Raw genomic sequence first — 144,179 nt, 5'->3', positions numbered from 1 at the left:
AATCCCGCTTATGACGCTGACTTTTTTATCTCAACCAAAACCTTAATAAATTGAAAAGAATTTATAACAAATTTTAACTTAACAAAACAAAATTGATCGTTTCTGCATATCCTCGATGTTTTTATCATTTTGTTTGTGTACAGAACAAATCTAGATGATTGGAAACTCGTTTTAATTCAGTGGTTGGTATGTGCGTTATTGTTATAGTATGGAATAATACGAAAGAGGACATAAAAATAAACTGCATGCTATTTTGTCAAAATTGATCAGAAGACGAACTGTACATGCCGAAACGCGTCTTGTCAAACCAGCGATCATAGGCAGACCAAAATAATAGGAAACCACCAACCTATAGGTTCATCACGCCGCAGACCTCAAGAGGAAATCTCACGGGAAAAAACTGTATCGTATTTTTTTATCAGTAAGCAATCAAAATCTACTAAACAGTAATCACGCGAATTTTGGCATTTCGCCGTCAATACAATTGGTCTCTTCACTCACACATACATCAATAATATTTTTTTAAATTAATTTTCATAATAGAGGAACTAGCACATTTATCATTGTTAAATGTTATTACCTCATATGAAATGATTTGCCACATATGTCCTCACAAATTAATGATAAAATAAGAAGAATGGGAACATTCTGTGTACATGGAGGCCTTTTAAAGAGGAACTAGAAGCAAATGAAATTTGATATTTTTCTGATTTTGCTGCATGATTGTAATAAATTCTCCAAACGAGTTACCTTTTGTCAAATATATTTGTAAGTAGATTTTCATATGGAATCATACTTAAACAACCAAATCATAATGTTTAAACATTCTAGGACATTTCATTCAATCACAAGGATTTTTTTTTTTTTTACGAGGGTTCGCAACAGCAGAGGTTACCCTCGAGGGTTGCCGGTGAGTATGTCGGGTTCGAGGGTTCGAATGCAGGGCCGCTGGATTCAAACCCAGGACCTTTACCTTACAGTGATGGACGCCGTGTCAACGCCTAAACCGTTGCAGCCATCGACGCCCCCCTTCACTATTGTTCTTGTAAGAATTATCTTCACTTGTTTTCTTTTCAGACGCCAGGAAGGTTTACGTTGCGTTTTTATACCAATCATTGATAAGAATAAGAACATCGTTCTTTATCTTCGGAAAACTGTCATTTCGTCTCTGAAGTCTGTCAAAGGGTGAGAAAACGTGAGTCTGGATCTCAAACCCTTTTGAGCCAAGATATTTTTAAGTTTATCTTGGTAAGATTGTGATTGACGGATCGCATATGTTTCTCAGTATCTTGGTCCGCCAGCCAATAATCTCAACGCTTATTATATGAAGAAATATTTATTGATAGGTTGCTAGTTAAAAGAATAAAAAAATTAACTTTAAACGAATCAACAATAGGTCTCAGCCACCCCACCACAAATGAATCATTAGGTTTCCATTGTTTGCCATATATTGGTGAATTATCGGAAAAAGTTAGTAAAATTTTTAAACAAGAACAAATAGCTTTTAGAAGTACGGGTTCACTTAAAAACATCCTCTCAAAACCTAAAGACAAAGTTGACAACTTGGCAAAAAGCGGGGTTTACCAACTCAATTGTAATAATTGTGATATTAAATATATAGGACAAAGCAGTAGAGAAATAAAAACAAGAGTAAAAGAACACTTGCCTAAATCGAGCAAATTTTCGGAATTTAAGGACCATCTAAAAGAAACAAAACATAATTTCAATTCAAATCTAAATACAAGAGTGTTACATAGTTTCAACAAAGGGAAAGAATTAGATTGGTTTGAGAAATTTGAAATTAAAAAATGTAAAATTGAACATGGTGATAAATGCATTAATAATATAACAAATTTTGATCTACCTCCCATTTTAAATATGTACATAAATAATATCAAACATCCAAATAATTAAACTAATTATTTTAATTGTTATTATTTTTATAGTAATTTAATAATATTAAGTATTTACTAGTATAATATTTATTTGTGTTATAATTTTCCGCGTTTCGCACGTTCAAATTGAGCGCCATTAAAAAAATCAGCTGCTAATTGGAAGGTTCACTTTGGCAATTCATGTCGAGAGACGTGGTTGAAGAAGTCCTTCAACCAGATGATGAGCTAAAAGGCTCGAAATCCGGATCGTTGCAAAAAACTTACTGTGAGTAGGAACTATCTTTTCAAAAAGGATTGAACACCACACTCACTCCATCATTTACCATTTCTATCTCAACGTTTGGTGAAATAGTCCAAACTCAACTCGACGTGGTTAGGTCTGTTGTTAGGCAGTGGTACAACTGCTGAAGTTAGAGTGAAAATAAAACTTTTATTTTTGCTACGGTCATAGATAAAGGATTTAAATCTAAATATTGGGCTAAAACATTGAGTATACGTCGGACCTCACTTCAACAATCAGAAAAAAATAAAAACAATATCATCAGCAAAAGCAAGCAAATGATTTGTATGATATTGTTCATTCTGACTCCGACAATGTTGCGGCCTGAGGAAAAAGGTGTTAAATAAAGATAAAGAAAAGCATCGGTTATAGGGATTCGCCTTGAAAGACTCCATTGGTGGTACGTATCTCATTATTCACACAGTTTTCATTTAATTTAAACCTACAACTAGTAGTGTTACTTCTATATTATTTGCTAGATTTCCTGGCCTCATCCCTAATCTACCTTTTGGAAAGAAAAATATTTATATTATTTTGATTGCAAAAACAAATAAACTATTATAATTTCGTTTCCAGTAAATTGCAATTCTTGCTAGCAAAATTGAATAAGCTTGTGCTTATTTTGTTCTGAATAAAAATAATTTTTTTTAAGTTTTGTAAATTGTATCAACAGAGCTTCAAACCACTCTCTAACAATCCAATAACTTACTTATTTAAAAACGTTTTCCGTATTTCTTGACGAGAAAGAAAAACAATTTCATAATCCAAATCCTATTATACATTAATCACATGGGTTTTGGCCAAAGCATTCGTCACTTTCTGGTTTCTTTGATGATTCACACATCGATAATCATTAACCTTGGGCAATAGAGGGACTTTTATTTATAATATTTACTCCTCCTGATGGCAGGATGAAATTCAAGTTGGAAAGTCATTCATTATCAGGAGAAAAAACCACATGTCTGTATCTTCAATATGCAAGAAAACCTTAATATAAAATGATTTATTCTGCTTGACAGACTTAATATTTTAAAAGATTCGAATATTTTATCTAATATCTGCGCCTACGTCCTTTTTAATTAGAGCTTATCATATAAAGCCATTGCATTATATCAAATCTGTGGATGTAAATGTTTTTTTCAGGGCAGTCTTTTTTTATTTTGAAAATTACAATATCTGATTCTGCTTCAATACTAATTTAACAATATAATCCAGAAACATCCTTTGCAACATCCTGTTTCAGCTGACTAACAAGGTAATGGAAAAATCAAGAAAAAATCAAATACAATTATACGGTATACAGAAGGATACGTACAAGTGGAGGAGCTATAAATGCTTGTAAAATAAGAAAATCTTAAAAGAAGTTACTCTGATAAAACAATTCTCATATGATCAGATAGCCAAGGAGCTATTAAAGCATTATCAAGTAAAAAAAAGTCGGTGAAAGGTTGTAAGTTATGAGAGTGAAAAAGCAAACTGACTCACAGGATCTGCAAGAACTTATAAGGTCCAGAACTTGTACTGCGTAAGCATAGGAAAAACACAGACTCTCCATTCAGAATGAAACCACCCAAAACGAACAGATCGATAGACTAACTTTAGAGGTGGTTCATCCTACACCAAAAACTGACAATCACATTGCTACAGTTAAGAGAGGGTAAAACTCGCGATTGATAGAACTATATACCGGTCCACGGCCTACACGAATATTAATGATGACCCAAGTTTTTACCATATCTTCGAATGTAGACGTAACCTTGGATGTTAAGGAGACCCAGGGAAAAATTGCAGTAGTGACCTAATTAGGATAAGCAGTGTAGGATAAGCGAGAAGACTTCTTCACTTCTTGGAGAATACAAACTCAGTCAACAGACCAACAAGGCTCGAAAAAAATCAATCACAATTATACGATATACAAGATGAGATGATGTATCGACCTGCGGTCGAACAACTTGTAAAAAAGTATCTTCGATGAAGACACAACAGAATGGCAATTCTTTAAGTTATTGCCGAGCTTTCGACGATTATATCGTCATCATCAGGGCCTATTTATTTTAGGAAAATATCGCAGTTAGAACATGTTATATCATTAAAAAAAAAAAATTACAAAAACAATTGTTTTTCTTACGTTCACTCGATGAGTGTTGAAATATATCTTGAGAACAAGAAACTACATTTATAATAAAATTATCTAAAATTAGGTGAAGCCCAGTACCTAAACATTAACCTAAACACATGTAATTAATTAAAATCAATAAAAACAACATAATATAAAAATTCACTAGTTTCGTGGTCCGCTTGACCAATTAATATATTACAATTAATTAAGGTTTTTAGTTGAGATAAAAAAGCCAATGGCACGAGCGGGATTCGAACCCACGATCTTCGGCTAGATACGCCGCTGCTCTACCACTTGAGCTATCGTGACCTCGATCCACTCGGAAAAAAAACACTAAAAACCTTAATTAATTGTAATATATTAATTGGTCAAGCGGACCACGAAATTAGTTTAATTTAATGATTGAAAATGAAGTATACTTCACTAAAGCTCCCCGTGGCCATTTCATTTGTCGTCGAGAATCCAATCCGATTACACGACATTTGAAAAATGGCAAAAAGGAGGGAAAATTCAAAAGGTGGGGTTGAGATGGGAAGTTGGTGTCCGAGTGGATCGAGGTCACGATAGCTCAAGTGGTAGAGCAGCGGCGTAGTCGAGGGTCGTGGGTTCGAATCCCGCTTGTGCCATTGACTTTTTTATCTCAACTAAAACCTTAATTAATTGTAATATGATATACAGTTTGCTTCCGAATCAGTGAACGAACCAGGTCAGATATGTTCTGCCCAAGCCCAAAACATGAACAGCCATACTCATTAGGGAACCACACCTCGTTCATTCAAGCTGACATACATGTTAAAAGAAGTTCCACAGGTAAAACAAATTCTCATAAGTTCGGATAACCAGGGAAATAGTCGGTGAATGCGTCAAAAGTCTGGGAAAACAACTTTATACTATCTTGGGTGCCAGGGCACAAAAGAATGTTAGGTAATGAACAAAAAGACAAACTGGACAGTAGAGGGTCTGTAGAAATCATGAAGGCGGGGTGAGTATGTAGATTCATTTTTGTAAAAGATGGTTCTACGCATAGATTTTTCGTTTACAACTATGCGGATTTCAAGCATTAAACGTTCATAACCAGGGTCGAGGAGTTACAAAGATGTCTCTCATGTCATTCATGTCGAAGGACGTGGGTGTAATTCCTTCAACCTTACGATGAGCGTTTAGTGCCTGAAATCCGGATAGTTGTAAACAACAAATCTATGCGTAGAACCATCTTTTACAAAAAACCGAAGAGGATGTACGCCGAGATACCCCAGCTCTATAATTGCTATAAAAAGATGAAACATACACTCCTTCATCCCAAAATGGGTCCAGCCAGAAGAAAGAGAAAAGCGTACGAACTCTGTCACATTACTACAGTTAAAGAGGGTACAACTCAGCGAATTGCTTTATTCTGCTGTTTTTATACTGGCATTAGAAAACACCCATGGGTATAGTCAGAGGTGTCATTTGCAGTTTATACAATTGGTAGGAATACACTGCCATATTATCTTCGTGCGAAAACCTCTTGATGGAGAGAAAACCTGGGTGCCAAGAATACCCTGGAAAAAGAATTGCGGCATAGCCAACTAGGAAAAGTGCAAGCCAGAAGGTTTCGCTGCTTCAGGGATACCCTCGCTTCGTACTATCCTTATCGGGCTTAACACGACAATTAAATAAACTCTGATGGTCCGTCTATTCTTCCTCTGACCTAAAAGCCTAAATACTGAACTTTTCGCATCGAAATCTTGACAAAAACAATGAGTCATTGATATAAAATCATGAGACAATTAGAGGATCTTGTACATATATGGGGAAAATACTTAAATAAAATTCACGCAATAATAATTTATTATAAACCGTTGACCATTGACTAATCGATTAATTTCATCGCTAAGAGAAATCGCCGTCCTTCACATTTAATCTTTTCTGAGATAGTGGAAAGAGATGAGTAAATTTCATTATTTGCTGTAGATTAAATGCTAACCGACTGGTGAAACGGCATATCTTTAGACCGTTTTCTACTTGGTTTGGGCTAATCGGATGAGAACTTTCCATGACAATGAAACACAAGATTGCCCAAATGATTAAAAATGTTTTTTTAAATAGTTCGCGGGCTGATCATGAACTAGATTTTTTTTCTATACTGTCAAACCCCGGAGGACACCGACATTTCATCAGAGCGTGAAGTGAAGCTTAGTCGTATTTCCGATCCTCTCCGTATCAATTAACAAAAAAAAAGATAATAAAATAACATACTATCTAAAACGAAAGTATTAAGAAATATAATACAAATTGAACAATTAATTCATAATTTCTTTTAATAATTACACACAAGATATAAGAAAGCCAGGAAAACCTTAACAGATTTAATTAAAAAAACCCACTTTAATAATTATAAATAATTGCATCACAATTATTTTTATTAACGTAATGTGTGTTTTTTCTAGATTTATTCCACCAACATTAAATAGTAAAGATTATGTAATTAGTAGTAATTTCGCTTATATTTTCAAATCGACCTGGTTTTTTTTTTCTCTATTAAAACGTAAATAGTTCATGTAAGATTATAACATTAAATTTAATCTTGATGAACATGAATTGATTTACAAAGGGCTGAGATGTAAATAACACCAAATAAGTTAATAAGTGCATACTTGTGTGTAGTGATTAGTGACCGTTAGTCGATGATTATTCAGAAATCGTGAGATGCGGACTGGTGTGACGTAGGTTTCAGAAAAACATTTTCTTTATCGTGCCAACGTTTCGATCATTATTTAGATCATCTTCAGAGCCTGGGATTTACAAACAATGCAAAAAAATGCATTGTAATATTTTTTGCATTGAATAAATTCGCTACATGTTTTTGTTAAATTTAAGCAATGTTTGTAAATCCCAGGCCCTGAAGATGGTCTAAATAATGATCGAAACGTTGGCACGATAAATAAAATGTTTTTCTGAAACCTACATCACACCAGACCGCATCTCACGATTTCTGAATAATTAAATGCATACACTTAAGCCAATACAACAACCATTAACATAGTTAATTATCACCGAAAATATATTTTTTTAAATTTATTTGGTACCTATACTTAATAGTATACTAAAACACTAGCACTGACGCCAGCACTGCACCGGTAGAACACATGCCATTGCTGGCACTCAGTGTGTGTGATTAGGGGTCAAGGAGGTCCCGACGTCATGTCGGTTGAGGCAACGTGGTGGATTGTCAGGATGGGAATGAGTGGAGAGTGCTCGAGCAGTATGGTTAGGATGGTTCAAAAGGTTGGTGTGGAAGGTTTGGAATCTGGACCGGGTTAGTTCGTTGACAAATGGAATGCTGAGGTCTTTGTGGATAGTGAGGTTAGTGACATAATAAGGTGCTTTGACAATTTCGATTGGAAGGACTGGATGCGCTGGGTGTTGGAAGGTTTGGCAGTTCAACTCTGTAGTCCATATTGGCCTTAGTAAAGTCTTGTACAGTATTAGCTTAATATCTAATATCAGTATCTTAATTGTCAAACTCGATTTCGGTCTTGAAGTCTTCGTAGTAATCCAAGCCCTAGTATTAAGTTGCTATTTTTAAGTCTTCTGTGGGGATTCCACGTCAGTCTGCTGTCGAGATATAGTCCCAGGTATTTGGCTTGAGTGGAAATTGGTATCTCTTTGTTGTTGATGTACAATGGACAGACTGCTTTTTCAGCGTAAAAGTACACTGAGTGCATTTTTCTTCGTTCAGTCTTGTCCTCCATTTTTTACACATGTCTTCGATAAGCTCAAGGTGTTCCTGGATATTGTAGCTAGCTTGGACAATAACGGAAAATAAACGTAAAAAAGATTAGCTGCACATACTTACATAACAAACCATTGCAATTATGAAAACTTGACATATAAAATTGACAAATTTAACGCACCACTCAATTTATTTACTGTAAAATTAAATTATCTTCTTACATTAGTTAAAGGTAATTAAACAGGATAAAATAAACAGTAAATAATGCTTTGTTTACTTCCTTTGTTGACTTTTGAACTGATTAATCCCATTTGACTAAAAGTACCATTATACCCTTACATTCTGCTACGCATAAAGATCGCTTTCAGTTAATCTTTTTCCTTCGTTGATTTCATTTGATATTTTTATTCATAATCCTTTTCCAATGGCTCCAGTCAGGCGTTTGAGTGAGCAAGAGACAGTGTCAGGGCCATAACATTATTAGCGAAAGGATACAGCCAGCTCGAAGTCGCCAGGTGACGGAGGGAAGGTTCTTCGGCGCTTCGGAGTAAAAGGGCTTCACACTCCAAGGCCAGGACAGGGTCGAACTAGGTCTTCAGAGGCTCCGCTATTTAGGACGTTATGCTTTATGTTACCAGAATATGAAATCTGATAAGGCAAGTCCGAAATGTTTCTATCGTTAATGATAGAAAAGTGTGGCGAATTTGATGACTCTAGGCGCTAAAGCCCTCGAGTTCCTCATTGAAGCTGGCGTGAAACGGTATTAGACGGACAACTGTCGATCAATTAAACAGTTAAACAAATTAAAACGTTCCTCATATTACATAAAAATGCCTTTTAGAGCAAGACTTCTTCAGGCTTGATAATATGACAAAAATTCTGGGAATTGGAGTCAACGCATAATTATAAATTAGCATTAGAGAATTATTTATTTTAGAATGCAATTTTTAATTATTTAATTTATTTAACGTTTAATTACAATTACTAGCAATGGCCAACTAGTAAGACAAACAAACAAAAATACATTAAATAAAAAATAATAGCAATGATAAAATACAAACTATAAAAACAACAAAAATAATTAAAGCCTAAAAATACAATATAAAAAAATAACAAAGTTTAAGAAATGGATTGAAACAGTTACCACTTAACAATTTAATGTGGGCGTCTTGTTTTGATCTGTTGTTTCATAATTTTTTCAAGTCGTAAGGAGCGGTCAAGAATGAGGTAATTGAGAAAAACGCCTGTTTCATTTTCTTTGCCGACGTTTCGACCTTTATTCGGGTCATCTTCAGGGCCTAGGGATAAATTACATAACATATGGATAGGAAAAATACAATTTAAGATGTAAGTATAAATTGTATTTTTCCAATCAATTTAAAGGTATGATTAAGATAAGACCAACCTGGTCCATTGATTTAAAAAAGAGAAGTCAATAAGCAATTACACAAACTGAAAGGTAGAAAATTATACAGGATTTTTTTTATTCCGTTGAAAAGATGACAAGCTCAAGCCCACGCAATACGAACCAATGCCGTATTCATCTGCGGTCACAGCATGTATGGAGTCATAATTAGTATTCAAACCAGTCGATTGTAACACTTAGTATTTTGATAGTATTCCTAACAGTAACCTTTGTAGCCTGAAGGATTTCTAGGATAAATTATTCCGTTTTGTCTGACGAAAAATCAAACCGACCAAACCGCATTCCTGTTGGAAACAACAAGATCCGAGTCGATGTAGAATTTCTGTCCCAAGTCTGTTTTTCCCAAACGACCGTCTCTAAAATTCTCTTTCCGTGTACAATATTTATAGTTAAAGAGAGTGAATGTTTCCGTTGGGGTAGAAAGGGACAGGAATATAAATCATCCTGCATGCACCCAAAAGGACTGGGGACAGCGAGAATACTCGGACCCAACAAGCGGTACAAAAAAGTGTTCAAATGATTTTATTCGGATAACCCTTACTATCATTCTAAGCTATTACAATACAATTTATGAACCTGCATTAATTTTTTTTTTTTAATGGTAACTAATATTCTCTGGTCATCAACAGTACAAACATATTATTAAAACTATAAAAATAAGGATCACAATGAAGATAATTACTTGTACCTACATAACATAATTACTTCTTTTCTTTATCTGATATTTCGTGTGTAAAATTGAACTGAATTATATCTTATAATAAACTTTAATAATAAGCAATTAATTATAAATAATTAATGGTTTGAAACTAAGAGCGATGTGCAAATGACATGATGGGAATAATGTTTTTATTTTAAAAACAATAAAAATAGTACCGAGAATGAAGTTTTTACCGTCAGATTTTATGACAAGTGTAACGGTTTAAAGTGAAGGTGAAGAAGCGTTTCAATAGATATAAAGGTCTCGGTTTTCAAAAACACACAGACTAACCAGTGAATAAGGTAATTTGCTTAAAGGAACAAAACAGCAAAGACAGGCGGACCAGGTCGATCTGAATCGACAAAATTATATTTCCGATTAGGTATATGATCGCACAACAATTACAATATATCCCGTTCGACCGTAATCATAATACAAGCTAACATCAATCTATAGTGAATTTAATTAATTAAGGTTTTACGTTGAAATAAAAAAGTCAGTGTCACGAGCGGGATTCGAACCCACGACCTTCGGCTTGATACGCTACCCTACCACTTGAGCTATCGTACTTCGATCTCCCCGGGCACCAACTTCCCATCAAGTGTTAAAGTAGCGGCGTGTCAAGCCGAAGGTTGTGGGTTCGAATCCCGTTCGTGCCATTGACTTTTTTTTATCTCAGCTTAAAACCTTAATTTATTAAATGATATTAATTGGTCAAGCGGACCACGAAAAATAGTGAATCTATCGTGAATATGGCATAGCAGTGAGTGTGATAGACCAAAACAAAGTTGGGCAGACTAGGACGATCTGAATAGACCAAATAGTATTACCGACTAATATAATTGCACAATACCTACAACAATAGAACAAAAATCATAATACAACAACGAGCCCACGACTGATATGGCAAAATATTGTGACAGACAAAACAGCGAGGATGGGCGGAATAGGATTTCGGAAGTAATCAAACTACAGCTTCTTCACCTCACAGACATCAGCAAGAAATCTTATAATTTAAACTGAGAAAACTGAAAGACCAGTGGATAAGAAAAATTCGAGAAAAAAATTAATATTCTATTATATACAGTTCAACGATTATATTATACTTTGAAAAAAATTAATGCTCTCTAACTAACTAATTGACGAGGTTTAACTACCTAACAATTTGCCTACGCACATAACCATGCATGTTGTACGGAATGATTACAAAAATAAAAAATATTGTTAAGAATCGACATTTATTTAATTTTTAACGTGTTCAAAAACGCTGAAACTTTGGTTAAAATATTCTGCTGTTAACATGTCGTTTAAGAGATTTTACAATAAAATAAATAATTTTGGCTAAGAGTTGGTTTTATTTGACATTATATGTTTTCCAAAATAAAGGGAGGACTCTGGGTTTGAATGAAAATATTCTGTGATAACACGATAAAAAGACACATGTACAATCACACACAACGACACGATGAAAAATGAAACCCTTGCAAACATAATATTTATGGCATATCATCTTGTACTTCTGTCTGATTAAATACAACTGGAAAATCATTTATGAGATCGTGATAATTTATGTCTTGTCTGAAAAGATTGGAGAAGAAAAACTCTGATATTTTATGTAAAAAAAATGAAACTAATTTTTGTTAACCTAAAATTTTCTAGCATTGTATAAACTCATTTTTTTAATCTAAAATTTTCTAGAATGGTATAAATTCATTTTTTATCTAAAATTTTCTTGCATTGAATAAATTCATTTTTTTATCTAAAATTTTCTAGCATTATATAAATTCATTTTTTATCTAAAATTTTCTAGCATTGTATAAATTCATTTTTTTATCTAAAATTTTCTAACAATGTATAAATTCATTTTTTTAATCTAAAATTTTTTAGCATTGTATAAATTCATTTTTTTTATCTAAAATTTTCTTGCATTGAATAAATTCATTTTNCACACTATAAATTCATTTTTTTGTCTAAAATTTTCTAGAATTGTATAAATTCATTTTTTATGTAAAATTTTCTAGCATTGTATAAATTCTTGTTTTTTATCTAAAGTTTTCCAGCATTGTATAAATTCTTGTTTTTTTAAAATCCTACATGTATATGTAAAATTTAAACAATTGAAAAAAGGGCAAAAAGGTCAAGCAGATCACGAAATTAGTGAATTTTAAACAATGTTGTAAATCCCAGGCCCTGAAGATGATCTTAATAAAAATCGAAACGTTGTCACGATAAAGAAAATGTTTTTCTAAAACCTACATCACACCAGACCGCACCTCACTATCTCCAAACAACCATTGGATAACGGTCACTAAACACCACACACACGCTAATAGATGCATTCATTCTCAATATACAATAAGAAACATAATGTGAGATATCTATCAAACACTACAATATACACAGTAAAATGTCCTGTTTCCTATAAAAATCGGAACAGGGGACGCAGATACTGGCTCAAGCGTAATTCTCATATCGGATGAGCTTCTCATCTTCTCTATATGGCGCCTAGCAGTGGCATCCTTCAATTAATTGGAACGCACTGAGCTTCCTTTTTTAGATGCTGGACATACGCTGTCAATCTATCGGGTTGTCCGGAAAATAATGCAGGATTTTAAGTTTTCATTAAAAAAAATCTACAAAAAATATTCTGTTTACGTTTACAGGATTACTCATTTGTATGAATGTCAACACTTATTAATCCTCTTCCAAATGATATTGTTTGTTTACCTCTGTAGNGTATGGGAAATTATTTTGATTAAAGAACATTGCTTTAAAGTAACTAGTTTCTTTTTTTTTGTTTAATACCAAAATCCTGCATTATTTTCCGGACAACCCAATATTAGCTTGAATCTGTAGTGTACAACAATTATCAATTAGGTTAGTTGTATAATATGTGTAAAGGGGGACGGAGGAACCCCAACTGAGTAAACGGTATGTAAATAAGCAAGAATACATTGAAGGGTGAGTGAGGGTGTGAATGGGTTTGATTTTAGGAACTGATATTGCGATGGAGGCTGAACAGACCTAGCTGTTGATAATCCCAGGAGTCGGAGGGTGAACGGACATAACCGAGGATCTGCCGACACACGATGTGTGATTCTCGAAGCCTGCTGGTAATTTATCGTAAATTACAAAACCTGGAATTGCCGAGCTGGGAGAAGTGGCTCAACTCTGTACACATGCGTATGTGTTTACGTGCGTGTGCAGATTGGAGCTTATATAAATCAGTAATCTTCTAGGTCTTTCAGTAATTCTTCAATCATATATCTAGAAGTCAGGCTCATTGCAGAACTCGTGAAGTATTCAATCTCATATGAGAAAATTGCTAATCTATGCACCACCTTGGTCAAGATTGTTTTTCCCTCCGAGATTCTGTAAGGGCTATTACAGTTAACCAAAAAAGGCCTTCCTCCGTGTTTGAGTGGGTATAAATGTTCGAAAAAAATTTATTTCTTTATGTAAAATAAATACAAGTTGTAATTTATCATGTACGAATAAATACAGGTTTCGCAGTGAAGGTAAGGATTAATTATTGCGAAGGATTTTTAAAAGACAAATTAGAGAGTTATCTTATGTATTTACGTAATTATTATAAATTACCATCCAACTTAAAATCCTACATATTTTCGTAATAATCATCCGACAAAGTAACTAAAATTCGTTTTAGTGGAATATGGATCAGACCTACTGTTTAACAATTTGACATGATTATAAATGTAATTATTTTTGTAAAAAATAACAATAAAAAACATTGAAATTTAAGAAACTCGGTACTCAGTGAGGTCAAGAAAATTGAGCGCCCCTTCCTGCTGAAGAAGTTGTGTAAACGTCAAAATTAAAGGGCGAATCCATTGTTAAAAGGGAACGATAAAATAACGGTGCTTGCAATGAATGGGAGGACTTGCAAGTCGTATTTCCGGCGTCGGTTTCGAGAGAGGCGAGCTGGAATCGCTTCCGACTTCCGTTGCTCGAACTGGGCCGCAGGACGAAAGTGCAAAGTGCGCACCTGCGTCGCGTCCGTCACCGGGTGACGCGGGGGGACCCGGAGGAGTGTCACGGGCTGCGATGAAGACGCGGCGAAGAGGAGGAGGTTGAGGTTGAATCTGAGGTGGAGGTGGAAAAGATGGCGGCCGTGACTTTGCCTGTCCGAGTGTACCTGGCCCTCTCCCACCAACGGGTACACGGGCACCAGCGGAACCTTGAACAACGGTTCTGTGAGCTCAGTTAAACGCCGACCGCCAGTGAAAGAGGATTGTGTCAGTGCCTGTGAAAATTGAAAACAGTTTTGAAAAAAGTGCAGTTGCCGTTTTGGAGTTTGCCACGACCTAGCGTGCTGGGTTCCCGGACCCGAGACTGCCACCATGCCCAAGATCTTCCTCATTAAGAACAGGCTTCTTCAGCAACAGCTGAAGTTGCTCGAAGCGCAGAAGAACAGAGAGGAGTTGAGCCCTCCTTGCTCTCCGGAGCCGCTACCTCTCATCGTCAACAGATCAAACGGTGAGCATTTTTTCTTAAACATAAACGCAAATCATAAAATAAAAGAGAACGCTGACAAATTTGTAGAAAGCTTCCTCTTTTATTTCTTATTACAGGTTGCGATCGAACCGGCCAACCAGTCCTCAGAAACTAACCAAAACTACCTTTGTTTTTGTTTAATTACCAATGGTATATCCGACTAACATTTAACCATACCATCAAGTTTAAACAATTTTCCCATAATTTTTTATTCCAGGGAAAATATATAAAAAACATATTTAAAAAAAATAACTGTAAATAGGAAAAACGTAAGTTGAGGTCCTAGTTAAAGAAATTTCGAGAAAACAGCAAAACACCAAGGATGTATTTATTTATTTATTTATTTTTACAAAATCTATTTAAAATCGTCATATTTATAGAATCACTTAGTGTAGACTGTTTACAAAACAAAGTGCAGGTCGTAAAGTCAGGTGCCGGTTACGATTGAAGGGAATTCACCTGACCCTGCGATCCTGCACCCCTCTTGCACCCCCTGTTAAGTTCGTAATGAGCCGTGTCATATATTACCACCGAACAATCAACGATCATTTTTCAATCCGAGATGGAATGAATTAAAATTTTTGATTTTGCGGTTTGAAAAAAAAATTAAAAGCGCCAATTTTTCTTAATTTTAAACTCATATCTCGAACGTCGTTTCTGTTAAGTATTTATTGAACAATTGAATTTAAAAAATAATTCATCATTTCAGAATAAACTATTCGACGATTTTTTCCATAATTTTGAAAAATTTATTCCAAACCATCGAGACCATACTGACAGATTTCAACAAGTTGTGTATGATTTGAAGAAGTGCTTTTCGTTGGCATTCTCAGGGCTAAAATTTTGTCGTAAGGGTCAAAAGACGTTAAAAAAACACGAAGGTTTTAACAGTGACTAAACAGCCTCCTTTACCTTCGAGGGACTTTTATTCTCCTAGGTTTAGAAAGTACGATAGCCAGTTTTGGGGCCGTTCACTTCTGGGAAGCCCTAAAGTCCCTTTATCTCTCACTTAGCCTCAATTCTACCGGGTATAAGTAGAGGGATTTAATGACCGGCTAATGTCTGAAGAGTTACGATTTCAAGACCCCTCCAAGTAGCATTCTTCGTCCTTGTTATAATTTCCCATTTTGGAAAATTGTTAACAGATGCGCCAATCTACAAAAACTGGGCAGGTATTCGACGGGCAAATGCTTCGGACCGTTTTCGCAATAAATACCTCGAATTCGACTCTTTTTTTTCTTGTGCCATGCCGCACAATTTTGGGAAAAACTATTGGAAAAATATTGCCAGAAAAAATTATGCCAGTTTTTAAAGCGGTAATAATCCTAATGTTATACGTTATATCGACTTGTTTTTATATCTATGGAATCCTTAATCCCCAATGCGTCGAGTGATAAAAGAGGCCAGGCTAATCGGCATCATCAACAATGACAACCGATCATAGTTCATATGATCTCAGTAACTATTTAAATACCAATCGGCGTCATTTACTAAATTTTCCACATTCTAAAACGTCTCATTTTATGAAAATTTACCTTTTATCGCTGTAAAATTAAAGTTCTAAATTAATTAGTGTAATTTTATATCTGAATTAAATGAAACTTGGATATTTGAAATATTTCGAAAGCCTAATTTGAGGGGGTTAAACATCAACTAGCGACGATCGGCGGACCCATGTTCACACATCTCTAATTATCGATGACATTACTGTTTCATGATCAATCTTCAAGTTCAGTTTCAATTCTACTGTAAAAATGTGTGGTGATTAGTGATCGTTATTCGATGATTATTCGGAAATCGTGAGATGCGGTCTGGTGTGATGTAGGTTTCAGAAAATCATTTTCTTTATCGTGCCAACGTTTCGATCTTTATTGAGATCATCTTCAGGGCCTGGGATTTACGAACATTGTTTAAATTTAACAAAAGCATGTAGGATGTGGTAAAAAGTGAATTTATACAATACAAAAAAAAGTTTTTTTTTATATTCAAAGTATTTCTACTTACTGAATGGCACAATTGCGCGGAAAACAAACACTTTGAGTGAGTAGAAATACTTTGATTGAATTTTTTTTTCTTTTGCATTGTATAAATTCACTTTTTACCACATCCTACATGTTTTTGTTAAATTTAAACAATGTTTGTTAATCCCAGTCCCTGAAGATGTTCTCAATAAAGATCGAAACGTTGCACGACAAAGAAAATGTTTTTCTGAAACCTACATCACACCAGATCGCATCTCCGATTTCTGCATAATAATTTTCAATTCTACCTTATAATTTTTATATTTACTATTCTCCTGAGCCTTTTACCTTAAAAGAAAAAAATCCTCAGCATTCTGTGATTCTTTAATTGACTTCCTGGCGTACGAAAGCAATAAATAAGTCGAAAATTCAAAAGAAGCCGGCCTTTTAATTAGGCCGGTTTCAAAAAGGGCATTTTCGTTTTCTAAACTGCAATCCTCTTGAAATTTTCGGAAAGAGTAATTTGCAGACTTGGTCACAATAGTCGGCGCCGTTTCAAGCCGCATTTGGGTCAGGACCATAAAAGTGGATGAGGGGCAATAAATATCTAGTGGAATATTAATCCCCGACTGGCAAAAAGCAGGTAGAAGGAAGTGGCGAAAAATTGACTGACAGGAGAGCCCCGTACCAGAAAAGTTTTCCACGACTTTGCCGGCTTTGTTTGTACCTCGAGTAAATCCGGCTAAGGGGTAAAAATAACGGTTGGAAAAATTCAATTTAAGTAGATTCAAACGTTTCATAAATATATATCTAACCCTCGTCGGAGAATTTGTACTACTTGATCATCGGTAGATAGCATGATAACTTTTATGATTCTGCTCAAGAGGCAATTTTAAATTTGACCTTTTACATTAAGTTTTAAGGTTTTAAACATAAAAACACTAAATTTAAACAGTTTTTCTCTTTCGTTCAAAAGACGAGCATTATAGATTTGATTATTCAGAAATCGTGTGATGTAGGTTTCTGAAAACATTTTCTTTATCGTGCCAACGTTTCGATCTTTATTGACATCATCTTCAGGGCTCAAAGTGTTTGTTTTCTGTGTAATTGTACCATTCTTGCGTGTCTTATTGAGAGTGCCCTCACCACACATTATAAATTTGTTTATTTAAAAGACAAGTGTAATACCGAAAGACAAAGAGTGGAGATAATCAGTACTGATCGAATTCACACAGATCCTCATGATAAAACTCGCTTACGGCTTCAACTTCACTTTTTTATTTCCTCCTTTAAGGATTTATTAAATAGAAATATGGGTTTATTTACATCGTCCAATGTAAAGCTAAGATCGTTTAGATTTCGTTTAGCTTTCCAAAGAGATAATAAATTATTAAAATTTTCCAACAAGATAATGTTTTCATATCGTTAATTCAATGTAAACACCGACGAAAGTAGACCGATATTGTCCAAATCAATCACATCCATTATAGATCCATAGATCTTGGCCGATAATCTGGGTCCGCCTGTTGTCGCTGTTTCTAGCTTTTGTCTTTTCCGTTCCACTGATAACAGACCATGTGCGTTTTGAACTATTAAAAAGAAAGAACTGATATCCATCGTCCGCTCATTTTCCATTTTAAAAAATTCGCGCGACCAATTTTTTTAACAGCTTAGTAACTTAGCATAACACCACTTTTAAAGTAGGCAACCATGTTTTACATGCGTCAGGTCATTTTACATTACATCATAATTTTTTACTATTAATTAATGTTTTTATGTAAGGTTTGCTTTGAAATGAAAAAGTTAGTGTCAAGAGTGGGATTCGAACTTCGAACGATTTCGACTGAAAAATGGCAAAAAAGATGGAAAATTCGAAAGGTTGTAAGGTGTCCGAGTGGATCGAAGTCACGATAGTTCAAGTGGTTAGAGCAGGGGCGTATTGAGCCGAAGTTCGTGGGTTCGAATCCCACTCTTGACACTAACTTTTTCATTTCAACCAAAACCTTACATAAAAGATTAATTAATTGAAAGAAGTAATTTGGAATTTTTGGGACGTTTACGTATACTATAAAAAGATTAGGACCCAGTAGAGACCCATGGGGAACCCTATATTGTACAATGTGTATGTATTGCGTTGCCATGTAACCCTTTGGCTGTCGTGACTTCGATCCACTCGGACACCTACAACCTTTCGAATTTTCCCTCTTTTTTGCTATTTTTCAGTCGAAATCGTTTGATGTTCGAATCCCACTCGTGACACTAACTTTTTCATTTCAACCAAAACCTTACACAAAAATATTAATTAATTGAAAAAAGTAATTTGATCAATAAACCACTAAATCAATGGATTAAATAATGTGTAGAGATTAGTGACCGTTCGAATAACTATAGATTAAATAATTTTTTATATTATTTTGTTTGATTCATGAGGAACGGTAAAAAAACACAGTTTTACATACTCACAACTTACATTTCCATATATTGCATTTCTCTAAACGATATTGTATTTATATTCAGTTAAAAAAAAAAAAGACCTACGCTGTTACACGCATTTTGACCTGCCCTCTGTATTTTCTTTTAAAACTTTCTCGGTCAAGATATTTTTAATGTGTTTGAGAATTTCGTTAAAATTTTTGTTTTGTTTGAATCTTGTAACCGTTTAAAACATGTGATGTTCTAGTGAGAGGTTGAACTGTCTTATCCCCCCATTTCTCATTTGATAATCATGTTGTTGCATAACCAAGGTGAAGCATTTAAGTTCTTTTCAATATTGTAAACTGGCATAAACATAAAAACTTAATTATTGTCATAAGATTATTAGTTTTAAGAGGTGGCTTGAAAGGATCATTATTCCCAACACATGACATTAGGGAGTGAAACGTTTCTGCATTATTAGTATGTCTTTGGTATCAACTGATCCTCACGATAGTAAACCGTACGTCATAACTTTTTGAAAAATAAAATACATCGTTTTTCTTACATGCTAACTCTAGAGAGGTAGTGCTTTAAATTGTCACCTTGAGGAGAATTTTGTATGTGATTCATGAGTACTTCGTGACAGGCATTGGTCAAACCAGTCTTCAAGCAGTTTCAAGCTATTCGCATTTTTTTAAAAACGGCTTCATCTGTAATTAAATCATTTTCCTCAAAATTTTTAACTATTGGTGAGTCGACAAATTTTAATTGATGTTCAAGATTAATTTTCTCGTCTTTAAGGGAAGTTTTTAAATTACATACACACGCACGCGCACACACCTAACAAATATAGGCTCCATAGTACCAAGTACTACTTGGAACTTAAAAAGTTTTGTGTTTGGACACTAGATAATTATATAAAATAAAATAATTAGACAATGGTAAAAACGAAAATACCGATCTATCCATTTTATAGATACCTATTTGTTTTCTTGTATGTATATAGACTGTTTACTTTCAAATCAACCTGACAATACTTTTTCTATTCGCTCTATAAATTATTCTATCCATAAATATACACCTTTTTTAATATATCTGTATGATTCTATGATGTAAGCTTATGCAACTTTCGTGGCCTATTATCTATTTTACCATTTTTTTAAAATTTATTGTGTAAATGTATACAAAAGTTAAAACAATTAACAGTCCAATATACAAGCGCTAGTCCCAACGGATCTTAGGACAGCTTTTGATACAATATCCTCATTGAAAAAGTGTACTCAAATGGGATCAAAAGGAAGGCATTAGACTTCTATATTTCTTTTCTAAAAGGCCTCAGCAAAAGGCATGGCAACAAAATACACCCATGAACCATATTGTGCAATATGGGGTTCCCCATGGGTCTCTACTGGGTTCCCTGTCTTTTTATAGTATAAACGACCTAAAAAATGTGTGACTCTATTGGTAAGTTATGTCACAAAGTCCTTTTTAGATCCATTTTTCAAAGAGATGGGGAGTGGTTTGAAGTCAGGATAGCTCAAGTGGTTGGATCAGCGGCGTATTTAGCCGAAGGTCGTGGGTTCGAATCCCGCTCGTGACACTGACTTTTTCATTTCTACCAACACCTTACTTACAGATTAATTAATTGAAAGTCCTTGTTGGAGTTTAAGACAGCGTTGGATTGAATGGGACTTCACGAGCTGAATTTTCACTTCATTGGGTCTGTCATCTTTGGTTAAAATTGTATTTTGACTTTTGCTTTTAGCGTAAATTCAATAAAACTGGGGTCATGATTCTATGTATTTCAGCGGTTTTACAACATTTTAAAACTTCATAAAACAGTTGGTTGCATAGAAGAAATTCCTCTTAAATTTATGACCAGCCGAAGAAAAAAAAATTACAGGTTTATAATAGTTGAAAAACTAGCATGGGCAGAGGAGAAAAAATCTAAATTAAAAACCAGTTCCTATTTAAAAAAAAAAAAAAAAAAAAAACGATATTAATTGAAGTGGTTGTCCATGTCTTGTTGAACGTAGAGGGGGCGGGTGGAGGCAGGCAAGTCCACCATTTCCACCGCCCTTCGCGCCCCTGGAAGCTGGAAGTATCGAAATTGACAAACGGATCGGTCCAACGGGTCTGTTATCTAAGATCCGGACGGATAGTAGTCTGCCCGACCCGGCCGACAGTTTACGAACAGGTAGTAGCCATGGTATGTCCCAGGTGAGCGTGCAAGTTAAAAGACCAAGGTTGTACATTCCCCCGTACAAAACGGGGAAGACACTCGCCCTTCGGACGGCTACACCTGTTTCTTTGCCCTTCCTAGCCCATTTCAATTTGGATTATATGTTATAACATTGTTTTAAAATAAGTTCTCTTATAAAACGTTAATTTGGTGGTGAAGAACCAATATATCGCGGTTGTCCTGATCTTAAGGTCCTTCAGCCATCACTCCCCAAGTATTTTCTCTTTCACCTGTATTCTACACATAAACGTAGCAATTTCTTAAGAATAAAACATATATTCTACCTTGGAGAACCGTAAACATAAATCCCCTTTACATTTTACATCGTTCAACAAATACCCATGATTTAATAATATGGCTAGTATCCGTAACACGTTTCCTCGAATGGAGTTAATTTATTATATGCCCTTAAATCAAGTATGTTTGCTATGTAGATGGGAAACGTAACTCTATAAAGAATGAATTTTACCTACAAAGAAAAAGAAATGTTAACCTTCGACATACCCTGCTTTTTTATGTTCAGGTTGATTCAGGTTCATAATTTTCTGTTATGTCGCGTAAACGTATTTGTAAATAATTGTAGAAACGCGTCTGACCTAAGAATTCAGCCAGAACAGGCGGACCTGGAGGATAGCACAGCAGGCAAAAATAAACAAGTTTTTCATTCGGAGTTTTAACCGTATCCAATATCCTGGTTTGACAGACCAAACCATATTAGGATTGGCAGGATAGCCATTCACATTTGGCATTTTTTAACCTCGACGCAAGTTGTATCAGAAAATAGACTGAGCAAGATGAGAGACGATCGCGTCTGGCGGACCAGAGAGAATAAGCAGACCAGGTTGAACAAACAAAGTGATTCTGTGCGTTTCTCGTTCGTTTGCCCTTTTTAAGCGCTGAAAGGTTATTGGGAGTCCATTATGTCTGATGGACATAAGCTGCTTTGAAATAACACCAGAATGAACGAGACGATCTAACTGGGGTTTATTTGTTGAATCTGTGCGTTTTCTCGTCCGTATGTCCTTTTTAAACGATTTAGAGGTTATTAGGTAAGAGACCAAGGTGCCTGTTGGGCAGAACCTGCAAGAATAAGCAGGATAGATGAAATGAGAAGAGCAAGCTGGTGGTTTATTTGTTGAATCTGTGCGTTTTCTCGTTTCTTTGTCTTTTTATAGCCCTGTAAATGTTATTAGAAGACCTCCGATCTGACAGGGAAAAGCTGCGATAATAAGTATAACAGTATAACCTGGTGACGACCAACCTACAGTACTTCACCTCGCAGATATCAACAACTATCTCATTAAATACACATAAACGATTTGCATTCTTTAAATTTTAACGAGACACTTAATTAACCGGCTCGACTCCCGAAATAATTCCTGGCTGGATTGACCCGTCTTTCCGATTCATTTCACGTCTGGTCATATGTTATAAATGAGGTTCAAGGCCGATGAAAACAATGGCCCTCTTCCACTGGGATACTTTTGAATAAACACGTCCCGACCTGCTCAATTACCCACTTGTTTGCGTGAGTCTCGCTTTTAATCGAGTGTCAACGTGCACAGCGGAAAACCCGTCCGGTTCTCTCTCCTCAAAGTGCTCTGTGCTGCACATCATCCCCGGATGGGATTACCATTAAAAAAACACTTTGAATTTCAATTCGGGACCGCCGAAATCGTATAAATTTACATGGGGGAGAATGAACAAGCCACGACTTCTTCCTACATGGAATCGGATTAAAGCGTGATTTGATTGGACGTCCTGTGAACTTTTGACATGCCTCGTCATGACTTCTTCTTCGGTTTTCTCGATCACACATGTTTCTTTCTGTTTTAAGTGAACTACAATAGGCCAGGCGAAAGATGGTCAATAGTGATCAATCAATCAATAAAGTCCATATGCACGTTCGACCTTTAATGGATTCGTGCACGTATGTCATCGTACATCATGTTCCTTGTAAAGGCCTTAATAGTTAACCAGAAGTTTCAGTCATTAACTTATAACATTGTTAGTAGTATAAGCCTTAAATTAATTATTCTGATTAGTTAATAAGAAAGGAAAAATTTAACTTTAGTCAAAGGTGAAACAATGCCCTGTTTGGGAAGGTGTGGAGAGTGCGGAGGAGTCAGGAGGGAAAGAGCCGTTTAGTGCAACGTGTTTCCTGTCCTGGATGAATTTTAAATGTTCCGTAGATTTCCTAGAAGCAAAAAAAACCCTTCCTTCTTCTGGGTCACACCGAATGACACAGATTTAGCAGGACACAAGGCGCTTTCGGTCACCCCGCTCTTCTCTCTAGAAAAATAAATCACCACCAAACATTCCACAATTATTTAAATATTATCCGCCAATAATGGAATTATTATGCGCATAAACATAATTATACGGATACAATGCAAATAAAATTGGTCTTACGGAACGTGAGGTTGTAGGAGATGAAAATATTACCAGGCATGACGGTTATAGTAATTAACATGAATGCAGTTATTTTTTTCTTAATTAAATTACGCCAATATATTATTTCTTAATTAGATGTTTTCATCTGAAACGAAATAGTTTTATTTATACTCGAAGTTTTTCCAAAATAAAAATGACTGCGGATAAACCGTGTTTTAGAAAGGTCGTTAGTTATAAACGTAAAAACAAATTAGGTACAGTCTAATGGTGGTTTCTTTTGGATTCTAATCTTAAATCAATATTCAAAAATAAAGGAAAATGTAAATAATTGTCTTCTAATAATAATAAACTTTCCAATTTATTATTTTCTGCGTCGTCCAGTCCACATACCGAGAGGCTGATCGTCAACCGTTAAGGGCGTGCTGTTGGGACGCCCCCATTGTCAGCTAACAAATCTCGGACTCGTTCTTCTCATTCGTGCAGGGCGTCATTCCATCGCGTACCGTGTTGCATTTATCGTGGCTAGCCTTCGGGGGAAAATATCTCGGCACAATGAACACGTTCCTGTCCCAGGGGGCGTTTCGAAACAAGGAAGGTGTTAGGTAAGATAGAGGTGTTAGTCGATCTATTGGTCTATGAATTTTTAAAAATCAGAGTTATAAGTAGTCTGGCCGTTTAGGAAACTCGCCAAACTAGCGAGAATAGAAAAATCATGAAACGGTCAAACTGCATACATGTTTAAAGAATCATAAGAAAAGGGGCTTCGGTGGCCGCTACCTCGTTGACCCGGCGCTCTTCGCTGTACGGTAAAGGTAAACCCTTACAAATGGGCCTTTTTTTCATATTTCAATCGCTGAGGATGTGGCAATACCGAAACGAATATGATAGACAAAACCTGGTCAGAGAAACTGAAATCAAAGAAAAAAATCACTTCTTTGACACACGACAAAATCCAACCCCTGAAGAAGGCAGAATACTGGCCAATTTCAAGCGGACCAGGATCGTCGATCCGACTGCTGATTCTGTGCATTTTCTTTGGCTTTTCCTTTTAAAATCAACGAAAGTAATACGACCACTGAACCAGCCTGACAGCCCAAAAACATCGAGAATCTGCGGATAATCGGAATCGGCCAAATTATAAGTAATTCACCCCGCAGATCTCAAGAATTCCCACAATGATATTACATTTCAAAGGATCTTCTCACATTCATATCCTGTAATAAAAACGAGTTTTTGCACTTTCAACAGTTCTAACGATGCGGTGGTGGCAAATGTATTTTGGATTATTATAACAAAAGAAAAGAATGTTTTACTCTTGGGGTACAAACTTAACTAATCCAGTGAGAAGAGAAAAGGATGGGGCGTCGGTGGCGGCAAGGTTTAGTCGTTGACACGGCGCTCATCACTGTAAGGTAAAGGTCCCGGGTTCGAATGCAGCCGAACCCGACATACTTGCAAATGGGCTTAAAAAAAAAAAAAAAAAAAAGGTTTATATGACTTCTCCTGTTGTGAACCCTCATAAAATAAAAACAGTAACTATATTTGAAGAATCATAAGCGAACACCAGAGAACTGTTGTGGAATATGGATCACAGTCCAACCATTGAAAAAAAGCATAAAACCTATACGGGCCTGACAGATTGAGACAAGCGAGTACATGCGAACCAGTAACGTTGGATAAGATCCAACAGTTGTTTCTTTGCGTCTTCACTTCTCTTCTCCATTTATTTGAGCGAAAGTAATATGAGGATGAGGATAACCAATGAAGATGGCCCAAACAGGACGGATAGCCCATCAAAAAAACAGCGAGAATTTGCGGATCATCAGATTCGGCGAGGTCCTTGAACCCACAGATCTCAACAAGAATTCCCACAATGATATTACACCTCAAAGGATCTTCTCACATATTCATATCCTGTAACAAAAAAGAAAATTTGCACTTTAAACGGTTCTAACGATGAAGTGGCGGGAAATCTATTGTTGGTTAAATTTAATATTAAAAAAAGAATGTTTTACTCAGAAATAAAATATTAATGAGGTTTTCAACCTGAACCGCGCAATGTTGTGGATCTGCGAATCTCAGCTGGAAGTTTGTACGACTCTTGGAAGTGGTTTTTCTAACGGAAAGAAGGAACCGTGCTCTGTCCTGCTCACCTTGTTCCGAAAAAATCCAAGGGCGGAAATTTTGAACTTGAATTTTCCGGCCGCCGAGCTGTAATTGCATAACGCGAAGCGAGTTGTTCATGGTCTCCTCCCACCTTTTCGCTTTTGTGGTGGGAGTTGAGAAATAGGTTCTAGAAGAAGAAGAAGAAAAAAAAGAAAAAATGAGGTACGACCTTTAAAAGTTCCACCAGTTATGATGCTGGGCTGAGGAATTCTGACGCTGGATTTTTCCAGTTTTCATTTTTTTTTTCTTATTCGACGGCGAGCATCTATAAAATGATGGCCACCGGGAAAAAACATCCTTTCAAAAAAGGAAAATCCGATTTTAACGTAGTTTACGAATCTCCTTGCATTCATGGCATAGCCGTTGATGCCGCAGAGTGAATAAATACGAAAATAATGTAATGCCATAATAAAATAAAAAAATTAATACAAATATTTATCGATTATCTACATGTAAACAAACCACACCGGCCTGTTTGCCTTTTGATATTTTGTCATAAATAAATAAAACTTTTGGAATTTTTGATTATATTTTATTCAAAGAAAGAAAAATCGGTCGAAAGGGCAAAAAATTTTGAAATGTAAACCTTATAAACAAAACAATCTTTGTTATTTTAATAGAAGCTTTATTAGTTAACGTTATCACAACTAATTATCTCTTGTTAATTTATTTTTATCCAACAATTCTTGCAAACTAACCAACCGGCATTTTACAAAAATAATTAGTTTTGAGCTAGCTGATAATTATTAAATACTAACTAAGCAACAACCACCTTTTTTTTTCAAAAACACTTTTTTTGGTAAGCGTTACTCTGGCTGCAGATTGATTGATAAATTGGTCGTCTTTAGATATACGTGTTGTATATTTACAGCCATTTGTATGCAATTATTTACAGATGCATTATTTAATATAACTATATCTCATAATAATAACAACTCTTAACTTCAGTAGACAATCTCTAAGTAAATTAACAAGTTGATAACCTTGCGTGGAATAGTGCTGTCAAAACTCCAATCTTTCTGAAAGATTTGCGTTTTTATATTGAAAGATTGGACCGGCCTATTTCGATTATTGCCCTGTGCGAGCGGGGCTTCTTCAGGGCAGCGTACTTGGATCGATCCTTTGTCTCATCTACACCACAGATATCGCGACTTCACCCTCACCATCCTTGCAACATTTGCAGATGACACCATCCCGATCCCACAATTTCTTCGAAAGAGCTCAGGCACATGCCCTGCAAACATAAAAAAGCCTAATGGAGCAATCAGTACCATACAAAGCTTAATGAAAGCAAAAGCATCCGTGAATGATTCAACCTTGGCAGCAAAACCTTTCATTTATAAATGATCCCATCGCAAAAACCTTGAGTTTCATCTAGACTCAAGACTAACCTGAAACCTACACACATAACTAAAACGAAAGACATTAAACAAACGTTTATCAGACTACCCGCCACGCGAATAACGGTTCAACGAAAACAAACTGACAATATTAAAGTCAATCTTAACGTACGGTCTAGAACTGTGGGGCACCTCTACACCTTCCAAAGTATACAGTTCATCCAATCCAAAGTCCTCAGAATAGTCAATGCTCCTTACTACGTCCCCAACATCGCCCTTCACAATATCCTCAAAACACCTCTCGTGCTAAAAACAATCTCAAAAACATTTTCCACTTTCCGCCATCAGCCACAAACTCAGCCCAATAGCCCAAGCCTTATCCAGTAGAAAACCACCCTTATAATCCCATTAGAAGCTTGAATGGGAGATGGCCTCGCGACCTACTAAACGAAGATTAGTTCTCGCGTTTTGTAACTTAACCTTAACTTTCCTTACAAGACATGTCATTTGTAAATTCCACTCATTACATAATATAAATAAGGTTACAGATTGTAATAACTAAATTTCATTAAAAAATATATACTAAAAGATGGAAAAAATAACCCTAATAGACTATCTAAGAATATCTCTTAGAAATTTCGGAAGAAAATATAGTAGGAAGAAAGAAGAAACTCTATAGAAGGTTAGGCATGGCAGGGCACAGCAGGAAAAGATCGACCATGGTTATGTACATTCTAAAAAGAAGGTTCGGATGGGAGGAAAGATAGCTTATAGATGGATGGTGTTGAGCTGTGGATTGTGGGAGTTTTTGAGCTCTTCGGGGTGAAGAACCTGTAGTTTGGTCATTTTCTGACGCGATTTTGGCAAATTACACAAATTATAGTGGCTCGGTCGTTCGGCGGGGCTCAGTCCAACCACCGAATATGGCGATATTCCGAAACGTCTGATGGGCGGATCGGGATATGATCGTAAACGAATAAACTAGAAATTCACAACGAGTCCAGGCGTTTTATCGCCTGAGAGAGATGACAAATAAAACATGGAAGAAGGTTCATCCGTCTGCGTAGGCCAGGATGGTAGGAAACGACGAGCGCGCACCAAATCTACAAACTCTTAAAAGAAGTTACACTTACAAAAAAATCTTCATAATATAAATTAGTCAAGCAACAATGAAAGCATTAGCATGTAAAAATGTCACTTATTAAATAGTAAGTGAATGCCAATATCTCCAATGATGAGGAAAACACAACAACCCACAATCGGTGCTATGACCAAAAACAGAGGACAGACGAACTCAGAGGAGGATCTGCAAGACCATATATAAACCTAGAATCTATACTTGATATAACTGTGACAAACACAGAATTATAATTTCAGAATGAATCCACACAAAGCAAACAGATAAATGGGCGAACTTTATAGGTGCCGGACATATGAAACTCATGGTTCACGAAAGTACACCAAAACTGGCAACCACATTGCTACATTTAAGAACTGTATACCGGTCACTTGTGGCATCTGAGACATACCACACGACATTCACTAACGATGACCCTAATTGTTATGCGATGAAGAGGAACTGCCACCCATATTATCTTCGAATGCGAAGTAACCGAACAACAGGAAAAGAATTGTAGCAATGACCTACTAGTAAGATAAATCTGAAGTGCTTGGGGAATCAAAACCTCCATCATCAAATTTAAAATTCAAGATAAAAGGTTAATGAATCTCACACCTCCTTAACATTTAAGAACTTTTTTAAGAATGCCAGTCATACATCCGGACGTGCCTTTTTCCATTGCATCGTCGGACATGAAGGGTTGTGAAAATCTAAATGTAAATTGTCAAGAATGTTTAGATAAAGGATTGGCATGGGGTTGAACTTGGACTTGAAGACCCTTCGTCGAAAGTAGTATAAAAGTCTGTAAACTCCGGCGTCTCTATTCATCCACTTGGGCCTTCTTTCATCCGTGAAAGGGATCTCTGCCACTTTTAAATACTCTTTACCTGATATCCTGTTGAAATTCTCTTGTGAGAAACAGGTCCAACATGCTGTTCTCAGGCCTCAAAAACAATTTTGAGGGTGAATCTTTTCCTTGTTGAGACCTGGCTTTGGTTTGATGCCAATTTCAGATGGATATCGTGCCGGATGTTTTGCCGGTAACGGTTATATCTACATAATAAAGAATGATTAAAATCAGGTTACATTAATCATGGGGTTGTTCGTGCAGTTTTTCTCTTTCATAATAGGCTTTGTAATCAACAGTGTTTTCTAATAATGACTTCTAAGTGATGGTTCCTTCTTAGGAACTCGGGTAAGATATCGCGTCTCGTCGCCGGCATCCCCGGTAAGGGTTTTATTCGCCGAATCGTCGGATGATGATTACTGTTGGACGGACCGGAGTGGGAACAATGGTAACCGGGTGGGCGTGTTTAGCGAAGCGTGTCTTGACAATGGTTTCTCCGGCCTTGAACGCGCGGAATGGTTCATGCTGATGGGAACCGCGGGTTTATTGGCCCCGGAGTTGGAACATCTCGCGAATTCACCGTGGGGTCCTCTCCGTTTCGCGCCGCCGGTTTACCGAACGATCTTTGCGGTTCGTCTTCATCCGGCTTGAACACTTCTCTATCCAGTTGAAAAGTTTCCAACTGCTTGAATTGCTTATGGATCGTTCGGCATAGTAGGGGTCTAAACGGTAATAAACCTGTAGTGTAGTCGTTTCTGACTATTCCGACCCGCAGACTGGATATGGCAGACCTCTGATAGAACAAAACAGTTAGCAAACCGAAATACTGGAAAACTACCCCCCCCCCCAAATAAATAAATAAACGAACAAACTTAACATGAGACTGAATCATCTGCAAACCTCAAACAAAATGTAATATCATTGTTGCCTATTTGTTGTGAGAACTGACTGATGGTCTTCCAACATAGCCCCACGTGGTACGTCGTCAGCGTTATGGTGTGATGGCACAATATTAAAACAATTCTTTTCCTTACGACATTTCATTACAATGGTAATTTTTTTTTTTAATAAGACGTACATTTTTTCAACAAAAACTTATGATTATCACGACCCATCGTTCCTTTGAATGAACAACGCACATAATTTCCACTCTAAAGTCTAGCCAGAACAATTATAATACATTTTCCTATGTATTTAACATGTGTATACATTGTGACACATCTTGTTGAAATGTGCAGGGTGATAAATCTGTATCTTGGTCGTTTCCGGTATTTTTTGATCTGCCTGTTCTTGATCTTTTGGTCTCCAAGACTCGTTTTTGCAGCTGTGTGTTATTTTATCATAATATAACTAAAGAAATGAAAGTTTACGCTCAGGGTAAATACTGAAAATGATGAAATTACTAGGTTAAATTCGCTCAATTCACTTTAACTGAGAGATTTTTTTGTCATTGAACTATGCGAGGTTTTGAACCAGTGGTTCAGCTGACGTTGACTATTCTGGTCCGCCTGTCTTCGCGTTCTGCCCTGTCAGATGCGTTTGGCATTCCACCATAGTGAGTGTTTGGTATTTGCTATCTGTGTCTCTTCAAAATAAAACAGAAAACGAAATAGGAGGGTGGCTGACCAAAAAGTAAAAGGCTTAAGTTGCAGTGTCTTAACAAAATTAATAGGCTGGGGACTTTTGGATCTAGAAGTTGTTTGTCCGTTGTTAGGCGAACCAACACAATCAGAATATGACAAATTATTTAAAGTTGTTCCTAATTGAAAAATTAATACTTTTTAATAGTCGTTTTTAAATTATACCTGGGTGTGGGCCATGAGAAGCTGATCTAAAGAGGGAACACTTCTCGAATCGTTGAGAACCTGTCCTTGACTGTTCACGGCCTTGAAGAAAAGGAGTTTTGCTCTTTCTAACGAAAAGGACCCATTAATAAGGATCCATTTTCGTCCGTTTAAGCGGTTAATTGCTTAATTACCACATTCGTGGATATAACGATTTGGAATTTTTGCCCAGTTTTCAAATGTTCCGTTGTACAGGGATTATCAAAGCGCTCGTCCAGGTGGTTAAGTCCAGGATACATACGTATTGAAATTTACATATTTTACGAATAGGAATTGTATATAAAAAATATTTTAAAAAAATGAAAGGGGAAAGATTTGTTTTTTATCCTGCCTCCTTCGGCGGCACCTGCTGTAAACCAAAATTCGCCCGCCTTTGGGGCCCAAGCAGGTGCCGGTCGAGGTCCTGATGTGAACAATCTTTGGAAATCAATGCTCAAGGTTACTCCGGATCGTTGTAATTACAAAAGGGTGAAGACACATCTGGCCTTCTCACGGTAGGGGAAGATTTTTAAATAAAGGCAATACAATAAAACCACAATAGGATCAAATCTGGTATCCAACAATTGAAATAAAAAATTCAAAGTCAACATCCTTTCTTTTATCTAAGTTTACTTCCGCTAATTTCTGTTTGATAGGAGGTTTGAGATAATATATAGAAAGGATCTCGCTGGTTAAACAGTTTTATTTGCCTAACCCTCGGTTGCAAGAACCAGATAAAAAGAGTTTACCCAGATAATACGTAATCACTGTTAATTATTATCAAAGATATTAGATTGTTTTAAATTAAATAAAAAATAATAATAAATTATGTAAAAGTCATGTTAAGTAAAATTCGTCTCGTTTTTAAACAACCGTGAAATAATTCAAGCATCGAGTTGTGGAGAGAATGGCTAAAACTGCTCCCTCAGATCTGCATTGTTGCAAGCAATTGTGGTTAACCCTAGATTAAAGAGTGATGGAATGTTTTTATTCCTCCTTTTGCAATGTATTTTGTTGCCTGCAGCATCAACAACATCGATAATACATTCTTGACTTTCGTATCCGTCTCGTACTGCAATTAAAAACAAAACGCACCTGACCAAAACCGACGATTAGACGCACGTGCATCGGTAATCACCTGCTGTCGTATAAAAAAACCACGATCATCCGCCATCCTTGTACGGAATAAATCGCGAACGGGCAGCAAATTTTAAAAGTCAGTAAACCCAAAAACCTGGGGTGCGGTTTTCAATTCAATATTTGTTTTACCGGCTAGAAATAATTTACGGAAACGTGAACTGTGTGGAAAGGTCTGAGACATTTAAATGCTCGTATCACACGGCCCCTAACCCCGAAAATAATTATGCATCGAACAATTATCACTTCGAATAATATTATGCAAAAATTAGCTCTCGCTAAATATTAGAAACAGTTTCTGACTAACAATGGAAAACATAAAACAGACTTGGTAGTCAAGCGAAATGTTGCAGCTGTCAAAGATTTTGGGGACAAAACTGCCAATGCGATTAAATTAGTATAAAATTATATAAATTGTGAACAAAATTATATTGTTGTATAATTGAGATAATTGTTTTGAAAAGTGATTGTGATGACAGCTACCGAAGAACCTTACAATACAGCTCAAAAGTTTGATCTTTTCCGTTCATCCTGGGGCTTATCCTAGCTGTTTTGGTCTTCGGCGATTTGCCTTCATTGATGTGTTAATATAAAACAGCGAGAATAGACGGACCAAAATGATCGGAAACTACCACACTGATGGTTCATCTCACAGCAGATATCAAGATTTTTATGTTTATTGTTGTGACCTTTTTTTGCACACTGTCTTCTTGGTATTAAATACTCTTTATGTAAGGTATTGGTTGAGATAAAAAAAAATCAGGTTGGGTTGAGGTGGGAAGTTAGTGTCCGAGTGGATCGACGCTCAAGTGGCAGAGCAGCGGCGTATTAAGCCGAAGGTCGTGGGCTCGAATCCCGCTCGTGACACTGACTTTTTGTCTCATCCAATATCTTACATAAAGATTAATTAATTGAAAGATGTTATTTGGTCAATCGGACCACGAAATCTAATGCATGCTAAATAATTGGCGACTGTTGCAAGGTTCATATATTTTGCCCTGAATATCCATTCGTGGACAGATGTGCTTTAGCTAGAGTTGGTATGATTTAATTATCTTCAATCGGGGGTGTTTCTTTAATTTTTAGCCATTCCATTCATTCCTTGTGGTTGTTCATTTGTTTCAACTACCGTATAGTTGAAGGTTTTAAGGAAGGTAAGTTTTAGTGGGCATCTCGTCTAAATGCGCAACTACCTGTCGGCCAGAAAATAAGATTTACTGCCAAGGACCGGATTCAGCTGAATAGATTGTGCGTCTGTCTACCTGTCAAAAAAAAGGGGCTTGACTAAAAAAAAATCAGCCCGCTAGATAACCGGGTAGGGGAGCAATTTGAACAATTGCGGGAAACTTAATCACGGTAGAGTCTCGTGGAAGAGTTGCGGTTCTGAACCGGTCCTGCGCCGCGTTGCCCATCCCCGTTTTTTTCCAGTTGGCCGGCACTGGTTTGTCCCCGCCGCCTTTTTTGCCATAACCGCCCCACTACAACTGCGTCCGACCATCGGGAGACTGGGGAGAAGTCAAGGATGAGAGTGCACCTCGACCGATGTCAAGGACATGACTGCCCATGAGCCGGCCCATTACGACAACGGTGGCCCCTTCAACCCGTTCCCACTTCCTCTCTTTACCACCGTTAAACTTTCTTCGGTTTTAGTTTAACGGTGGGACAGATAGGAAGACGTCCAACCTACACTTCACTCTCTTACAGGCACACCCATTACACAAAAAAACCTCACATCCACATCCACCTTGCCCCTTGAAAAAAATCAATTCAATCAATAATCTCTTATTAAAACATCGTGATACAATCGATAAAGTTAATTAAACACTGTCATTTGCATTACTGGCAAATTATGTCTTTGGATTAACTAAACCGATACCATCGTGTTCGAAGATAATTAATAAATTATCTTAGGAACATTTGTCACCCCGACCTTACAAATACAACAAACATCTTAAGAAACGCTTCCCCAAGCATTAATTCCTGGAGCCAGTCCGGCTTTGGATTGACGACGCCTCCAGAACGGGTATGTAGATAGCGTTGCGTTAAATCTTCTCACTAAACAAGCAAGAACATTCGGACCAGTAACTTCTCTAATTCAATAAGTTTGACTAGCACAACTGTAAAAAATTAAAATAAATAAAACATTTCCTCACCCTCTCCTTGTAAAATTAAGATATGCGGGTAGGTTGGCAATCCTGCAAATTTATACATAATGTATGTTAATCATCGTAGCATATGACCAATTAACGAGCCCATGATTTGATTTAAATTTATCTTCAATTTGTAAAAACCCAATTTGATTTAAGGCAAACTCGACGCAATAAAGTTAATTGCAGTTTTGCATAAATTTAGCTTAGAAAACAAATTAAATATATTTTTGATATTATGTTTAATTTATTTTCTACTAAGCCACTACTAAAACTTTAAACATTTGTATAAAAAGTTATCTTAACCTTAATGTTTATTTTGGATAGTTTCATCAGATTATTTTTTCTTAAATGATATAATTATTTTTTTAACGACTTTATGTTGTTCATATTCAGCCAGTGTACATATATAATATTTTTAGAGGGAAGGGAATGGGACAAAAATTCCAGGGGCGACGGTGAGAATCGAACCCACAACCGTAATGTTGACGGTATCGGTGTGATGAATAAATATGATAAAGGATGAGGCTAAATTTTAAATTTTAATCAGATTGCCCAGGAATTTGATGCTGAAGTTTTAGGTCTGTAGGCTGTAGACATTTTTTGGCTCTGTTGGACATACAATACTAATTCAAAAATTATCTAAAATTGACATCGATGGAATTTCGTAATCTATGAAATCTGATAGGGTTCGGAAAACTAGATCTTACTTAGTGCACTATTATCAGTTAAATTTTGGGTACCACAAGGTTCAGTTTTAGGTCCTACCGTATTCCTTATTTGCACTAACGATTTATTCAAATTAAACATTTTCGGGAAAATCTTTATCTGATCTTTAACTGATAGCATTTCTATTATTTATTTATTAAACAATTTAAATGAAATTATTTACTCTATTAATAAAGAATTGTTGTATATAAAAAATTAGCTTGATTCTCTACTTTTAAATTTAGAAAAAACAAATGGTATGACCTGTTCCATTATTAAAAAAATATATTTTACATTCCTAGAGAAAGAATTTTGGTTGTTCCTGCAAACCTTTTCTGTTTGTAACTAATGTACAATAATACTTCAGTGTATCACTGTACCATGTTTAAACTTAAATTTTCAGATCGAAAAAAGTGAATCGGAAAAGTTTTTTGCAAATTTAGAACTTATAGAAGCATTTTACCTTTATCCTCTCTAAAATCTGTTTGTTTTGTTTTAATCTGAATTCATATTAAGTTATGGTATTATGGTGTGGGGGAGACACTAGTAAAAATTCACGACCTCATCACTAAATCATAGAAATCACCCAAACTGAAGAAGCAAAATGCCGAACGCGTGTAAGTTAACAAAAATCACAGACGATTGGCAGACGAAGATGAAAGGCAATTGTCAAACAATAGCTTTTTGTCAATAGGTAATTTTCTAATAAAAATAATTTTATACAAACCAAGAAATTACGCGCAAAGTCATTATACAAGGAATTTAAAGATTTAAATTTAAAACAAATATTTTTTTTAAGTTCATATCTTCATTAAATTATATATTCTCAAATAAATATAAATTATTTCACAAATCCTCAAATTTATATCATACAAGGTTAAAAAAACTAGTGCCTTGATTCACCAGAAATAAATACAACTAAATACTATATTTTTTCTTATATCAGAGTATTTAAGTATAATTATGAAAACAAAATTAATATCACTAATTTCAGAACTTTCAGAAGTCAGTTATATTAAATTGATACGTTCATACCTCTTTTCAAGAGATTAAATTAAATTTTTTTTTTAAAGTAATTAATATTATGTTATACCTAAAAAACAATAAATGCAGGAATGCCACAAGGTAGCATATTAGGTCCACTGCTTTACTTGTTATACACCAGTGATTTTCCGAAAATAGATGAAGTTAAAATTGCTACGTTTGTAGGTGACACAGCGGTGATATCGCTAGGACTGACTATCACCCATTCAACCAAAATCCTCCAAAATGCATGTAATAAGATAAACGAATAGGCAAAAAGATGGACAATCAAACTAAATCAGCATAAATCAGTTTCTAACTTTTACAAACAAAAAAGTGAATCATGTTCCGTCGCTCACAATCGATGGAACTACTATACCATACAGCGAAACAGCTAAATATCTTGGAATGACCTTAGATGCCAAGCTGAGATGGAAAGAACAGGTGAAGAAAAAAAGGACAGAAATAGGTTTAAGGTATAGACAACTATACTGGTTGAAAGGACCTTGCTATACAAAATAGAATATTATATAAACAAGTCATAAAGCCTATGTGGACATATGGTATACAACTATGGGGTTGTACCAAACACAGCAATATTAAAATCATACAAACACTCCAAAATAAAATCTTACGTAACATGGTCAATGCACCTTGGTACATAAGGAATAAGGACTTACATACGGATCTTAAGATCCGTGAAGTCACAGAGGAAATACAAAGATTTGCCGCCAAACACCACGCTCGCCTCAGCCAGCACGAGAATGTGGAAGCGACCAAACTCTTACATAACCGAAACATGGTCAGAAGATTAAAAAGAACAAAGACATATGAACTTGTGTAGTTAAAATTGAATAGTGAATAGTGAAATGTTATAAATTAATGCACTTGGTCTAATAAGACCAGTTTTAATAAATAAATTTAATTTTAAAAAATGTACTAGTTTATTCTAATAACAAGCCATATTTAATTTTACAAATGCTATCCAGCACAAATATTTATCCACATTTCTTTAGTGGTCATAATTAACCATATCAATTATTCCAATTAGTTATTCTTTTTATATAAAGTTTTGGTTGAGATGAATATATACGGGCTGTAATGGAAAAATAACAAATTAAATACTTTTATAATTATGTGCTAAATTTGTTTTGTATTATATAATTTTGAATCCAAAAAAAGACCATTTTGTTTTGTAATTTCCATTATAGCTCAATTTATTATTAGAACTATAAATTTATGGAATGCTCTTCCTTTGCCAATCCGCGAAGCCGCCTCTCTTGCCTCTTTTGAATCCCTCCAGTGCCAGCACTTCATCTCCATCGAGAGACAACATAGTCCAACAAATATTATTAGGAAATTTTGCTAAAAAATGCTTTTATTTGCCTCCACTTTTAAGTTTACTTTTCCGATTACGCACAAGGCAGGGGATTTCTCTTATTATCTCTCTCTCTCCTCTCTCTCTCTCTCTCTCTTTCTTTCTCTCTCTCTCTCTCTCTCTCTCTCTCTCTCTCTTTCTCTCTCTTTCTATCTATCTATCTCTATCCATCTATCTATCTCTATCTCGCTCTATTATGATTTCACATTTTTAATTTAGGGGTCAGTGGCCAAATACTGAAAAAGGGAGTTTATTTTGTATATTTCAAAATATGTAAATGAACGAGTTAAATTCTTTTCAATGTTTCAAAGGCAGAGGAAGTGTTAAAAGTGCAGCTATTAATTTTTAATCTCCTTGAATATCTCCCACAGCTTTCCTCATTGGCTGCGAACTCTGTTTTAAATCGACGTTTCGTGTCTCTCTCGGTTACAGTTTTCCTTCCGATAATTTTCTTTAATTGATCTTGTGGACAATTAGACAAAAAGAAAGAGAGATAAACGTTCGAAAAATAAAACCAGAATTCCGGCCTGTCGGATTTTGATTCTGCATGCGATTTCTGTCAAAGGCTAGAGCCGCCGATATGTCCTTTAGAAACGTGTTTTACCGAGCCACCTTGAAACGAGAAATCATCGAAGGACGAAATGTTGACAATTAGAAGCAAGAAGAAGCCCAATTTTCCAATTCAAAAAGATTGAAATTTTCTTAAGATCATTTCCTTTACTATAAAGAGAAATGGGAATACAGGAATTTTTAAAAGTAAATAAACTAGTTTTTAAACGCTAGGTTGGGCTTAAGTAAGATTTTGGTGCTTACTTAATTTTTTTTTAGTTTCCTGGCTCGAAATAAAAAGCCTCTGTTAGCCTTAAAATTTAAAAATCAGCACATTACTGATTTTTTTCGGGTTTATTTAGCTTGTGCCGGATCGGTTTGTACAAACGTTGAAAACCCCGTTTCCCATAAAAAGGAAACACATGCCGTCCCACCTTCGGCCGATTCCCACGGATTCGAGACGAACGGGTAGAGGGCCGAACGAGGAAGATGATCGGTTGGCAGGATGTTTCCAAGATGTGGGAAATCTCTGAAACGCAGATGTACAGATCGATACTTCCCACGCCTACCTTTGTCAAGCCGATACCTGCGTCCACCTCGTTTTAATCCTTCCAGCCGAAAGGTGTCCTATTAATTTTTATAAACGGTCTTATTTTCTGACTCGAATAATTCAAAAGGTCTTGTTTTTTTGTTTTTTTACTCCAAACTGCATTTCAAATAAGAAAATAGTTAAGGAAAATTCGTCAGTGGACAGGTTCGTTTCGGTGGGGCTGTAATAGGAAAACTTGTAAAAAGACACTTCTGGAAAAGGAAAAGAAAGCATTGCGCGGTCAATGGCTCCTTTTTCCCCGTCTTGTATTTAGCAGGTAGATATTTCTGTTGTAAAGACCACCGTAAAAGTTGGAGTCCTTGGTTCTGTCAATGTTGTTATTATTTGATTGAAACCGTCTAATTAGTTCCATGGTACTTGCGATTTTTACCGTTTAATTTGTAAGAGTTAAAGGGTTTTTTTATACTTGAAGACCTTCGCCGATCTAAAAAAAATTTGCAGGAGTCTTGAGATAGCAAAGTAGTACCTGTAGCGTTTCGGCATGCTCAGTGGTGGGTCTGCGTGTTTTATGCTCCGTTTTGGCAAAATTAAGTACAAATTGCGAAATAATGGCAACTAACTACAACCTCATTTCCTGTCTGTTCGATTTTTCGCACTTTTGTCTTCTTTTTACTTGAGGTAAATTAAAACAAGAAAGAAACTGAGAAGAATGGCGAGCAACACGTCTAGGTTTAGTGCAGTTTCATTCTTCTTAATTATTCTAATTAATTAAATTAACCAATTTTTGGTATTCACATGTATATTAATTTCTATGTGTGGTGATTAGTGACCGTTAATCGATAATTATTCAGAAATCGTGAGATGCGGTCTGGTGTGATGTAGGTTTCAGAAAAACATTTTCTTTATCGTGCCAACGTTTCGATCTTTATTGAGACCATCTTCAGGGCTCAAAGTGTTTGCCTTCTGAGTAATTGTGCCATTCTTGCGAGATCGTGGGCACTCTCAACACGACACGCAAGAATGACACAATTACACAGAAGAGAAACACTTTGAGCCCTGAAGATGATCTCAATAAAGATCGAAACGTTGGCACGATAAAGAAAATGTTTTTCTGAAACCTATATCACACCAGACCGCATCTCACGATTTCTGAATAATTAATTTCTATGCAAAGAAGGTTGAACTGAAAAATTAATTTCTTAACTAACAATAAGTTTAGGTAGATGATCTTGAACACAACCAGTCCAAACCTACGTGCTATTTATTTTAAAAAATTAAAATTTTAAATTTTCTAATTGTGGAATGATAAATAAAATCCTGTCCTCCCTGGTTTGGTCTGTTAAACTTATCTTTCCCTTTTTCTTGCCATCATCAGGAGGTTTTAAGTTTTTTTGTTTTTTAATGAGAGCATTGGTCGATACTATACCTCAAAACAAATACTACTAGATAAACATGTAATATATTTACAAATGATTATTTAATTACGGATGATTGTTAAATATGTTGCTTAATAGGCAGGTAAATGGTCATAAAGTGGTATTAATTTTCTCTTGGATTTTCCCCAGTCACTCGTTGAAATTGGGCTTTGCCAAAGCCTGCTGTACAGCACCTTTCTCTAGAAAGTATTTGTTAAATTATGATAAAAATAAAAATTTTCACTTCATTTATTACAAAGCCATTAGGAAATTGGGGACAGTGTGTTTAAGTTCAAAATAAATGTAAACGTCAATCTTCCGGCACTATTATTTATTGCAAAAGTGACACATGGCGATAATTGTCTTATGGGCATTGGGCATAATAGGCAGTAATTACTATGAAAGAATGAACATATTAATAAATAACCCAATATATTATCAAATTTTAAAAAAATCATTAAAAAATGTGAGATTTCTATCACAACATTAATATCATTAAAATGATATTTTTGGAGCATTTATTAGCAAAAGTTTATTAAAAAAGTAAAATTTAGGTTCTGAAAGTTGATTGGGTCTTGATGGTTTAGCATATTCGTATGGTAATCAGAGATGATCCAAATGTTAAACTATTCACGAAAGGCTAAACAAAAAACCAAAGTTTATATACATTTTAAACTTTAAATAATTGAAGTTAAAAGCTTTATATTTTAAAATACAAGTTTTGTTTAAATATTTTTCTTGCAACAATTTTGATTAAATATTTATTTTTAAATTATGTTTTACAGATGTCGGTGATTCTGCTAAAACTGATGATGGCAAAGGAGATGTTGTGGCATCGACATTGAAGCAGGATTCATCCGTCCCAATACTATCAACCACAGATATTAAGAAAGAGCCTCCAGAGCGACCAAAGACTCCACCTCGAAGATTTATCTCTTCGATTCTCGGCGGGGACATCCCGTACGGAAGCAGCAGAGGACACCACGTCCTTACGTCTGCTGAGAAAAAAGAGTATGTTGTATGTGACAAGCCGGAGGAACCGAAGACCGCCCCGAAATGCCAGCAGGTCTCAGTGATACAACGGACGCCCAGTGTCTCCGCCAAGCCGGAGAATCTTATGGTCATGCAGGAGCCCGAACAGGAAGCTCCGATTGACTACCACATCCCAAAGAAAGACACTGAGAGATTGGATGAACTCAAAAAGGCCAAACTGGCTTTGGCTCTCAAGCGTGGTCACATACTTATAGCCGGGCGGAGGATGCCGACGGCAGGTCAGATACTTATGGCGGCAGCCGGTCACAGCAGGGGCGGGGGAGGCGGCTCCCATTCTGGAGGACAACAGAGTGGGAGTTCTTCTGGTGGTTCTAGAAACAGTTCCTCTGGGAATTCGTATACTCTCAGCGGTGGAGGAGGCTTATCTTCAGGAGGTTCAGGGGGAGCAGTGGGTGGAACTGGAGGTGGTGGAGGTGGGCCGGGAAAATCTAATTACGGACCCAGTTCTCCCCCAACAGGCTCTTTGCCTCCTTTTTACGAAAGCCTCAAAGGTGGAGGAATTCACAATTTCCAACAGTACGGATCGCAATATCAAAACCTCATAACAGACGCCTTGCCGATGGATTGTGACACCGGACAAGACAACGCGAATCCAATTCAAAATCCGTATCCGCCTAACAGCGGTGATGGTCCGCCTACAAAGCAGTATTCCCTTCTTCAAAATGTCTGCGCTACATATGGCATATGTGTTAAAGAAGAGGATGATCTATCTTCATATGTCAAAGACCAAAACTTCCTCCAGTACGATGATGCTCTCATGGTGGATTCCGTCACAGGGGCTGTAGTCGACCCACTCCAATTCACCGCTACATTGACTTTCTCTAGCCCAGCAGATCACACCGCCTTACTCGAAAGCCTCTCAGATGCTGCAGACCTCTTCCTCAGAGAGGTAATTAATTATCTTTGTAATTAAATAAAGTAATAGTAATAAATATGTAACAAATATTCTTGCAAGAAGTTAAATTAATTTATAAATTAATCCATTTAATTTTTTTTGAATAGCCTGGTGAAACGATTCCCCCGCCGGTTGAACCACCAGTGAACCCATTTCCAGAGCACAAAGTGAACAACAACAACAACAACAACTTCCAAGAGAACAATTCATCAAATTGTCATTTCCGTCTGCCACCTGGTTATCATGAAGCATCCAAAGAAAGGCCAGAAGTTACTATCACCGAGCGCATGTCACATGTACCTCTCCAAGTTCAAGTACCTTTACCAAAGCAACCAAAGTGGGAAAACAATGTGAGTTTGGTTTAATTTATAAATTTTGTTGGTTACTTCTATTCCATACTACACATTTATTTCTTTAGGTCAATGGGCAGCAAGGATCCCTCCTGTCCCCTGGACTGTCTTCACTTGAATTGGATTCAAGCACTTCAATGTCTCTTCCTTCACCTACCAGCTGCTCCCTTGACGGGACCGGATCAATTTCACCTCCTCCATCTTCTAGTAATGGAACGGACATCACAAGTATACCTTCCCTCCAGGTCCGTGTTGGTGTTTTGCAACACAGGGTGTGTATCTATAATAATTCTAACCTCTTTCTACTTAAGAAACAAAACAACAATAATATAATAAATAAAATAGTCACAAGAAAGTAACATTTTTTCTTTTTATTTTTACCTTCCAGTCGTCACAACAGTATGAGTGGCAAAATGGTTTCAAAGGGATCCCTTTATCACCAGTGCCTAATACTCACAACAACTACTTTGGCGCTGATGACGAGGGGGTCAACAAGAAACCTGTTAAAGCACACATGCAAAATTGTGTGGCCAAGGTAAAAATAAATAAAAAATGTTACAGACGACTCTGTGATGATGCATAAAACTGACAGTTGTTTTTTTTCTTTTGTTTTTAGCTCGGTCTGCCAGGTGACACCGCCTTGGAATTTGTCAACGGCGGTCATGGAATCAAGAACCCACTTGCAAACAATGAAACACCGGCCATCCCGAGGCCCGCCGAGGCGGAAAAAGACGACAAGACTTGCGTGAGCACAAACGGAAGGTTCACATGTCACCTCTGTTCGAAGAGTTTCAGCCTTCAGCGCCTCCTCAACAGGCACATGAAATGCCACTCGGACGTCAAACGATACCTCTGCACATTCTGCGGAAAAGGATTCAACGACACATTTGACCTTAAACGACACACAAGAACTCATACAGGTAATTAAGACAGTTACTGTTTTAAGTAGTTATTTTTGTCATTTGGTCTCCTTTCTACAAAATAACGCAAATTTTATCAATAATTCAGTAATAATTTTTTTTCTACATTTCTTGTTTTGCCCATTTTAATACATAGTAACTATTAATTCAGCTATATTTATTAATTCAATTAATTAAGGTTTTAAGTTGAGATAAAAAGTAAGTGTCACGAGTGGGATTCAACCCACGACCTTCGGCTTGATACGCCGCTGCTCTACCACTTGAGCTATCGTCACTTTGACACTTGTCACCGAGAATCAAACAGATTACACGACATTTGAAAATTGCAAAAAGGAGGGGAAAAAAAGGTGCAGTTGAGATGGGAAGTTAGTGCCCGAGGGGATCGAAGTCACGATAGCTCAAGTGGTAGAGGGGCGACGTATCAAGCTGAAGGTCGTGGGTTCGAATCCCGCTCGTGACACTGACTTTTTTATCTCAACTTAAAACCTTAATTAATTGAATTGTATTAATTGGTCGAATGCACCATGAAAAATAGTTAATATATTGATTAAACTGAAGCCAAATACATTTTTTTTTTTTTTAAATTTCTTGGTCAACTGAAAGCTCAAAATGTACACATTTCCACATTTGTTTTATAAATTAAAAGTAGAACTAATAGTCATTTCTTTTATTTTTTTTTCCTTTAGGTGTGAGGCCATACAAGTGCAACCTTTGTGAAAAATCATTCACCCAAAGGTGTTCCCTTGAATCGCATTGCTTGAAAGTTCACGGCGTTCAGCATCAATACGCCTACAAAGAGAGAAGGACAAAGGTAGTTAAAACTTGTTTTTTTTTCCTTCTTTTTCCCTATGTATAAGTGCCAATTGTAATTTGTAATGTTTGTTAACAGATGTACGTTTGTGAGGACTGCGGCCACACAACAAACGAGCCTGAAGTACACTACTTGCATTTGAAAGACAATCACCCTTACAGCCCAGCTCTTCTTAAATTTTACGACAAGAGGCATTTCAAATTCACCAATTCTAATTTCGCCAATATGTTGCTTGTCCGTTCTTAATTTTTTACGCACACAAATTTAAAATTCAATTAAACTTCATTTATTCCATTATTAAGTATTGAATAATTTCTACAAATCAGAGAACACACATTAACTTTTCTGTCCTTTTTTGTCTCTTTTTTTAATTTTTTAATGAACTCTTATAATAACTAATTTCATTGTTAATTTTGCTTTTGTTTTATAATTGTATATTTTATTCACTTTTTATTTATATAATTTTGTTAAATGTAGTGAAGTCCAAAAGTTTTTCTACTATCGAGGAATGGGTTTTTTTGCCAGTGGCTCGAGTAGAAATTTATGGTTGTTTATGTGTAAAAAAAAATTGATAGGGACAAATTTTGGATTTCGTATTGTGCTTATTGGGCAGATAGATAATACAACACTTAATGGAATATTAAGGAAAGTTTTATTTTACATTACTACAAATTAAGAATAAAGTGTTGCGTTATTCTTCATATTTTTGTATTATTACTATAATTATTTTATTATACTATTATTAACTATTTAAACGTTAGGTACCTGTGATATGAAATTAATTTTTTAAAAATATTATTTAATCGAGTGCAAATTATGAAAGGGAAACTTTTTCATGTAACTGATTGGGAAAAATGAAAACGGTTCGTCTTCATTTCAGTTGTCAGTTTATTTCCTTAAAATCGACTGGTGGAAATTGAAAAGCTTACGGGTGTAGCGTTGGGTGTTTGTTCACGACCTTTATTTGTCACGTGTAAATACTGTTTTATTTTTTTACAACAATCGTTTGTATTCAATTTTATTCAGAAAAGATATTTACATATAATTTTATTAACAAGAGGTATATATAAAAAAAGAAAAAAAAGTGAGCTGTTCACTTTTGTCAAGATGTAGATAGACACAAGTTTTTAAGATACGAAAAATTTTGTTTTTATGTATAACAAAAAACAGATCTGTATTATTAGTTTTCAAGGGAAAAAATTTAAAAGTTTTTTCACTATTTATTCAATCTTTTATTTGACTTCTTTTTAAAATATTTTTAACTATGATTGTTTCGACGTAATCTCTTTAATAGTAAGTCATTAGTTTTCACAATTGAGAATTCACTATAGATACAAAAAGCCTTCGGCTGTTAACATTGTAAAGCATCACAAAGTTAAATGTGTAAGGAAAGAACTCATTTGTATTGTACGCGGTGTCGGTATACTGCGGTAATTTCTTCTGTGCCCCTTTGAACTAACTGTCGAGGAAATAGCGCAGAGTGGATTTTTTTTTTTTTTTTATTCTATAAATATATAAATCTGTGCAATATTTATTAAGAAAAGATGATGTTAGTAAAACGACAGAGCATTTGCGACGGTCTTCGATTTCGGTCATGAGAAGAGACATCCTTTCCTCATGCTTTCTTGTTTTTCGCGACATTCTTACTTGGCAGGGTAATAGGGGAGGTGTTTTTATAATAATTAAGCATGACTGAATTAACTTAAGATTCATTAATTAAGTTTACAAAAAAAAAAATATTTCACAGAATGGTACAATGTTTGTTTTTTCAATTAGGTGTACTTATTGCTATGAGTATTTCAACTTTTGAGAAGGTACACGTGCATTTTTATAACTATGGCATATAATTGCTACAACCCGATCATTTGAATCACCTTCCACTTATGATTTCATTTATATTCCCTTACTAATACGTTTTTGCTAATTCCTTGTCTCATTTTGTTTAAAATAGGACTTATTTACATAAAAACTACAAAAAGATTTATATTGATTGTATGAGATTTTTGTCTGGAAATCTTGAATCAGGCGCAAGTAGTGTGATCTTTTCTTTGAATAATTTTAATGGACAACTGTATTTAAATAGTTTTAAATTGATTATTTCTTGTTTGTAGCATTATAAACTGTCATTTTTCAAATACATTAAAAGTATTGATGCGTAGAAATTTTTTTTCCTTACCAAATTAAATGTGTCAAGTTTGTAATACAACATTATATCATAATATATAACAGACATAATCCTTCATATCAACAATATTTATTTTAGAATTAATTAAGGTTTTTAGTTGAGATAAAAAAGTCAATGGCACGAGCGGGATTCAAACCCACTGACTGATTGAAAAATGGCAAAAAGGAGGGAAAATTCAAAAGGTGCGGTTGATGTCCGAGTGGATCGAGGTCACGATAGCTCAAGTGGTAGAGCAGCGGCGTATCAAGCCGAAGATCGTAGGTTCGATTCCCGCTCGTGCCATTGACTTTTTTATCTCAACTAAAAACCTTAATTAATTGTAATATATTAATTGGTCAAGCGGACCATGAAACTAGTGAATTTAATAAGTTTAAAATGAAGTATACTTCACTAAAGCTCTCCGTGGCCATTTCATTTGTCGCCGAGAATCAAATTGATTACACGACATTTGAAAAATGGCAAAAAGGAGGGAAAATTCAAAAGGTGGGGTTGAGATGGGAAGTTAGTGTCCGAGTGGATCGAGGTCACGATAGCTCAAGTGGTAGAGCAGCGGCGTATCAAGCCATAGATATTGGGTTCGAATCCCGCTCGTGCCATTGCCTTTTTTTATCTCAACTAAAAACCTTAATTAATTGTAATATATTAATTGGTCAAGTGGACCACAAAATTAGTGAATTTAAATATTTATTTTACCAAAATTTTGTCACCAAGTCATTGAAATGCCTTTTTTTAAAAGGACAATGAGGATCTTTAGCGTCCATATCTGGCTCATGCCTTACTGGATTGTTTGATTCTCAAGATGAGAGATGATGCACCTCCGCTCACGACTGAATGTGAACAGCCGCAAGTGTTGGTGTAAAAGCTGTCCCAGCCCTGATCACTCCACACACTCTCAGACATTGCTTTTCTGTATACTTGGTCGTCCTAAAAAGGACAATCTCGCTTCCCCGCTTGCCCATTCCGCATTAAGCATCGAACCGTATGCCACATGCAAAGGACTACCTAAGCCAAAATACCTGGTCTCCCGCGCACTCCCTGGATAGAGAAGGCCACTCTACCTCCCAGAGTAGTGGGGCTTCCCTAGTGTAGAAACTACCAGATTCGCTCCGGCCACGGTTTTGTTTAAAGTGGCATTGCTAACCACCCCTAGGGGTGACCGCCTACAGTAAAAGCCTCCTATCGAGCTCAGCCTACACCTATGAGCAAAGCGTAGGTAGTCGAGTAGGAGCAACCGATTCACTACCCATTCCCATCCACCACTATTCACACATTCAAGGGACTTTTTAGCATAATCATAGCATCCTCAATGCTTATATGCTGCTGTCTGATCCACCGTATCCCATGAGGCCGAGTGTATAATGATGTCATGTGCAAGTTTCGTGCAAAGGTCACAGATAGAAGACAGCCTCTTCTCTAAGTACCTGCCAGGGGTCTCACCACGGCCAACTACGAGTCTATTCCCAGTGTAACAGGGGCTGAACCTTGGAACATTTCTGTTACCCCGTAGTACAGATGGTTATGCAGACAGGATCTGGTGCCCTAACCCTCGTGCGCCTCTGATAAGGCACCCGCCGACACGAGTAGAGCTTGTGCTTTAGAGAGGTTGCCACGCCCTCATGGCTACACCATTATTTTGCGCCCGGACACCCCCCTTGTAGGCAAGGGCTGGGAGGGGTCACAGGAAACAATGACAAAACCTGGAGTGAGAGAGGGACGTGGATGAGGACACAAAGTACACCTTTCTTGGGCCCGAGCTTTAACCACATTGTACCACCCGTCGTTGTTGTAGTTCCACCTTAAGTGGGCTACAACTCCCTGGGTGGATGACACTCTCAGACAGCCAAGGAGCCATAAAGGCACTAAATGCATATGCTTTCAACTCCAAACTTGTCTGGAAAAACTATCTGACTTTATCTAAACTGCCTAATTACTCTGGGGAAATAAAACCAAAGGTTCCTGAACATAAAGAAAATGAACAGACTGACCAAGTAGGCAAAAAAGGGGCAACCCTCTCACCCATGGAGCCAGAACCACAACTAAGTACTCTGAAGTGTGTGCTTCAGTTGGAATTGGATAAATGGATTAAGAAAGAAAAACTCAAACACTGGAAAAACACATCACGTATGAGAAAAGCTAAGAGATTTGTAATCTCAAAATGGAAAATGGAAGAATTCCTGCCGCTCAGCAGGCAGGATTTGAGAAGGCTTATAGGCCTTTTTTCAGCCACTGCCCTCTTAACTACACCTTAAGAATATGGACAAAGCTAAGATGGAAACATGCCGGCTCTGTCAGTGATGTTGTCACATATCCTTTGCGAATGTAAATAAGAATTGTATTCAACCCCCCCCCAAAAAAAAAAGTGAATACATAGTTTTTCGTCGATAGCATGGATTGTCGTCCTATAAGGTTGAAAAGTAGACTGTAGCGTTTGTTTAAGACTTGTCATTTCGGTAGGAAATGGTGATTACATGTTAAGCGTGAGTCTAGGTCGAGCTCAAGGTAATGAATACAGTTGGGTTTGGTGGTGATAGGAACATCATTCTAGTTGTGAGAAGAGATGCTCAGATTTTAAATGTGGACGCCCTTTCATTATCTTCATTTTCCATGGACTACACCAATCTGCTACACCTGCAGGTCTTCCAAAGCAACCACAGGATCAGGATTAGAGGATAGTAAAGTTTCGTCATCAGGAAAAGATGCAAGGAGGGTGGTAGGTGTAGTGGGAACATCTTCAATATAAAGGATATAAGAGGATAGGTCTGAGAACACTGCCTTGCAGAACTCCCTCAGTTCTGACATCTTTTATATATAAAAGAAGTGCTGTGTTAGGGTGTAGGATTAAGTAGAGGTTATTTGGAAGGACATACTTTAATTTGTAAAAGTAGCAGACATCAAGAAAGGGTCTTATATGCTATTCTTTGCACTCAATGGAGGAGGTTATATTGTCTTCAATTCACAACTATTGCTGGAATGTGGAATTGTGGCTAAAGGTAAAATGATGATCTGGGAGAAGGTTAGAGGATTTTATTTTTAGCAACAGTCTTTTAAGGAGAATTTTTTCCAAATACTTTGGACATTATGGAAAGTAAAATATTCGGACTATATTTTGAGGCTTTGTGAACTGGTTTACAATTTTACAAAAAGTTTTAAAAGTCAATATCAAAAATAATTGGCTTTCATCCAGACAAGAGAGTTTTATTCTCTTATATATTGACTCCGAGTGAAAATCATTAAAAATATCATTTTGAGTGAAAATCAGCAGAGGCAAAAAAATAATCAAATGCTCAACAGAGCTCATCGTCATGCGTATCACCCTGACCACAATATGTGGTCTCGAGACATGACACTTTTGAATTGACTGTTACGAATTTCTTTTTAATGCTCTTTACAGTTCACACAATCGTAATTTATTACATGTTGAATAGAAAGAAAAAAAAGTTAAGTAATAACTAAAATTTCAATAAATAATATTACAAAAAAAATATGTTCCTGTATTAATGTTTAAAAAGACAGATGAGATGACTTTAATGTTTAAATCTTTAAATAAAAATTATTAGCAAAAATAAAGTTGATATGACATGGCATCCCATGCCATTTTCAAAACTTTTTCATGTTTTATGTGTGGAAATTAGTTTAATTTTATGAAAAGATAAAATGATGTAAAAACTAGACGTCGTAGTAGATGGTAGATTGAAATTTTTGGACCCATCATCATGAAGAACTATAAATTCTAAAGAATTATCCATAAAACTAACTATCCCTAAAAGTAAATAAAAAGAAGGTCAAGAAGAATATTTTGATTTATTTTTATTTGCTACGATCAAATAAAATAAATAAAAATAAAAAAATATCAAAGAAAATAGTCTGCTAAATTTTATGTATTTGCATTGACAGCAATCACATCAGTTAGTCAATCGGTTAATAAAATATTCACCTTCTGATTAAAAAAAAGTACAGATTTAAAATAAATCATAGAACAAATTTTCTATAAAATAACTTTTGAAGTTACTTTTAGAAGATGGATAATAAATCTGAGCGTGAAGGTTATGAGAAAAAAAGATCACCCAGAGCTACGATCATCATTCTGGGTTATTAGATCAATTAATTAAAATATTCACCTTCTGATAAATGTAGATTTAACATAAGCTTTAAAGTGAAATTTTTATTAAAATAATTATTGAATTATATTTTAGTGCGTGATTATTTAATTTTGGTAAGGAAGTTATGAAATAAAGTCATCCGGAGGTTCCATCATCAGTCATTCCAGGGTTATTCAATCATTTAATAAAAAATTTGCCTTCCGATAAATAAAGTTGAGATTTAAAATAAATCAGAAGACAAATTTTTATTAAAATAGTTACAGAATTAGCTTTCATAACATGGCTATTTAATCTTGGCATTTAAGTTGTGAAAAAAGTAACACAGAGGTGGCCATCATTGGTAATTTCTTGGTTAATCGATCAGTTAATAAAATATATATCTTCTGATAAATAAAGTTTAGATTTACATAAAATTAGTTGAATTTTTATTCAAATATAATTATCGTATTATCTTTTAAAACATGATTGATAAGATAAATAATCAACGTTTTTATTTATTTTAACCATTTTTTAGGCGAAGCGTTGAGTCATTAGTCAGATTTAGAGGTTTTGATTTTTAAAAATCCTCAAAGTACTTCTCGTTTGGTTCTTCCTCAAAAATTTGAGCAATTAAGGCCCTGTTAAATGGCTTGTGGAGTAGCCCGTCCCATCCCATGCAGCAATATTTGCCGCGTCACCGGCAAAATATAAGTCTGTTGTGTTGTCGAGAGGAAAACAACAACCTGTTTACTTCAGTCCATTTATACTTGACTGGAAGAGAGCAAACGAAAAAATTGGGTTAAGTCCGACTTAAAGCTTTTAAGGACGCCGTTCGTCGACTTTTATGTTATTTTCTTCAACTAATACCTTTCACACGTACCACTTTTTTTCAATGCTTTTTAGAAGTACTATCGGTTAATTATGCTTTATTGTTTAACAATTAATTACTCTTTCTATGCAAGGTCTTGGTTGAGATAAAAAAGTGAGTGTCACGAGCGGGATTCGAACCCACGACCCTCGGCTAAATACGCCGCTGCTCTACCACTTGAGCTGTCGTGACTTTGATCCTCTCGGACACCAATTCTCCATCTCAACCCACAACCGTTCGAATTTTCCCTCTTTTTGCCATATTCAAATGTCGTGTAAACAGGATCGGATTCTCAGCGACTTATGAAGGCCACGGAGAGCTGTTTTAGTGAAGTGATAACTCTTTTATATTAAATATTAATCCATTTACGTTTTAGTGGTCAATTGACCAAGTTAATTCTTTCAATTAATTATTCTTTCTATGTAAGGTCTTGGTTGAGACGGAGAGTTGGTGTCCCAGAGGATAAGTCACGATAGATCAAGAGGTTAGAGCAGCGGCGTATTTAGCCGAAGGTCCTGGGTTCGAATCCCACTTGTGACACTGACTTTTTTATCTCAACCAAGACCCAAGAGAGAGGTAACTTGGTCAATTGACCACTAAAACGTAAATTTATTAAATTCACTATTTTTCGTGGTCCGCTTGACCAATTAATATAATTCAATTAATTAAGGTTTTTAGTTGAGATAAAACGTCAGTGTCACGAGCGGGATTCGAACCCACGACCTTCGGCTAAATACGCCGCTACTCTACCACTTGAGCTATCGTGGCTTCGATCCACTCGGGCACTAGCTTCCCGTCTCAACCCCACTTTTTTTTCTAATTTTTCTTGGCACAATTGGCAAAAAGGATGGAAAATTTAAAAGGTGGGGTTGGGATGGGAAATTAGTGCTCGAGTGGATCGAAGTCACGATAGCTCAAGTGGTAGAGTAGCGGCGTATCAAGCCGAAGGTCGTGGGTCCGAATCCCGGTTGTGACACTGACTTTTTATATCAACTTAAAACATAAATTTATTGTTTAACATTGATTTGTTCAACTATAAAAAAATAAAGGTAAACGGTTAATGGGCTCTGGGCATCCTAAACACTTTTTGATGGTTCAATCATCATCCATTAAATTCTGCAGTTAGTTATCTAATAAGTATATAATAATAATATAGTGTTGATCAGAAAATCACAATGTAATGTTTTACCGTCCAGTTCAAAAGTGACTGATTTTCCAATAATTTATCGATTTTCCGATCGTCCATGCCCAAGAAAAGAAGAGAAAATATTATTTACCGGCGTCTCCACGCTTACCCCGATAGGGATATCGGCGATGCCTTTTCATTGGCAACATTCAAAGCCGTACTCTGAATCAAAATCGAATTAAAGAGAAACTATTGCCTCCACCCTAGGATTTAGGAAGGAAGATGCTCTCGGTGAGATATTTCGTCGGTCTTTTACTTTCACTCTCTCACGTTCTATTGACCATTGTACTATTTACTGATTTATCTCGACTCCCGTCTGAGACCGGCTGCAGCCGTGTCAAACATTAAACTTTCGTTTATTTTACTCAATTTGTGATATAACCGGGAGGGGGAGGAGAAAAATTGAAAATAAACCTGGATAAAATGCTAATTGAAAACAAAGTGGACTTTCATCACTCATGCTTTACAGACGAAACTTAATATTTTTCTCGGTGAGATTTCTTCCCTGAGGTCTGTGGGGTTTCCGATCATCCTGAATAGATATTCTTGTTAAATGTGAAAAATATCAAAGTCCTCAAATGTTTATCGATTTTACCATTAACAGTCTCAGACGGCGGGTTCTATCCTAAGATGGTCGTGTTTCGATCAAGAAACAAAAAATCATTTGAACAAATTATATAAAAAGTATAAAAATAAGCTTCAACACAACTACTTTATTTTATTTTATTTATTAATTTTTTATTTTTTAATAACCACAAGTTTTATCATGAAATCCTCAACTAGTTCTGAGCGACCAAATCAGCGTGAATATACGGACCAGGTTCATCGGAAACGAACAAATGACACAACTCAAGGATGTCAAGAGAAAACCACTGAAATGTTTACAAACACACAACACAAATTAACCACAGACGATGACGAATTAATCTCTTTATGGCAAAGGCAGCGAATGCGGACCGGAAACGATTAAATTTTTGGTTCATCACCTCACGAACTTAAACGAAATCTCTCACGTTTGTTGTCTATCCGACTTATTTTGCCTTTTAGCATTCGTCGTATCTGGTTTGTAGAACTTGTTAGTTATTATTTCGGTACACAAAATGGCGAGATTAGGCGGACCAGATTGGCGTCGATCGAATTTCAAGAATCACAAGAGAAAACGACTTAGCTGTTGTTAAATACACAGCAAAAACCACGTTCTGACCAGACAAACACTGAAAAAGACAAAATACTGAATCGCTTCTGGCGACAAAACGAGCGAGAATAGACGGACCAGGATGACCAGAGACGACAAAACTTCAGATTTTCTAGCTCGCTGAATTCAAGATAATTCTCAGTAATGTCAGACGTAGCATCTTGAGTGTCTAGTCTGTATCACTAGAGGCCATATAAAGAAAGTTTTATTTATTCTGATCAAAGAAGCGAGGATAGGCAGAAGAAAATAACTATAAACGTCCAAACTTCAACTTTCGTTGCGAAAAAGTTGAGCAAGTCGCCAAGTAATTAATTAAAAAACTACTTTATTTAAATTTAAACTATTCATACTAAGTATGTTCTACAGTTTTTCTTTTTATATTGTTAAGTATAAGCCAGGCCAGTAGTTAACTATTACCTTCTTTTAGTGTTTTTTATTTATTTTTCGTACATTTTAAACTTTATTGAGCTAATGGACATTAAAGTTGTGATCGTACATTAAATATAAAATATAACCCATTTTAATTTCGTGGTTTAATTGACCAAATAACTTCTTTCAATTAATTAATCTTTAGGTATTGGTTGAAATGAAAAGTTCATCACGAGCGGGATTCGAACCCACGACCTTCGGCTCAATACGATGCTGCTCTACCACTTGAGCTATCGTGACTTCGATCCACTCGGACACCAACTTCCCATCCCAACCTACCTTTTCATTTCTCCCTTTCCTTTTCTTACTTTTTCATTTCTACCAATACCTTGCATAAAGATTAATTAATTGATAAAATATAACTTGAAACATGTAGTGAAGACAAACGCCCAGTAGCGTCCCTCACTTAATCAGATTACTAACAAGTTTGGTAACTATAGCTTGCAATAATTAATTAATAGCTACGAGTTTAGGATGGTACAAGGTCGGTGGTTCCATTTCAGTCGACTTTGTGATATGGGGGTTGGTTGACACTGGGCAATATTTGCATCAGTTGGTTGGGGTGCGCCTTGATAGATCGATGGTGTTGACTGTAGTATCCTTGATCACCGTGTTAACGTTAGGGACGTCCAAGGTAAATCCCATGGGACATTCGTTATGCACATTTTTAATTTGTGAATCAAGCATACTGCCAGATAGGTCTTATGATCATTATGTAAATGAGTCGTTTCTCGTGGAGAGGGTTGGTTTTACCGGCAAGTGCTTCAGTGCATATTCGATGCCGAGTCGGTCTGGCAATGTTTTTAATTTACGAATACTCTGAAGGAAGGTATGGTCCTGAAGAAGAAGACAAATTTAGTTCCTACTACCAAGCTTTCGACCTATTTTAAGTTCATTATCATCAGGACAAAACAGCCTTAAATATCCTTTTGTTAAAGATAGTTCGTACGCACAGTAAATTGTTTTGCAACGATCGGGATTTCGAGCCCTTAGCTCACCATCAGTTGAAGGAGTTCTAAAACCACGTCTCTCGACATGAATTGCAAAAGTCAAAAAATCCTTCAACCTGATGATGAGCTAAGGGCTCGAAATCCGGATCGTGCAAAACAACTTACTGCGAGTAGGAACTATCTTTTTAAAAAGGATGGACACCGCAGTCACTCCATCATTCATTGCTATAACCTTAAACATGTCTACATATTGCCATATTTAAGTGTTTACAGGCAATCTCAATTGCCTTGAAGAACTACTCAGTCCAACATTGCCAAATACATGTTTTCCTTATTTTGGTCCAGGTGGAGCCCCTGTTATTGCACCGATATTTTAGATGTTACGGGTTCTCTCTTCAACAAAGTACTTCATTTGACACGAAGCAGGAGTAAGTGAATTGTACTACTTATGACATCCTTCGTTGGTTTACTTTTACCCTTCAACTTTTACACCAATTGCCGATGCTGTTCGTGAATTCCTCTAGTACGGAATTAGCTTCGCTGGTGTCTTGTTATGACAATTATCAGCAAAGGTGGGCTGTTTTGAAAAGGGTATTTGTTCGGAATTCGTTCGAAAAGAGAAGGTTGAGGAAAGGTACCAGCTTGAGGTACTACTGACGTAATTCTGAAAGACTGTGAATAGGATTCTACATACCGCATTGAATATCTCCGATTTGTAAAGTAAGGTTGCACTATGCCTACAGGGAATGATAAAAGTGAGGATTCAGTTTTATTAACAGGCCTGGGTGCCACAGTTTCTCAAATGCCTATGAATAGCCCTAGACAGACTTTCTTTTCCTCGTATGGGTGTAATATTTCATCAACAACCCTGTAGAGTTGATATGGGCAGGAGTGTAGTGATCTAAACCCGAATTGGCTGAGTGGGATTACTTGTTCGAATTGGTAGGATTAGTCTTTCGAAAAACTTAGAAAGAAGACTAAGGAGATTTATTGGTTTGTACCGGTATATGTCATATCCCACCCTGGGAGTCATGGCCCACTCTATGTGGAACCACGGCGACAATGGGTGGTATAATGTGGTTGAGACTCGAGACCCCGAAACGGCTCACCTCGTGTTCTCTTCCACGGCCCTGTTTCTCAATCCGAATTCCTTCATTCTATCCCGTGACCCCTCCTAACCCTTGGTTACAAGGGGGGTATCCGGGCACAAAATAATGGTGCAGCCCAGAGGGCGTGGCAACCTCTCTAAAGCACAAGCTGTCTTATGTCGGCCTCAGGGTCGGCAGGGGCGGCAGGTGCCTTAGCAGAGTCACACGAGGGCCAGTGCACCAGATCCTGTCTACAAAGATGGGGGAGGGTTGTATGGCCATCTGTACCACGGGGTGACTCAACGTTTCAAAAACCAGCCCAGAGTCACATTGGGATGGACTCGTGGTGGCTTGTGGTGACGCCCCTGGCGGGAACTTAGACAGAGGCTGTCTTCTATCTGGGACCTTTCGTGAAGCGTGCGTATGGCCAATGTATTACCCCCCGTTCCTCACGGGAGACGTTGCGACCGGACGACAGCATGTAAGCGTTGAGGATGTCATGATCATGCTACAGTCCCTCGAATGCGTAAGTAAGCGATTGGAAAAGGGTAGTGATATCGGCGGTCTTTGACTCGAGTATGCTTTGCATTGTTGTGCGTATGACCGGCGTGGTACCCTTGGAGAAGCGAAGGATCGGACCACCTAGGCTAGACCTATGGCGTCCCTCGATTACGTGCAGCAGGTGTAGGCTGAGCTCGATAAGAGACCTTTTACCGTAGACAGTGCTCATCTAGGGGGTGGGTAGCAATCCCACTATAATCCGAAACCGTTGTCGGGGCGTTCCTGGAAGTTTCTACGCTGGAGGAGCCTCTACACTCAGAGAGATAGAGTTGCCTTCTCTATCTAGGGAGTACGCGAGGGGGGGGACGGGCTGATGTATTTCGGCCCGTTAGCCCCTCGCGTGCGGCGTACGACCCGACGCACAATGCGGGCCCGACCATTCGGAGTGGACAAGCGGAGAGCGTGGCTACTGACCCTTAGGGGCCGGGACACCACTACACCAATGCTGCGGCGGTAACATTTTTCCGTCGTATGCGGAGGTGCGTCAGCTCTCATCTTGAGAATCAAAACGTCCGATAAGGCCGTATAGGCTAGGTGCGGACGTTAAAGATCCTCTTGTCTTGTTGACGATGAGTAATCGGGAAAGCATGTATATGTCATATTTCGTTTTTCCTGGTTTGGCAATCATGAAAATGAAGATTTTTCATGCTTAAACGACTGCTCGACAGTCGATCAAACCTCTCACTAACAAACAAAAGAGAACTTTACATTGCCCTCCTGGCCCCCATTTGGACATACGGACTTGAACTTTACTGCTAAGCGTTCCAACCTCAATCGAATCCAATCCCTTCAATCCAAAATCCTCAGATCAATAGTCAACGCCCCTTTCTATGTATCCATCACACCATCCATACGACCTAAACGTCCCTCTTGGTACCCGCTACAAAACGTTCCATTCCAAACTACCCCATCATCCGAACCCTTTCGTCAAAAACCTGTCATCCACATCATTATCTAATAATCCCAACAGAAGACGGAAGCGTCAGTGTCCTAGGACGGAGTCCATCTCGCTCATCGTATTGATGTACTAACGGCTACCATCACTGGGTGGTAGCTGTTCAAACTTTTATGCTACTGTTATTATTGTTTATATGTAAATATTATATGTTTTACTGGTTGCATCGAAGAATGCAATTGTAAGAAAAAAAAATCGTATTTTCACTATTTACTTTTTCCGCTAGTCATCGTTTTTATTTATGAAACTACTAGATTTTTCACTTCGTTATCACGATAATTAACCTCTTTTTCAGTCGCTTAAATATAATTCGCCATGCGTTGGTTACATCCCAAAAAAGTTACAAATGATTTTATTTACGCGACTCGGGCTGGAAAAGATTCTTCCCAAGCTTGGATGTTTTGAAGACAGAAATGCAAGAACACGTGCCACATGTTCCACACAATCGTGGCCACGGCATTCTTTTGGTCGTGTGTGTCCGGCTATCCATTTTAAACGCGCATCCGTGTCACAAAGTTAAACTCTTTACCAACGCCAAACTCCATTAATGCAACGTTTCTATGACAAACAAAAAATGCAAAAATTATTTCAAAACATGAATCTTAGATAGGTTAGTTATTTTTTAAAAAGGTAAATGTTAAATCAGACCTAAGAGGCAAAAGTAATGATAAAGAGATGACAAATATAAGATATAAAACAGAAAATTATACATAAAGCTCATAAAAAAGCATTATAGTTCATATTTAATTCAGGAAATTTTTGAAAAAAGTAAATATTCATTTTGTAAATATTAATTATAAATATTTGTTCTAAATACTCAGAAGAGAGATTTTAGTATTTAATTAATCCATAAAATATGCATTAGCAGTCATAATTGACCATATTAATTAATTATACTTTTAATCTAAGGCCTTGGTTGACATGAAAAAGCATGTGACAGCGGGATTAGACCTTAGATTAAAAATATAGTTAATTAAAATTAGTTATTTAACAATTAATTAAAGTTTTTAGTTGAGATAAAAAAGTCAGTGTCACGAGCGGGATTCGAACCCACGACCTACGGCTAAATACGCCGCTGCTCTACCACTTGAGCTATCGTGACTTCGATCCACTCGGACACTAACTTCCCATCACAACCCCACCTTTCGAATTTACCCTCCTTTTTGCCATTTTTCAAATCAAATAGATTACACGAAATTTTTCAAATGTTAAAAAGGAGGGAAAATTCAAAAGGTAGGTTGGTTGAGCGATATAACGATAGCTGAAATGGTAGAGCAGCGGCGTATTTAGCCGAAGGTCGTGGTTTCGAATCCCGCTCTTGACACTGGCTTTTTTATTTCAACCAATACCTTACATAAAGATTAATTAATTGAAAGTAGTTATTTGCTCCATCGGACCACGAAATATAATGGGTTTGAATATATATTAAAGAATAAAAACTAGTAGTAGTTTATATTTATTTTAATTATGTAGTTTGGTCGTTTTATCGTGGTCCGCTTTTCCTCGCTGGTTTGTTCTGATACTGATGACGATCTTCCAATGGCTTATTGTTTGGCGATATCCTTTTCAGTGATTGGTCCGTGTTATTTTGTTAATTATGTCCCTTTTGAACGTTTTATCTCATTTTTTAGAAACGTTCACCAAGGTGGCAAGACGCCACACTAAAAAAGCGAGCCTAGGCGGACCAGATGGATGGAAAACGCCCCACGCCCCAACTACATGTAGTTAGGAGTTAAGTTACATAAAATAAATAATTATCGGACAAAACACTTTATACTTTTTTTTAATTTGCTTTTTCACTATTATTCCATTTATTTCTGAAACTACCGGAGTTTTCACCTCGATATGACGCAAGTTAACCTCTATTTCAGTCATATAAATATCTCCATTTTTTGGTTACCAACTGAAAAAAATTGACCAAATTGACAAAATTGGACCAATTGCAGCAACCCTTGCCTAACTCCACATTCCACCTGAAAAATACGGTGTGTAGAAACTCAGAAGCATGTTCAGAGAAATCACTTGGAATTCGGCCAAGACATATGTAAAACATAAACAATGCTGGTAAGCATACTAAATACAGAATGTTTCGCGAAGTACGGAATTATTGAGGAGTTAATGGAGGTTTATGACAAGCAAAAATATTTTTCAGGGAATAATTCCTGGAGGTAGCAAGCATTCAAACATCACAATCTTTAAGTGTTATACTTATGACCCTAACCATCCCTAACTATTTTTATGGGGGTAATAGTAAAAAATTGAACAATCGTACCTATACATTTTTTGTTCAACCGATGTTTAGAAATACATCATGACGAATGCCTGGGGAATTCTGATACACCCTGTATAATCTCCTTCCTGGAGTGGATTAGTAAAAGTACTATAAATATTATTTTTTCAAGTAGATAGTAAATAATGCTTTCCATTTGTTAAATTCTGACAGCGTATGTCAAATAAATTGCATTGAAGTTTATATATTTTGTTCAAAATTATAATAAATATAAAATTCAAGTATAACAGTTTGAATTGTCATTTTAAAGAAATTAAAAAAAAAAAGTTAAATAAACATAAAATTTAATGACTTTCTTTAGTAAGGAAACAAAACGATCGGTCCACACAAATCAAAATAACCAGATGAAAGTTTCTCTAACTCCTACTATTTCCGAAATTTCTATAAATAAATAAATTCAATTGTGAAAAAACAAGATAGTAAGGATTATGTGTTGATTAATTTAACCGACTGTTTTTGTTTTATACTGCGGTTTTTCATATCAAAGTATGCGTAAGGATTTGGAATCGCCTTCTTGACTGTAATATTGTTTTTTTGTTTGAGTGGCGGTTTGGTTTCCTGTCGATTTCGCAAACATTTTAATTAACGTGGGATTTCTTCTTGCGGTCTGCGGGATGATGAACCCTTTGTTTGGCAGTTTCCGATCATCCGGTCCGCGTATGCGCGCTGTTTTTGGTCCTGGCATCTCACCGACTTGGTTTTATCATGTATGAGATTAACCTGACAAAACGGTAATTTATGGAAGCTCTCTGATACACTGGATATTATTTAATCTTTGAAATATCTATACAAAAAAATAGTGCCATTTAGAATTGTTTCAGATTCAAACTTTACAAGTTGATTTCATAAAGGAGAAAGGATAGACTGAATCCAATTTTTTAAGTCTTGAACTCCTGAAGAAATCCTTAAAAATTAAATTGGCCTTTATAATGCTGTATCTTTTGCTGTAGATGTCATCTTTGGAGATTTTTAATAATTTCACACAATAGAAAAGTCCATTAGAGTTCGTGGCCAGATTGACCGAATAACGTTTTTCAATTAATTAATCTTTATATAAGGTATTGGTTGAGATAAAAAAGTCAGTGTCACGAGCGGGATTCGAACCCACGTGACTTCGATCCACTCAGACACCAACTTCCCACATGTGACACACTTGAAAAATGGCAAAAAGGAGGGAAAATTCGAAAGGTAGGGTTGAGATGGGAAGTTGGTGTCCGAGCGGATCGAAGTCACGTTAGCTCAAGTGGTAGAGCAGCGGCGTATGCAGCCGAAGGTCGTTGGTTCGAATCCCGCTCGTGACGCTGACTTTTTATCTCAACCAATACCTTACATAAAGATTAATTAATTGAAAAACTATAAAAAAGGTTGAAAGATAAACAATTATTTATTTTGGGCGATTTAGCATTTAACTACATGCAGTTTGTTCGTTTCCGATCAGTTTGCTCATTCATTGGTTGGTATGTGTATTGGTTTGTTAGTCTTGTCGCTTTTTTACGTTACCTCTCTTTTTACAAACGTTCTCCAGATGGCGAAATGCCCGACAAAACAGCGAGAATGGACGGACCATATATTATGTTCATCCACTCGCAGACCAAAGAACATCACCTACTGTAACTACGTGTCAGACGCCATTTCGAATGATTGATCTGTGTTTGTTAGTACTGACGTTTTTACTCCTCATTTTACAAACGTGCACAAAGTCCGCGAAAACAGCGAGGTTAAGCGGACCAGGATGATAGGAAACCAACTGGAAACTATTACAAGTTCGTCCACCCGGAGAAATCAAGAAAACCTATCACAATTTTACTTGCCTGTTCAGCCAATTGTAAACAATTTTCGCATTTTGCATTTAGATGAACAAATTTTAAACCTAATAACAGAATATGGTGTCTTTTATGACAGGTTCAAAACTCATGAGACGTTATTAACTAAATTACAAAATGAGCCATCAACCTCCATATCTACCAAACATTGCGCTTTGTTATTACGAGATTCTATCATTACAAATCGTTTTAAATTGAAACGTAAACCATAAAAATTTTGAAGATATCAAAATAGTGGTTCAAAATTTCTTGAATTCAAAATATGAACCAAATAATTTTGATTGGACGAATCGAAATGATGCGTGAAAAATGGCGTTGTGGAATTGTGGATTAAAGTAAATATTGTAAGTATTTTAAAAATAAATTATGCAAAATACTTAAATAAAGTAAGGTAATAAAATAATACTTAAATAAATTTTTACCATTGCTTTATAATTTTTATGAAAATTTTAAAATTTCAATTATATCAATAACGATATCGATTTTAGTTGACGTGTAATCACCTCATGACGTATGACTAACTCATCATGAATTCACTCTACACCCTGCGTACTTTTGTTTAGTTTGGTGATGTTTATTAAAATTAAGGTGGCAAATATTCAAAATCAACTCAAAGGTGATAATGGTCCTGCCTCGGTGAGATTGGGACCTGCAGAGGTGCAATTTTCGTTTTTGCCCTCTTATGTTTTACTTTCGAATTTTCTAATTGCATATTCAGGTCTACGTTTTGTGGTTTCGAACCGTCCACCGCGCATTGCTATTGCCTTCGAGTTCCTTCAAATGGCATTCTACATTCAGAACGAACCGGCTCTATCTCGCTTTTACCACCCTGGGATGGGCCAAAAAAACTTTTACTTGATTTATTTTTATTTATTTTTTTTACATGCGCTTGGACTACTAATGAAGGTATAATGAAAAAGATGAAAAATGTATTAATGAGCTTATACGTCAAGCACTGGGTGTCATGTTGGGATATTAAATTTAGATAAAATCATAGATTAAAAAAATAATAAATTCGTCCTCCCCATCATTCGTTAGTTTGGCACTTAAAAAATCTAGCCTAAGTGTACATTTCTAATAGGTATTAATATTATGTTTAAATTAATTAATCTTTATGTAAAGTATAGGTTGAGATAAAAAAGTCAGTGTCACGAGCGGGATTCGAACCCACGACCTTCGGCTAGATACGCCGCTACTCTACCACTTGAGCTATCGTGACTTCGATTCGCTCGGACACCAACTTCTCATCTCAACCCACCTTTCGACACTGACTTTTTATCTCAACCAATACCTTACATAAAGATTATTAATTGAAAGAAGTTATTTGGTCAATCGGACCACGAACTCTAATGGATTTAATAAGTAAAATGAAGTCTATCTTCAGTAAAGCTCTCCGTGGCCATTTCATTTGTCGCCAAGAATCGAATAAATTACACGACATTTGAACAATGGCAAAAAGGAAAGAAAATTCGAAAGAGAGAGGCGTATTTGGCCGAAGGTTGTGGGTTCGAATCCCGCTCGTGACCCTAACTTTTTGATTTCAATCAATACCTTACATAAAGATTAATTAATTGAAAGAAGTTATTAGGACAATCGGACCACGAACTCTAATGGAGTTATTTTTAAATCTCAGGGGGTCAAAGAAAGACTAGAATTACTAATAAAAATATATAATATTACCGACTTATTGTTATTCAAATTTATTGATGAGTAACCTTTTGGATTGCGGTAGCCGAGTGGTTAGCATGAGAGACTCTCACGCCGCGGTTGTGGGTTCGATTCCCACCGTCGCCTCTGGCCCTTTTTTCACAATAACCCCCCCAAATTTGAACACACACATATGAATTGTCACATGGCTAATATGCAAAGATCATAAGGCAAAAAAAAAACCTTTTGGATTTTTATTTATCTTAATGAATGATATTTTGTATGCTTTCAAAAATACACAAAAGGTTGACCTTGATATATATTTGTAAACACCACTGTAATGGCGGTCCCTGGCCTGCGGAAGCTGGGTCTAGAAGGGAAAAGGCCATGCTTACCAGGTTGCGCATAGGTCATAGGAAGACAAACACATTGTAAGGGGGTGTGACCGCGAGGTACCCGTTGTGTGGAGAAGTTGAAATAATGAAAGACCATCCGATACTCATGGCTCCGAGAGACGACATGAACAGGATGTTTGAATTTAATCAAAACTTCCGAACAAACCTAGGCACCAAAAAAGAACGAGAGGAAAACACCTCCTTTTAGAATGGCACCATCTTTTGGTACACAGATGGATCTAGAACACAAGAAGCTACAGGGGCAGGACCCCTCGGGTATTGGTCGCCTACCCTGCATAATATATATACAGGGGCAGCAGTATATTCGGTCCTGGAACCAAATACTCAGAACCCATGGGAAAACACACCAGTATCTTCCAAGCTGAGATTCCCGCAATCGAGAGATGTACCCAACTCAACTTGACTAAAGGGTATAAAAACAAGAGCATAGCTATTATGTCAAATAGCCAAGCAGCCATCAAAGCACTAAGCTCAAATATCATTAGTTCAAAGATGGTGTTGAACTGCAAAACCAAATTAAACATATTGTCATTCAGATATCGTGAGATGCGGTCGGGTGTGATGTAGGTTTCAGAAAAACATTTTCTTTATCGTGCCTTTCATTTTCTAATCTCTACACATTAAACATATTAGGTGCGCAGAACAAAGTCAGCCTCTGCTGGGTCCCAGGACACACGGGAGTAGAAGGCAACGAGAAAGCGGATATCCTTGCATGGAAAGGAGCTGGTTATTCCTGGAACCAAATACTCAGAACCCATGGAAAGATGTACCAGTATCTTCCAAGCAGAGATTCACGCAATTGAGAAATTTACCTAGCTCAACATGACTAAAGGGTATAATAAACAAGGACATAGCTATCATGTCAGATAGCCAAGCAGCCATCAAAGCACTAAGCTCAAATATCGTTGGTTCAAAGATGGAGTTGTACTGCAAAGCGAAATTAAACACATTACGCAGAACAAAGCCTCTGCTGCGTCCCAGAACACATGGGAGTAGAAGGCAACGAGAAGGCGGTCACCCTTGCATGGAAAGGAGCTGCTTCACAGCTGATAGGACCCGAACCCCTCTGTGAAATAGGAACCCATACTATCTATGAGTATCTCAGACAGAAGGACAAAAAGAAAACGAAGGAACAATGGAATTCACTCATTGGACACAGGCAATCCAAGAATCTCCTAACAAATTTCGGAAGAAAAAAGTACAGAATGTGTCAAAGGAACAAACTGGAATCCTAATAGGATTCTTAACTGGACACTGCAAGGAAAATGGACACTTAAAAAACATCGTTATAATTCAAGACGGCACATGCAGTTTCTGCAAAGAGGTAGAGGAGATACCAACACACCTACTAACAAACTGCGGTGCTACACTAGCCCGCAGGAGGAAGTGCTTTGGGATGTACAATGTGACCATAGAAGAGATTCAACCGAAACCGGGCCTATTAATCAAGTTCCTTGATGAAATAGGACTCACCGGTGTGCTTTAGGCAGAGAACGGGAGTTACAATTACTTAAAGGGCTAGTGTGTTACACCCCGACTATTACATCTACATCTACATCTACAGGGTACATTGTAATGGGCGTTCGCTGGCCTGCTGAGGCTGGGTCTAGAAGGGAAAAGGTCATGCTTACCAGGTTGCGCATAGGTCGTAACAAGGCACATTGTAATGGGGGTGTGACCGTGTAGGTGCCCGTTGTGTGGAGAGGTTATCCCGGTAAAGCATATAATAACAGACGTAAAGAACTAATGTAAGTCTGCAAAGAAAGATATACGATGACCCTAAGCGGCCCTAGGGATGATAAGGCGCGCTACACTCGCGGGTTTGTTGAACTACTCAAACGCGTTTCGGCATTACAACATCTTCAGTGAGGAACTCAATAGACAACACCTCATTTGACTTGTGACAATCACTTATCCCAACCTCTTGTGTTCCATTCAAAACTATCCGATCATCCAAATCCCTTTTACAAAAACCATCCACTATTTTACCTAATAATCCTCGCATACCTAAGTAGTAGCCCATCGATCTCACCATGCTGATGTACTAAGGGTGTACAATAATAGATTGGTTTTTTGGCTAAAAAAAGTTTGATTTGTTTTCTTTTTTTTACAAAATAGGTACTTAAAGTATCACTTTATCGTGAGAATTTCTCTTGGGGACTTGATTTGGGATATAACTTGATAATCACAATTTTTTTAATAAGAATAAACATATGCTCTAAGAATCATAGCTTTTTGAAGTTGATACGAACTTTTTATTATGCCTTTATTTTTGAAATGGGGAAATTTTCCGATGCTTGGTGAAATTAATCGTCGACTTTCTCGCCGAGCTTAATATTCTGTTCGAGTCGGCGTTCCGACACTTGGCATTCGTGCGACGCTGGACGACGAAGATCCGTATCGACTATTGTAATTGGGAATTTTCACGTTTAGACCCGTTTCACTGGAAATCAACGAGTTAATTAAATTAACATCTATTAAATATTGTAAACTTTATTGATTAATGAGCAATCATAACTTTACAGTTAGGCGTACACAGCATACAATATAGCGTGTTTATTCTTGCGATTACATGAACGTGTAAAGAATTATTTATTTAAAATTAACGTAAAATGCATAAACAATGTTTAGAAAATTAAACAATAGTTAAAATTAGTAAGGCCTGTAACCTTCTTGTTGATCGGCACTGGTAAGGTGGTCTTCATGTATCTTGGCATTGACAGCACTATTCAGATCAGAAATCCATTTAAGGTGTTGCTTATATACCATGGAGCGTAATGACCAGAGGTTTGGATGAAATTTGAACAGCAATTTACTATTTTCGGACAGGTACAAACAATCCACATGTTCAGCTCAAGAGATTTTAGAGGCAAGACGAAGGCAACAGACAACAGAGCTGTTCGGAATTGTAATTTCTGTGCTATGGTGTCTCGTATAATTGGCTTGAAGTGAACAAACGCTACGACCATTTAGAGATATACTCTACAATAAATGTATATCATCGAGATCGGTTAATGTTGGGGGCATTGTTAGGATAATGATGCTCTCTTTAGTATTGCAACGTCGACGGCTAATCTCAACCTAGGTTATCAATGATGAGAACTCAAGAGTATATTAAAAGAAAGGCCTCAGGAAGCATCCTTGTTGTACCCTAAGTTCAATAAGAATGGGGCTTGCACTGGAAGGTTCGTTGATGAGGTACAGTAAATATATATATGTATCTGTACAATTTTTTCAAAAAATATCATATTAAGCCCTAACAAAATTCAGACGTTCTTCTTGTTTCTTATACACCATCGGAAGCGGTGATGTCAGATCTCAGAAAAAGACATCTTTTTTCAGAATTCCCATCCATAAAATTAAAACTATAAAACAATTATTCGGAGATCGTGAGATGCGGTCTGGGGTTAGGTTTTAGAAAAACATTTGCTTTATCGTGCCAACGTTTCGATCTTTATTGAGATCATCTTCAGGGCTCAGAGTGTTTGTATTCTGCGTAATTATGTTGCACTCTCAACACGACACACAAGAATAACATAATTACGCAGAAAACAAACACTCTGAGCGCTGAAGATGATCTCAATAAAGATCGAAACGTTGGCACGATAAAGCAAATGTTTTTCTAAAACCTACGTCACACCAGACCGCATCTCATGATCTCCGAATAATCATTGACTAACGGACACTAAACACCACACACACACTAATAAATAAAATACTTTCACCAAAGTGTAAAATATACCCTTGCCACCTTCCTTATTGAGCATAAATATTATGAATCAGCTTAATGATTTATATAATAAAAAAATGGATTATAGACAAATTATATAAATCATCCAAATCAGCTTTTGTATTGAAGTTTTTCATTCATATAATGAGAAAGACGTTAAATAACATGAACATAATTAAATATTTTCTGCTCATCTTTATGAAAGGTGTTGGTTGAGATAAAAAAGTCAGTGTCATGAGCGGGATTTGAACCCACGACCTTCGGCTAAATACGCCGCTGCTCTACCTCTTGACCAATCCTGACGATCCCGAAGCTATCGAATCCCGCTCGTGACACTAACTTTTTTATCTCAACCAACACCTTACATAAAGATTAATTAATTGGAAGATGTTGTTTGGTCAATCGGATCACGAAATCTAATGAATTTTCCGCTAAGTTCATTGGAACCGACGGGTTTGAAAGTTCCCGATGAAGAAAATCCTGAAAAAATATTATGTTTAACCTGATAATCGACGGGTCTTTCTGCAGTTTCTGTAAGACGAACCCAAAACAATGGTAGGCACTGGCAATATGATTTCGCTGGATACGAGCTTTGCGACATTGGCCATTTTTCAAGACCTGTGAGCTCTTTTCTCTTCACGATGAAACTGCCCAATCTTCCATCGAAGAGCACACGCTTCTTGTGCAGCCTTTGAAGAATCCTGTCATGAATTGTCATCAGACAATTGACTTTATCCATAAAGAGAAAATGATTTTCTATATGGTATTAGTATCAACATTTCTAAGACAGAAAAACCAAAATGATCTGGAAACTAATAAAGTACAACATTAGTAAAATCTATCGTAATTAAAACTAAACACCTGTTCATAAGTCTTTTTTAGTTCAGTATATACCATTAAATTAAATTTTGAGATAATTTATACATTTCAATTATAAAAGAAACTAATAGCTTGAGCAGACATTTCTATGGACGGTCACACAAATTTGATCTTCATCGAGGGTTCCCTAACAGCTGAGCGATACTTTGAATATCAAAAGAAGTTGTTCCTTACATGCCACTAATTGGCGATGCTTTATTTTTATGCATGACAATGCCCCACACAGCTAGGACCATTGGTAACTACTTGGAAGGGGCTTCAATTCGATGTTTCGAGTGACCAGTATGTATGGTATGGTAAAAAGGATACTAGGAAGCGGGATTTGCGCTCCCCAGGCACTGCAGCCTTTTAGTTTATTGTACCTTCCTGGTTCCTTAGTTCAGTGCAATAGACTCAATCCTTCTCCTTAGAAGTATCAGGTCATTGACTGTCGCTGCTGCAATTTGATTCCCTAAGTTTTTTCCGTACGTTAGGTTAAATCTCCATTGAGCTGTTGCTTTGCATTCGAAGATGATATGAGTGGCTGTTTCTTCCTCATCAATACATAATCTGCAAATGGAATCATCGTTGTATATACTGTAGATGTTTTCTCAGTTGCCAGTGACCGGTTAGTAGTCCTACCATTCCTCTGAGTTTGGCCCTCTCCAATTGCAGCAATGCTTTTGCCAGTCTTGGTGAGGGTTGTTTCACCATAAGTTTACTATGTCTAGCACTGCTAGAGTTTTTCCACTTCTCCTTTTGTTTTGTTTCGATCCATTCTGCGATGGAAGATTCTATATTTGTTTTTGTTATAAGTATTGGGTTGTCCGGAAAATAATGCAGGATTTTAAGTTTTCATTAAAAAAAATCTATATAAAATATTCTGTTTACGTTTACAGGATTACTCATTTGTATGAATGTCAACACTTATTAATCCTCTTCCAAATGATATTGTTTGTTTACCTCTGTAGCATTCCGCTACTTGGAAATAATTCAGTCATGCTTATAATGTCAAAGCGAGAATTTCGTACGATTTTCTTTTACGAGTTTAAACTCGGCCGAAGCGGAGCCCAAACGGCTAGAAACATTAACCAAGTCTGGGGCGAGGGTTGTGTTAATGAGTGCACTGTGCAAAGGTGGTTTAAAAAATTTCGGGAGGGAGATTTCAGCCTTGAAGATGAAGAAGGTCGTGGAAGGCCTTCCTCTCTTAATGATGATGTTCTGCGATCAGTGGTGGGTGCAGAGCAACTCAAAGTCAGTAAAACGACCGTCGCTGACCACCTCAAGGCGATTGGAAAAGTGAAAAAACTCGAAAATTGGGTTCCACACTCATTAAACGATCGCCAAAAAAATCAGCGCTTTGATGTTTGTGCATCACTTCTTTGTCGAAACAAAAATGACCCATTTCTGGCCAGAATTGTTACATGTGACGAAAAGTGGATTCTCTACGATAACACTAGACGTTCTGGACAGTGGCTCGACAAAGGAGAAGCTCCAATACATTTTCCAAAGCCCCCAACTCATCAAAAAAAGGTAATGGTTACGGTATGGTGGGCTTCATTTGGTTTAATACACTACAGCTTCTTAAATCCTGGCGAAACCATCAATGCTGAATCATACTGTAACCAAATTAATACCATGCATCAGAAATTGGCAGTAATGAAGCCCTCTTTGGTCAATCGGAAAGGGCCCATTTTGTTGCTTGACAACGCTCGACCACATGTGTCACGTGTAACGTCACAAAAATTATTGGAGCTTGGCTATGAAACTTTGCCTCACCCACCCTACTCTCCGGACCTCTCGCCTACTGACTACCATTTTTTTAGACACCTGGACCACTACTTAGAACACATAATATTCAAAAATCAAACGGAACTGGAAAATGCATTTATTGACTTTATCAATTCTAAAAATTCTGAATTCTACTCAGACGGAATTAATAAGTTACCAACACGTTGGGAGAAATGTATTGTTATTTTGATTAAAGAACATTGCTTTAAAGTAACTAGTTTCTTTTTTTTTGTTTAATACCAAAATCCTGCATTATTTTCCGGACAACCCAATATATGTTCAGGGCCTATGTATGGTCTTGCAGATCCTCCTCTGGCCCGACTGTCTGCTTTGTCGTTACCCAAAATTCCCCTCTGCCCAAGATATCATCAGGTTGTTGTGTTTCCCCTGGTTTTGATGTGATTCTTTTACATGCTAATGCTTTAATGGCTGCTTGGCTATCAGATCTTATGAGGATTTTTTTGCCAGTGTAACTTCTTTTAAGATTTTCCAGGGCATAAGCATTGATGGCATGTATTTCTGCTTGAAAGACAGAAGTGTACTTCCCTAATGAGTTTGATTGCTCATGTTTTGGGCTTATACAGAAAATGCCCGATCCGAATCCTTCGTTTGTTTTGGAGCCATCTGTATACCACATCATTGTATCTAATGCTCTCCTGTGTTCTTCCTCTCCTTTGTAGCCCGTTGAGACTTTATAGGAAGCAGTGAAAAATATTTCCGGGATCATATAATCAGTCCCCATTTCTAATAATGGGTGTCTGATTTTGTTGATTATGGTTTATGCCCGAATTGTTTAGTTCCTTTCCAATTTAATTGTTTCTAGTGTGACTAGTGGAGTGACCAGCAAGTAGTCCCGGCTTAAACCCAATCGAATACCTTTGAGAAGAGTTGACAAACAGGACAAAAAGTAGCCCAGTGATGATAGAGAATTCGCAGGAATTAAGAATAGCGCTGTTGGTGGAGTATGAAGTAATATCCACACAACTAGATTCAAAACCTCATCAAATCGATGTCACGTCGAATGCAAGTGGTGATCGACGCAAGAGAGGAAATATTCCGTACTGAATTGAACATTTTCTTCATTATTTCCAATAGTAACATTTTTGTTAAAATTGTTTTACTATATATTTATGCATATTACTTTATATATTTTTTATTTAGCTAGATGTTATATTTTTCTTTAAAAGTATGTTGATTATAATTAATTACAGTTTTTGTTGAAAATAAATCAATAAATACAAGGGTCCGGTTTTGGTCTTTGAGTGTATCATCAAGTATTGTTTAAGTAGCAAAACGTATTTTTGAAAATTTCTTCGCCTTTGTTTACTTCAGTTACATTGTCTGTTCAAATGAAACATGAAAACTATTATTGCCGAATCGTCAACTTCTTAATTTAAAGTTCTAACGACTCACAGATATTTGTTATTTGTGAAAAAAAAAATTTAAAAAAATTTGGAGTGATATGAAGTTTCACTTAGGTAGTGTGATTCGGATTGCACAGCTCCGTTTAATTACAATTAAACACGCAGACCGAATGGGTATTTTTACACTTCTGTATGCAAAGTGGGTTTATGCAGAACTGTAAACTCATTTCTATTTAAAGTCAGGAAAAAAAGCCGACATGCCAACACGAGAGAAAGCTTCAAAGAGTAGAAATCAGAGTCGAATTGAAATGTCAGCCCGTTTTTACTAGTATGACCGAGGGCTTCATCGTTGTAATTATAATGAACGGCTTCAATTGAACTCTCGCTTCCAAAACACAACTACTCCTCCAGAAGCCGATTTTAATCTGTAATCAGTTGAGATTATGTGAAATCTAATTTAAAACTATATGGATAACTATTAAAAGAAACCATTTCCCCTTGGCTACTTATTAGTTAATCCATTTTTATTATCATGTTTATTCTATGAATGGTATTATGACACCAACTTCTCCGGAGTGGAAATACTGCGGGGATGTATCGCTCTCTTGTTTTTCTCCAAATGCTCCCTCAGCCGTCAGAAGACCTCTAATACCTACCTTGACTAATGACCTTCCTTGATCCATCCGAAAACAAGATTTTAGTTCAATCTTGCTCGAGCCAATGTTTTGTGCCTTGTCAGAAGTTCTGGACCAATTGCAGGCCTTCTCGCACGTAAACCAGCTCTTAAAGCTTCTTACAGTGTGTAAACTAACATTAACATTTCTAACTTGTCGCAATTGTTGCTTGATCTCAACAGAGTCGGGACTACATAACTGTTCACTTCAAACATGGATTTGAAGCCCGTTCCAAGTAGGTACCAATGATCCTAGCTATGTGGGGTCTTGCATTGTCATGCATAAAAATAAAACCGTTCCCAATTAGTGACGTGTAAGGAACAACAACTTTTTGGAAACTCTCATAGTCTGTCCAAGCCATGACACCACCACCAACATAGCTTCTACGGAGTCGAAATGTCAGTCTCCTGTTCTTATCCAAACCCTCTTTAGGCTTTCAGAAGACCTAAAAAAACCTTGACTCCTACGGAAACAAAATTTTAGTTCCATCTTGCTCGGGACCATTGAAGTGATTACTTGCGAAACTTAACCGAGCTGTTCTGTGACTTGTCTTGATTGTTCACTTCAAACATAGTTTTGAATCCCACTCCAGGTAGGTACCAATGATCCTAGTTATGTGGGGACTTGCATTGTCATGCATAAAAATAAAACCGTTGCCAATTAGTGGCGTGTGACAACAGCTGTTTGGGAACCCTCAATAAAGATCAAGATGTGAGACTTTCCATAGACTGTCCAAACCATGACACCACCACCAACATAGCTTCTACGGAGTCGAAATGTCGGTCTCCTGTTCTTATCCAGACCCTCTTTAGGCTTTCGGAAGACCTAAAATATACTTGACTCCTACCGAAACAAGATTTTAGTTCAATCTTGCTCGGGGCAATTGAAGTGATTACTTGCGAAACTTAACCGAGCTGTTCTGTGCCTTGTCAGAGGTTCTGGACCAGTGGCAGGCCTTCTCGAACGTTACCTAGCTTCTGAAAATCTTCTCCTTGCAGTGCATAAACTGACATTACCATTTCTAACTTGTCGAAGTTATTGCTTGATCTCAACAAAGTCGGGACTACATAACCATTCGCTTCAAAAATTGATTTGAAGCCCGTTCCAAGTAGTTACCTCTCTGAGATGTAACCCGATGGCGACCTGATCCATGCCTTGTAACCTCCAGTATCCTGGTAGACACTTCGGACTTCTGGGGATGTTAAGAACCCTGGCCACTACGCTTGACTTCTTCCATCTCCTAACAATTCTATGATTCTAGCTGAATCTGTTTCCCATAAAGCCATCATTCAAACAAATCCGAAACTTAAAAATGATGAGAAGAAATTGACTATTCAAATATTTATTTATAAAATCCAATTGTAAATACAACTGGGAGATTTTATCTGTCTTTTATTTACCTCTAATCCTTTAAAACGGACCGAACATTGTTGTAAGGTTATCAATGGAGGATTGCCTAAGATATAATTAAAATATTAATGGTGGCCACTTTTTGCTTCAAAATACGAGGGTCCTGTTTTATTGTCTTATTGAAGAGAACCACTTGAAGTTTAATTTGATGTATTATGGTAAAGGTGTGGTCCATATATCAAATTATTGTCTTATTCTAGTGTACATATTTTACAAATGTGTTTCCTTTATGACATTCAGCCAAGAAATAGAACAATCGAGTTAAAACTCGAGGATATCCAATTTGTGGACAGTTGAGTTTGGTAAATAATCTAGTCAGTCATTTCTTGTCGTTTATTTTTTTAAGAACCATTAGTACTCGCTTGAAGCCGTCGTAATAAGTCGCCCAAAGATAAAAGGACTGCCATCAACATCAACCCTATCTATCTAATAACATTTCTCATCCTTGGATGATTTTTTCTAGTCTAGCCCTTCCGTCGGGCACGCAAGGGTTTAAAAAAAAAGGATACCTACCTATCTTAGGGTCCTTATACCTGAATTCTTTTGGACCCTCTCAAGGTTGTCTATTGATTTCCAAGCTTTATAATAATTTATTTTGACTTTTTTCTCTAGTCTTTTTAATGCGTATATAATGGTTAACAGAGTGGTTTTTCCATATTAGGGGTCGGGCGAGAAAACAGATTATAAAGAAACTCCATAAATAACTTCCGCCTTTTCTTAATAGCTTTTTTTAGTAGGGGTGCAATGCTGGAATGTGTAATAATTTGTGCAATTATTCTCGTGTTCATTCTGCCGCCGCGAAAGAAAGTGAAATGAAGTCGTTTTCATACTTTACAATATTGCCGTACGCAGTGAGATTTTTCAAACGGGAGCTTACCATTTGCGTCACGTACGTTTCTAAACGCGGAGCCGCGACTTCCTGTTAGTTTTCGCCAATTACCATCGGAGATCTTCGAAATGTTACCCTTTTATCCAATCCTCCGAAGGAACGGAAATGGGCGTTTTTTTAAGAGGCTGACCTGGGATGTTCGAAGGTCGCAGCATAATTGTACCATTTCATCCCCACGCTCCATGAACCTTTCCTAACTCAAAAAAACAAACATAACCGATTTTTTATTTAAAAATGATCTTTTCCTTAACTTATCAACTAATAATTGCATTGAAAACTGTTTGGAAATTAAGGTCCTCCACTTTTCTATACCTCATCTAGAAGAGAAATTAAGAAATAATCGTCTGGACGACCCGAAGAAAAGGTCCTTTCGCCTTTTACATGAAGTCTACTATTTATTATTTCTATTGTAATGGCAATAAATCAGCACACACTTTTCCTTAATGTCAATGAAATACAGTCAGAGGCTATTTTTTATAAAATGCCAACTCTGTCAAAGCAACTCTTTACCGTTCTACTTCAAGAGTTCCAGCCCTGGTCCCCGTCCGTTTGGTTATCGTTGGACGACCCTTCACTCAATTGTGAAAATCGCATGACATTCCGGGCTCAGTGAAATCTTCTTCCCTCGGATCAAAAATTCCGCGTTTCTAAAATTTTCTGCTTACCGTCCCACCTAAAATTATGCCAGTTAAACGATATGAGATATGTGTGGTGCTTAGTGACCGTTAGCAAATGATTATTTGGAGGTCGTGAGATGCGGTTTGGTGTGACGTAGGTTTTAGAAAATCATTTTCTTTATCGTGCCAATGTTTCGATCTTCATTGAGATCATCTTCAGGGCCTTAAATTTATAAACATTCTTTAAATTTTACAAATACAAGTAGGATGAGAAAAAATGAATTTATACAATATTAGAAAATTTTNAATTTTAGATTAAAAAAAATTGAATTTATGCAATGCTATAACTTTTAGATTAAAAAAATGAATTTACACAATGCTAGAAAATTTTAGATTCAATCAAAGTATTTGTACTCACTCAAAGTGTTTGTTGTTATCAAATACTTTGATTGAATCTAAAATATTCTATCATTGTATAAATTCATTAATTTGAATCTAAAATTTTCTAGCATTGTTTAAATTCATTTTTTTCTCTAAAATTTCTAGCATTGTATAAATTCATTTTTTCACATCCTACATGTATCTGTACAATTATAAATCCCAGGCCCTGAAGATGATCTCAATAAAGATCGAAACGTTGGCACGATAAAGAAAACGTTTTTCTGAAACCTACATCACACCAGCTCACGATCTCCGAATAATGATATGAGATATTTTGTCAAGATATCATCTTGTCATTTTATTCAAATCACTTCTGATGTAACTTAAAACAATATAAAACCCGCGAGAAAATACATTCACTCAGCAAGTGAATTTGTACTACTTGGACGTTTTCGATCATCAGGTCACGTCTATGAATCGCCCTTCCTCATCTTCGGTGGTTGTTCTGTGTGCTCTTTCGTCAGCTTTGTCCCACAACATCCAATGCCTGTTTAGATCAGCCAGACCCGCCTAATTATTTGTTTTGGTCTGTCAGACCTGCATCATCAGTGGCTGATTTGAATTTTATAAATTCACACATTCATATCTTCATTTCATTTTTTGCCGAATGTATACAAATAAGAAACGCAATTATGTTAATCAGATCCTGTGAAAGTGTGCCTTTGTGCAAAAATTCATTATTCTTTTCAGGACGTACGAAAAAGTTAAAAATTCTTTTTTTTTCGGGTTATAATCGACATTACTATAGTATTCTTTTTCCTTTTTCTAAATCTTTACCCATATGTGTATCTCGTCATGCACGAATTGTAAGTTTTGTTCATAGTTTGTGACAAGTGTGAAAACTTGTGAATAGACTGGGTTTTACCCGAATTGTTTTAATTTTTTGAAATTTGCCGAAACGAATTTTTTTTCTAAATCAAATTGAACTTTTGCCAAACCAAAAACGATCGTTTTCCAAAACGAATTGAACTTTTTCAAAACCTATTGAATTTTTTCCAAACCGAATAGAACATTTTTCAAAACAGATTAAACTCAATTGAAACCAAACTAAACTTTTTCTAAGTCCAATAAACAGAACCTTTTCCAAATAGGATTGAACTTTTTTCAAAACGAATTATACTTTTTCTAAACCCAAACGAATGTTTTCCAATAGAAATTTAATTTTTCCGAACTTCAACGAACTATTTCTAAACTAAATTGAACTTTTTTCAAACCAGATCAAACTTAATACAAATCAAATTGCAATTTTTCTAAATCAAATTTAATTTTTTCCAGTCAAAATTCGACCTTTGTATATCAAACAACTAAATTGATTTAGAAAATGTTTCGTCTTAGAAATATTAGAATTTTGGATTAGAAAAAAGCTCAATTTGTTCTCGCAAAAGTACAGTTTAGTTTGAAAAAAATTTAAATAGGATGAGTTTAACTTCCGTTCCTCCACTTTTATTTTTTTTATTGGGGTGTTTTTGTGAAAACCCCACAATTTGCACCAGGCTGAATTGTGCTTTTATACACCATATCCAGAGGGTGTGTTCCATCCATGTGACAGGATGGATCCATGAGGACAGTATTGCGAAATTTTTCTTTCTGTACTACGAACAAGAAATTTACTATCAATTGAAATTATTGGTGATTGGTTGAAGAAGTTGGAGAAATTTTACTTTACTCGAAAAACACTGTACAGAATTTTTTTTGCAAATAGCTTGAGAACGGTTGCCCCAAATTAAAAACTGTTTGCACCTTTGAAATCTGGATCAAAAATCCTTTTGAAAAATGTTCATTGATGAGTGCCTTGCCATTTAAAATAATTAAGTTGTTATCCGTGTCCCGAAGTCGGATCAAAACGTTTTGGTTCATAAGACACTAAGATAAAAGAAAAAATTTACGTTCCTCGGGGTTTTTCACAAAATCGCCCAAATATAAACAATATGGAGGGGGGATAAAATTTAAACTCATCTTGTTTTTTTCACGTTGTTTTTCCCTCCATCCTATCGATCGAACTATTCATACAAATATTTATAGCTTCAATGGTATGACGGTCGGTCGGGGACTCATCACTAGTAGGGTCCCAGGTTCGATCTCACGCCCCCTCCCTATTTTTCTATTTTTATTATTATTACTAGAGACCGGATTTTTATGCAGTTTCATATTTTTTTGCCACCACATACGACCGAAGAAATCAATTGTCCATCTAGGTAGCTGGACGTTTTATAGAGCATATTTTTGATATGCTTTGATATATTCATTTGATATTTGATGAATATCGCATAAAATTGCATATTTGAAGGATTTTACGTAAAATCGCATTTATCGTGCAAAATATTTAAAATTGTATATTGGCTTTCAAGGGGGGCGGAAGCATAAAACAATATAAAAAAATAACAAGTTGACGAAAAGTTGGTTTAGTTCAAAGAAAACTGAAACAGGCCGCAACGATGGTAAGAGAAGATCTAGAAATACCGACAAAATAATATAAAACCCCTTCTTAGGTCTTATTTTAATTACAATTAATTAAGGTTTTTGGTTGAGATAAAAAAAGTCAATGGCATGAGCGGGATTCGAACCCACGATCTTCGGCTAGATATGCCACTGCTCTACCACTTGAGCGGTTACGATTCGGTTCGAATCCCGCTCATGCCATTGACTTTTTATCTCAACCAAAATAATAAATAATAATAAATTGTAATATATTCATTGGTCAAGCGGACCACGAAATTAGTGAATCTTATTTTAATATTCAATATTCTCACAAATTTTAAGTGACCATAGGCACTATGTCACTGAAGACAATTTAGAGAAGTACTTGTTTATTAACATTTATACTCAATTAGTATAAAATATATAATTTAATTATGTAAGTGAGAAAATATTTTTTTTAATGTAAATAAAATCTAGGGGTCGTCGTGGCCGCAATGGTTAGGCGTTGACACGGCGCTCATCACTGTAAAGGTCCCGGGTTCGAATCCAGGGGTTCTGCATTCGAACCCGGCATATATGTTCCCATTTACAAATGGGCTTTTTTTTTCAAAAACATCGGCACCCCGAGGGTTCAAATAATCTCGTAGTTGAAATACCCTCGTTCAAAAAAACCTCGTAACTTTTAACGTATTAATACTGCATATTATTGCATATTTCAAGGCTTTCAACTGCATATTTTATGGCATATTTTGGCAATTTTTACTGCATAAAAATCCGGTCCCTGATTGTAACTATTATAGGTTTTGGTCGTAGTACTTACAGTACTGTCCTTCAAGTTTTATGTATCTTTTTATGTAAGGTTTTGGTTGAAATGAAAAAGCTAGTGCCACGATGTTTTTCATTTCAATTAAATCATTACATAAAAAGATTAATTAATTGAAAGAAGTAATTTGGTCAATAGATCACTAAACATAATGGATTTAATGAAATAACTTCACAGAATATAGTTTTTAGAGTAAATCTTTGAATTTCATTAATTTTTATGGTATATTTTTGCTAAATATTAAATACAAATAATATTATAAGAGATAAAGATATTTTTCCAAGGATATGAAGTTCTTCGGTTGATGTTTCTATAGTCATTAATTAAATGATTAATTAGTTCACCCTTGAGTTGAAATCAAATCAATTGATATTTTGTAACAACAAACATACATACAGCATGCTTTGTTACACACTTGTTTATCCACTTTTTTTGGTTTTAAAATCTCAGTAAACCGTTCCGATGAGAATCATAGGATTTCAATTTAAATCCGTTTTAAAACGAAAGGTGAACCTGAAAGTGGTGTGTAGCATGTGGCTTCTACCTCTTGAGGGCCTCCGTCGGATGGAAAGGGAAATCTTAAGAGGGGGTTTCTGGGTCAGACGTATATATCTTCCCACCGACCTTGGAGGGGTTTTAGACGGTCGTCATCCCCGTGGGCATTGGCTCATCCCCGACATGGAGTGTAAATCAAGTGCTTCCCAGTGAAACAGACAACCCTCTCACAACTGTGACCGTTCAGTGATCCCGCTCTTTTTTCCCAATCGGGGCGAACATTTGACCGATCCGTCGATCTGACGCGAATGTCACGATATCAGAAACTAGGAAACGCCATGAGGATTATTATCGTGAGTACTGATTTTAGGCCAATATTTTAAGGTGGAGGTGTTAAAACGGTTAGACAATAAGTGCATCGGTTTTTAATATAATTTAAATAGTAAACTTGTTAAAATCGTCAAATTTAATTAAACAATTTCATCCCCTAAACCAAAATCATATCTTTAAGTTATAACTTCTTTCAAGTTTCTGCTATTTCAAATCAAAACAACGCCTTGTCAATCTGCATTGTTTGTCATTGTCCTGTTCATTCTGGTCCGCTCAGTCTCGCTGTATTATTATTATTTATTTTTTTATTGAACTTGAACGATCGAACTGTTGACAAATATCGGGTTAGAAAAGAAGAAATGTTTTATTTATTTAAAAATTAATAATTACAATAATTTTTAAAGTAATTGTTATTAATTTATTAAGAAGTGAAGCATTCATAATCTTCACTATTATTCGTGGTCCGCGTGACCAATTAATATCATTCAATTAATTAAGGTTTTTAGTTCAGATAAAAAAGTCAGTGTCACGAACGGGATTCGAACCCACGACCTTCGGCTTGATACGTCGCTACTCTACCACTTGAGCTATCGTGACTTCGATCCACTCGAGCACTAATTTCCCATCCCAACCCCACCTTTTAAATTTTCCATCCTTTTTGCCAATTGTGCCAAGAAAAATTAGAAAAAAAAGTGGGGTTGAGACGGGAAGCTAATGCCCGAGTGGATCGAAGTCACTCGGGCACTAGCTTCCCATCTCAACCCCAATTTTTTTTTAATTTTTCTTGGCACAATTGGCAAAAAGGATGGAAAATCCAAAAGGTGGGGTTGAGATGGGAAGTTAGTGCCCGAGTGGATCGAAGTCACGATTGCTCACTGCTCAAGTGGTAGAGTAGTGGCGTATCAAGCCGAAGGTCATGGGTTCGAATCCCGCTCGTGACTCTGACTTTTTTATCTCAATTAAAAACCTTAATTAATTGAAAGTCATCATAATATTGAAATAGGACTGACAAAACAAAAAGAAGGATACTTAAGAAGCCAAAAAGAAAGTTAGGTACAACAATTTTTTTTGCTTTAGAAACGATTGTTCAATGAGATACTTTATTGTTTAAATAATTTTCTCTTTAATTCAAAAATTTATACTAATTTAAAACCCAAGGAAAATCAGAAATACAAATTAGGCAAGGAATAATCTAACATATTTAACGTAAGTGTCGTTAATAAGTTTCTTTCCTAATTAACCACATTAGTCAAATTGGGGTCAATATCGTTGCTTGAAAGTACCAAAGTTTCATGTACCTTCCTTATACATTTGTTACCAATCAGAAAAAAATTTTTAAGTAAAGGAAAAATTAAGTCCAGATACTTTAAAGATTTTTTTTAAAATTACGTACTAATTTGAAAGTTAAAATAACAAACTTAAATTGTCCTGTTCATCCTGGTCCGCCCGGGGTTGCTGTATTTTTTTTAGTAATATAACGATCGATAACGACCAAATTTACTGATTCATAACTTCAACAGATAAATCACACAAAACCTATTTAAAACATTCATTACAGAATAGAAAGAATTTAAGCATAAACCATCTGAAATCGAAAAAGTTTAAGTTTTTTCACGGGATATTTGTTTAAATGTTCAAACTCTCGTGTACTCCGACGGAAAAAATTTTTTGCAATTTTTTTTCGTTACTTGAAAACCTTTTATTAAATTGCTTTAAAGAATTTTTCTTGCCGCTTGGATAAAAGTCAATAAATGTTTTTCAACGATACATTTGAAAAATCGAAGTTTCCAGCCTACCACTTTAAGTATATTTTACAAGCAGTTTATCGCTTTCATCTTAAAATAGATATTGTTCCATAATAGAAAAACAGTATAAATTTATTGTGAGATTTTCTCTTAGAGTCTGCGCGGTGATGAACCTGTAGGTTTGTCTTTCTTTTCAGATTATTTTTTACTGCCTCTCCTCGAGGTTTGGACTGCCGGACGCGCTTCGGCGTCTCGTTGTCGTCAGTGGATAGTCCGTGTATTATTTATTATTATTTTAATGTAACAGACAAGATTAAAAACGCCACAAGTCAAAATTCGTCGGATAAATATCGAACATTTTGTTGAAATCAGCGAGGTGATGCACCTGGAGTTTGGTCGTCTCCGCTAATCCTGGTCCGCATATTCTCGCTGGTTTTGTCTTCAGACGTGCATCGGTATTAATAATTTTTGTATTCTGTGATTTAAAATGGCTAAGTGGTTTTCTCTTGTCATCCGATCAAACTGGTCCGTCTGTTCCCGATGATTTGCTCTGCCTAACGTTTTTAGGCTTTTGTTAATGAAATATTTTTTATGGCTACTATGCCACATATTTGCCACTAAATATGAAAACTACCGAAAGAGTTTGATAAACAGCAAACGTGAGATATTTCGTTGAAGCCAGCTATTTCATGAACCTGTAGTTTGGTTTTGCTAATAATATTTGACTATCTGTTGTTATTGTTTGCTGGTCGTGTTTCGAATAATCGCCATCTTCAGTCGTTGTTCTGCCTGTTATTTTGACAAAAAAAAAAAAAAAACGCTAAAGACAAAATGGATAAACAACAAATGTGAGACTTTTGCAGTAGCAGCGAGCTGGTGAACCTGGAAAATCGTAGTTCTCGCTGATTTAATAAGACATGTATCAATATTCAATATCTTCCATGGTTAATTTGTTTTGCATGTTAAAAAATTGATTTGGTTTTCTCCTGTCTTTCTTGAAATGTGCCTGATTAAAAAAAATTGTATAAATATTTATCTCTTGGCAGTATTTGATCATTTCAACCCTCGTATTCTTGCCGATTTGGTCTATCGCAGGCATTTCGGCTTCTCGCCATCTTGTTTATCTAAACTATTCCCTCCACTGAAGATGGCTAGATGACCAAAACAGCGAGGGGGCAGACCAAAATGATCGAAAATTGCCAAACCTCAAATATTTATCTCGATTTTTATTTTATTTGGCCTTTATTTCTTCTATTCTGTCGGTAATATCATTGTTATTTATTTTTATTTTTAAGGTTTGAATTAGACTACCGGTCCTGTTAAAACACACCATTTAATCTACAGTAATAAATAAACCAATAAACGATATTGATAAGAAAAGAGTTTGAAAATTTTATTGAATTTTTACACCAAAAGCAAAGGTTTGTCAAATTATGTTTAGCTCTTATACATTGTTAGGTGTTCGTTTAACATAAAAAAATATGTATTCAATTTTTTGTTTATATTTTATGGCGGTGTTTTGTGTATTTGACCTATTCACGTACCCTAATTCGTAAAAATATTCCTTTTCTTATTTTATCTCGTATTTTTTCATGAGTATGTAAATTTTTTCGACACTAAATGTATGTATTCTTCTTGAAATCAAGTTATTGTTGGTCAAAGTCCATGTTTACCCACACCTACTTCTTTTGTACCATTGTTTTCAGTACCGGCCCAGCGTTTTTCTTCATCTCTTCTCACGAACTGTCTAGCTCGATTTATAAATTCAATTGTTAACATTATTATTTTTATTATTGTACTTATATTATAATAATGTTCAAATTTGCAATAAAACACTTAATATAAAGTAGCTAAGTGGAAGTACGAGATATCAAACATGCACAAATATAAAAATTATTGTTTTTCTTGGTAATTAATAGTTGAAAATTTGTAATTACTCAGACGTTGTGAGAAAGTACTAGCGACTATGATGAGAAACACGGTCATCAGGACATTTGTGATGAGGTAGGTTGTTGAGTGTAGGCAACCCGTTTTCCTTTCGAACCCAAGGGTCCTTTTAAAGCATTCCAAAGGAATAATAAAAACCTTTTAATTATCATTAAAACAAACTTTCTCTTTGTCTTCCTCTTAAAAAATTGGGGTTTAAAGAAGAAACCAGGTCGAGATTAGATCGATCCTTGGATGCATAGCAAGTGTCAACAAGTGCGTTGAAAAAGTGTTCTTCTTGTATTGTCGGACCGGATCTTAAAAGAGAAATTTGAAGAAAATAATCGAAACTTTGGAATCATAAAAGCTACTAATTTTCCAACGGTTCCTACCTTTGATTGCGGTTAGTTGATGTTTTATTATGAGATGCCAAAGCTGTTTATTTGAAAGAAATTAAGCTTGTTATTCTTTTCTTTTTTTCTATTATTAATATTCTACAGGCAAACAACGGCCACTCTAAGTATTTTTAATTACCTTTTACGCAATCCTCCATTGATAACCTTACAACAATGTTCGGTCCGTTTTAAACGATTAGAGGTAAATGAAAGACATAAAATCTCCCAGTTGTATTTACAATTGGATTTTATAAATAAATATTTGAATAGTTAATTTCTTCTCGTCATTTTTAAGTTTCGAATTTGTTTGAGTGATGGCTTTAAGAGATACAGATTCAGCTAGAATCATAGAATTGTTAGGAGATGGAAGAAGTCAAGCGTAGTGGCCATGGTGATTAACCCAGAAGTCCGAAGGGTCTACCAAGATACTGGAGGTTACTCAATAAGGCACGGATCAGGTCGCCATCGGGTTACATCTCAGGGAGGTAACTACTTGGAACGGGCTTCAAATCAATTTTTGAAGCGAATGGTTATGTAGTCCCGACTTTGTTGAGATCAAGCAACAACTTCGACAAGTTAGAAATGGTAATGTCAGTTTATGCACTGTAAGGAGAAGATTTTCAGAAGCTACATTACGTTCGAGAAGGCCTGCCACTGGTCCAGAATTTCTGACAAGGCACAGAACAGCTCGGTTAAGTTTCGCAAGGAATCACTTCAATTGCCCCGAGCAAGATTGTACTAAAATCTTGTTTCCATAGGAGTCAAGGTTGTTTTAGGTTTTCCGAAAGCCTAAAGAGGATCTGAATAAGAACAGGAAACCGACATTCGACTCCGGAGAAGCTATGTTGGTGTGGTGTCATGGTTTGGACAGTCTATGGAAACTTGATGTTTATCGAGGGTTCCCAAACAGCTGTTGTTCCTTACACGCCACTAAATGGCAACGGTTTTATTTTTATGCAAGACCCTACATAGCTAGGATCATTAGTACCTACCTAGATCGGGCTTCAAATCAACTGAAGTGAACAGTTATGTAGTCCCGACTCTCTTGAGATCAAGCAACGACTTCGACAAGTTATAAATGTTAATGTCAGTTTATACACTATAAGGCGAAGACTTTAAGAAACTCGATTGCATGCGAGAAGGCCACTGGTTCAGAACTTCTGGCAAGGCACAGAACAGATCAGGTTAAGTTTACAGTTAACAGGTTAAGTTTCGCAAGATAGAACTAATGGTTCTTAAAAAAATAAACGACAAGAAATGAAAGGACTGACTAGATTATTTACCAAACTCAACTGTCCACAAATTGGATATCCTCAAGTTTTAACTCGATTGTTCTATTACTTGGCTGAATGTCATAAAGGAAACACATTTGTAAAATATGTACACTAGAATAAGACAATAATTTGATATAAGGACCACACCTTTACCATAATACATCAAATTAAACTTCAAGTGGTTCTCTTCAATAAGACAATAAAACAGGACCTTCGTATTTTGAAGCAAAAGGTGGCCACCATTAATATTTTAATTATATCTTAGGCAATCCTCCATTGATAACCTTACAACAATGTTCCGTCCGTTTTAAAGGATTAGAGGTAAAAAGACATAAAATCTCCCAGTTGTGTTTACAATTGGAATTTATAAATAAATCTTTGAATAGTCAATCAGTTCTCATCATTTTTAAGTTTCGAATTTGTTTGAGTGATATTGTAGTTTTAAGTGATACAGATTTGGCTAGAAGCAAAGCATTGTTGGGCGAGGAAGATGAGAAGTCTATGTGGCCGGGGTGCTTATCGAAGAACGACTGCCCAAAGGGTCTTCAATCGAAGATACTAGAGGTTACTCAACAAGGCACGGATCAGGCCGCCATCGTGTTACATCTCAGAGAGATGATCGTTTTATTGTTTCCAATGTACACCATAATCGCCATTCTATCGCTGTTGAGCTCAAGCGACGTCTTCAACAAGTAAGAAATGTTAATGTCAGTTTACGCACAGTAAGGTGACGACTCAGAAGCTGGATATATACGAGAAGGCGTTCCAGTGGCAGATCATCTGACAAGGAACGGAACAACTCTGTTAAGTTTCGCAAGAAATCACGTCAATTGGTCTGACCAAGAGTGAACTAAAATCTTGTTTTCGGATGAGTCGAGGTTTTGTTGGAAGTCTTCCGACGGCCGGGAGAAGGTTTGGAGAAGAACAAGAGACCGACATTTCGACTCCGGAGAAGCTAGGTGGTGTTATGGTTTGGACAGTTTATGGAAAGTCGCACAACTTCATCGAGGGTTCCCAAACAGATGCTGCTCCTTACACGTCAATAATTGGCAAAGGTTTTATTTTTATGGATGATAATGGATCATTGGTAACTATTTGGAACCGGCTTCAAATCAATGTTGAAGTGAACAGTATGTAGTCCCGACTCTATTGAGATCAAGCAAGGATTTCGACAAGTTATAAATGTTAATGTCAGTTTATACCACTGTAAGGCGAAGACTTTCAGAAGCACGATTGCATGCGAGAAGGGCTGCCACTGGTCCACAATTTTTGACAAGATATAGAACAACTCGGTTAACTTTCGCAAGTAACCACATGAATTGGCCCGAGCAAGATTGAACTAAAATCTTGTTTTCGGATGGGTCAAGGTAGGTCATTAGACAAGATAGGTATTAGAAGTCTTCTGACGGCCAAGAGATCGTTTGGAGAAGAACAAGAGAGCGATACATCCCCGCAATATTTTCACTCCGGAGAAGGTGGTGTCATGGCTTGGGCAGGCATTTCTGTGGAAGGTCACACCAATTTGATCTTTATCGAGGGTTCTCTAACCGTTGAGCGATATATCGAATATCCGAAGAGGTTGTTATAAGCCACTAATTAGCGACGCTTTATTTTTATGCATGACAATGCTCCACGCAGCTAGGATCATTGGTAACTACTTGGAAGGGGCTTCAATTCAATGCTTCGTGTGACCAGCATGTAGTCCCGGCTTAAACCCAATCGAATAACTTTGGGACGAATTGTCAAAGAGGATAAAAAGTAGCCCAGTGATGCCAGAGAATTTGCAGGAATTAAGATTAGATTGGAGGAGTATGAAGTAATACCCACAGTACTAGATTCAAAACCTCATAAAATTGATGTCACGTCGAATGCAAGAGGTAATCGACGCAAGAGAGGAAATATTCCGTTCTGAATTGAACTTGAATGTGGCTACTTTTTTGCTTCTCAGTATATATTTTTCAAAATAATTATTGAAACTAAAGATCGGGTGCGATAAACTCCAACATTTTTTAGTTTAAAACAAAATCTTTCATCACAAATAATACTTTTTTGTTCAAACAGTACAGTTGATGCATAATATAATTCTAATACGAATGATGTTAGGTAGTAAATTAATAAACCTATAAATTAATTAATGAGCTAGAGTTAATTCTAAGAAGGTATTGATTTATCATGATTACAGGGTAAGGATGAATTACAGGAAAATTAGTCCTATAATAAACCGAGATGATATTACCATTATTACCACTTGTTACCACTTCAAACAAGGATGTGGTTAACATCGTGCCTGCGTAATTATGAGACCAATTTACAAAATTAGATGATACGTTACAATGAAAATTGTTCTAATTTTCATAAAGTTAAGAAAAACTTCATCCTGTTCCTCTTTTCTCTTGTTCTGTCAGAATAATCATTTCAGATAATGAAGATTTTGCTTATAAGTCGAGTTGAACAATTGCATAAATATTTTTTCTTTAAATTTTGTACAATGATAAATTTGACAGAAAGTCACGTAGCACCAGATGATGGCCATCTTCAATGATCGTCTGTTATTACGACTTTTCTAGAGTATTTGCTTCAAAGTAACAAAAGATAGACGGCTGGAGGTTGATCTGACGCGGGCAGATCAAACCAGCGAGGCTATGCGGACCAGGATGATAGGAGACGACCAAGGTTGAGGTTCATCACCCCCCTGCGACGAGAAATCTCACTATTTTAGAAATTGTACATCTCCGAATGGGGCCGCGCCGGCTGAGCTTCGTGTGTCACGCACACGGAATTCGATTCGATTTCCCGTGTTGCCCCAGGGGTTTTCGGATGCTAATTTGAATTTAGCGAATTCAGATTGACGAGTAGCAAAAAGACTGCCACTCGAGCTTCATTTTAAACAAGAGAAACCACTTACACACAGCGCAGACCATTGATGATAATGAAAATCCACATAATGTAAACATGGAACAATGAAGAACCGCGACGAAACATCTGACAGGTAAAACCAGCGACGAGAATATGCGGGGACCAATAAGACCAAGGGGGACCAGAGAAGACGAAATTCCATGTTCACCAACTCGCTAACTTAACAAAGCGTCTGACGTTTATTGTTTATTCGATGCATTTCGAATTTTGCTTAATATTCTCTATTATGTCAATATAACACACAGACCTACTACTGAAGATGGCGAGAATCCGAAACGGGAACTGTAAACTTAACAGCGATGAGAGATAGTCATGAATTAGTTGATTTCAACAAAATGTCACTTTGTTGTTTACCAAACCTACTTCGGTATTTATCATATTCGGTAGTTAGTGTGTAGAAGCCAGAAAAACATTTTTCTTTATTATGAAATCCTCAATCATATCTGCCAGACTAAATCAGCGAGAATAGACGGTCCAGGATGACCAGAGACGACGAAATTCCATGTTCACCAACTCGCTGACCACATCAAAACGTCTCACATTTGTGGTTTATTTAACATATTTCAACTTTTAGCATCTTCAATGCCTAGTAAGTGGAACTTGTAGCTTTTTTTTGACCGGCGAAACAGCAAGGCGGACCAAGATGTTCCGAGATGACAGTCAGGAAATTTCAAGAATCACAAACGAAAAAACGGCTCGACTAGACAAGCAGTACAAGCCAACTAATATTGCTATATTACATCAAACAGAACAGCCACTAAAAAACACGGAATGCTGAAAACCAACTAGCAGAGAAAAGAGCGAGATCAGGCGGACCAGGATTACAAGAGACTACCAAACTTCAGGTTCTTTACCTTGCTAAATTCAGGATAATATCTCGCTAATGTCAGACGTATTTAGCAACTTTAGCATCGCCTTGTCTGTGGCACTAGTTACCATGTCAAGTAAGTTTCTGTTATTCTGACGGAGAAAATGACAGCAAGAATAGGCGGACCAGGATGTTCGGAAACAACCGAACTACTAATCAAGACTCACAAGAGAGAACAACTTGGCTATTGTTAAACACATAATACAAACCAACCACATGACTACAGACCGGCACTGAAAAGGGTAAAATCCTGAAACGCGTCTGACAGACAAAACCAGAAAAATAAGCGGCCAGGGCATTTTTGAACCGATCGTACAACTACTTTAAAAAATTGGTCACAAAAAGCCCACTCAATTTTAAACAAGCAACATAGACCAAAATGTCTTTCTTTATCAGTTCGGATATACCAATCGCTGAAAAAAACGAAATATCACAGACAAAAGTAGGGAAAACATGCAACCCGTGATGATCAGCGACACGGACAAGATACACACAACATCTGGAGACAACGATATGCCGTACCACGTCCGACAGACCAAATCGGCGAAAATAGGACCAGGATGGCCTGAGACGTTAAAGCTAGCTCATTACCTCTCTTACTTTAAAAAAATATTACTATCAGATGTGTTTAGGCATTTAACATCGTCAGTGTCTAATCTAGGGCTTAATCGTCTTAAAATGGATATTTTGTTTATTGTCAAAGACCAAACCAAATAGAATAGAATGATTGGATACAATTAAACTAGAAATTTTAAGAACCCCATAGAATCATTGTTAAATAGACAACAGAGATTAACTAAAGAAAAAGACGAAATGTAGAAACGTATCCGACTGACAAAACCAGCGAAAAAAGGTGGATCAGGATGACCAGAGACGTTCAAGCTTCAGGTTCATCACCTCGCAGACCCCACTTGTTGGATCAATCTTAAACATGACATTTGACAAGAAAGAGGCACTCGAGAGAATCGTTTCCTGTGGTCGGGTCAGATTTCACGTTCGTGTTTTCAATAAATCGTTCGCGTGAGGAAACCGCGATAATTGCCGTTTCTTAGACTTCATCCTGTGGGAATGGGTGTTGTTTTAAAAACAAGATTAATCCCTCCTTCGTAGCGGCGGGCTCCGTTGGAAAATCCTCTTTGTCCACGGTCTTACAATTGTCTAGAATGTAGGAAAGGATCTCGACCCGACCGTGCTGAAGAACCGGGCCGAAAAATTTGCAAATTGACACTTTGCGTCTCAACTGCTCTCACTCATCTCGTAGTAGGACGGGCCGTGTTGAAAGTAAACGATGCGGAGGGAAAGTAGCCTCGTAAAGGAGCAAGGACGAAGGATAGCTTATTTGATCTATCAAGAGACGGACATCAGTTTCGTTTTCAATACGATTCATAGATTTCACCGTGGCAATCATTTTAAATGCATCTTCTTTAGAAACTTTTCTCTTCATTTCTTTTTTTATTTCATACTTCATCTAAGTTGTTTATTCCCAACAAATTGTATTTTTAAGGATCTATTAACCTATGTATACCACTAAGTACTGAAAATTTTTAAAATTTGATACATGATAAAGCAATAAATAAAGTTTTAAAAATAAAAATATAAAATTAAGAAGCAATACAACACAATTTATAGGAAAATGTCCTAAATTAATATGTTTCATAGAATTTAAGTTAGTAATTTACACGCTAGAATCCACTTTTTGTAAAGGGTGGTTCTGCATTTTTGTCGTATCTGGTCCGCCTAAGCTCGCTGGGTCTTTTTGTCATAGACGTTTCAGCATTTTACCTTTATCAGTGGCAGGCTAACTTATGAGGTTGGTTCGTGATCTACGTTCCCAATGGGGTCGCAATGTCTTATAATATTAACATTGAGGTTATTTAGAGTGCGCCCCTAGCCGTCAGATTCTCACGTTTAGATTCTCGAGTTAGGAGCGACTCACCTCCGTGCACGGAAAATTTGCTTCTTCCGAGAGGTTCGGTGTAGAAGCCCGCAAATCCCCAGACTAATGGACAGGCATGCTGACTTCTCCCGCTTGCCCCTTCCGAGGGGGTGGGTTGTTGTGCACTTAACCAGTGCACTCAACCAAGGATACATAAAAGGGGTCGAAATGCATCGGCCAAGTCTCCCACAACTCCATCTCCTTGGGTGTAGGGGCTACGCTAGCGTCGAAATCTCCAGATGCCCTCCGGCCGCGGATTCGATTTTAGTGGAATCTCTAACCACCCTCTAGAGGAGTGGGTAAAGGCAGCCCAGACAACCACCAGCGACAAGCATCCATCCCTGTCCACCATTCCTCACGCATTTGAGGGACGCCTTCAGCGTAGTCATAGCTCCTCGCTGGCTAAACGCTCTCGGCAATCCGATCCATCAGATTCCCATGAGGTCGGGAGGTAATTCGGAGGTCATACGCAAGTACTACGGTCCACGGCCTCGAATGAAACACAGCCTCTTCCTAGGTACCCGCCAGGGGTCTCGCCACTCAGGCACTGCAAGTCCTTACCCATGCAGCTGGGCTTGAGGAACCTGGAACGAAAATACGCTGCCCCGCAGTTCAGATGGTTATGCACCCTGGTTCGTAATATGTGTTTGTGTTTAAGTTTAAGCTAAGTCTCTAAATCTTGTGATTCTCGAAATTGGTAGTTCATTCGTGTCTGAACATCCTGGTCCGCCTATTCTCGCTGGTTTTACCTCAGAATAAATAAAACCATCTTTACACGCAACAGACTAGGCACTGAGGTTGCTAAATGCCAAAATATATTTGACATTTTTGAGATATAATAATAATTGTCTGCGAGGTAATGAATTGGAACTGCATATACCTTCTATGTTTAGCTTGCCGTTGAAACAGGCAAAACCAGCAATAATAGGCGGACCAGGATATTCGCAGACGATTAAACTTCTAATTTCAAGTATCCCAAGAGGAAATCACTTAGCTTTTAGCGGAGCACAATCACACCAACCACATGATAAGCCGAATAAGGCGAAAGGCCGAAACCCCTGACAAACAAAACCAGCGAGAATAGGCGGACCAGGATATTCAGAGATGATTAAACTTCTTATTTCAAGATGTTTTTTACAAGTGTTCGCAACAGCAGAGGTTGTGTCAATCCTCGGGGTGTCGGTGTTTTTGAAAAAAGACCAATTGTAAGTATGTCCAGCGGCCCTGCTTCGAACCCGGGACCTTTATCGTACAGTGATGAGCGCCGTGTCAACGCCTAAACCGTTGCGGCCACCGATGCCCCCAACTTAGCTATTGTAATCACATAACAACAACCACATGAATTTACAGGCCAGCCACTGAAAAAGGCGAAATGCTGAAACCTCGACCAAACTGCAAATTCGACACCTCGCACACCCCCATAAAGAAATCTCACAAATTACGATTTTTATGCTGATGATGTCGTTTCAAAGACCTGCTAGGTTTTGTGATAGACTTAAATCAAAAAGAACAAAAAATAGGTTTCGTGCTATTATTATTTTTGTTAAGGTTTTACGAGATAAGTAAGATAAAAGATAAAAGTTTACATAAATGAGCTCACGCTTTCATTTTTTTTTCTTCTGTGCTTGTAAGCTCAGCAGCATAACACATCTCAACAGTAGTAATTGTGGACAATAAAATATGATATTGTATTAAACCAATTCGTGTTTGTAAGATGAAGGGTAAGGTGATAATCTAGGAATTTTGAAAAATTGAGTGAATATATATATTATGTTAGATGACATGATATTGCACACTGTTGTACACAGCTAAACAGCTAAAAAACTAAATGTAATTTGGCATTTGAAGCTTAATAAGGTTAGATCATATTTAATATAATTATCATCCTAAATCGAAAATATTTTTTCGATGTTCATGTTGATCATTTCTTTTTAACTTTCTAATGTTAGAATGAATTGCAAATATCGAAATTGTCGAGATATGAGGCGAATATCGTTGAGTCATTTTATTGCTTATACTTCCGTCGAACAATTTTTTCGCTTATTTTCACAAAAGATATCTCAATTACCGGCATCCTTCAGTTTCATATCGATCAGCTCGAAAAAAATTCCGGCAGCACTTCGGCCGGTGAAAGTCGTAAAATGAATTATGTATAACATGTCGTACTGTCATTAAATTAATCCCATTGATATTCTCGCGATGGTCACCGTTTTCACTTGGGACGAAAGACACCGGTTTTCACCCCCAATTGGAAACTATTGAATGAAATTATTCCGAAGGCGTGTGGACATTTGGCCGGTTTTTGGTGCCAATCCGACGAATCGCACTAGATTAACAACACGAATTATCGTTTGTAGAAAACCTGTACTAAAAGTCCTACAAGCTAGCCTGATTGAACATAAATGAGGACAGTGAGTAAAGTAATTCTTGTCATATAGGAGGGCTTAACGCCCAACTGCCCGTTGAATGTCATAAACGAGGGCTTGATAACATTACATTACTTTTTTCACATTATTCTCAATTAAAATTCCACGGGCTGAGACGGCATTTGAACCCCGAACCCTTTTCTAACGAGGCAATACCCAGTCGGACGCCCGAACCATTCGGCTACTGCGGTCCTCATTAACTTAACATTTTTTTAGAAGAATGTGTCAATCTCAGACGAAATCCGTCTACGATATTCGGGCTGTTTTTTCTTAACGAAATATTCTTTAATTAATTATTTGAATGGTACATGGCGTCTTTCTTTGCCTAGAAGAGGTCGTCGATGAGTCTGGCACTCGGGTTTGCTCTGGAAACTAAAGAATATCCTCCCTCATGCGAACTATCTCATACTGAGATCATTTGAGAGTAGGTGTTCCTCAGGGAAACATTCTTGGTATATTTCTTTGTTCAGTATACACAGCAGTTATTACTATACATGTTAACATTTTTGAACACATACCTTCGGTGATGATACCGCGCTTCTTTGCAATAATTTGGCCTCTCTGATATACACCCAACACTTACCAAAGCACCAAAATAAATTTGAAGCATGGTTCACAAAATGAATTCCCGAGCGAGCCGCCTCCGCGAGGCCCATCCCGGACACAATAAAGAACTGTGACAAAGTGCTCGCCAGGTGGATAGAGATGCGACCGTCTAATAGACAAGACATAATAATAGCTTCCGTCTATAATCGAAAAAGCTATATAGCAGCGCAAGCCAAGAAGCTGCAAAGAGCCAGATATGGCTTAGGAGCGGCAAAACACAAAAGGCACAGACGGTTCACAAAATGAAGAAAGAAAATAAACCTAACTAAAAGGGTAAAGATAAATTTTATCTTGCGAAAAAATATTTGACGCCCATTGAGCATAAATGAAACTCCATTGTTTACCACTCACCTTGCGCGTTATTTTCGATTTTTAATGGATAAACTGACTTGGAATCCCCACACAAGACTAAAAAGACAAGAAACAAACCGATGATATAAACGACTAAAAAGATTACTTGACTCACGTTCATAATTAGACATTGAAAACGAACTTTTAAAATATGAAACATTTCTGGGCTATGGTTGTGAAATGTGGGGCCCACCCAAAAATTCCAATCTATTCAGTAGAAAATTCTCCTTCAAAAAACCTTGTTATTTTTCAAATCATTCTATCCATAACGACCTCCAGTGAAATTTTGATAATCTGACTATTTCATGATTTGTACGATTATTTTTCCTATTTTTTCTACTGATTATAAGGGTATTTCTTTAATTTTCATTTTTTCCTTGTTTTAAAATTCAATTGATTTCATTGAAGTTACCTACCCTGTACCTCCAACAGGGTTAAAACTTTAATGGAGAGATAATAACAGCCTAATGAGGGAACGTCCCATACTCAAGGCCTCCAGGACATGAGCAGGGTATTTGAATTCAAACAAAATTTGAACAGACCTAATTACCAAAAAAAAGAATGGAAAAAAATAAAAAGTCCCCTTCGTGCTCAACGCTTCTGATGGCACACTAATGGATCTAGAACTCAAGAAGGTACAGTGGGAGGAGAGTTCGGTCCTGGAACCAAATACTCAGCTCCGTGGGAAAGTACACCAGCATCTTCCATGCAAGCGTTGTATTCAGTTCAACCCTCTCACAGGGTACAAAACCAAGCAAGGTCAGGTCAGATAGCCTGGTGACAACTTAGAGCACTATGCCCAAACATCAATCTCAAATTTCTCCAAAGTCAGTGTCACGAGTGGGATTTGAACCCACGACCTTCGGCTAAATACGCCACTGCTCTACCACTTGAGATAGATCAAGTGATCTTTATTTTCCCTCCTTTTTGCTCTTTTTCAAATGTCGTGTAATCTATGTGTTTCTCTGCGACAAAGGAAACGGCCACGGAGAGATTTAGTGAAGTATACTTCATTTCGCTTATTAAGTCCATTTAGGTTACGTGGTCTGATTGGCCAAATAAATTATTTTCAATTAATTAATCTTTAAGTAAGATATTGGTAGAGATAAAAAAAAAGGAAAAATGCCAAAAAGGAGGGAAAATTCAAAAGGTGGGCCGAGATGGGGAGTTGGTGTCCGAGTAGATCGAAGTCGCGATAGCTCAAGTAGTAGAGCAGCAGCGTATTTAGGCAAAGGTCATGGGTTCGAATCCCGCTCGAAACACTGACTTTTTATCTCAACCAATACCTTCCTTAAAGATTAATTAATTGAAAATAATTTATTTGGACAAACCACGAAACCTAATCTACATTTACATATCTATGTTTTTCTCTACTTTTTCTTTTCTTTTGCTCCAAACTCCCGCACAAGGATTTTAGCTCACTGTTTATTTTAAAGTTGTTTTAATTGTACATTATTGTAAATGAAAGTATCGGATTTCCTAGATATCAAATCACCATAGGATACATGTGGTCCGACTAGCCTGCTCGAATCAGTAATTACTGATACTCTCTAGTTGTTATCATTCCTAGGGATGACTAGCCGTACTGTAAACATTGGTGAAATTTCTAATTTTATTTTTACAGACTCATCCATAACCATATGGGTGTAATGTCTTGTCACCGGATACACTTCCAACATTATAAACCCGTTAAGGGACACGACATCTATTATCGAAATATTGTATATTTTCGGAGTTAAAGAACATTGAAGAAAGATCTCCCGGAGCATAAATCCCGTTCAATGTAGTAACAAAAAGCGGAGATTTAATGAAAGGTCCTAAGTGGAAAAACGCCAGGAATGGACGGTTTTACGAAGTGTGATACGTGATAAATTATCTGATAGACGCAACACGCGCTTCATTCTTTTACTATGTGAAATAGACATGTACTCTCCGAGAAATGTTAGATATAAACCGACAGTTTTTTAACGATTAAAAGAACAACTTGATTAAATGTTATGGGATGTTTTTCTTTTGTACATAACACTAAGAAGAATGCTATCATCATAACTTCTTATCCTGATAAATTTTGAAAAATTTACTAACTTATTAAATGTGGTGTTTTTATTAATCAATCTTTATGTAAGGTATTGGTTGAGATAAAAAAGTCAATGTCACGACACAACTTGATTAAATTTTATGGGATGTTTTTCTTTTATACATAACACTGAGAAGAATGTTATCATCATAACCTTTTTATCCTGATAAATTTTGAAAAATTTACTAACTTATTAAATGTGGTGTTTTTATTAATTAATCTTTATGTAAGGTTAATTGAGATAAAAAGTCAGTGTCACGAGCGGGATTCGAACCTACGACCTTCGGCTAAATAAGCCGCTGCTCTACCACTTGAGCTATCGTGACTTCGATCTACTCGGACACCAACTTCCCATCTCAACCCAACCTTTCGAATTTTCCCTCCATTTTGCCATTGTTCAGGTTAGATTGAGATGGGAAGTTGGTGTCCGAGGAGATCGAAGTCTCGATAGCTCAAGTGGTAGAGCAGCGGCTTATTTAGCCGAAGGTCGTAGGTTCGAATCCCGCACGTGACACTGACTTTTCTATCTCAACTATACCTTACATAAAGATTAATTAATTGAAAGATGTTATTTCGTCAATCGTACCACGAAATCCAATGGGTTTTTATTAATCTTGTGGATATTCTTCAATCAAATATCGCCGTTTTTTGTGAAAGCTTTGTAATTGTTTGAAAGATTGTAAAGCGACGAGTTTTCAATGCGCGCATTTTGTCGAAACTCTATGGCGGTTTTTCTTCATTTTCTCTTTCGCCGGCCAAAAACAGAATCTCTCAGTTTGCTGATTCAAGTACGGCGGCCTGTAAAACCAAAATCAGATACTTTCTCCGTAATGACACCTACGGCGAATGTACCAGTATAATCACCGGTTGAAATCGTTGCGGTCTGCGGGGAGAGAATCCGTTCCTCATTGGGCAAAAGATTATTGAATTTTCGTTTTTTTTGCTTTGGAAAACCGTCCCCCCTCGCGCACGCACTTTCGCACGCACACTCACCTCTATTTAAAAAAAAAACAACTCTGAATTACCATTTGTAGAGGATGAAATTTGTTATGCATTTGCAAAAAGGTTTTGACTGCACGAGTTTTCAAAAGAGAAATTAACGAACATTAACATAAATCAACATTTCTCCCTTAAAGAAAGCTATTCGAAGTGCAAAACTTATTTAACTCTTTAAAATTTACTTTCCGAATAGATTTAAGTGTTGCTAAACTGTGAATTTAAAAAAAAAAATCTTTTAAAAAATTGTATACAAACATAACAGTACAAATCGACATAATAAAAATAAAAGAGTAACAATATATTTAGACTATTGCAAAATAAAAGAAATCCTTTGGACAATCTTTAATACTTAATTAGTTTGTCATTCTCCTCATTCTCTTTCCGAAGTTCAAAAAAAGGACAACACGAGAGAACACGCACGCACAACTCGAGTGAACATGTGGTTAGATGGTCAGTGGTCTCTAATCGTCCTGATCCGTCTGTCCTCTCCGGTTTGGTCATTTCACCATCTTTTGTGCTTAGTTCATCTGTAATTCTCCTAAGTCTCTTTCCTTACAGCTTAAAAGAAGTACAAAAACGAGAGGAATACGCAAGTGAACTTGTGATAAGATAGTAAGTGGTCTCCTATCATCCTGATCCGCTTTTCCTCGCCTGTTTCGACTGTCATTTCGCCATCTTCTCTGATTCAGTGTGTCGTTTTCCTTCTTATATAGCTGTTGAAAAACTAAAAAAAAGGAAAATAGCGAGACCAAACGAACAGACCCATCCAATGGACGTGTAGTTCAGCGCGACATGCATTTTTCTATGAGAAGGCCACAATGTATTACTTGTGAGTGAGAACAATGGAAAAGACTATTGTCGAATAATATTTAAATATATGTAACTACAAATCGCTGCAATTTCTTCAAAAAATAGAATAATTTATTTTCGTATAGATGCATGTAGACTCGTCAAGTTACAAATAAATTAATGTAATATCTATATACAGTCATATACAGTACAGTATATACATCTATATACAGTTTTATATATATATATATATATATATACAGTGTATCACACGTCAAGTTACAAATAAATTAATATAATATCTATATAGTGTCATACACAGTACAGTATATGTATCTGTACAGTAAAAACATAACATACAGTCATACGTATAGATATATAATATCTATATACACTGTATGTAGACACGTCAAGTTACAAATAAATTAATACAATTAGACTTAAAAAATAATTACATAATTATCGCAATAAGGTATCATGGCCTAGGAAAACTTAAAAATTCGTTTAGATCGTAATATCCGATTCCTGCTCGTATCCGTATTGATAAAACAACCATATTTGATTTTGGTTTGAATTCGTTTATGTATTCCCATGTCAAGGAGGAATCAATATTCAACCCCAAAATCTACTGAGCCGGCCAAAAACAGTCTATACTTCCAATATCCATAAACGTCAAGGGTATACATCTCCAAACATACACGACCTGAATAAAACCCAAGTCACCCAAATATATCTAAGTGATCTTTTTGCGAGACTTCCAGACGGACACCTTATTTACACCAACGGATCCACTCCTAAATGGACTAGTAGGTTATGCATTTTTCCTGTACAGAACTACAGAAAAAAGTTTACATTCCCACAGTAATTATCTAAATACACTGCAGAATTGGTTGCTATCAGAGAAGCTATGAAGTCTGCGAACAACTAGCAAGACAGTGGTCGTATGTACAGATTACCTTAATTTTGTCCAAAAACTTCGCAATGATAAAAAGTTGTATATCTCGGACTACATAATTATAGAAATCCTTGAACTTGCAGCAATGATCAGGTCTAAAGGGCATAAAATAGTAATCACCTTGATCAAAGGCCAAACAGGCCAAAAACAGTCCATACTTCCAATATCTGTAGATAAAGGGTCAAGGGTACATACATGTCCAAAACATCCACCGACTTGAATAAAACCCAAGTCACCCTAAAATATCTAAGTGATCTTTATGCGAGATTTCCAGATGGACATCTTATTTACACCGTCGGATCACTCCTAAATGGACTAGTAGGTTGAGCATTTTATGATCCTGTACAGAACTACAGTAAAAAGTTTTCACTCCCACAGTATTTATTTATATACACTGCAGAATTGGTTGCTATAAGAGAAGCTATGAAGTATGCGAACAACTAGCAAGAAAGTGGTCGTATGTACAGATTGCCTTAGTTCTGTCCAAAAAATTCGCAATGATAAAAAGTTGTATATCACGAACTACATCATTATAGAAATCCTTGAACTTGCAGCAATGATCAGGTCTAAAGGGCATAAAATAGTAATCACCTGGATCAAAGGCCATACAGGGTTCAAACAAGATGATGCCGTAGATCGGCTTGCCAGAGATGCCACCACAACGAGCAATTCTCTAAAAGCGCCTGTACCCAGAAAAGATCTTCATGCTATATTAAGATTGCAATTGCAAATAAATTGGCAAATTGAATACTTGTCAAATAACAAAGGGATAAGATACAAAAATATGTTTCCCTTGGTAGTACGTGAATCTTGATTCACCAAAGAAATTAATACAACCAAGGCATTTTGCAAAACATTAGTAAGGTTAAGATCCAATCACGAACTGGGCAAGGGATATCTCAACAGATTTAATAATAATCCCGTCACCGAACTGAGAGGACTGCGTAACATATGAAGATCATCATGCACTGCAAGAAACATTCTCATGAACGCAGAAATTTGTTCGACAATCTCTCAAATGCGAAAGAAAGAAATCTTCAACCACCTTATGTATACAAGCTCTAATATCGTCAACCGAATTAGCTTTGAATGGCTGTATAAATATTTTGGAGTCAATAAAAAAAAATCATTCAAGGAGGAATCAACATTCCCCCCAAATTCTTACTGAGTCGGGCTAAAGACAGTCCATACTTCCAATATCTATAGATAAAGGGTCAAATTTATCACCGTTGAAGCCGTTCTTTTTAATGTTGATATTTACACTATTTTTATGAATCCAGCTGTTTACTTGATGTAACGACTCATTTAAATTTAAACTAACAACATTCAATCGCACTTGAATCCACTGTAATGACAGTGCCATCATCTGCGAATAGTTACCAAAATCCAACCTTAACAGTACTGACTAAGTCATTGATGAAAACGTTAAATAGGAGTAGCCCCAAAACTGCGCCCTGTGAGACCCCTGTAATAAAAGGAATTGTGGAGGAGGAAAGCCCATTTAAAAATACTTTTTGATAACGACATTTTGACCTAAAACGATCCAGGTAAACACTACATAAACCAAAAGTTTCAAGTTTCATAATTAAGAAGCCATGGTTGACAAGATCAGAGGTCCTTAGTTAGATTATAGATACCACTAAAATATTTTTTCTTTTTTTTTAATTTATTATTTTCTCAGATATATGAGAGGGCATCCTCGGTGGACAGTAATTTTTTGAACCCAAACTAGAATTTTGAAAATAAATCAAACCTTTTTATTTAAGGTTTTGGTTGAAATGAAAAAGTTAGTGCCACGAGCAGGATTCGAACTCACGATCTTCGGCTCAATACGCTGCTGCTCTAACCACTTGAGTTATCGTGACATCGATCCACTCGGACACTAACTCGCCATCCCAACGTACAACCTTTCAAATTTTCCCTCCCTTATGCCATTTATGCTATTGTGGATCGAAGTCACGATAGCTCAAGTGGTAGAGAAGCGGTGTATTGAGCCGAAGATCGTGAGTTCGAATCCCGCTCGTGGCACTAAAGTTTTCATTTCAACGACAACCTTACATAAAAAGATTAATTAATTGAAAGAAGTAATTTGGCCAACAGACCACGCAATATAATGGATTTAATAAATCAAACCTTTCAGTGTAGTCTTAGGCGGTTATTAATTTTCCAATGATTTTATTAAAAATAGATAACAGGGCAATAGATATAATAAGGCAAATACTTTTGATTATTTATTAGCTTAAAAGACCCTTATTATCTGGAGTTATTTGCAATAAATTAAGTAAGATGGAGGTGTTTTTGATGGAATGATGTCAATGATATCGAAGTCCTGAGATTTATTTACCTTCTGACCTTTTTAGTGTCTTATCACCAAAAAAGTCCCGTTGGAGGCCAATTCGAACAAATTACAGATCATCTTTCGCACTGTAAAAGAAATACAATTTAGAAAAAATCATTTCAAAGGGGGTAAAGGTCAATAATTAAGAAGTTCGTGAGCCTTGAAAAGAAGTAGGATGTACGGATAAGGACCGATAGCTTTCACTGTCGGGCGGACGGCGGACAATCTTCACGAAACCTTCCAGGATCGGATCCCTTTCCATCGGAACGTTTTTGATATAATTTGTCGCGAGATACAACAACGAAACGGAAGGGAGAGGCGTTCCAAAACCCCAGTTCTCACACCGCGCTGCTAATTATTGTTAAGTTTCACTAGAGGCCCATATCCTTCCTTTTTTAACCCTCTCCGTGTGAGAATCATGCCCATTTTTCCAGATCCCAGGATACTTCAGCACGTTATTGACTTTCTTGCTCCATATAATTATAATTTTCACTACTGCTTCACTTATGTCAGTCAAGGTCGTTTTTTGGCAAATGCATAGGTATCAGTAATGATTTCATTTTGCGATTGTACTGAATGCACAGGTTTTATTGTTCCATTGTTCCATTTTATTGTTCTTTTCACAGTGCACCAGTCATAAAGCTTCAATTTTATAACAATAAACCATAATCTAAACAATAAATTCATTTGTGAGCTTTCCTCTTGACTCCGCAGGCTTCTTCATGAACTCTTAGTTTGGTCTTTTCCGAACCTACGTACGTGTATAATCACTGCTTTTGGTATTTTAAATTTAAAAAAATTGTCGATTACGAAGTGTCAAAATATATCTGACATATTAAACCAGCAAGGCTAAAAGGGCCAGGACAATATTCATATAAGCAGAAGAATGAAAGACAAAGCCGTGGAAGATGAAGAAAGCCCGAAACTACAGAACCAAAAACGCGAGGATAGGCAGACCAAGGTAATCGGAGTCAATCAGCTCGGGTTCACTCGTTAAACGCGTCTTCTGATTTTGTCCTATTTTAATTTCGGAGAAAGCCAAATGAGAATAAGACTGAAAACGACGGGCCAATCAACTGATTATAATAATGCCGAAACGTGACTGATCAAACCAACGAGGATAGACGGACCAGGATGATCTGAGATGATCAAGCAACAATTTCAACTCAGTCTGTGCGTTTTCACTATATTTTGTCCTTTTCTTTAACTTCTACGAAATTTATAAAAGAAGAATAATGTCAGACCAAGGCAATCACTTGCTATGTCTGCGCGTTTTTTCTCGATTTTGGCCAATTTTCTGTTTAAGTTCTGCGGGAGGTAAATGAAAAAAAAACTGAAGAAAGACGAGCCAAGCCACTGACAATAGAGAAATGCCGAGACGTGACTGATCAAACCAGCGAGGACACACGGACCAGGATGGTCGGGGATGATCAAGCAACAATTTCAGATCAGCCTGTGCGTTTTCACTACATTTTGTCCTTTTCTTTAAGTTCTACGAAATTTATAAAAGAAGAATAATGTCAGACCAAGGCAATCACTTGCTAAGTCTGCGCGTTTTCTCTCGATTTTGGCCCATTTTCTGATTAAGTTCTGCGGGAGGTAAATGAGAAAAAACTGAAAAAAGACGAGCCAAGCCAATGACAATAGAAAAATGCCGAAACGTGACTGATCAAACCAGCGAGGACAGACGGACCAGGATGATCCGAGATGATCAACCAATTTCAGCTCAGCCTGTGCGATTTCACTATATTTTGTCCTTTTCTTTACGTTCTACGAATTTTATAAAAGAGGAATGTCAGACCAAGAGAACGGAAATGATGACAGACTGAAACTCGTCAGACCAAACAATCGACGACAAGCAGACTAGGAAGATCGGAGACGTTCAAGCGATAGGTTCACATGTTAAAGCCTATGCAAATGCCCGATTTTGTCCTATTTTAAGTTCTGCGAAAGTCAAATTAGAAGAAGTTTGAAGAATGACTTAGACACCGATAATGGTGAATTGCCGAACGTACTGAACAAAACGTCGAGAATAGACGGACCAGGACGTCCGGAATCTCTCGATCTTAAATTTTAAGGTATACACGTCGATAAAATTCCAGTTATTGCTCCCAAAAAAAACTAATCATTATGACAAGAGAATTTTATATGCGTAAGATAAGACATATTTTTACTAAATAATAAAAAATATATCAAGTTACTTTGTAATCATATAATTCTTTGATTTGAAAGTTTTGCAATGCAAAAGCTCAAATCTTAGCTCCGATCAGGGAGAAAACGCTGTGGGAAATGGGCTATCTCTGATAAAACATTCTGCATGACTAGTAACAATAATTAGTACTTACTAGCTCTATGTCGGAGAATCAATAATAAAATACTATAACGCGTTGTTTCTCTAGTTTCTCATATTTTAAGACCAAACACGGCAGGCGGCAAAATGTGGAAATAGGACAGATCCGGCTTGCTAGGATAGTGGGCCAGGATGAACTGAAACGACCAAAATTATAATCACAGATTGATGTCGAAATTGTTATAAAAGTCAATATCGCGAGATTTATCTATCCGTGAGTTAGGTGCTGAACCTGTTTGGCCTTTTTAATCATTCAAGTACCCTTGCTGATTCTGGCTTTTCACCCCATCTTCAATAATATTTTTCTTTTTACTTAAAACAATGAATAAGCTTCCAATTATATAATTTAAAATTTACTTTTCATTATTTTCTTGAGTATGGATCTTTGCTGAAACATAGCCATGGCCACAACCATAAACATGGCCCGTCTAACCTCGCTGGACTGTCGCGTCGGGTATGTCTCCATCTTCTCCTGTCTCGTTCTCATATAACTTTCAAAGACTTCTAAAACAAGGATACAAACGAAACAAAACCCACTATCTCAGCAACTGAACATGTAGCTTGATTGAATCCCATCCAAACACGTTTCGGCTCTTCTCCATCGTCTTTTCTCTCCACTGACCCCACTAACATTACTTAACTTACAATAATGAAACCTAACACTAAATATGCTCATTAATTCTGGGTCAAAAAAGAACAAAAAGACCACTGATAATGGAGAATGCCGAAACGCATTTACCAGGTTAAACCAGCGAAGATGGGCGGACCGGGATTTTAGAAACGGCAGGTTTATTCCTCGCAGGCTTCGACCGTAGTTGAGGCATTTCAAGCTAGTTTTGAACAATTAACGCTTCGTAAGGATATTGCCTTGAATAATTGCCAGTTAAACCAGAAGGTTGTACGATTCAGAGACCAAAATATTAAAAAAATTAAAATAGATTTCAAATGAAGGAGGATCTAGGAAAGAAGCTAAAAGCAACTGAAAAGCCTTAGGATATACAGCTAGATGCACGCTTGTGTATTATTAATTAGACTATAATATAAATTTCACTAAGAAAAATAAGAGATCAAGGATGAAACATGAAGGTAAAAACACCGACCAGCTTGTTTTCTGATGTCAAAATTTCGGCTGTATTTGACACCTTCCAAATCGAAGTCCCCAGTACCTACTGAGCTTTGTAGTATTCTACAAATTCTCTTGCAGGTATTGTAAAAGTGTTTATATAGGACAGACTAAGCATGAATATGACTGTAGTGGTGACAAAGATAAAACAGGGAACACCTCTTTCTCAACATCGTCATAGATTCAAACGCATATTTGATTTTGAGCAAATGGAGGTTGTTAATAAAGAATGCAACTTGGGGAGGAGGTTAATTAAAAAATGCACCATATAAAAGCAGATAAAAAAGCGTCTTATTCGAGTTCAGGTATTTCAAACTTGTGTGTATTTATATTTCTATTCTTAACTAAACAGTCATTGTTGCAAGTTGTTGTTAAATTGTATTATTTATTTATTATTATTATAAAAATAATGATTGTTATATTGGCAATTGTTAGTTCTGTACTTACTTTGCTGTGATAAATCTCTTTAACCAAAGAAAGTCACTTTTGATATTTTGTGAGCCATTGGCATCGTTGTTGTCTCTCCTGGTGAGCTGGATTGATTTTATAAAATACACCTTAATATTCGGACTAAATGTCCTGGCTAATCATAAAAATTTTTTAATAGGTTTTCAAATAAGCTAATTGAATCATTATAATTTTATTTGGAGATCGTGAGATTCGGTTTGGTGTGACGTAGGTTTTAGAAAAACATTTTCTTTATCGTGCCACCTTTCGAGCTTTATTGAGAATCATCTTCAGAGCCTGGGATTTTTTTAAAGATCGAAATGTTGGCACTATAAAGAAAATGTTTTTCTAAAACCTACGTCAAACCAGACCGCACCTCACGATCTCCAAATATCATTAACTAACAGTCACTAAACCACACATTATAATTTTATATATGTAACGTGTAATAAATAATTTCTTTTGATGAAATGGAGTTCTGAGGAAGGCGTCAGATTCAGCCGAAAGCTCGATATCAGAAAACAAGTTGGTTGTTTTTTTTTACCTTCATGACTTTATCCCTGATCTCCTAGTTTTATTATTTACCAATGAAGGACGATATTATGCTATACTCAACGATATAAATTTTACTACTTCCTGCTTTTCCCCCCCCCAATGGCCCAAAGTTAAGGCCATTTTTGCCACAAATACACGCATATCATATAATATTCAATTATTTCTATGATACGAACTATAAAAATAGAAAAGTGCATCCTATTATGAAAAATTACAAGAACAATGGAATACTGATCATAATTTTATTATAAATGTGTTTATTGTTAAATATTTTCACAACCTTTATCAATTATAAATTTCGATGAAATACATTGAATTTTCTCTACTTCGTTCTGTTGTTCTGTTATTATTAAAAGAATATAATGCCATTTTCACGTAGAAACCAATCGACGTATTTTCATAGAAAGAAGATTCAAGATTTTCATTTTATATAATTAATATAATAAACAGACCAAACAATTAATTAATTATTAGATACCACAAACGAAGCTTTCAAGAGGGAAGTGATCTAGTCTACGTGCTAGAAACAATAGGAAAGTGAGACCTATTACGATAAAAAGCGAGAATAGGCGGATACAGAGATGTGTATTCCTAATTGGCCCTTTTGTCAATTGTTACCCAGGGAAATCAATGAAATTTCACTTATAATGATTTAAACAAGTCGCCTGTAAATTATAACACGCCACAATAAATTATATAAATTCAGTCCTTCTTTTTTCGAATTAATCGATATTTTATTTGAAAAATTAGATTTTTCTTTATTAAATAACTGTTTAAACATTTAGTTTTTATTAATAGATCTGATTGGATATAATTATTCAGTTAATGATTATTTGGAGATCGTGAGATACGGTCTGGTGTGACGTAGGTTTTAGAAAAACATTTTCTTTATCGTGCCAACGTTTCGATCTTTAAAAAAATCCCAGGCCCTGAAGATGATCTCAATAGATGTTTCGAGCTTTATTGAGATCATCTTCAGGGCCTGGGATTTTTTTAAAGATCGAAACGATGGCACGATAAAGAAAATGTTTTTCAAAACCTACGTCACACCAGAACACATCTCAAGAACTCCAAATAAAATACTTGAAAACGTATTATAAAAAAATAGCCAGGACATTTAGTCCGAAACGTAGGACCGAACAAATCGATCCAGCTCACCAGGAGAGACAGCAATGATGCCAATGGCTCACAAAATATCAAAAGTGGCATTCTTTGGTTAAAGAGATTTATAACAGCAAATTAAGTACACAACTAACAATTCCTTTTTTTGATTTTTCTTTATTAAATAACTGTTTCATCATTTAGTTTTTATTAATAGATCTGATTGGATATAATTATTCAGTTAATGATTATTTGGAAAGCGTGAGATGCGGTCTGGTGTGACGAAGGTTTCAAAAAAACATTTTCTTTATCGTGCCACGTTTCGACCTTTATCGAGATCTTCTTCAGGGCTCAAAGTGTTTCTTTTCCGTGTAGATGTGTTATTATTGTCTGTCGTGTTGAGAGTGCCGAACGACACACAACAATGAATACACGGAAAACAAACACTTTGAGCCCTGAAGATGATCTCAATAAAGATCGAAACGTTTGCACGATAAAGAAAATGTTTTTCTAAAACCTACGTCACACCAGACCGCATCTTCAGGGTTCAAAGGCTTTGTTTTCTGTGTAGATGTGTCATTATTCAGTTAGTTCAATAATGCAGGTGCAATCCGGAAAATAATGCAGGTTTTCATGATTTCTTTCAATTACCCTTCTATCTGATGAACTGTTTACTTTTGATGGATTATTCTTTTGTACGATTGTCAACACTATTTAATCCATTTCCAAACAAAGATTTTTGTTTACCTCAGCAGCATTTCGTTGCTTGAGAATAATTCAGCCTTTACTAAGATGTCAAAAACATTAATGAACTCTGAGGCGATGGCAGTGTGAGTGAGAGCAGAGTTCAGAGATGGTTTAAAAAATTTCAAGAGACTTTAGCCTTGAAGAAAAAAAAGGTCGTTCCCTAGATGATGATGATCTGCGAGCGTTGGGCGAAGGAAATCCCGGAACAACTGTTCAAGAAATTGCAGAGAATCTGTCAGTTGGTAAATCGACCGTCGCTGACCACCAAAAGGCAACTGGAAAGATGAAAAAGCTCGAAAGTTGAGTTCCTCATGCATTAAACGACCGTCAGAAAATCATCCTTATGAAGTTTGCGCCACACTTCTTTGATGATGTGATGAAAAGTTGATTCTCTATGATAACGGCAAACGTGTTTGACCGAGAATCGACAAAGGAAAAGCAGCACCACATTCCAAAGCCCACAACTCGTCGAAAATAGATGATGGTGACTCTTTGGTTGGCTTCAATCGGGCTGATTTACTACAGCTTCTTGAATCCTGGCTAAACTACCAATGCCGAAATGTATTGCTCTCAAATTGAAGCAATGCACCATAAATTGACATTATTGAAGCCATCTTTCGTCAATCGGAAAAGGCCGATTCAGTTACACGAAAACTGTTGGATCTTGGTCATGAGGTTCTGCCTAACCCTCCTTATTCACCAGTCCTTTCGCCCATCATTTTTTCAACACCTGAACAACGTTTTACAACATAAAAAATTGATTGATCAAAAGTCGTTAAAAAATGCGTTTAAAGAATTTTTTAATAATAAAGACTCAAAATTATATTCAGCGTGTACACAGTAGTTGCCATCACGTTAAGAGAAGTGTATTGCGAGTGATGGAGCGTATTTTATAAATTTAAAAAAAATGTTTAAAATGATCTATCTAATTGTTTTTAAAAAATTTATATTTTTAGAAATACGTTTGGAAAGCTCATAGCGCTAAAACGTATCGGCAAGTCTTGTAGTCGAAGTGCATTCAAATGTTTTACCAGTTCGAAAGTCCTATTCAAAAAATTTCCCCCCTCGTCAGGTTATTCGTCCATTTTTTCATAATTTCCCAAGAAAGCATCGGAGAAGAGCCAAGCACTTTCACTAGGAGGAAAATAGAAGAACACAGATAACAAAAAATCTTCCACAAGACGGCCTGATATACTTATAATTACTCGAAAAATTATTCGAAAGTCCTTCCATTTGTCTCCCCTTTTTACTACTTTTCATTACTTTCAAATGCAATTTATTGTCCATATGGGTATAAATCAACATTATAAAATTAACTTTTTTTAATAATAAACTATATACCTTGAGATACATAGTAGTGTAGTTTACTGATTCAAAGAGCGCACTCGGTTAAATAACCCACAATCGTAACTTGCATCGGTTATGAGTTTTTTAAACGAACTTCAAAACATTAAATTCGTATTCGAGAATCATATTGATAACTTTTAAATAGATTCAAGTCACGCTGGCGTGAAAACTGGAAGCAGGTTCCTGAACCTAGTACCTGGTTTAATAGACAATTAAATATCCTTGCAAAGCGTTTACAGTTCAAAAGTGCTTTGAAACGAAAGGCACCGTTGTGAAATTTTTTCTAGGAATCTAAGGGGTGATGAACATGTGGTTTAGGATCATCCTGGTCCGCCCGTCCTCGCTGTTTTTGGCCTTGTTACGAGTTTCGGCATTTCAATTTGGGTGTGTCTATGTGTTATTTTTGACAAACTGAAAGTAGAAACACAAATGAAAAAGTGACTTATGAGCCGCATAGGCCAAACCAGCGAAGACAGGCGGACCAGTATTTATCAGAAACAAATAGGCTACAAGTGTCCTTTTTTTTCTTTTTTTACCCTTTCCACCATCCCGCCGTACCTAAGGAAGACCCCATACCGGCGGACAAACGCGTTAGCTTAATCGAATTTGTATATCTAAGGGATTTCAAATAAATGGGATAAAAATACCTCCCAACGATCTTTCCGTCAGGCTATTTTAGAACATAAAACAAAAGGTCTTCCCTTGCTGGTTTCCCATTGCACATTTACTTTTCCTTGGTTTTATTTTCTATCTATTTATATTATCTAAAATTTTCTTACTAAGAAGAGGAAAACAGCCCGGAACCCTAAACCTAAACCTATGTTTAATTATGCAATAAATAAATAAATAACGGTAATAAAACTCTAACAATAATAACAATATTTAGGACTTAATAATTAGAATAAATAGGGACTTGTTCATTTAAGCGTATTTGAGGCAAAGTCTTTTAGTGCTCCAAAAGATTTGATATCACAGACTAGCTTTTGGAGATTTGGCGGCCATTCTGCTGAGGTGATGGTCTTTCGCAAACGGCTACAAGTGTCCGTGCGTTTTGTCTTGTTTTTGTCTTATTTACCTTCTCTGACTTTTACATCATATATACCTCTCGAAAAACTGAATAAGCTGAAGAATCGTGTGTAGTTTTGCCATCTACCATCATCCTGGTCCTTTTATCCTCCTAGTTTTGGATTTTCGGGCGCGTTTCTGCATTACGCCATCTTCACCTGTTGTTTTTCGTGTTATTTTGTTTTGTTTTCTTTTGACAACAGCGAGGATAAGTGGGCCAATATTACAGGAAACGGCCAAAATACAGGTTTATCATCTCAATGACCTAAAGAAGAAACCTCAGAAAGAAATAATTCTATACAAAGAATGATGTGTATTACCTTTTTACGAGTTTCGGCATTTCAATTTGGGTGTGTCTGTGTGTTATTTTTGACAAACTGAAAGAAAAAACACAAATGGAAAAGTGACTTATGAGTCGCATAGGCCAAACCAGCGAAGACAGGCGGACCAGTATTTATCAGAAACGAACGAGCTACAGGTTTTTTTGCTGAGTCTGTGCCTTTTGCCTTATTTACCTGCGTACATTTTTACGTTACGTACACCTGCATAAAAATTCAAAAAGGTTATGTGACGCGTTTCGTTAACTTCTGTTAAAGTTACCTATGACAAAAAGACAGATCCAGACACAGAAAATGTATGGAGATATAACGACAATCCAAACCAGCGAGGATAAGCGCACAGGGATGATCTTAAACGACCAACCGAAAGACAAGATATTTTAACAAATATCTATCTTCCATAAAATACGATTTCTTGTCCTAGAAAAATTAATCATTTAACATGATACAATATTTCTTAGTAATTGTTCGTTTTTTCTTTGAAAGTTTTACAACGAAAAATGCTCAAAATCTTAGCTCCGATCGGGGAGAAAACGCTGTGGGAAATGGGCTGTCGCTGATATCAGATTCTCCATAACTACTAAGAGTAATTAGTACTTACTACCTCTATATGTCAAAACCAGTGAATTTTACCCTCAGCCTTCGTTTAGTAAATTATTAATTATTTTTACTTTAAAAAAAAAGCATACAAACTTGATCGAAGAAAGTCTAAAGGAGTGGTGTGGATTACAGGCTTTGTCTATCTTATTTGTACAGGAACTTTCAATAATTTTCCAGCCTTTTCGATCTCATCAAATTTGGTGTAGAAAGTCAAAATGCTCATATTGTACGTGCAGCCTTATAAAACAAGAAAGCATCGTAGTAATGAAGTGCAAGAAGTGCAATAGGTCAGACGACGACTACAACATCTCTATGCTGAGCTGTTTTTATTTATTACCCGATTATAAACGTTACAAAATAAATAAGTCCTATCTTTTATAAAGATGATGATTCTTATAAATAACGAGTTGATCAAGATCTAGATGAGCCAAAGTTTGAAGAAATATCGTTGCCTTGTCTAATTATAACACGTGGCTGGATCGACAACGAAAGTGTGTGTAGGAAAAATGAGAATGAATGAGCAAAATGGGTAAAAATGTATGTTTAATTAAAACTGATAGGAAAGGGTTAGAAAGTACAAGTGAACCGTGGGACTTGAGAGAAGCTTCATTGTTCGATAATATGTGCAACAAGATCGCGAGGATTCAAACGGGCCCAGTAGGTCAAAACACTTTTTCATATACGAGGTGTGAATACGCCATTATTATAATCGAATAAATAACAGCTTTAAAGTTGATGTGATTCGAAGAAAACATCCACGATCAACAAGCAAGGAATCGGTAATTCTATGCATTATTGATTCACTCGTGATGTTCCTTTGAACGATTGTATCTCGTTTGGGTTTACATTCTGCACGGTTAATAACAAAAAGGGAAAACTGACCTCTAACTTTGCATCAACAGTAATCTTTTTAATTTACTTTATTGATTTGTGCCACCGTAAACTAATCTAATAGATTTCTCCAAGTTTAAATAACGTGAAAAGAAAGTTCAGTAGATATAGCCCCATAAACAATTAGCGTTTCATTGAGGTCTGCGGGTGGTGACTGTTGTTTAATCGTTTTAGATCAACCTGGTCCGCCTGTCCTCGCTGTTTTAAGCCTTGTGTGACCTGACGAGCCTGGTCTTAAGTTTATCACACATCACGCCGTGAGAACCTAAAGACTTGTTAATATGCGAGTTTGGGCTCAAAAGATGACAAGCGTCAGTACGGCTTGAGCACCCATTCCCACGATCAGTTGTAGTTTCTTGCAGTTACACCGTTTTATTTTTCTACCGAATTCATTTTTCAACATCTATAAAACATAATAGAACACTGAACAAGCATTGATCTTTAAATCTAAACTACTTCATTAAAAAAATTTACGCGACCGGTGATCAGTGGCTGCTCGAAGATTTGCGAAGTCACGGGCCTTTCCGCGCCATGGGAACGGTTGTGGTCGGAATACGAGATATCACAAGTCGCGGCTGACCGAGGACAGGCAGACCAAGATGATAAACAAGGAATGATAAATGCAACGCAAAACACGATTTAACCCCCTGTTTCTTTAATGATTTTAAATTTTTGTAAAAAGCAAGTATTGTTCTAGCAATCAAAGTGAAACAAACTGTTTTGCGTTTAATATTGAGATCCACTTCCGTTGAGTGGAGATTTCGTGGGAACTTGGCTTCCCATGGGACGTTCCCAACTCTTCTTCTCTCCCCGGGGCTTTCTCTACTTCCTCCCCGATCATTACCATTATATGTGAAATACCCCGTGTAAAGATCAAAGTGACAATAGTCGATCCCTTACAATGAATTTCTGGTAAACAGAGCATTAAATTCACTGTCTGTCCGTCGTTTTATTTTTGACTTTCGTTTTATATTTTGTCGTTTTTGTTTCAGATCTGCCTTTTGATGGGGCCGCTGGTTTCCCAGGGGAACGTGGAACCGGTGCCGGTCGCCCATCTGACGCCTCCGAAGCAGACCAACGAGCGTCCACCGAGGAGCCCCACGCCGCAACACGGCACCGTTCAACAGCCGACGGATGGAAACGGGCTCCTGTCTTTCACTCAAAAAATTGCAAGTTGGTTTTGGCCGGGAGCTAGTCATGTAGAAGTAAATCAAGCAAAACCTGAAGCCAGGGGGAAAGCGGAAACGAGCGCCACCGAGCCGAGGGGGGTTTGGGCGGACGGCGGAAAACGGCAAAAACCGCATTGCAGCCCTTGCAACAGTGTACCCTGGCTCCCGATTGCAAGGGCCGTCGGTCATTTTCCGCAAGCTCCCGTCGGTGACTCCCACCTTTATTCACTTCAGATACCTACAATTGGAGTTAATGCGTATCCACACAACCAGTTGGGCCCCCCTAAACCCCACTATGGTCCACCAAAACCAGCTTACGGACCCCCAAAACCAGCATACGGCCCTCCTAAACCTGAATATGGGCCTCCTAAACTTGAATACGGGCCTCCCAAACCTGAATATGGGCCTCCCAAACCTGAATATGGCCCTCCCAAACCTGAATATGGCCCTCCCAAACCTGAATATGGCCCTCCTAAACCAGCATATGGTCCTCCGAAACCTGAATATGGCCCTCCTCCTACACTTGATTTCGGTCCTCCAAAACATGAATTCATCCCTCCTAAACCCGAATACGGCCCCCCTAAACCTGAATATGGCCCTCCTAAACCTGAATACGGTCCTCCGAAACCAGAATATGGCCCTCCTCCTACACTTGATTTCGGCCCTCCCAAACTTGAATATGGCCCTCCTAAACCCGAATACGGTCCTCCGAAACCTGAATATGGGCCTCCGGAAGGACAGAACAGTCCACCGTCTTCGGATTACGGACCTCCGAAGCAAGATTTAGTGCATGATCATCTACATCATTCCAGTTTTGACCTCGGTTTACAACCACCGAAAGCTGATAGCAATCACGGTTGGGATTCTCATTCTGCAGACAGCGGTCCTAAGCCGTCGTTCGGCGTTCCCAACAATTTTCAAGGGCACCCCCATTCGTTCAAGTTGATCCATCCGCACGGACCTGCGAAACATCCGGGTTATCTCCCGCCCCCTCCGAAGTACAGGCAACATCCTCCGAGATTCACTTATTTGCCACCGAAGCCTATGTTCGTCCCTAAGCCCGTGCACAGTCCACCCGTTCCCCCGACCGGCTTAGAACATCAGCCTGCAGCTCGTCCTCCACCTCCTCCTCCGACTTCGCATCCCAGCGTACCTTCCTCCCTAAGTTATCGACAATTCCTTTCACCACCTCCGGCGCACCCGTCCGAAGCCTATCAGTCACTGAATTACCACACGCTCCAGAATCCGACTCCCAGCCCTGTCAACGTAGAACATAACTCGAACCAACAGCATAACTTCGCTTACCCAGTAACTGCCGGCCAAAATTCTTGCAGCAAATGTCCTCCGACAGGCCCCGATCTTTCTCAAGTCCATGCCAACGATCACTACGTGACTGGGCCGGAAGAGGCTAAGAACATAGTCGCCAATTTCGCGAACGTCCCCTTGAGCGACTCCGCTCACGAAGCAACCAACCTAGCGTCTTCTCCTGCTCCGGGTGTCGTAATCGTGACACCGAAAAATGAAGTCGAAGTCGCTAAGAGTGTTCCCATCAGAGAATATCTTTCGTCCGTCGAATATCCTATGCAGATAGTCCAAGCGCCCATTTTGGACGTACCGGACCTTCCGAAATATTTCGATTTCGGATACCATTCCTTCAACCACGGAGAAAGACAAAACAAGAATTACCAAGCCGACACACAGGCTCCCGCATCTTTTACAACTCCACAGCCGGCTTCCGTCACCCACAATCACTTTCAAAGACAGACCGGGTTCCAAGGTGTCCAACAACCCGTTTTCCACCAACGGGAAGAAAATAGCACGATTTACGAGACGAACCCACACGCCGACCGGGCCCACACCGCCGCGAGCTCGAGTACAACTTGGATCGCTACTCCGAGGCCTTTCAACCAGCCTTCGCCCGAGGCAAAACCCAATCGCACGAAAATACACCAAATAATAGTTCCTTATTCGACGCAAGATAATCCACCGTTGGCCAGAAAAGTGCCTTCGGATCCAGTGGCTTACCCGGACGTCCAAGCCATTTATTTAAACAGGGGCGTCACCGCTCCTGAAGGAGGAATAACAAACATAAACTATCCACTAACTGCGACTGGTTCGGAACATCACGACACTCTGCTAGGGACGGACTCCGACCTCCTGAACTCGCTCCCACCCGACATCATGAACCATCTACTACAAATGGGAATAAAGTTGCCGGAAGATTCGGAGAAAGGCCGTCTCCAACAGGTTCTTGCGTCCGATATAAGAGCCCTCCTCCATGGAGAAGAAGACACGGTCGATTTTGCCAGGCTCCAGAAAAACATCGATAAATGGACGGCCGAAGGATACGGAAAACGAGACACGGTCCTCCATCAGATATCCAAGCAGATACCTGACGATTATCTTACGACGCCCAAACCTACGGACCAACTGATGCCGGAATCGGATCACGAAGCCGCCGCCAGCCAGCACTACAGTCATGATCACCAGGAGGTCCGCATCGACTCGAAAACGACAAATACAGTCCTCCCGGAAAACGATACGAAAATAATCGAAGAAGTGAGCGGTTGGTCTCTCGTCGACACCGTCGTGACAACGGAAAACAGCCGAACGACAACCGTCAAGCCATGGGAGAAACTTGAAGTCTCGATTTCCCCGCATACCAACGAAAAAGTCTACGTTGTGACTCCACAAGCCTATTTTCCAACAGGAGCGGAAAATAACTCGCTGGCCGAGTCGAAGCCGACCACCTCTCCGGACAACGGGCAAAGAGTTACCAGAGATATCATCATCGACGGTTCGACATCCAAAGGTGCGTTTACAAATATATTTCGATTTTTAGAAAAAGAAAAATTCTAGAGGGACAACAATACATCGGACCCAGAGGAAAGCGTAACCCTCCTTATACTCTGTACTACCTCTAAGTCATGTACTCTCGTAAAAAATTCAATTAGCAATAAAATTGATATTATTGGCTAAAATCACTTGAGCAAAATTAGTCGAATCGCTTAAATTCCAGCTTTAACGAACCAAACTGAGGAAGAAAAATGCGTATCTTAAACAACAGAAAGACACCACCAAATAAATTAGCATGGGCATAGTTATAAAGCGCTTAGGTTCTTTTATTGACCCAATTTATACAGTTAAACGGATCAAGGAAATTCTTTGTGTGATTTCTTCAGTTTTTAATGTTCAACGCATAAAATTAACGATGTCCGGCTTTTCCGTAGGCAATCAACAATGCTCAACCCATTGCTAATTAACAAACGAATCCCGATTCACACACCTTATTTAATACAATAATAATGCCACAATGCACCGATAAATTCTCAAACCCCATCCTCCCTACTGTTAGTACACTTTCTTTATGAATCTGTAAAGAGTACGGACGAAAACGAACGATAAACTAGGAAGATGATGTAGATGTAGATGTAGGGTATGGTATACTGCGCCCTTTAAGAGCTATTGTATCCCCTGTGCTCTGCTTAAAGCACATCGGTGAGTCCTATTTCATCAAGAAACTTGATTAATAGGCCCGGTTTCAGTGGTTGTAGTTCTTTTATGGTCACATTGTACATCCCAAAACACTTCCTCCTGCGGGCTAGTGTAGCTCCGCAGTTTGTTAGTAAGTGTGTTGGTGTCTCTTCTGCTTCTTTGCAGAATCTACATGTGCCATCTTGGATTATTCCAATTTTCTTTAAATGTCCATTTAATCTACAGTGTCCTGTCAGGAATCCTGTTAGGATTCGCAGTCTGTTCCTGCTTCCTTTGACACATTCTGTGATTTCTTTCTTGCCAAAGTTGGTTAGAAAATTCTTGGATTGTCTGTGTCCAATAAGTGAGTTCCAAAGTTCGCTCATTCTCTTTTTATCCTTCTGTCTGAGGTATTCGTTGATAGTGTGTGTTCCTATTCCACAGAAGGGTTCAGGTCCTATTAGCGGTGTGGCAGCCCCTTTTCTTGCCAGGGTGTCCGCTTCCTCATTACCTTCTACTCCCATGTGTCCTGGGACCCAGCAGAGGCTGACTTTATTCTGCGAGCCTAATGTATTTAATTTGGTTTTGCAGTTCAGCACCATCCTTGAACTAATGGTATTTGAGCTTAGTGCTTTGATGGCTGCTTGGCTATCTGACATGATAGCTATATTCTTGTTTTTGTATCCTTTATTTAGATTGAATTGGATACATCTTTCAATTGCATGAATTTCAGCTTGGAAGATACTGGTGTGCTTTCCCATGGGTTCTGAGTATTTGGTTCCGGGTCCAAACACTCCTGCCCCCGTACCTTCCTGTGTTCTAGATCCATCTGTGTACCAAAGGATGGTGCCATTTTTGAGGGAGTTATTTCCCTTTCTTTCCCATTCCTTTTTGGTGCATAAACTAGGAAACCAAGACTTTTGATACACGATGGACATGACCAACCCATCGATGTTAACGATGTACTTAAGAACATTCCCATGCAATACCGTGGTCTGTTGACTTCTCATTAAAAACTTAACTTTTTTAATTTTAAATTTCAATAAATGTTTAAGCTAAACAGTATGTAATTCTGTTCCAGTTGACATTGTCACCCCAGAGTCAATAACTGAAACCACAGATAAAACCATCCAAAAAGGATCTCCAGAGGTAAGTAAATTGCTCAGCATCGCGTTCAGAAGATGATTTTGTTTAAATATAAGAGGACGATTGTAAAAGAGAAGATTCTGTACTTGATTCGTCAACCGCAGTGTCAGGTTTGTTCTGTGCTGGTCTGTGATGGACAACCAGCGAGAAATCTAACCAATTAAAAAAAACTACTGTATATTTGCTTGTTATTTGTTTATATAAAGGCATGATTAACACCCATGTATAATACCTATACAATCTAATCTGATTATTCATATCTGAATTTATTATTTCTGGTACTTCTTATAACCTCCAGCAGTTTTAATACTCTTTCTACTTCTCTTTTACCATTTTCTCAATTGATCATTTTATTTTTCATTCACCATTACTTGTCAATATTTCGAAAATGTGTTTTATATAATTTTTTTATTTCCAGGATCCCATCGTAAGCGAGGTACCTGCATCTGTCACGTATCTCGGATCGGCGAGCAGTTTACGAAATTCTAAACTTACATTCAGTACGATAAGATGAACACAAAGGACTGAGATATAATCAATTTTTTCATCAAGATTCTTACTAATAATTATTGTTCGCTATTGCTCAAAAGTCGTTCTGGAGTCGTGTAAATATTGTATCTTGTAATTCCCGAGGGTGCCAAAGTCTGAAATTTCTTTGCTTCGACGATCAGTTTGAAGGGAGTCTCGGAAAATGTTTGCGACTGCCTTTGAAATTGTCTTCACGAGAGACAACAGAAGACAGCTTCAACTGAAATCAACTTCCTGTTTTAGGACAAATGTAACAATGTAGTATTACTATAAAAATAATTAAGTAGGTATCTTACCTGACGATTAGAGTATTAGTCTAATAATTTATTTATTGATTAACTTTTAAGTTGTAAACTTTGTAAATAATATGAATACTATAATATTGTATTCCTTTGCCATAATAAATATGTTTTAAATATAACATTTAGTGCATGTCTTCCTTTTTTCTGATTATTTCAGATTTAAGAAGAAAAACAACATGAATTTTATTCTGAAGCTTTGGGCTACCTTGAATAACAAAAAAAAGACCAAATTTGGCATCATTTGTGTCAAAATGAATATACAAATAAAAAATTAAATATAATAGCATAAAAATAAATAAAATGTACTAAATTAGATAAGAGGGAAGAGATGACAAACAGTTGAGGTTATCTCTGACCCTCTGCATGTTTGTACTTATTTTTCTAGTATTTTGATTAGTAATTAATTAAGGTTTTTAGTTGAGATAAAAAAGTCAATGGCACGAGCGGGATTCGAACCCACGATCTTCGGCTTGATACACTCCTTTTTGCCATTTTTCAAAAGCATTGGCAAAAAGGAGGGAAAATTCAAAAGGTGCAGTTGAGATGGGAAGTTGGTGTCTGAGTGGATCGAGGTCATGATAGCTCAAGTGGTAGAGCAGCGGCGTATCNTTATAATATTAATTATAATTATAATTATTGGTCAAGCGGACCACGAAATTAGTGCATTTTGATTAGTATTTTTCAACCTGCAGCCATTTGAACAATCTGTTACTGACTCTGTTTTTATATGAAAACTAAGATGAAATCCTGAAATGTTAGCCTTTCAGTTGTACCTCAGGTTGTCAACTCCTGAAAAGACACTAACGATGCAATACAGATATATGCTGGAGAGACCGTAAGCAGGGGAGAAAGGGGCTTGTCTGGGATTAGGAATAATTCGCAAGTGTTTTGAGAGTAAGGAATGACACCATCGAAGAACACTGTGAGAGAAGGAAAGGGAATTGGGAAAAAAGTTTATAGCATAAAGGCTTTAGAAAAATCAAGAACGACAACAGATTTCATTTGCAAGGGCAGTAACAACAAATAGAAACACAAAAAATACTTTATTGTTGTGGCAAATAAAAAAAGAAAACAGTTTTAATATTTTAAACAAGGCTGCTCATTTGGAATAGTTACATCTAATATCAAAATAAGTTATCGAACATTTAAAAAATAAAATGTGCATTAAGGCTTGCAATACATTTCTACTACAATCAATTTTAAGTTTAATGAAATTTTCACTTCATAAATTTTATATACAAATTCAAAAATATTTTCTATTTGGTGCCTAATTTTTTGTTTTTTTTAATATATGTATTTTTAGACCGACGAGTCTCTTACCTAAAGTAGGCGCAAAAAATTAATTTATTCACAACAAGTTATCTAACAAAATTTCAGTATTTAAATATTTAAAATAATATCACATTGTTTTCTTTCCTACAAACAAATAACAATGTTATTCTCATTTTGTCTTTTTTTTCTTTTCTTTTTTTAAATAAAAATTACAGCAACCATTATATGACCCGCATACAATACTTGGATTTTTTTTTTTTCATCACAATAAGGCAAGCGACGAGATCGATATAAAAATTAATTAACCTTTGGTGGGATCTGATAAACATTAGTGTTTATCATTCAAAAAGCAATAACAGTCCATCAACAATTAATGAATTACATAAATATCTGTAAAATTGGAAGAAACTAAACAATTCAATTGTTTAAATTAACAAAATATTTGTGTAAAATACAAATAATAATATATCACAAATAAACAGGAATGTTCTGACTCGGTTTTATGACATTCTTTCCTAGTAATAAAAAATAATAATAATTTAACAAATAAATAAATGCAAAAATGCTCTACAAAAATATTATAATTCTTAAAAAGGCGATGAAATTTTGAAAGCATTGCTCTCAACAAAGAGATGCACGTTATAAAGAAAAGCAATGTCAACTTTCAAATTTTACGTGCATAGATAACAATTATGACACTAGGGGAAAAAAATGGCAAATATAAGTTATATAACAATATAATTGTAAATTACAAGGAAAATTTTAAAATATTTCATAGAGCAACTTTGCAGGGTGACATTACATATTTTTATAAAGCGCATAAAAACATTTCCTCACTTTCTTAAAGCAATACTAAATAATAATAATAAAAAATTAAAAAAACATCACAGTTTTAGGACTAGTCCAAAGATGCTCTTCTCAACTAACAACAGTATTTAACATGGTTATCCGATTCCTAAACAATTTTTTTTTTTTTTCAAAAACTTATTAAATTTCAAATCAATTAAATTTTCATTGAACTATTGTCGTTGCTGCCGTTAACATTTGTAATGTGGTATGTCTTGTACGAAAAGAAGAAGGGACAAGCCTCGAGACAAAAATAATAATTGCTTGCGCAGGTTTATATGTTTCAACTAGCAACATATTTTCAAAAAAGAAAGTTTTGTAAATATGTGCATAAAAATTATAGATTAAATTGATCAATTTTGAATAAAAAAAATTGTTGATAAAAATGTTACAACGGCTAAGCGGGTTGAAAGGAACAAGTCTAGCCTAATTGATAATATATTTAAAAGCGATCAGTTGATTGGTTTTATTTTTGTATGTCAAGAAGAAAATTTAAGCCAAAAATACGAGTGTTTCATGAATGTAGCGTTGTACATCCTCCTGTCAATGTTATTCTAATAATTTCAAATTGAAAGCAGTCAGTGAAATAGTTCTTTTTATATAAGTTTAGCAATAAACAATGAAATTTAAATTTATTAGAGTGAAATTTTGTATAGATTTTATTCGCAGATGAATTAAGAAATCATGTCGATCTTTTACAATTACAACCAGAATATTATTTTTGAATTTACAATTTATTTTTTAAACTTGGGGAGTGGATGTTTTCTACTTAATTTAATTCGTGTAATTTATTATGGTAATTGCCATAAATTCCAATGCTACTTTTGTCATCAATTGAGAATGATTAATTCTACTCACAGCAAAATAAAGTCGACAAAAACTATAATTATTTCTAGTTGTGACTGATACAGTCACAATGGAAATTCTCAACAATTAAGTAAACAATGCTTCAGTTAAGGGGATTAATAATATTAAACTAGAGATGCTGGCTTTACTCAATTTACCTACTTTGTCCTGTGAAATGTTTAAAATAATACAATGTATTTAAGAAAGCCTATGATTTCACCTTCTCTCAGTTCTAAAAGCTTTGAATGCCTTCTAATTATAATACAAAAACAAGTAAAAAGGAGATTTTTTTCTCAATAAATGGCACAAATGTGACTAGAACCGATTAAAAATGAAAAGAGAAAAAAAATAGTTTGTGCATTTTAAAGATATAAGACTGGGGAAGTAGGCCTAGTTTCTGATTTTTACTCCAACCCTAAAACCTCTCACCCAAAAAAAAAATTAATTTTTATCCAATGCCACCAGGTGCTGGCTGTCCTCAGCCGACCTCGTATTGAGACGACGTACGTCCGTCAATGATCTGAGAGGTGCAGGTGTCAGAAGTGTGAAATTCCTTTCTGAAAATTTCAATTAAAACAAAAACAAGACGTTTCAATTTATGGAAAATTCTTTTTAAGCTTTCAATGATTTAATATCCTTTAAAATTGTTTTAAACAGCTTCATTAAAAATATTTTGAAGAAACCGTCACGATTGGATTTCTTCTTACCTCTTATATCACTGTTTGATCTTTGGTGCGGGCGATTTGGAAGAGCAAACCTTGGTGATAGAATTGTGTTTATCGACTTTGTCACAATGTCTTCTAAAAAATAAACAAAAATAAATAACAACAATTTAAATAGGATCAGACTGGATTAAACTGCCATAAAAACTGAATATGTTTTAATAAAGAGAGTTAAATTACCGTGGCTGATGTCTTTGGACTCCTGCCTCGGAGAAACACACCTAGAGAGGGGGCTTTTCCGTCCAACCGTTTCATGCGTGGAAGAAGATTCATCGGGAAATCTAAACATTTTATAATTCGGGGATCTTGACCACGATGTAGGGGGTGGTGACCTAATCATATGTTCGTGCACCTCTGGCAAGCTCAACGGGTCTGTTTCAAGCTCATTCAGAAATTCCTGAGACATTAAATTTATGTCGTCTGACTCAGACTCTTCGAGACTGTCGGCTAGGCTTTCCCTACTGGCTAAAACTTGCTGAAAATTTTCAAAATTTCGATAGATTACGGGAGTTGATGTTAAACGCGGGTGTCTACCTTAAGAAATGGATTGTCGTGCCTCGATATTCTAAGTGTTTCCATATCAGTATCGATGTCTCTGGTTCTAGCCGGAGTCGAAAGGGCAGGGGAGGTCGGATAAGCCGAAACTAATATATCTCTGACTGATAAAGTTGACGGGATTCTCACAACGTTCACTGAAACAGATTTAAATAAATTATTAGTAAAAATTTAAATTATTAGTAATCACTCCATTGTCCATTATAAAGGAGTGCCCATTCAAGAAGGGTTTGAAATAAGAATTTTCAAAAATGAAGAACAATTTTATCTTGTACTGAATTGAAGATTTGTCCTTTTTTTCTCTCTCTCTTTTTTCAAGCTGGGTTTCCACTGCATGAAAATCATTTGTGAAACTGTTTCATGAAATTAATTAAGGTTTTTAGTTGAGATAAAAAAGTCAATGGCACGAGCGGGATTCGAACCCACGATCTTCGGCTCAATACACCGCTGCTCTACCACTTGAGCTATCGTGACCTTGATCCGCTCGGACACCAACTTCCTATCTCAACCCCACGTTTTGAATTTTCCCTCCTTTTTGCCATGTTTCAAGAGGTGGTCACGATAGCTCAAGCTTCAGCGGCGTATCTAGCCGAAGATCGTGGGTTCGAATCCAGCTCGTGCCATTGACTTTTTTATCTCAACTAAAAACTTTAATTAATTATAATATATTAATTGGTCAAGCGGACCACGAAATTAGTGAATTTAATGTTTCATGAAATTTGTCTCATGTTGTGGAGACCTAACTGAACTGCAAAACTTTTGGCGTAAGGATGTTTCGGGGTGAGCCAAAGAGTTGTCGGTTTTTTAATGTGCATCAATGTTTCATTTTTTTTTTTTTTTTTTTTTTATTCTCCCCGTTCCATGTAAACGCTCTTGTCTCCAGTATGAGAATGAACAAGGAGTGCATTCAACTTATCAAAAAAAAAAGCCATTTATAAGTACATCAGGTTCTAATGCATGGTTAGAGGTTGGACTTCAACCTCAGACCTTTACCTTACAGAGATAAGCGCAGTGTCAATGCCTAAACCATTTCGGCCACCGATTCCTGAACTACTGATTTTTTTGGGATACTAAAGATAAAACTCATCAGAACAAGAGAGGGATGGGACAAACTGTCAGTACTCTTAAAGCAAACATGAAAACTCAAAAGGGGGTCTCACAAGAAGGCAAGAAATATTGAAAGTCTTAGGTAGTCATCTGGGTAAAGTTTCTAATAGTATCATTGATGTGTTCTACTGCTATATCCCTCAGAAGCCGGTTCCCATATTGCCTTCATCAATGAAATAATTCTTTGACCCACCACCGACGTTTTCCTCGTTGGTTTTTCTTTTTAAAATAAATTGCATTAACGTTGATGCAGCAATTGGTGTAGTTGTGTAGATGCTCACCTTGTTTCACCTCATGGAAATGAAAGACAGCTTTTCAAGAGACAAGTTTCGCGAAACAGTTGTGGGAATGAATTTCGTGCAGTGGAAACCCAGATTTAGAGTTGTTCGTGTAATCAGTGGTCAGGTTTGTTAAAAGTGTGTGGTATTTAGTGACCGTTAGTTAATGATTATTTGGAGATTGCAAGATGTGGTCTGGTTTGACGTAGATTTAAAAAAACATTTTCTTAGAAATGATGAACCTTCAATCTGATGATGAGCTAAGGACTCGAAATCCGAATCTTGAAAGCAACTTACTGTTTGTACGAACTATCTTTTTAAAAAGGATTAAACATTTTCTTTAACGTGCCAACGTTTTTATCATGATGTAGATGTGTCATTCTTGTGTGTCGTGTTGACTGGCACTCTCACACCAGATCGCATCTCAAGATCTCCAAATTGTTAAAAGCTTGGAACAATATATTTCACGATTCACATGTTCCCACTTCACTGATAATTTTCACCAGCCTGGAAGGATTCAACCATTGCACATCATACATTCTTTGAAGTGTCGTTCATTAGGACCGCGGTAGATGAATGGTCAGCATGATAGGCTCTCAACTCGTAGGCCCTGCAGTTGTGGGTTTGAATCCCACCGTCATCTTTAGCCTCTTTTTTCACGCAACCCTTCCCCCCAACCATTTATTATGAAATAATCAACGGAATCTCTGGCTAAGGCCATTTAAAAAAATGTCGTTCATGTAAACATTGATTGTACATTCTCGTTGAGTTTGTCACAGACCAAAGTGAGCTTTTTAAAGCTCAATGCTACTTCCAAAGGGTCTCAAATAAAAGTGGAAGCAGTGAAACGTATTTAATACTCACCAGATTGGCCACTCTTGTCCATTTCATCACAGGTTTCGTCTTTCGGCCCTTTCTTCCTCTTGAAAAGATTGGCGAGAAATTTAATCGGTCTCGTTTTAGCCTCGATTCCACATCCGTCCGTGCTCTTCGACGAGACGTTCAACATCATACCAATGACCTGGCAGGTGGAAAATAGAAGAAAAACCGAAGTTGAAAAACATTTTCCACAAGGCAAGATTCGACGCCCACTTAAAACTACCTTTTCATGAATAATCCATTTTCTTCCAGAGAAATAAAAGGGCCGCTGGCAAACCCCTCTTTACAAACGCTAACAATAGTCTATCAAATTGTACAAAAAACTTTGGGCCAAACGTTAAGAATTAAATAGAAAACATTTCCGAAGAATATTCCCGACCCATTGTCTATTAACCGATATCTTTTTGTTTACTGGTTGGTTTGGGAAAAGCCCGCAGCTGTGTAAACGTGCTGGCACAATCAGCAAACTAAGCAGACATGCTAAATTTCCTCGATATCCTTTGTATTGTTATTGCTTATTTTAAATTTTTTCTTTTTAAAATGAATTACATAGGCAAAAATAATAATTTGGAATATTTAAAATACCAATACAACACAAATCGTACATGCCGATGACACTTATGCATGCGTATAAAGAAAATGGTTTGACTCCCATTTCGCACTTTTCAAACCAATATTTATCAAAATTCACGCTTAAATATTTATAAATGTTACATTTCTGTTGTATTGTCAACTTGTCTAAAGAATGTTTAATTTAATATTTATCTAAGGGTGTTATCATGTTTTGAAATTGTTAACTAAATTAATAGTAACATACTTTTACAGTCTTCTCTGTTAGTTTCGCTCTTATCTGGAAAATAGATTCCAAACAGTCAAAGTTAATTTTTCTTACTCTTTTAGAGTTACTGTTACTTCAGGAGTTTCTCAGGGCACTCTCTTAGGGCCTCTGTTGTTTCTTTTTTTATAAACGACATTTGCGTTTAATGAGAACAATTTCCTTCTCTTTACTGATGATCTAAAAATCTTTAAACATGTTTTTTTCTTTTTCAGACCACTTAATCCTCCAAAACAATTTAAAATTTCTTCACTCTTGGTGGTTAAATAATCTAAATGTGTGGTGTCTAGTGACCGTTAGTTAATGATTATTTGAAGATCGTGAGATGGGGTCTGGTGTGACGTAGGATTTAGAAAAATATTTTCTTTATCGTGCCAACGTTTTGATCTTTATTGAGATCAACTTCAGGACTCAAAGTGTTTGTTTTCTGTGTAGATGTGTCATTACTGTGTGTCATGTTGAAAGTAACATTCCTTCAAAAATCCAAAACTTCCTATCATTTGGTCCCAAACATTCTATTCCTTACAACAAAACAGAAAAAAGGCACTCCCAACACGACACACAGTAATGACACAACTACACAGAAAACAAACACTTCGAGCCTTGAAGATGATCTCAATAAAAATCGAAACGTTGGCACGATAAAGAAAATGTTTTTCTAAAACCTACGTCACACCAGACCGCATCTCATGATCTCCAAATAATAATCTAAATCTTAATATTTCAAAATGTTTCCACATCCGTTTTTCAAGGTTCAATAATTCTGGCAATTACAATTACATGATTCAGTTAACATTATTAAAAAACTCTGTATCTTGTTTGACCAACAGCTAAAGTTCAAATATCGCATTTTAACTTATCAGTGTTCAGACTCAACAAATCATTATTATAACAGCATGAAAGAAACTTTTGTAAATTTTCTTGGAGTACAATCGCATCATCTATGGTATTAATTTTATACAAGATTTTTAGATCATCAGCAAGCAATAAAACATTAAAATCTTTAACGATATTGATCATTAGCATTGTTAAATTTAACTAATCATTTCTGTTTTACTCAAATTTGAACAATCATTTTCTGATTACATTTATTAATCAAACATATGTACTCAAAGACAAAAAAACTGGACACTCTCTCTCATGCAACAGGGGACAGTAGATTTTCTAAGAAAGCAGAGAGACACATTTGTACACTGAAGAAAATGCTTTGGGATGTATAACATAATCGTAGAAGAAATTCAACCATTGAAACTAAGCCTTGATTATCTAGGATTCATCAGTGTGCATAGGTACATAACATTGATACAATAGCTCTCAAATGGCACCTAAATATTACATCTTGCATACCTGGTATAACAATGCCATAGCAAATATGATGGGACTGAGAGCCCAGCCTTGAGAAATTCCATTAGCCAATGGATTCGAATTACCTACCCTTACTCTAAAGTTTTGATTACTCATGAATTTTTTTATAAAATGGACTACCTTCCCCAAAAACTCTCTAATTTGTAAGACTATTCTATTGGATTATATTTGAATTTATTTAGGCTTAAATCCGTACATGTACATGCCAACGTACAAACATGTGTTGAGTTGAGCCTATTCACTCTCATAGACCACCAGCATCCAGATTTTGCTATTTACAGTAAATTGCCAGCAGACTCGATAATCACCCAGTAAGGGCCTTGGCAGCCTGGAAGCAGATCTCAGTCTTATCCGTCAAGCCACCAGGATTGGGCTCCAGGGGGAGGAGGGTGCTGTTAACAGCTAGGTCAATTCAGCATCTAACGCATGCAGTTCCAAACCTATTCATTCTCATGTTCATTTTAAATAGATTCACTCTTATTTACATATCATTCACCCGGCCGTGGGTACTTGGTATTTCTTCATCACCTTTTACACATATTATACAACTAACTTAATTGAGTGATGGAGTTCCCGATATTCATCGACATGCCCATCACATAATATAATGTAAATCATTCATGTAAATAAGGACATTCACACTAATATATATATACATTCACTCTAATAAATACATTCACTCCCAACAAAATCTAGGTGTGCACAACTGTTATTACTGCTCAAGCACACTTCTAAAATTGGGTGGCCTTCCCGAGCCTCTCTGTCTAGAGCCAAGGAATTGCACCTTTCAATTAGGTGAGACACAACTCATCTTTGTCTGCATGCCGGACACATACGCAGGCTTTGTTCCAAAAGTAAGAGTCCATGTGTCACCCTCGCATGGCCTATTCTCAATCGGGCGAGGATGACCCTTCTTCTACGACTCAGATCCTCCGAACACTGTTGTTGATAAGTGAGAGCTTCTCTTCTGATCTGGCCCAATGACCCATTATCGTACATACTATTATATATACTTATATATATAATATAATGTTATATAATTACAATAATAATAGGTACAATACAAAAAAAAAAAAATTAAAAAAAATAAAAAAAAATTACAGCTTTGAATTATTCCATTCCGCCAGTCAGAGTTGACCTGACAAATATACAATTATATAATAATAATAAATATTGTTTTGTTTATTTTATTATTGTATTATTATTTTTCTTATTGAAATTCTTGCTTGTTTCAAGTTTTATAGTCAGGTCTAGTTTTATTATTATTNAGAATCATCATTTTATTAAATTTTAACACAAAAAGTGAAAATTTATAATTCAAAAATATTTTATTAAATTATTTATTCCATAAGTTAAGGGTTTTGTTACAATTGGTTATTTTCATGAGAATGAAAGCTGTGAGAAACTGAGAATGTGAACCTAATTCTATGAGTAGAACCATCCTTTACTAAACGTGAGAAACTGAGAATGAAACCTTCTTCAATCTGCTGATCCGAAGCGCTGTCACAACACGTGGTTCTGCCTTGTGACCTTTCATCCGCTACTTTTCTTCAAATTCCTCTCCCGAGATGGCCGTAAGTATTTTTATTTTGCTTTCAACTGTTTGCCCAGACTCAAGTGACGTTCTTTCCCGTAGAAAGCCAAGACGAGCAAGGTGAAGAGGACGAACAAGGCGAACACGAAGCTGAGGAGGCAGGGCAAGCTGAGGCACAAGAGGAACAAAAAAACCGCCGTGAAGTCGAAGCATCGGCCCCAGCCCTCAGCCGAAGAGTTCATGGAAGATGAAGAACCGCCGAAGGACGTCGGCAAGGAAATGGCATCTATGATCGACCCCGAAGACCTGGAATTCCTCAAGGATGCCGTTGTCAGAGGAAGCTATTCCATGTTCCAGGGGCCGAATTTCAATAGGTACAATATTAGAAGTATATTCAGACATGTAAAACTGTTTATTGACAGTACGAACAATACATACAATTCATGAAGTCCAAATAGATAACCAAATACCGTTCCTAGAAACGCTTGTAATAAGACAAACAGAGGCAACACTACCTACAGATTGGTACCAAAAACCAATGAACACAGATTGCTACTTCAATTATACATCACACCACCCCCTACACACAATAATAAACACGACTTTACAGAATCATATGTCATGAATCCTTTCATCAAAAAAAATATTCAGATGTACAAACAAATATTACATAGCCACAACTACTCTAAAAATAACAGAATCATAATTAATTACAACCCAACACTTCACAAAATAATAACATCTACCTTTTGGTAGTAGCTGCTTTAACACTGAAGGGGGTAAATCAAATAAAAAATAAAGTGTATAGACAAGTGGTCAGCAAACGTCACTTTTTCAATCTGATCTGGTGGTTAATATTGTATTTACATGGAAATTGGATATGGCATAATAGCTGGTGGACATAGCTAACTGTCAGCGACTGTGATGGTTGGGTGGTTAGGGTATCCGACTTCTGTTTGCCATGCTAGTGGTTCTAGGTTTGAATCCCAACAGAGCAGCAGATGCTTTGGCCAACGATGGACATAGCGTCAGTTACATAGCCCAAGTTTTGGGTGTGCCGCACTGTACTATCCCCTGGATGACCCCTGGAAGTCTCAATCTAAGAGGTCAGAGTGGTTGACCACGATGGTTTTTATTGCTCCCCACTATGGAACCGTCATTTAACTACTTCATTGGTAGGTACTCGACTGTAGGACCACAATGTAACGGTGACCTCTAAAACAGTCAGAAGGCTTCGCAAGAATAGCTTAATCTCTAGATGTCCTGTATCAGGTTCTCTATTACGGGAGAGGTATCGAAAGATAACTGACTATTCACAAATGCAAATCAGTATCTTGCTTAACACTTGAACAATGGGGGGGGGCTGTTTTCATCTTAGGTGAGCGCCAGTTTTGTTTGTGGCAATCAGTTGATGTGGATGGTTTGCGAAGATTAAGTGTGGAATGCTTTGCTTCGTGTGCCATACGTTAGACAGCCTTTTCAAAGACAGTTATGGCATGGGGGAAATCACTGTCTGAGCTCATACCAAACTGATTATCATACAAAATAGATCTTTAATTGCACTAAGGTACAATGAGGAATTTCTTCTAGAATCTGTGATTGCTTGGGTTGCTCCATTTCTTAACTTTGTGTTATTGCTTGATAATGGTTGTCACCCATTGCTTGGAGGATGTATGGATTACCAAAATGAATTGGCCAGAGCGCGTTCTCCTGATAACAATCCCATAGAACACTTATACGACTTGATCAAGAGACAAGTTAGACATCATTCGTTGTCCCCAACAAACTGAACCTTTGTTACTTTTTTTAATGCTTATACTACCAGTGGACACAGTCCTTTACATGATAATTTGGTTGATAAACTTAATAACTAGTTTAATTCATAAATAAAATTTTTTTTTATCCCACACAGAGAAAGGAAGTTATTGAAAAGAAAAGCCGACAATGGAACATTGGACATTGAAACCAAATTTGAGATGGAGAGCGAGGAGAGAGATCCCAACATGAGGAAAAAGTTGCTCTTGCCAATCAAAACCAAGACTGGCCTCATTAGAAGAGAAATTGAAGTTGAAGGTAAAAGTCTTTTTCCTATGCTGTCTGGGTCAGCATGATTGTTCAAAGCATTGAACTTAATTTAACATGTGCAAATTTAATTCAAATGCTATCAGGACAATCACAAAAACCAAACTTTTGACAGTTCTTATTATTTCACTCCTGAAAGTAGTAAATTTATTTGTTTTTTTACGTTTACAATTGATTTTTTCCTGTTCATCCAGTGAAAGATGTGCCTGAAAAAGCAGGTAGAAAGAAGAAAAAGAAAGGCAAGGTAGAGGAAGAAACGACCGAAGAAGTAAAAAAAGAAGAAGAAGATGATGATAATTTTGAAATTGAACGGGATGAAAAAGACCTGTCAAAGCCGATCAGTGTCGCTGAAATGCTCGCATGGAGGGAATCGTCTATAGCTCAGTACAAATTCAAAATTGGAATTTTAGCCAGTGCATTGTTGGAAAACCCAGAGCAAAAGGTAATTCACTGTTCTTTCTTGGTATTCAGTAATTATAGAAATTTTGTCTTTTGAAGGTTTTAAATATTCAAAGGCTGTTGGAAGTATATGATGACTGGCATCCGGAGCTTCAAATCACTCTGAAAAAACTTGTAATGGTCTCATTGCTCGAAGTTTTCAAGGATATTCTGCCATCATACCAGATCAAACATCAAGACAATAAGGAATCGAATGTCAAATGTAATTTTTAATATATTTTTTTTATTATTTTTTTTTTTTCTTTAATGATGAACACTATTTAAAATACTTTCCTGTTGTTTTTAGTAAAGAAAGAGACAAGAGAACTACAAACGTTTGAAAAAAGTTTGTTGAAAGGCTATCGAGGGTATTTGACCAAACTGGAAAAAGCGGCAGCTAAGTTATTTAAGAAAAAAGGTGATACTCGTGTCAGAACAAAGGTGATTTAAAACACAACATTGAACTTTAAAAAAATGGTTTAAAAAAATTCTTAGGCCCCCAGCTTTGGAAAATACTGTGTAACCCGGGGGAGAGGAGAGGAAAGCCAGGGATAAGAAGGAGCCAAATCAGGACCAAAGTTGGTCATATATAAACGGGGGTTGGTTTTGTACAAAAAGTGCTAGCTTAAAAAAATTAATAATAATAAAATAAATAAAAACTGACCACCTGGTTTTTAAATAACAAATCTCCAACAGGAGAGAGAGTGATTGGTTTTTTCCATGAGCACATAACAACCACGTTTTTTCCCCCAAAAATCAAGAATAACTAGAAAACTATTGAGAAATTGGGCAAAGTTGGAGATGACCAATTGAAAATTTATTGAATTTCCTATCGAATGCTGAAGGGCGTTGCTCCAGGACGATTTCCTGGCTCCACAGCTCAGTTTGAGGTTTTCATAAAAGGTGCAAAAAAAATTGACGTGCTCCAGAATTTTTGAATTTTTTGATGAATGATTGAAGCTAGGAAAATAGATTTCTTTGTGATATCCAGGGGTTTTAGGATACCACTTCTCTCCTGCACTTGGGAGTTTATTATTTATTAATTTGCTTTTTATTATTCATCTTTGGTTCCTTCCTCTTCATTTTTATCGACAATACCTAGCCTTTTTTATTTATTTTGTTCATTTATGTTCAACAGGTAGTTATTATTTTTAATTATTTTTTCTTACTCCCACCTTCAATGAGCGATGGGCATATTTTTGTTGTCTATTTCATGTATATAATTCATGTACAATGTATATACAGTATAGTTTATTTTAATTATTATATACAATTATGTCTAAGTTGAAGTACTTTATTTATTTTAGCAAGAACTAGAACTTGGTGAGCTAGGAATAAATGCGCTCTGTGAACTTCTCACTACGCATCCTTATTTCAATTATAGTAAAAACATAGTACGACTATTGGTACCATATCTTGATAGTAAATATCCGGCAGTCAGATCGAGAATTAGCAGTGCTATTACAAATATTTTTATGCACGATAAAAGAGGAGAAATCACTCTCGAGGTAAAGACGATAAATTAAAATAATATAATTGGCTCAGTAATTAATTTATTGTATAGATAGTCAGAAGAATAAATGATCTGGTGAAAACACGAAAACATGCAGTAAGGCCGGATGCGATCACCGTTCTTTCTTATTTAAAGATCAATGATATTAACTTAGACGACATGAAAAATGCAGAAATGAAAGAGAAAAAACTTCAAGAGAAGAAAAAGAGGATAATCAACCTGTCAAAAAAAGAGAAAAAAGTGAGTAAAGGAAAATTCTCAATTAAAATCAATTACACGTAAATTTTTGTTTTAAAACAGAGACAGAAGAGAATAGCAGAAATAGAGAAAGAACTATTGGAAACAAAAGCGGAAGAGAATAAACAGCAGCAGAAGGCGCTTTTAACAGAAGTGATAAAATTAGTATTCACAATATATTTTAGAATTTTAAAAAGCGCCCCTTCGTCGGGACTGCTGAGCGCGGCACTTCAAGGCTTGGCGAAATTCACCCACTGCATCAACATCGAGTTTTATCAGGATCTCGTCGTCGTATTGCACAACCTGCTTGCAAACGGCAATTTAAATGTAAAGGAACGGCTCAATTCGATTCTCACCATTTTCAAAATACTTTCCGGCCAGGGCGAGTCGCTGAGCATCGACCCGAACAAATTTTACACCCACCTTTATGCGATCATGTTAAACGTTCATTTGGGTAATATGTTTAATCTCTCCCAAAATAAAAATACACGCTAATATTGAATTTTTTTTATACAGATAATTATAAAAATGAGAATGAACAGCTTCTACTTCAGTGTTTGGATCTAGTGATTTTGGGCAGGAGGAAAAAACTGACGTTCAGCAGGTTGTTGGCATTCATAAAACGCCTTGGGACTATCTCTTTGTATCAAGAACACCATGTGGCAATCGCCTGTCTTACAATCATGCGCCAAATGTTTCAGGTGAGCTCGATAAAAACAAAATTTATAACCTTTACCTATTTTAAAATTTATTATCATTGTTTTAGTTGAACAAAGGTGTGGATAAATTATTAGAAATTGATACAAGTATTGGACAGGGTGTGTATTTACCAGAACTTCAAGACCCTGAGTATTGTAATGCGGTGTCGACTGCACTATACGAGATGCCATTATTATCGGTATGATATTTATGGCTGTTATAAATACTAAATTATACTAACGATTATTATACATTTTTAGAACCATTATCATCCCACTGTGAGGCAAATCTCAGACCATGTTGTCAATTTGATGCCACCAACTGGAAAATTTAGCTTAGCCCCTGAAATTGTTAAGTTGTAAGTTAAAGCATTGTTATTCTATCCTTACATGTTTTTTAATTGTGTGGTTTTAGATCAAGTGCTGAAATTTATAAAGATTTCGATCCGAGCGAGATGGCCTTCAAACCATCGATTCCGATGCCAAAGAAGAAAGAAGTTCCCAAAATTAAAAACGCCACAATTAAAGATAAAGCTCTGGCAGCACTGTGCGATAAAGTTTTAGCAAAAGAAATTAAAGCCGATTTTTCAGAATTACTCGACAAGGTAAGTTTCGTTAATCATTAAAAAAAAAAATCCATAACATGCATTGTATTTTTTACAGAAACCTATTAAAGTGAAGAAAGAGGGGAAGGAAGATATTTAACAAAATAACAATTTGGACATTCACTTGTAAATAATTGTAAATAATTTGTTTTTATCATTTTCCGATTAAAACCATTGAAAACAAACACAACTTTTTTTTTCTAAATTAACTAATCACTTTCCTTAAATCTTTCCAGAATATTTTCTATTCTTTTCAATAGTGAAGGAAACCCTGGGTCCAGAATGCAAAGCTGTATTGCAGCCTCTAATGGGTATTCGTCTGGTATTGAATCAGGTGCTAAAATCACACAACTCATTATATATATTTATTTTTGTAAATAAATCAAGCTTACCTTTAAGATCCTTACTGCACGTTTCCATTGTTTTCGCCAACAATTGTGGCATAGTGCAAATTTCCGATCTGTCCAATTTTGGACCTGAGAAAGTAGTTATATATTTTTGAACAACAGATAAACATTTTTCTGCATCATCTCTTGTGAAGAATTTCAGTCTAAATCTATTCGTGAGGCCCTGAAATTGCACATTTATTATTTTTCTCTCTGCCTTAGATTATAATAGTTAAATTTGCTAGAAACCTGAATTTTAGCTTCTACAGCCATTGTTTCATTTTTGCATACCGCCTCAGCTTGATTCCGGCTCTGCATCAAGCTTACAGATTCTAAAACTTGAGTATCGAGTACTACGAGAAGATGACAATCCTGTAAAACATTTTCATGATGTTACAACATGCCTGCGTAAAGCGATGCATACCTGAATGAGAATGTTCAAACTCCGGGTGTCATTTCCGATTATAGGCGGCTGCCATTCATTCCCTATCCATTTTGAATACATTTCAACTGGGAATTTGACTAAAACAAATAATTGTGAATGCTCAAACATGTATTTGCCATGCTAGCGATTCTGGCTTTGAATCCCAGCAGAGCTCATGGCTTTTTAATTGATAATGGTATGAAAAATGTATTGTAAAGTGGTTTGACCCTGTGCCCGCAACGCCCAATGGGTAGTTGGATTTTAAGCCCTCTATATGTCAGGAATTACTTTACTTTTACTTCTTTTTTTCTTTTCTAACAATGAATGGTGAATTTCTTCTTGAGGTCTGCAAGTTTTTAAGATAGAATTTAGGAGTTCTATTTACATTATTGTATATGTAATATAATGTGCTATATAATTATAATGCATATTTTATTTATATTTATTAAATATAATATGTTAATAATATATTAATTATAATTATTTAGGGTATTGAGGAATAAAAACAATTATTTGGTATATAATGATTGGAAAATTATTCAGGCTATTTAAAATGTTATATTCCTTATTTTGATATTATAAATTATAAGAATCATCATCATCATTTTATAAGATCATTTTATTAAATTTTAACACAAAAAGTGAAAATATATAATCAAAAATATTTTATTAAATTATTTATTCCATAAGTTAAGGGTTTTGTTACAATTGGTTATTTGCATGAGAATGAAAGCTGCATGAGAATGTGAACCTAATTCTGTGAGTAGAACCATCCCTTACTAAATGTGAGAAACAGATAATGAAACCTTCTTCAATCTGCTGAATGACCTGATACTTCTAAGAAGAAGGATTGAGTCTACTGCACTGAACTAAGGAGCTAGGAGGGTACAATAAGCCAGAAGGCTGCAGTGCCTGGGGAGTGCAAACCCCGCTTCCTAGTATCCTTCTTCACCATACCATACCATAGATTTTTGCAGCTCAGCATCACGAATGGAAGTTATAGCAAATTTATCAATAATGGAGAGTAATAGTTTGTAATAATAAGAGTTAACAGAGTTTTCTAGTAGTGTTTAATTGTCTTGGTGAATATTATGAAATTTTATTTAGAGTAATTCAAATCCAACTAATGAAAACCACGGCAGTCAGCATCTCTAAGGAAGTATCAAAATTATGCACAAGAGTGGGCCAAGTATACTGCCTTGAGGAACACCCATTGTGCCAATATTATATAAGAGTTTGTATGAAAATGACAGGTCTTTATTTTGTTGTCATTACTGGAAGAAGTTGAGTTAAACCGAAAAAAATATATAACTAGAGTTCTCTTTGGTAGTTGTTGATCTGTCGTTCAATATTTTTAGAGGAATTTCTCGAAATTCATTCGAGATATTTTGTTGGTGTCAATCGATTCGTTTTGCGGCTGCCTTCCCTTATAAATTTCATTTTGAACAATGTTCGGTTGACTGTCGGGCGGAATGGTTCAAAATTTTGTTGAGACTTTTTTCTCTTCGAATTGACAGGTCAGGATGAGCTTGGGCAGGGTTGTGTTTAGTCTCGTTTCACGTGGTTTCCTCCGACCCCGGGTCCCTCCCAAGCCCGCGACTCCCCGTTATTCGACGTCAGTGCCTTTGATTCGGATTCCGAAAAGCCTCAAACTCGAATTCGTGTGCAAAAAGTGCCAGACGAGGAACTCGAAGTTCATCTCGCACCAGGCCTACACCAAGGGGGTGGTGATCGTGAGGTGCGACGGGTGCTCCAACAACCACCTCATCGCCGACAACTTGGGATGGTTTTCCGACCTGAACGGGAAGAGGAACATCGAGGACATCCTCGCTGAAAAGGGAGAGAAAGTTAAAAGGACACTCGAGCCAGACGGGAGCTTGGAAATAGAAGAAAAATAGACTATAAAAACGAACTGCGCACATGTTCAGACATTGTTAATCTCTTATTAAATTTATTTTACTAATTTATGGCTAAATTTTTCCTCTTTAACCTAGAACTATTGTCACTATGTTGAAGATCTTCAGTGTGCAATTAGTGTAGGTGACCACCTTAGTGGATCTGTCATATTCCTATTATCGTTCCTTTTAGCTCAAATTGTATACATCGTGAGCATAAATTGTTATGCTGTCCAAAGCTTTATCATCCCATCCATTTGTATAAACTCCATGCAAAAAAACCTTCATTTCGGAATATAAATGCTTAAAAATGAATAGAGATATTTGTAATTTATTCTTATTTAATTTTAATTAAATTAACCGATAAATGCTTGTTAGTTGGATAAAACAAAACAGAAAATACAAATCAAAAACAAAAAATTTGTTAATCCTCATTTTTAATAACGGATTTGCTTAAGAATAGTAAATACAAAGATTATTCATTTGGTAAAAGTCTTTTCTCCATTTTAATAGTTGTCTTCTCTTTAACCTTGGAAAGACATCATCTTGAAGCAGAAGTTCGCAATATTATTGTGAGAATGAGTCATCGAGATCACTTGCAAGTGGATACGCAGAGGCAGTGGGAGTATCTCAGAGCGTCGTCCCCTGGGCTTACTTCGATTCCAAAAGACTGGAATTGCTAATAGGATGCTTGGTAGTGGATCTTAGCGGATTAGGACGCTAAGGCAGGATAGAAATATTGCCATTGCTGCAAGATGAACCTATTCTTTAGTGCCTGCCAGATTCTAAATGAAGTACAAGATGTTTTGGCAAGGCCTTTATCAATACGAACGATTGTGGGAAGTTGGGCTCACATTGTAGCCCTGTTGGGGCAATATGTTGCAGTGAGCACTTGGAATTGGAAGGCTGTTATGTTTACTGAATAGTTGCGCTTTTGTCTGTATAGTGATAGCCGAAGAGTACTGAGAATGGGGGATGCGTGCAATGCCCCAGTTCATGCTCCACCATGAAGATAGTCGAAACAAAACAAAAAATCTACAATATTATACGCTTAAATATAAACCGTCTAAAAGCATTAGAATAATAAAAGATCACAAGAAAATTGTATGAATTATCAATTTGAAAATTTAAACATAGAAACACAAAAGAGACAGCATTTGACCAAATCAGATTTAGCAACATTTTCTGGTTTTTGCTACTAGTGAACAAAAGACTTTATTGTTGTAATTTGGATATTAAATGGGTTTCCTGTCTGATGTGCTTCATCATTTCGCCATCTTCAGGTGGTGGGGCCTATGAATCGTAATCATCCAAAATACAAGTTCACCACACAGACCTCAACAAGAAATCTCTAAATGAAACTCATCAGAAGATAATTAAAAAGTACATAAAACTGTAAATATGTTCTAACTAGAAATGATAGGATTGGGATTGTCTCACCTGCTTCCATTTTAACCTTACTACTACAAAAAAAGCTCTGTTATAGCCATAGTTGATTGATATGGCATAAAAATGTGGGAGTTTACTCAAGCATAATCTTTAAAAATGTGTTAATTGATTTTGGACATTTTTACAAATGAAGAGATGGTATGTTTCTTAATTTTTTTCTTGAGTCAATCTTAACTTTTTAAACTAATTTTTACTATTACATATTTATTTTTACTATTTACTATACTTAAAAAAAATGCTTTTTTAATATGAAAGTACTAAGTTACATGAATGGTTACTTACCTAGGTGTAGCTCCTGTCCAAAAGTTAACATTTATTGCACACCTTCAGAGAATCCACAGCATTAAAGTACAATGGATATGCTTAGGGGTTCATCTTAAAATGATCTTATGACTGTATGTTATGATAGTCAGACCTATGATCACACATGGTGGTCAAAAGGAAGGGCAACTACTACTAAAAGCAAAGAATCTCTTAAACAGCCACAATGGGATGAACCCTCAAGATGCCATCCATTGATGAACTGAGAATTCAATGGATGGAAAGAAAGCATCAAACAGCTCACAAAAATTTTCGACAAAGTTGAAATAACTGATGTTTTTAAAATTAACTTTGATGTATCAGAGAAATTACTAGACTTTGTAAGGCCATTTAAGATAATTATTGATTAGCTGATAGAAAAATAAAGGGAAGTTAAGTTGCCTTTCTATGGCATACAGGTGGTAAATTATTTGGAAATGGGCATAAAAGGGCCTAGTTATGAGCACCACTTGGCTCTTGGCTTCATGGCCATTTTTCAGGCCAAATTACTAGCCATAGAAACATGTGCACATGAAATAAATACAAAAGTCTCAAGATGCAACAATTCAGATATCCAGGTAGCTCTAGAAGTATCAGATACCCAGACAGCTCTAGTCATATCAGATACCCAGACAGCTCTAGTCATATCAGATACCCAGACAGCTCTAGTCGTATCAGATACCCAGACAGCTCTAGTCGTATCAGATACCCAGACAGCTCTAGTCGTATCAGATACCCAGACAGCTATAGACATATCAGTTCTAATGGCTCTCCAAACATATGAGATAAACTTAAAACTACTCTGGAACTCCTTGAATACCCTTAAAAAGCTGGTACATATCTTCAAATAGCCTGAAAGGTGAGTCCCAGGTCATGAGGGATTACAGGGTATGATGCAGGGGATATACTTTCTAAATATGAGGCCTCAGTTTAACACACATTGTGGCATGAAACAGCTACATTAAAAAAGAACTGGATTCTTGGATTACTAGAGAACACAACAAATACCGGGAACATCAGGTAAAAGGCAAGCAAAAGGACTACTTGCGCAAATAACTGAATGGGATAACCTGAGCATCGACCTTTGCGATGGCTAGGCAAAGACCTAGGAAAGTAATTCTTGAGCAATGTTCACCTTACTACCCCTGAGAAGAACTCTGTACTTCCTGAAATTAAAATTGTCCAGGAAATTTATTAACAATGCTCGGACATAATAGATAAATGTCCAAATGCAAAATCCCAATGAAGTTGGAAATCCCTACGACTCAAAATGTAAAAAAAGCTACAAGAAACTGGTTTTACCGGTGAATTGAAGCCATTTTCTTATTATTTTTTATAACTGTACTCACAATTATCCATTTATTGGATAGTGATTCATTAAAACTTTCAATTAGGAAAATAATAATCAATAAGAAGGATAAAATAATTATCTTCCTGAATAGACCCATAAATATATAGGAGGAAAAAACGTGATGTTAGAAAAGAAGAGATAATTTACACTTAATAAATATATTTTGTTCTTACTACAACACTTAGCACAATATAAAATCTATTCATAGAACTTTCTCTGTTAATATACAAACACTATAATCTTTTTATCTAGAAAGTCTGTTATATAACTAAAAATATTTTAATGTACGCAAAAGGTTTAATGCCAAAATCGTCAACTGAGCGTTCTGAACAGTTCTAGCAACGTCTAAGGTTTAAAATTCTGTAAAAATAATTTTCCAATATAAAATATTCTTTGTCATTACTCAATTTGTTATTTCTCTCTGTTTTGATTCTGTTTAAACCTTATTCTAAAATTATACAAATGGAACTGTAAATATACTTGAGTCATTTTGGCGATTAAAACTTTTAAGTATCTGGATCAGAAACAATAGGCATGATAATAAATTAAAAAAATCCCTGTATAAAATACAATATACAAAATTTATAACTAGCAACAAAATATACAAGAACATACAGTCTTAAAACACAGAATGGATTAATTGAATTTTAGATTTCCATCGTAGTCCATCACTGCAATTATTACACTAACAAGAAGACTAGCAATGGGCTTTTTTAAAAGTTTGTTTTTATAGTTTTCTCAAAAAGAAACTTAAGTTTGACAGTTGGGATTAAACAAAAGCGGTCGTTTGTGTAAGATTTCCTAATTGTCGAATCGTCAAGTTTTGTATGTTTCAATCGTTAAAATCAGTCCTGCGAAGTGTAAAATAATGAGGGATAGCACCCGAACCGCTTTTCGACGATTGTCGACACCACTGGATCGTTTCAGACACGGAGTATCTCGAGCGCCTTGTTGTAGCAGATGGCGATCCAGTCGGGCTGAGTGGCGCCCCATTGGATCTGGTTGATCTCGCCTTCTGCAGCCGTGTAGGCGAGGATAGGGTCTTCGATCGCCCTCGGCATCTGCTGTATGTCCCAGATCAGGGCTTGGTGGTCGTCGCCGGCGGTACAGATGTGACAGGAGGAATGCGGAGCCCAGGCGATACCGTTTACACAGGCGCGGTGGTTGTTCAGCCTCGCGACAGGAGTGCAAGGGACCCTGACGTCCAAAATGATGACTTCGCAGGCGTCCATGGCCACCGTCGCCAAGTAATTCGGATCCTGTTTGTTCCAGGCGAGACGGAGGAGTGGTGTGTGGGCCGGGTCTTCGTATATGATGGTCGAGTGTTCCAGATGGCGGAGGTCGAACATCCTGACGGAACCGTCTGCCCCGACGGACGCGAACATGTCCCTGCCGCCTCCGGCCCGGCTGAAGGCGATGTCGTAGACCTCCTTGTCGTGGGCTATGAGCTGCGTCTTGACGTGACCTGCGACCGCGTTCACCCTCCCGACCACCTGCGACGTCTCCAGCCCCCAGATGGTGCACGTCGTGTCTATGCTCGACGTACCTATCAAATTCGGATCCACCTCGTTCCAGTCGAAAGACGTGAGCGGGGCGCAGAAATCCGAGTTTTTGTTGTTGTTCAAGACGCACTCGAGCCTCGTCTCCGGCTCGCCGGCACGCCAAACTCGCAGGTAATCGCCGCTCGTGGCCATCAGATCTGGGAACACCCCTTTGCTGTCCGGTATCCACATTATCTTCGTCGTCGGGTAAGGGTGGTCGAAAGTGCTCTTCGCGCTGAAATCCGACGTGTCCTCGTCCAGAGAGACTATCTGCACTTTGTTGTTGTACTCTTCGACGAAGGAGCCCAACGCCAGTCTGAACCTCTTGTCCGGCCTCACAGACCAGTTCATGCTGTACAGAGGCCAAGGGGCCTCGTATTTGTAAATCTCCTTCCTCTTCGGCAGAGCCATTTTTCAAACGTATAGTTTCAATTCGAGCAAAACAGGATCTCTAACAAGGATTCCACGTCTTAAACCGACTCGACATTTTACAAACCGTCGGCCGGTTAACAGGTCGTCATAACGCGTAGGCGGCACGGAAACTCTGCGCCCGAACCGAACATCGAAGTTATTCACCTTCCAGGCCGGTCAAATAAAAATAAACAAACGACGAGGAGTATTTACAATGAGAACGACCCGTGAAAACGAGAAGAACGTCGAGTCGGAGACCCTTTTCAGGTGGTACAACTTCCTCGTGGCTTCTGCTGAATTTCCCCGCGTCCTGCGCCCTATGAACGGGCCTTCTGCGTCGAGTGTTGACGTCTGCGCTGCTCGACCCGGGCCTTCGGCCGCCGACCGCAACGTGACAACAGGATATTTTTATTCAAACTTTATTTATATGCGCCTTGAAGTTTTTTAAAAATTTTATTAATAAACTCCGATTGACCCTCCACGTCCGATGCAAACCGTTGCGAATTATTTCGGTTCAGTTCATTACTTCAATTCATATTAAATAATTTACCCTTAGAATTATTCTCTTCTTTTTCTTTTATTATTCTCGGGTAATCTTTATTTTTTAACTGGAGAAATTCTTATTAAATTGACCTAAAAAAACATCCATTTATTTTATTTATTATTTTATGAAAGTGTGCAGTAACAAAATCCAGTTCATACAATTACATTTATCAATTATAGCACCATTTACAATGACAACAATTGTACTCAAATTGTACTGATTATAAAAAAAATTCTAAATGACGATCATCACTGTAGAGTATTATTGATATTTTATTTGACAACAAGAAATAGTTCTTAACAGTCTTAAGTTAGATGAAGTGCAAAAGATAAAACAAAACCTTTGGGATAAGTGATGGCCATCATAAAGTATTTAAAATAGAATATAATTTGAACATCTTAAACATGTCTTATTAAATCTACCAATTTTTTGTCATTTTATCTGAAACAATTGACAATTAGCATCAGGGGAAATTCTTTTAGATAAAAAATAGCCTGTCAGAGTCTATTGCATTCCTCTTGACAAATTTAAATGTTCATTTCAGCTAAAATCTTGCTCATTTTAAACGATATTGTCGAAGATTCTTTGGGACGATTCCTCGAATTTAGACAATCTGTTTATATTCTCTAAATTATTGCATGAAATTTAGATCACTTCAGTTAGGTATATGAGGCGGATCGGGCTTCTGAGGGTTTGGGAGCCTTGTGTCAATGCAGGACCCAAGATTTGGAGGGTTATGGACATTGTCAGTATCATGCACACCTCTTAGATGATCTGTGTAATAACAATTAAGTACAGATGCATTAATTTTTTGGTGTAAAAGGGAGTGCCAGGGTCACGATGTCTCAGCTCACCGTCTTGTCCATCCCCAGATCTGCTCAGCCACCCTGTTATAAAATTTATAAGGTTACAAGGATTAAGGTGGAATATTAGTCATAGAGGTCTTTTTATTATAGAGAAAAAAAATCCATAAAAAATGGCCTTCATTTTAGAATATTTTTAATATTTTGCATATATTGGTTTTATGGACTGATAGAAATACATCAGAATTATTTAGAGTTAAAAAATACATAAGTCCTTAACCTGTAAAAGCTGGGTCTGGAAGCGAAACTCACACAAGTTGGGCATAGATCATACTCAGTTACACTTCGGCACCTCCTAATGTTGTGTATGGAAAGTGTCACTGAGCACATAATAATGGATTATAGGGAATTAAGCATAAAGAAAAAAACTTTGACATCCCGCATGATGCAGTCTTGGGGTATAGAACAATGATCCAGTACCTCAGGGCGATCCCTACATAAACATACAAAGTTCAATGTTTATGGTATCATACTATTAACAGTATAGAAATTTGTATGTTTATGTATGTGATACAATGTTAAGTATTAAAACAAATATATTTACTGGCAAGAATAATCCCCGAGGAATATTGAATACTTGGGCACGAATGAATGAGATATGTTGTATGACTGTATTAGCTTGACTGAAAAGGGTTAATGAAAAACAGTTCTTATTTGTGTGTACTGAGTGAGAGCAATTTATTAGTGTGGAAAGAAAGACTGAGGAATGTTGAATATTCTGGGGTAGTGTGAACAAAGTGTGGTGAATGTATTTATTAGTGTGAATGGAGGGGCTTCTTTCTCCATTATCCCTAGGGATATAGACTTCTGGGGCAGTGTGAATGAGTTACCTCAACATGCTACACTTCATTAGACATGAATATGACGGCTAAAATCAGAGAAATTAATTAGTAGTAAGAAAATGCAAAGAGGAAAAGAGAAGAACAGCTGTTGAAGAACAGAGGGTTGGCTATGACCAATGTAGTTTACTGGCTTTAAAAGGTGGTGTGACCTTGGGGGGACCTGTTTGGCTT

The 144,179-nt window shown here is 36.7% G+C and overlaps 7 protein-coding genes across 8 annotated transcripts; 4 read left to right on the top strand and 3 right to left on the bottom strand.

Moving 5' to 3' along the window:
* The first annotated feature begins 14,302 nt into the window (after window positions 1-14,302).
* On the top strand, window positions 14,303-45,645 carry LOC106661901 (transcriptional regulator ovo). 2 transcript variants are annotated; one of them, XM_014385637.2, is made up of 8 exons: window positions 14,303-14,632; window positions 40,651-41,807; window positions 41,921-42,163; window positions 42,232-42,435; window positions 42,552-42,698; window positions 42,780-43,083; window positions 43,770-43,894; window positions 43,973-45,645. In XM_014385637.2, exons 1-8 carry the CDS (start codon window positions 14,497-14,499, stop codon window positions 44,138-44,140), a joined length of 2,484 nt encoding a protein of 827 aa, XP_014241123.1. In that variant the 5' UTR covers window positions 14,303-14,496; the 3' UTR covers window positions 44,141-45,645. The 2 variants fall into 2 exon arrangements, with proteins under 2 accessions (XP_014241123.1, XP_014241124.1); XM_014385638.2 differs by lacking the exon at window positions 42,552-42,698 and having other exon boundaries at window positions 14,304-14,632.
* A 33,536-nt stretch (window positions 45,646-79,181) lies between these two features.
* Window positions 79,182-118,309, top strand: LOC106661869. The gene is made up of 4 exons (XM_014385593.2): window positions 79,182-79,429; window positions 112,564-115,552; window positions 117,296-117,363; window positions 117,779-118,309. Exons 1-4 carry the CDS (start codon window positions 79,385-79,387, stop codon window positions 117,872-117,874), a joined length of 3,198 nt encoding a protein of 1,065 aa, XP_014241079.1. The 5' UTR covers window positions 79,182-79,384; the 3' UTR covers window positions 117,875-118,309.
* Window positions 118,310-119,690: 1,381 nt separating this feature from the next.
* LOC106661870 lies at window positions 119,691-125,136 on the bottom strand. Its single transcript, XM_014385594.2, has 6 exons — window positions 124,919-125,136; window positions 124,681-124,837; window positions 122,411-122,568; window positions 122,057-122,351; window positions 121,862-121,954; window positions 119,691-121,711 (listed from the first exon to the last, which is right to left on the bottom strand). The coding sequence occupies exons 2-6, from the start codon at window positions 124,826-124,828 to the stop codon at window positions 121,596-121,598; spliced, it is 810 nt and encodes a 269-aa protein (XP_014241080.1). The 5' UTR covers window positions 124,829-124,837; window positions 124,919-125,136; the 3' UTR covers window positions 119,691-121,595.
* Window positions 125,137-128,308: 3,172 nt separating this feature from the next.
* On the top strand, window positions 128,309-134,170 carry LOC106661983 (nucleolar complex protein 3 homolog). Its single transcript, XM_014385774.2, has 14 exons — window positions 128,309-128,469; window positions 128,532-128,803; window positions 130,342-130,502; window positions 130,706-130,953; window positions 131,010-131,172; window positions 131,257-131,390; window positions 132,257-132,457; window positions 132,514-132,702; window positions 132,763-133,153; window positions 133,216-133,400; window positions 133,466-133,597; window positions 133,659-133,756; window positions 133,813-134,002; window positions 134,061-134,170. Exons 1-14 carry the CDS (start codon window positions 128,464-128,466, stop codon window positions 134,100-134,102), a joined length of 2,412 nt encoding a protein of 803 aa, XP_014241260.1. The 5' UTR covers window positions 128,309-128,463; the 3' UTR covers window positions 134,103-134,170.
* A 17-nt stretch (window positions 134,171-134,187) lies between these two features.
* On the bottom strand, window positions 134,188-135,178 carry LOC106661984. The gene is made up of 4 exons (XM_014385776.2): window positions 134,813-135,178; window positions 134,638-134,760; window positions 134,395-134,572; window positions 134,188-134,339 (listed from the first exon to the last, which is right to left on the bottom strand). The coding sequence occupies exons 1-4, from the start codon at window positions 134,939-134,941 to the stop codon at window positions 134,212-134,214; spliced, it is 558 nt and encodes a 185-aa protein (XP_014241262.1). The 5' UTR covers window positions 134,942-135,178; the 3' UTR covers window positions 134,188-134,211.
* A 998-nt stretch (window positions 135,179-136,176) lies between these two features.
* Window positions 136,177-136,775, top strand: LOC106661686 (DNL-type zinc finger protein-like). Its single transcript, XM_014385233.2, has one exon. The coding sequence runs from the start codon at window positions 136,336-136,338 to the stop codon at window positions 136,708-136,710; it is 375 nt and encodes a 124-aa protein (XP_014240719.1). The 5' UTR covers window positions 136,177-136,335; the 3' UTR covers window positions 136,711-136,775.
* Window positions 136,776-140,499: 3,724 nt separating this feature from the next.
* LOC106661989 (DDB1- and CUL4-associated factor 7) lies at window positions 140,500-142,103 on the bottom strand. Its single transcript, XM_014385781.2, has one exon. The coding sequence runs from the start codon at window positions 141,757-141,759 to the stop codon at window positions 140,731-140,733; it is 1,029 nt and encodes a 342-aa protein (XP_014241267.1). The 5' UTR covers window positions 141,760-142,103; the 3' UTR covers window positions 140,500-140,730.
* Between the last annotated feature and the right edge of the window lie 2,076 nt (window positions 142,104-144,179).

This window comes from Cimex lectularius, unplaced genomic scaffold (genome assembly GCF_000648675.2).
Source record: "Cimex lectularius strain Harlan isolate CLEC.00 unplaced genomic scaffold, Clec_2.1 scaffold34, whole genome shotgun sequence".
NCBI lineage: Eukaryota > Metazoa > Arthropoda > Insecta > Hemiptera > Cimicidae > Cimex > Cimex lectularius.
This window is presented reverse-complemented; position numbering and strand designations above follow the sequence as displayed.

Coding starts and splice junctions, on each gene's coding strand:
- LOC106661983 (XM_014385774.2), top strand. Junction 131,173..131,256: donor TAAGGAATCGAATGTCAAAT/GTAATTTTTAAT, acceptor TGTTGTTTTTAG/TAAAGAAAGAGACAAGAGAA. Junction 131,391..132,256: donor ATACTCGTGTCAGAACAAAG/GTGATTTAAAAC, acceptor TATTTATTTTAG/CAAGAACTAGAACTTGGTGA.
- LOC106661984 (XM_014385776.2), bottom strand. CDS start 134,941: ATGTTTGAGCATTCACAATTATTTGTTTTAGTCAAATTCCCAGTTGAA. Junction 134,761..134,812: donor GTTTGAACATTCTCATTCAG/GTATGCATCGCT, acceptor AATGTTTTACAG/GATTGTCATCTTCTCGTAGT. Junction 134,340..134,394: donor GTGCAGTAAGGATCTTAAAG/GTAAGCTTGATT, acceptor GTGTGATTTTAG/CACCTGATTCAATACCAGAC.
- LOC106661869 (XM_014385593.2), top strand. CDS start 79,385: ATGTCACGATATCAGAAACTAGGAAACGCCATGAGGATTATTATC. Junction 115,553..117,295: donor CGACGGTTCGACATCCAAAG/GTGCGTTTACAA, acceptor ATTCTGTTCCAG/TTGACATTGTCACCCCAGAG. Junction 117,364..117,778: donor TCCAAAAAGGATCTCCAGAG/GTAAGTAAATTG, acceptor TTTTATTTCCAG/GATCCCATCGTAAGCGAGGT.
- LOC106661870 (XM_014385594.2), bottom strand. CDS start 124,828: ATGATGTTGAACGTCTCGTCGAAGAGCACGGACGGATGTGGAATCGAG. Junction 122,569..124,680: donor GGACAAGAGTGGCCAATCTG/GTGAGTATTAAA, acceptor AATCTGTTTCAG/TGAACGTTGTGAGAATCCCG. Junction 122,352..122,410: donor ACGACAATCCATTTCTTAAG/GTAGACACCCGC, acceptor GAAAATTTTCAG/CAAGTTTTAGCCAGTAGGGA.
- LOC106661901 (XM_014385637.2), top strand. CDS start 14,497: ATGCCCAAGATCTTCCTCATTAAGAACAGGCTTCTTCAGCAACAGCTG. Junction 14,633..40,650: donor CATCGTCAACAGATCAAACG/GTGAGCATTTTT, acceptor TATGTTTTACAG/ATGTCGGTGATTCTGCTAAA. Junction 43,895..43,972: donor ACAAAGAGAGAAGGACAAAG/GTAGTTAAAACT, acceptor GTTTGTTAACAG/ATGTACGTTTGTGAGGACTG.
- LOC106661686 (XM_014385233.2), top strand. CDS start 136,336: ATGAGCTTGGGCAGGGTTGTGTTTAGTCTCGTTTCACGTGGTTTCCTC.
- LOC106661989 (XM_014385781.2), bottom strand. CDS start 141,759: ATGGCTCTGCCGAAGAGGAAGGAGATTTACAAATACGAGGCCCCTTGG.